The following is a 144,179-nucleotide window of genomic DNA, read 5'->3' as shown; positions in this document are numbered from 1 at the left end:
ACTGCAGTTTTGTGTGCAATGTATCAAGTGACAGTGACCTACTGACACTGCACTTGCTGGGAGAGAAGGGGGGTAAGCGTAGGGGCTAAACGCAGGTGCTGGCAGGTACCGGGGCTGATCCCGCTATCGCTGCATTTTTGGGGACACTATACTAATGTGAGCTCTGGTATAGGTAAGATATTGATCCGTTCAAACACTATACTAGCGATGGAGGTTTATTGTGTATGTGAGCGTGTTCCTGGGAATCAAGGGGTTAAATGTGATGGTGTACTGACGCTATCTGGGAGGGACGCTAACGCTAACTGAAGTAATTGGCAACACTAATAGAAGTGATCACACTAAGTGATCAGGAAAAAAATCTGTACACTGTATTAATGACACTGGTGACAGGGCAGTGAAAGGGTTAACTGGAGGGGGGCGATCAAGGGGTTAAATAAATGTTCTAAAATGTTCTAACTGTAAAAGTGTGCTGCTTTTATTCACGTGTCTTGATTCTTCTCTCTCTGGGATGGAATGTGCCCAGAGAGAGAAGATTGCATCATTTCCTGTACCTGTGTAAGTGTAAACACAGGTACAGGAAGATCCCTGATAGGACAGAGATCGATCTTCCAATTTAGGTTGACCATCACTGGCCTAAATCGGATGACTGATCCCTTGGGGATCAAATCACGGCTCCCGCACAAACCACGGGAGTGCGAATCACGTATATATACGTAATTTTGTGCATCTATGCCACCCTGTAACAGTATTTTTGCTATAGGGCAGACGGGAAGCAGTTAAATTTTCAAAAAATGTTTCTAATTTTTCTAAATGTAAGTTTAAAGCAATCACAATGGGCTGATAATCACCCTATGTGATAACTTAGCTTAGCTTCTGTTGAAGCTGCTTGAGCAGACTGTGTTTGTTCAGCTTCTTTCCTGATCAGAGTGGCCAGGGATCGACAGCTCTGGATCTCAGAAGTGCTCAGAGCTGAGCACTTCCGAGTTCATACTACCCAAGGAAGATCAGTGAACAGACATTCACTGATCTCCAGCTTCTCTCCTTCCTGGGACCTGGCATGGAGGTCCTGGACGACCAGAATAGACAGGTGAATCCGTGACACATACAAGGGAGAGGAGTCATATGTGGGTACGTTGGGGGGGGGGGGTATCATCTTTGCAGCCACTTGAATCAAATCTCCAAAATTGCTGATACCCGAGAGACTAACAGGGTAAACAAACTCCAAGCTGCTATGGCTGGGAATTCGTTTACATGCCAGTGTCCTGATGTAACACATCAGTGGCAGCAAAAGGGTTAAAGCATAACTGCACTTTCAACAAAGCACACCTATCTCTTTTGTGCCCCCCCACCGTGCTAAGCTAACCCATCCCCCCTCCTGCCTCAGGAGACGATCCTATAGAACACTTTGAGGAACTACTGCACAGGCACAGCCAATGCAATGAAAATCTGCCAGTGAGATATAAATATCAGAAGTTGGGGGCAAAACGGCGAGGTAAGTATTTCGCTGGGTGAAGGGGGGTGGGTGCATTGGTTAGCAAAGTGGGGAAAGGGGGGGATAAGTGCACTTATACTTTAAGATGCTTACAGTGATCCACTGGACTAATCTCAGCAACCCTCAAGGAATGCCAATTAATTAGGTTATCAGGGAGATATCCTAAAAAGTGTTTGAATGCCATCATATGCCTCAATCAGTTATATACAGTACTTATAATTTCAAGGGATACTTTGATTTCTCCCTCAGTTATACTCTATGATCAATGAGCACTATGGCTTGTTAGCTAATTGCAACACTTTTACGATTTCTCTTAAGTATAAACTCATTATTGTTATACATTTGTTCTCATGTAACTGTCCTTAATCCGTATGGAGCAGTAAAGCATTAATCACTAATGTGTCAAAATATACTTTGTTTACAAGAACAAAAGGAAATGTTCCAAACACAGGAAAATAAAAAATACCAAAACACGCATATTTTACAGGAAGTGATGATAATGATCCAAATTTACATTAGTAAGCAATAACACTTTATACTGTGCTTTTACATGCAGCAATCCAGAAGTGTCATTTCAAGTATCCCTGCTGCACTGTCACACTTGGGAAAAATTGTAGGTTCCTTGTACGTGAACTGCAAACATTTTTTTTACTAATTAAAAGGCCTCATTCACATAGGCGCTAAGGCCGTACACAGTGAATTAGCCGTTTTATTATGCTGCTAGAGCAGTCAGGTGCACAGGTAGTGTGTGCAGGCATCCAATGTATGGGGAAGCAGTGCAGATAGGCAGCCATGGATGCAGACAGTGTATGTTTGGGGCTGCTCACCCGTACACCTGTCAAATTGGAACAAGCATAGCTACATAAATAAACAACTGATTCATGTTGTACAGGCTGAAACGAATGTGGTGCCCGACCCCGGCCATTCTCACCAACTCGTGACAAAGGACCAGCCAATCTCACGCCGTACTGTCAATTGGGTAACAATGCCATTCTCAACTGGGCCCTGCACAAAGATTTTCCAGCTTGCTGGACCACAATCTATGTGCCAGCAGCCTGAGAGTGATTGTCATTGGGTTAATTAATTACGCAATCAATTCTTCAAACTCCAAACTGTCACTAGATAGCTTTGGGACTATCAACGCTTCACAATGTCAGGAAGAACAAATGTGAACAATAAACGTCTGTAACACACTGTCACCACAAACAATTATTTTCAGAGAATTATTATATATAGTAGCACTCTTCAAGAGACAGGGATTCTTTAGTTTGCATCAATAGCTTTAGAAACAGTTTCAACACTTTTCAAAATAGGATTTATTACTAAAATGGTGCAATTAAAATATTTGCAGAAAAAGATGTTACAAAGACATAAAGAGAACAATAAAGCAACAGAGAAATAAAAGAAATGTGTTAAGAAGGCAGAATACCTGCAAAGTCCTGGCTTAGTCCAGCTGTCCGAGCAAAAACATTGCCTTGGCTCTCAAGTCTGTTGAGATGTTTCTTGTTTGATGTTGAACAAGAGCTCAATCTTCACAAGTCCTGTCAGTCCCTTTCTATGATATCAGGGGGTGTGGACAGAGACCAACTGACCAATAATCCGTTTTAAGGGATGGGTACTAGGAGGTCACCATATTTACGAACAATTCCCAAATACAGATTTACAATAATATTAATAACCTCCAATATGTGCAGGTGATATTCTAGCATCTGGTAGATTAATATTTAGAATTATATTTCAAACCCAGGGATATCAAACACAGCGTACCTTGTCACCCAGGAGGGAGGAAACTGCTTTCTCCTCTTTCCTATGTACTAACAAAGTCATGTATGACCTTGATTTGTTTGGTATGACGTTCCCTATTCAAATATATACCTAATATTATTGTGCCCTGTTCCTGTTGAATTCTATGAATTGTATGTGGAATTGTTACATGTGGAATAGATGTTTTATGGAATGCTCTGCATCCCCAGAGCCTTAATGGCCTAATGGTCATTTTTGACAGCTTGACTGAGTTATTATTGTTTTACAATAGGGCAGAAGAAAGTGTTTTCCATGGTTCCTGGAAACAGACATCCTACCAAGATTAATTAGCTGTTTACAGCTGTCATTTAGACCTAGGGTCTGGTATCTATTGTGTTTTAATTAAGATAAGAGGCTCTTTTGAAGTTTGTTAACACTTACAGCTACAAATTCCAGTTTTCAGGAGGAGGGAGGAAGGGAGGAAGATTATTGCTCATGAAAAAAAAATGGCTGTCGTGTACAGGTTCCATGTCCCTATTGCGCACAATTGTTACACTGGCCTGTGTGAATGAGGCCAAGCAGGGAAATATATTGTTTTAACATTGCCTGAACTCAGGGGTCTCCAAACTATGGCCTGCAGGCCATATCCATCCCGCTACGAGATTTTATTTGGCCTGCAGCTAGGGTCAGTGGCATATCCTTAGACTCAGTGCAAGGACTGAGGATTCAGATCATCTGCTTCTGATGGGGGTCCTGATATATAGGGAACTCTGATATGTAAGGGTGTTCTGAAGGAGGGGGGGCTCTGATGTGAAATGGTGCTCTCATATGAAGGAAGGATTTCATGTGATGGGTAGGTTTCTGATGTGCAGGGAGGACATTTGATGTGATGGGGGGGCTTCTCATGTGAAGGGAGGACTTCTGATGTGATGGGGAATGAAGGAAATTAATTAATCAAATTCATGATTCGGCACTTACATTGATGGCAAGCTTGCAAAATATTTGGTTTTTATGATTAATCATAATTAATATAAAAATGTTTGAATGGTCGCCTTAAGCTGATGATATTATTTAATTCTTCAGTAAAATAAGCTGAGATATAAGTTATAACTGAGACAGAAAAATATGAGTTAGTAAAGCTGAGACAGCTGAACCAACTGAGGCTGAGTATTCTATATTATTATTATTATACAGTATTTATATAGCGCTAAAAGGTTTGCTCAGCGCTGTACATTATAGTGGGGGACAGAACACGAGACAATACAGTAACAAAACAAAACACGAGGGGGTCAAGGGCCCTGCTCTTTTGAGCTTACAATCTAAGAGGGAGGGGATAGTGGTACAGGAGGAAGTGGCTGTGGGGGATGGAGAGGTAGGAGTGGAGGAGATCAGCTGTTAGGTGAGGGCGGGGTAGGCTTCCCTGAAGAGATGGGTTTTCAGGGTGCACCTAAAGGTGAGGAGGGTAGGTGACAGTCTGATGGATTGGGGTAGTGAGTTCCAGAGGATGGGGGAAGTCCTGGAGAAGTCCTGCAGTCAGGCGCCGGAGGTGGAGACCAGGGAGCTAGAAAGTAGGAGGTCTTGTGAGGAGCGAAGATTACGGGTTGGGTGGTATTTGGGTATCAGGTCGGTGAGGTAGTTTGGGGCAGCGTTATGAATGGCTTTGTATGTCAATGTTAGTAGTTTGAATTTAATGCGTTGGGCAATCGGGAGCCAGTGGAGGGAATGACAGAGGGGGGTGGCAGAAGCGGAGCGGTTGGTAAGGTGGATGAGTCTGGCCGCTGAGTTCAGGATAGACTGAAGCAGGGATAGTCTGCGATGAGGTAGGCCAGTGAGAAGGGAGTTGAATAGTCTGGGCATGAGATAATAAGGCAGTGAATGAGTTGTTTAGTAGTGTCTGGGGTTAGGAACAAACCTATTTTGGAGATGTTGCGGAGGTGGAGCCTGCATGAGTTTGCCAACGATTGGACATGGGGTTGGAAGGACAGGTTTGAGTCTAGAGTGACACCTAGGACTTTGGCTTGTAGGATGGGACTGATGGTGGCGTTGTTGGTCATGATGGAGAGGGTGGGGGGCACGGGCTTGGGGGAAAATCAGGAGCTCGGTTTTGGAAAGGTTCAATTTGAGGAAATGGAGAGACATCCAGTCTGATATGTCGTTCAGTAGGTGGGTGATACGGGCGGAGGCTGAAGGGGTGAGGTGAGGGGTGGAGAGGTAAATTTGCGTCTCATCGCTCAGATCTAGTAATAATAATAAGCAAACTTAAAATAAGTGAATACCCAAAAATATAAAGTCCCATACACCTAAAGTCCAAAGTAAAGTTCAAATATCCAAAAATCTTTACAAGTGATCTCTCAATTAGTCTTTATCCCCGGATCAGATTGGTGATATACTCCAGAAAATCTTCAAATACCTCAAAAGAAAAAAACTCAACATAGTATATTACCCCAAATATTAAAATAAAATGCCACACGTGTCACATGCAAATAAAACAAAACCAAAAGTGTCACAGCAATCGTGAAATCTCAAGGGTATTAATTCAGTTAGTAACTCCACTGCACACAATATAAAGAGTGCATAATTACCCCAACAAAGATAAAATCAGCATAGAATCCATAATATAGATGAGAATGTCTCCACACATAGTTCTATTATCTTCTCCAGCCATTGCCCATAGACCTCATAAACAGACCAGGGATCAGTATGTGTATTAAAAATTCAACAATTTTATTGTAGCAACTTACATTCAAGTTAGATGAGAACAGCTTCCATGTACTGGGAAAGTCCAAAAAGAACCCACTCCTTAGCGGTAACTCCTTTTTACAGCCCCTTACTACTAATACAGGGAGAGCCAGGCAACCATGGGAGTCTCCAGGGTTGGAACAGCCGCGTGTTCCAGAATCCAAAATGGCCGGGGCACGTGACGTGGTGACGTATTGACGTTTTTTCCGGAAGTGCCGTGGCGGCCATTTTGGATTCTGGAGCTGTTCTTATCTAACTTGAATGTAAGTTGCTACAATAAAATTGTTGAATTTTTAATACACATACTGATCCCTGGTCTGTTTATGAGGTCTATGGGCAATGGCTGGAGAAGATAATAGAACTATGTGTGGAGACATTCTCATCTATATTATGGATTCTATGCTGATTTTATCTTTGTTGGGGTAATTATGCACTCTTTATATTGTGTGCAGTGGAGTTACTAACTGAATTAATACCCTTGAGATTTCACGATTGCTGTGACACTTTTGGTTTTGTTTTATTTGCATGTGACACGTGTGGCATTTTATTTTAATATTTGGGGTAATATACTATGTTGAGTTTTTTTCTTTTGAGGTATTTGAAGATTTTCTGGAGTATATCACCAATCTGATCTGGGGATAAAGACTAATTGAGAGATCACTTGTAAAGATTTTTGGATATTTGAACTTTACTTTGGACTTTAGGTGTATGGGACTTTATATTTTTGGGTATTCACTTATTTTAAGTTTGCTTATTATTATTACTATGTTTGTACTTCAGGGGAAGGAATGTTAAGCAATCTATTGTGGTTTTGGTAGAGGAAGTGAGTTCTATATTTTGTATTGATTCATCGCTCAGATCGCTCGCATAATCGCTCCAGTGCATGACTGCGTCGTTTAAAATTTTTTGTGTGGTCGTTCTGCCAGGGTTGAAGCGGTCGGGGTCTAATGCTACGTGTGGTTAGGGGTGCTAAGGAGTCTAAGGCAGCTAACAGTGAGTCGTTGTACGCAGTAGTGGCCAGGTCAGGGCATGACAGTGGAAGGATACTGTCATACAGACGGTCAGCTGCAGAGTGGAGAGGGGCTGGGTTCAGGTTGCGGAGGTTACGGCTGGTGATGGTTTGACGTTTGGGGGAGGGGGCGTTATAGGACGGGGACACTGAGAGCGTAATGAGGTTGTGATCAGAGAGAGGGAAAGGGGTGTTTGTGAGGTCGTGGAGGGTGCAGAGATGGGAGAAAACGAGGTCCACAGTGTTCCCATTGGTGTGGGTGGAGGACTGTGTGCACTGTGTGAGTGCAAAAGAAGAGGTTAAGTGGAGGAGTTGGGATGTAGCCGGATTGTTGACATTGATAGGGATATTAAAGTCTCCAAGGATGATGGTGGGTAGCTCAGAGGAGAGGAAGAAGGGCAGCCAGGCGGAAAAGTTGTCAAGGAAGCTGGATACGGATCCAGAAGGCCGATAGATTACTGCAATCCTCAGAGGGGTGGGAGAGAAGAGTCAGATGCAGTGGGCCTCGAAGAAGGATAGAGAGGGGGGGTTTGGGAGGACCTGGAAGGTGGTCAGCGGTGACAAGAGCACACCGACCCCACCACCTCTACGGCCGCTCGGTCTGGGTGAATGGGACCAGACGAGACCTCCATAGGAGAGTGCCGCAGGGGAGGCAGAGTCAGTGGCTTGGATCCAGGTTTCGGTGACCGCTAGGAGGTTGAGGGAGTGGGAGATAAAGAGGTCATGCATGGTGGTGAGCTTGTTGCAAACCGATCGGGCATTCAGGAGTGCAACCGAGAGTGGAGGGATGGATGCGGGGAGGAGGGGGACAGGTATAAGGTTGAGGGGGTTGTGGCGGTTCATGGGGGTAGGAGTGTGCGCAGTGGGTGACTGAGGTGGTGAAGGACCAGGGTTTTGGGAAATATCCCCAGAGGTTAGGAGAAGAAGTGTGAGAAAAGTAACATGGGAGCGGGATGTACAGGAGCGCACATGCCTTCCAGGCCTGGTGTTTGGGTCAGCAGGAGTGTGAAGTATCAGCAGGAGGTGATGAGAGCAGTAGTAGGGAGATGGTAGCAGTGAGGGTGAGATGTACAAGTTTTGGGGTGGAGCAGAGGGGTAAAGAAGTGAGATTTTGGAAACACAAGATAATGATATGAAAAGGAGGAGTAGAGGGGACATATTAAAAAGGTACTTGGAGTGGCACTCAGATTTGTAAGAGATGTTTCCCAGGGTGTTTGCTTGCAGTCTGTCCAGCATGCAGTAGAGTTTCTTGCTGTTGTATCTTCCTGCTGCTTGAGTTCTCCTGCTTTAGTATATATATATATTATATGTATATATGTATTTATATTAAGGCATAGCTGGTTACAAGACTCTGGTAGTAACTGTCAAGGGTATTAGAAGTGACTTATTATAGAATAACTATTATATAATGTATTTTAATAGTATCTATGTGTATTTAGTATGATTTATAAGTTGGTAATATTGATACATATATAGATTAGTGATTATACATTGATATGTTGTAAAGATACGTTCTTAGTTTATATTATCATTTAAATATGAGTAGTTGCAGTTGCAAGAAAAAGTATGTGAACCCCTTGGGATTATGTGGAGTTTTGCATGAATTGGGCATAAAATGTGCTCTCAACGTCATCTAAGTCACAACAATAGAAGAACACAGTCTGCTGAACATAATACTACACAAACATTAGATGTTGCCATGGTTTAATTGCACATAACATGTAAACATTCACAGTGCAGGGATGAAAAAGTATGTGAACCTTTGGACTTAATAACTGGTTGACCCTCCTTTGGCAGCAATAACCTCAACCAAACGTTTCCTGTAGTTGCAGATCAGACCTGCACAACGATCTGGAGTAATTTTGGACCACTCCTCTTCACAAAACTGTTTCAGTGTAGCAATATTCTTGGAATGTCTGGTGTGAATCGCTCTCTTAAGGTCATGCCACAGCATTTCAATCGGGTTGAGGTCAGGACTCTGACTGGGCCACTCCAGAAGGCGTATTCTGTGCTGTTGCAGCCATTGTTTTGTTGAATTACTTGTATGCTTTGGGTCATTGTCCTGTTGCATCACCCATCCTCTGCGGAGCTTCAGTTGGCGGACAGATGGTCGTACGTTTTCCTGCAAAATGTCTTGATAAACTCTGGAATTCATTTTCCCATCAATGACAACAATCCGTCCAGGCCCTGAGGCAGCAAAGCAGCCCCAAACCATGATACTCCCTCTGCCATGTTTTACAGTGGGGATGAGGTTTTGATGTCGGTGTGCTGTGCCTTTTTTTCTGCACACATAGTGTTGTGTGTTCTTCCCAAACAACTCAATCTTGGTTTCATCTGTCCACAGTATATTTTGCCAGTAGTGCTGTGGAACATCCAGGTGCTCTTTTGCAAACTTCAAACATGCTGCAATATTCTTTTTGGACAGCAATGGCTTCCTCCGTGGTGTCCTCCCGTGTACTCCCTTCTTATTTAATGTTTTCCTTATTGTAGATGTGTCAACAAAAATGTTAGCATGTGCCAGAGATTTCTGTAGGTCTTTAGCTGACACTCTGGGATTCTTCTTTACCTCATGCAGCATTCTGCGCTGTGCTCTTGCAGTCATTTTTACAGGACGACCACGCCTAGGGAGAGTAGCAACAGTGCTAAACTTTCTCCATTTGTAGACAGTCTGTCTTACCGTGGACACATGGACATCAAGGCTTTTGGAGATACTTTTGTAACCCTTTCCAGCTTCATGCAAGTCAACAATTCTTGATCGTAGGTCTTCTGAGAGCTCTTTTCTGCGAGGCATGGTTCACATCAGACAGTGCTTCTTGAAACCAGTAAACCCAAAACAGGTGTGTGTTTTTTAAGGGCAGGACAGCTGTCAGCAACACATCCAATATCATCACACTGATTGGAGTCAAGGTTGGCTCACTCCTGGCTCCAATTAGCTCTGGGAGAAGTCATTAAGCTAGGGCAGGGGTCTGCAACCTTTAAGACATAAAGAGCCACTTGGACCCGTTTCCGAGAGGGAAAAAAAGACTGGGAGCCGCAAAACCATTGCAACATTTAAAACAAATCCGACACTGCATATATTGCAAAAAGCGCTCTGGTCATGAAGGGGGTTTAAGGGCCCAGTAAGCAAAGGGTTAATCAGGGCCACAGTGTATCATCATAATCACAATCATAGCCTTAGGTCAGTGGTGGGCAACCTTTTTTTTCAACTGAGCCAAATCTCGCCAAAACCACGATTAAAATTTATTTTGAGAGCCACATTTTTAAAACTGAAAATACATCCCCCATATAGTAATTCATCCCCCATAGTAATTCATCCCCCCTATAGTAATTCATCCCCCCTATAGTAATTCATCCCCCATATAGTAATTCATCCCCCATAGTAATTCATCCCCCCTATAGTAATTCATCCCCCATATAGTAATTCATCCCCCCTATAGTAATTCATCCCCCCTATAGTAATTCATTCCCATATTGTGTCAATTCACTTACCTGTACTCCGCGCGTTCCTCTCGCCGTGTTCCCGCGCAGTTCTGGTCTTCAGGGCGGACTGTGAGAGGAGAGGAGTTCGTCACGCTGCCCCGCCTACATCCTGACAGCCAATGTTTGCCACGCTCCGCGGGCCGGATTATAAGGTCCGCCGGGCCGTAGTTTGCCCATTGCTAGGCTAGCTGCAGAGTCCTGACTTTTGGGGCGGCCGCCCGAGAGGAGGGAGGGGAGCGGGCGCCCAGCACACAGAAGAGCTGCATTAACCTCCCTGGCGGTATGATTCCTTCCGATTTTTTGTGCTGAAAGCGGTACCATTTTTTCGCATGGAAATAGTTTTTTATTGTAGGCTGTAATTTTTAGGAAAATTTCCCCACAAATCATTATCACTCAATTCTGCAAGTGGTTCTGATTTACTATCGCTGTTCTCTAGCCGGTCTAAAACCGCTTTTGACCTAAAGGGACGCTTTTTGGACGCCATGGACTTTTCTAAGTTTCCAGGCAGAAAGAACAGACAAAATGCAGGCAGGGCGCCGGACAAAGCACTCAGGACAAAATGTATGTGAAATGGGATGAAACAGCAATGTTTTACTATTGAAAATTGAAAAAAAAAAAAAAGAAATTTTTTTAATTTTTTAAATTTCCCGCCGCCGGCGGCGCCCGTACGTCCCGACGTCACAGGGACCGGAACACAGAAGCCGGATGCCGGCATCGGCCGGAGGAGATGGCCGGGGACGCTGCAGGGGACACATCGCGGGAACGAAGGACAAGGTAAGTGCTGCAGGGACCCCCAGAGCAGCGCCGCATGGTAAGCCCGAGTGTAGCTCGTGGTATAGAAATTCTACCACGAGCTACACTCGGGAAAACCGCCAGGGAGGTTAAAAGAGCCGCGGCTTGCCGACCACTGAGCTACGGCAACCCTATTGCCTGTCACCTGGTGGGCAGTGTGCTCCGGAGCCGCAGCAAAGGTGAAAAAGAGCCGCATGCGGCTCTGGAGCCGCGGGTTGCCGACACCCGAGCTAGGGCCTCACATACTTTTTCCTCCCTGCACTGTGAATGTTTACATGTTATGTGCAATTAAACCATGGCAACATGTAATGTGTGTGTAGTATTATGTTCAGCAGACTGTGTTCTTCTATTGTTGTGACTTAGATGACGTTCAGAGCACATTTTATGCCCAATTCATGCAAAACTCCACGTAATCCCAAGGGGTTCACATACTTTTTCTTGCAACTGTAAATCACCAGCTTATTATGGATCACATATTTACCTGTCCATCAAAAACATCATGTGTGTGGCGTCCCCTCCCTTCTATGAAATTGGTCTGCTAAGCAGTACTGATTTCCATACAAGGTCTCAAGATCCCAAGCTATGACGCGTATTTTCTTCATAAAAGACCATAAGGGAGTCTGAGAGGCAGCGCGGACATTCATACAGAATCACACACACACACGTCTGAGAACATTCTGAGAACCTGGAACAGGTGCTACAAGACAAGTATAGTCACTTCCGTCTACTTCCGGCTTCTTCCCAAAGTCTCGAGAAGGACAAGGAGAACATGGAAGGTACACATGGTCAGACAGCCATGACAATAATGGTGACTTATCTTTAAACTTCTGCTTGATATTTCTGGTTTTATCTACATGGAACTGTTCATGATACGCTTTACATTGTTATTTTAAGCCATTGTGTGATAGAATAAAATCACACTTTATTTTTTATTTCAACGGCTCTTTCATTCATAATCGCCTCAAGACACTAAAAGAAGTATTATATGTGTCTAAAATCCAACAGGGAAGGATTTTGGATATAATGGGGGGCCTCTCATATGAAGGGAGGACTTCTGATGTGATAGGGGAACTTCTGATATAATGGAGGGTGGTTGGGTTCTCATATGAAGGGAAGACTTCTGATGTGATGGGAAGGCTTCGATGTGAAGTAAGGACCTCAAATGTGATGGGGGCCTACTGATGTGATGGGGGGTTTCTCATGTGAAGAGAAGACCTCTAATATAATGGGGGACTTCTGATGTGAAAAGAGGACTTCTGATGTGAAGGGAGACTTCTGATGTGAAGGGAGGACTTTTGATGTGATGGGGGAATTCTTATGCAAAGGGAGGACTTCTGATGTGAAGGGAGAACTTCTGGCATTTTTGGGGGTGTCTGCTGTTATCACTTGGAGTGGTTTATCCATTCATTTAAATTTTCTTAATTCATTGAAGCTGTTTTGTAACATATACAATGTGTGTGGAGAGTGCTGATTTAAATATCTACCTTGTATAGGACTTGCACTGGTTCCCTTGGCTTTAAAGAGAACCCTGTGTTCTGCAGAATCTCTAATGGTGGGGATGGGGGTGCTGCAAGGTTACACATGGTGGCCCATATCCGTAAATTGAAAATTCAAGAGCCAAGCAGAACATTTTTCAGCCAAGCAGCACCTGCATCCAATCAAATATAGGCACCCTTTGGATATTTTAGAATAGAATAGCTTCAGCTGCAGATTCATTAAATTGCACTTTTTAGCATAGATGAAGGAATTTGTTCATTCTTATTTAATTTAGCCCATAGGCAGAACAAAAAAAAAGTCTGTGTGTTTAGTCAGTTCAAAGTGGCTGTAAACCCTTACTTATACCCATTGAAGTGATTCAGGATACGCAGAGATGAAACAAAGCTTTCTACATAAGTTGTACCTGTTTATCTGGTGCACTTTTTTCTCTACAGCCTCCTAAAGCACACATTTTACATGTAATTCTGAGCTCCCGAAAATGGGGTGGGTGTTTGTCATCATACACTGCATAGCACAGAGCAGGAGCTGAGTGTAATCAGGGACCTGAATGGTGGAAAAGGACACACCCCCATCAACAAAGTCTCACAGAGAAACATATACAGTCAAGGATGTCAATCATCTTCTGTGTGCTGGAGGGAGCATGGGGAAGTCCCCCAGGATTCTGTGGTGCTCAGATAGACTGTGATGCAGATAACAGAGGGAAGAGCAGATCGCAGCCACACAAGGTGCTTCAGACTGAGGTTAGTACACACAACAGGGGGATATGCTTTGTTAATTTTTCATGTAAGAGGTTTACAAGCAATTTTGGACTGTTATCTTCATCTGGAGACTAGACACAGGAGATGAGGTGAATATTGTAGGACAGGCCCAACAGCTAAGGTTACAGAATGAGGAAACTACTGTATAGATCAGAGGTCACTAAATGGCGGCCCACGGTCCGCGAACGGCCCTAGCAGCGCTGCAGCCCAGACCGCCAGACCTTAATGACAGATCCGCTGCTGAGCAGGGAGGTCGTCAAGGCAACATGACATCATGTGGGCACTCCAGCCCTTTCAGCTCACCATCTCTCCGGCTCCCGCTCCCTGCCTGTACACAAGCGTCCAACAAGAATCCCAGCACAGCTCCTGTCTGCCCTCAAAGTAGGGTGAAGTTTTACAGGGGCACTCTAATGGGCACATTGAATGTCAAGGGGCACTCTGATGGGCACATTTTATATTAAAGGGCACTTTGACGGGCACATTTAATGTTAAGGTGCACTCTGATGGGCACAACATAGAATGTGCCCATCAGAGTGCCCCTTAACATAAAATGTATCCATCAGAGTGCCCCTTAATATAAATGTGCTCATCAGAGTGCCCCTTACATAAAATGTGCCCATCAGCCTGCCCCTTATTTTATGTTAAGGGTGCACAAATGGGCACATACTGTGGAAAGGGGCACTCTGATGGGCACATGTGATGGAAAGGGGCACTCTGATGGGGAATATGATATAAAGGGGCACTCTGATGGGGAAATATGATAGAAAGGGGTACTTTGAGTGTAAGGTGGCACTCTGACAGGAATACCTGATGTAAAGGGACACTCTGATGGGGACAACTGATGTAAAGGAGAACTCTGATGGGCACAACTGATGTGATGGGAATACATGATGTAAAGTTGCACACTGATGGGTACACCCTATTCGGACCTTGGCTAGAAGAAAATTGTGACCGGACCTCCTTGAATTTTAATTCAGTACCCCTGGTATAGGTGATGGGATCAAGATCAAAAACAAATTGTGACAAACTTTTAGGCAACAGGTGAGATACCAGGTGAGGTACCAGCCTGTGGTGGTTGTACACGTTTTCTCTAACCATGGCATTAGACTATGTTTATTATAATGATGAAGTTTAATATTAAGCGATGATAAATTGGATCAACGATCAGAATTAAGCCATACAACAGAGAGATTTAAACAATATCTTTCACAGTTGTAAACTGGCAGTTTTTGGAAATGGTTCTTTGATAATGGAAATTACACATTAATATTTATTTTTTTTGATGAGCAATTGAATGGATATTGTTTTTCTTTTCTCACCAAAATTAGTATGACCACTGTATGATCTCAATTCTAAAAAGACTACCATATTGAGAAAACATCAGATATCATCCCAACTGTAAAGAGTGTTTACCCTAATTGAAGATACAGTACATCTAAACAGACTATCAATTTCTGCACAATTATGAACAGATTGATAGGGGGGATATTTTATTTATTTTTGTGTACCTATATGTTACAGGATTAGGACCCATTTACATCTCTATGTGGGGGGAACCCATATTTATCATGTGTTACCACAACAAACATAACTTGCATTACTGCGTTGTGGTGCTATCATCTTGAATGGCATCACAATGCAATATTCAATGTACCTCAGCAGTAATTCATTGCGGTGAGTTGTGTTAGAAATAAAGCTACAATTTTCAGCATGTTAGGGGGCATTGGCAGTCCATGCATTTCAATAGGCTGCCTTAACTCAACACAAGTTAACACACAACATAATGCATGCACATTTACACACTGCAAATAAGTAGATGGGCCCTTAATGTTATCTTTAATTATATGTTTATTATAGTGTAGCATCCTTCTAGATACAGTAGGTGCTAGGTTAGGTCAATTTAGTTCTTTAGCTTGGTGTATCTGCTTGTGATTTGGACTGGTCTGCTCTGAGTTTCACAGGCTGCGGGTTTGACTGCTTCCCCCTGCCTCCTAGATAGTTCTGGAAAGTAGTGGTCTAGGAGAGTCAAATCTACAGTATGAATATTTATGTGGTCCAGCCAATCCCGGGGGGCAAGATGTCCAGTTGGTGGCTGGGAGAAGCATAACTAGTTTGAGGCTTGGAGCAGAGGGTTCTTGTCCAGAAGGAGAAGATCCCAGCCTGAAGGGCAACTGTCCTACTGGGCAGTCCAGCTGTGCTTTTTTATCTGCACATAGAGGTCCCAGCTGTGCTAGATGGGTCCCTGTTCTACTGAACTTTGCCGGAGCTGACTGAGGAATTTCTTTTTGGGTATTCTGATCTGAAGTGATTACGGGAGAAATGTCAATATTTGAAGGAGGCATCCAATTATCCAGAGCCATTTGTGAATACAGACTGGTGTGTGAGATCCCAGTGACTGTATTCTGCTGCTATCCCTCTTGAGTCAGAGTCAGCTTGTACTAAAAGTGAAGGCTTCTCATGGCATCCCTGTGTAGCTCAACCCATCATTTGCTGCTGTAGGACTGTGCTAAGAATCTTTAGAAGAAAGATAGGTGTCCTCAAGTTACTACTTAATGATACTGGAGTTTCCCACAGATATCGTGCACCCATCCAAGTTCCAGTTTTCAATAAAACTTAAAAAAAGAATATCCCAATATTAAACATTAACCACTTACCCGCCGCCCTATAGTAGAATTACTGCTACAGGGTGGCAGGGCTGCGCAACATCATGTATACAGTATATACGTGATTTGCATTTCTGGGTAGAGAGTGCGTGCAATTTCAATCACCGGGTTCTGGCTGGAGATTCCCCGCCAGCATCCGGCAATCGCCAAGTAACACTGACAGGGGAGAGACATGTGTGTAAACAACACAGGTCTCTCTCCTGCCAGCAAAAACATGCTGCTGTGTATTTCTCTGCAGGGCATAGTTTCCCTAGTAAAACACACACAGCAAATTATGTAAAACAGCCCACAGCACACAGTTAACCCTTTGATCGCCCCAGATGTTAACCCCTTCCTTCCCAGTGTCACTCGTACAGTGTCAGTGCTTTTTATTAACACTAATCACTGTATTAGTGTCATTGGGATGTTAGTGGCAGTTAGTCAGTTCCCACCCAGTGTCAAAATGCCTGCCGCCATCCCACAGTCCCACTATAAGTTGCTGATTGCCCCCATTACTAGTATAAAAAAAATGAAAAATTCCAGTATTATTATTATACAGTATTTATATAGCGCCAACAGTTTGCTCAGCGCTGTACAGTATAGTGGGAGACAGTACATGAGACAATACAATACACGAGGGGTGCGAGGGCCCTGCTCCTTGGAGCTTACAATCTAGGAGGGAGGGGATAGTGGTACAGGAGGAAATGGCTGTGGGGGATGGAGTGGTAGGAGGAGTGGAGGAGATCGGCTGTTAGGTGAGAGCAGGTAGCCTTCCCTGAAGAGATGGGTTTTCAGGGTGCGCCTAAAGGTGAGGAGGGTAGGTGACAGTCTGATGGATTGGGGTAGTGAGTTCCAGAGGATGGGGGAAGACCTGGAGAAGTCCTGGAGTCGGGCATGGGAGGAGGAGACCAGGGAGCTAGAGAGTAGGAGGTCTTGTGAGGAGCGAAGAGTACGTGTTGGGTGGTATTTGGATATTAGGTCGGTGAGGTAGTTTGGGGCAGTATTATGAATAGCTTTGTACGTCAATGTTAGTAGTTTGAATTTTATGCGTTGCGCAATCGGAAGCCAGCGGAGAGAATGACAGAGGGGGGTGGCGGATATGGAGCGATTGGTAAGGTGGATGAGTCTGGCCGCTGAGTTCAGGATAGACTGAAGCGGGGATAGTCTGTGATGAGGTAAGCCGGTGAGGAGGGAGTTACAGTAGTAGTCGAGTCGTGAGATAATAAGGGAGTAAATGAGTTGTTTAGTAGTGTCTGTGGGTTAGGAACTAACATATTTTGGAGATGTTGCGGAGGTGGAGCCTACATGAATTTGCCAGCGATTGGACATGGGGCTGGAAGGACAGATTGGAGTTTAGAGTGATGCCTAGAACTTTGGCTTGCGGGGTGGGACTGATGGTGGTGTTATTGGTCGTGATGGAGAGGATAGGGGGAGGGGCGTGGGCTGGGGGGAAAACTAGGAGCTCAGTTTTGGAAAGGTTTATTTGAGGAAGTGGAGTGACATCCAGTCTGATATGTCGTTCAGTAGGCAGTTGATTTGGGCAGAGACTGAAGGGGTGAGGCGAGGGGTAGAGAGGTACATTTGCGTGTCATCAGCGTAGAGGTGGTAGTTGAAGCCGTGGGAGTGTATCAGTTGTCCAAGGGAGGAGGTGTAGATGGAGAAGAGAAGGGGCCCGAGGACAGAGCCTTGGGGGACCCCAACAGAGAGGGGGAGAGAGGGGGAGGTGGCAGCATTATAGGTAACACTGAAGGAGCGCAGGGATAGATAGGAGGAGAGCCAAGAGAGAGCAGAGTCTCTGATGCCAAGGGAGTATAGTTTTTTAAGGAGGAGGTGGTGGTCAACTGTGTCAAAGGCCGCGGAAAGGTCGAGGAGTAGGAGGACTGAGTAGTGGCCATTAGCTTTGGTGGTTAGCAGGTCGTTGGTGAGTTTGAGTAGGGCGGTTTCGGTGGAGTGTAGAGGACGGAAGCCAGACTGTAGGGGATCAAGGAGGTTATTGTCGTTGAGGTAGGAGCTTAGGTGATTATAGACTAAGCGCTCAAAGGAGTTTGGATGTAAATGGCAGCAGGGAGATGGGTCTAAGTTTGTTCAGGTTGGTGGGGTCCAGGGAGGGTTTTTTGAGTGTGGGAGTGCTGTGCGCGTGCTTTAGGGGGGAGGGGAATGTGCCAGTAGAGAGGGAGAGATTGAAGAAGTGGGTGAGGGAGCGTAGGATGGAGGAGGAGGGTGACCGTAGGAGTTGTGTGGGGACAGGGTCAAGTGGGCAGGTGGTGAGGCGGGCTTCGGAGACCTTAGTGACCTCTTCAGTGGTAGCAAGGTTGAAGGAGTGGAGTGTTGGGGGGGTTTTAGTGTGCAGGGTGTTAGGTGGGGTGGGGGTCTGGGCAGTTGCAAGGTCAGAGGAGGGGAGTGTTGAGGGGGTTATCATGGGAGGGAGGCTAGGTGGGGTGGAAGTCTGAGCATTGACGATGTCCCTACGAATTGCGTTGATCTTGTTTTGGAAGTGGTTAGCAATCTCGTGGGCGGTGAGTGAGGTACTGGGTGAAGGTGGGAGGGGAGAGAGTAGGGAGTTAAAAGTGGAAAAGAGCCTGCGAGGACTGGAGGAGAGGGTATTGATGAGGGTTACGAAGTAGGTTTGTTTGGCAGCATGGAGGGAGGAGGTGTATGTGAGGAAGGCAGATTTATATAGGGTGAACGCTTGTTGGGATCTGGTTTTGTGCCATAATCGCTCCAGCGCACGATTGTGTCGTTTAAGATTTTTGGTGTGGTCGTTCTGCCAGGGTTGAAGCGGTCGGGGTCTAATGCTACTTGTGGTTAGGGGTGCTAAAGAGTCTAGGGCGGCTTACAGCGAGTTGTTATGCGCAGTAGTGGCCAGGTCAGGGCAGGACAGTGGAAGGATACTGTTGTAAAGTCGGTCAGCTGCAGAGTGGAGAGGGGCAGGGTTCAGGTTGCGGAGGTTACGGCTGGTGTTGGTTTGACGTTTGGGGGGGGGGTGTTTAAGGACGGGGAGACGGAGAACGTAATGAGGTTGTCGTCAGAGAGAGGGAATGGGGTGTTTGTGAAGTTGTGGGGGGTGCAGAGATGAGAGAAAACAAGGTCCAGGGTGTTCCCGTCGGAGTGGGTGGAGGACTGTGTACACTGTGTGAGTGCAAAATAGTGAGTATATATACCACCATTTGTAGATGCTATAACTTTCACGTAAACCAATTAATTTACATGTATTGAGACTTTTTTTTTTAGCAAGCACATGTAGCAGAATACATTTTGGCCTAAATTTATGACAACATTTGATTTTTAAATTATTTTTTACTGGATGTTTTATAGCAAAAAGTCAAAAATATAGATTTTTTTTCAAAATTGTCGGCCTTTTTTTTTATAGCTCAAGGAAAAAAAAACACACAGATGATCAAAATACCACCCATCATTTATGGGAAAAAAGGACATTAAATTTAATTTATGTACAGCGTTGCATGACTGCACAATCGTCATTTAGAATAACTCAGCGCCGTACCGCAAAACATGGCCTGGTAATGAAAGGGGGTAAAACCTATGGAAGGCAAGTGGTTAAGCTAGAAGAGTGTCAGAGGCTGTGTGCCTGGCTGTTAGTGCATTTATTGGGGAAGGAACCTTGGGACCAAATCAGTGGGGTCTTTCAGGAGTGAGTGCTACAATAGCGTAAAGTGGGCGATGTGTATATAGTCGGTTTGAAGAAAGGTCAACTGGAGAACAGAGCTGCCTACAACAAGATCAATGGTAATAGCTGATCTGCCAGACCTTGTGCTGCCAGTTACGGGGTATCAAAGAGACAGTAATGTGTAAAGTATGGAGCTCTAGGGACAGCAGTAACAGAAGAGCTGCATAGGGGCTAGAGCCAGCAGGGTAAATTTTAGCATAAATGGAGCCCTTGCCCCTCCCATTTAGATTGTAAACTCTCATAATCAGGAATCTCCTAACCATCTTGTCTGGAGTTGTTTTGTAACTATACTCTCTCACTGGGCAAACTGTTGCCACAACATAAATCTTGTATTGTAATAATAAAGCACTCCCATATGACCAGTTCTAGAATACCATTGACCAACATGGACCTCAGAAAACATTAATGTATAGAATACATTTAGAATCCAGGAGTGGGATTAAAGCAGCAGATCCAACATAGCTGGTGTAGAATGTTACTTCTTGGTGAAAAGTACAGGTTTTCCGGAATGTCAAGTACCAGACCACCGCAAGTCTAAGAGATGACTTGAGGAACCATATACTGTACATCTTCACCGGGGGGGGGGGGGGGCACTTCTTTAGTTCCCTGTGTGATGGCTACATGAAGGCACAGTATGTGGTGACCGATCCAATCCCAGGTACAGCCTTTCACTTCCACCACCATAGCTGGGTTATGGCCAGATGCACTTTTGTTTTACTTTTAATCAGCAGCATGATCGAAGTGACTATGTGGTAAGAAAGTATGAATCTGCCATTGCTCATCATCTTTTGAAAATGCTAGTTGCGTGTCTGGGCTCAATAGTTTTGAGTCACAGGCCTGGAACAAGCATGGTGTGTCAGAAATGTTTCAGAATCATATTCCTTTACTTGTTCTGAGTCAGAGACTCAAAATGCATTAAAGTCAAAGCAACAGCATGACAGTGACAATGGCAGCCTCCATATTGTTCTCATGACATAGTCACTTTTAGGCCCTGTTCACACTGGCATTAGAAAGAAGTGTTTGAGATGTGTTTTTTGCTGCTCCTCGAATGTATAGTAAAGCTGCCTGCAATGGATAATATGGACAGTGGACAAAGCTGATAGACAAACATTAACCACATATCAATGAGGTAGAAAAAAAAAAAAATCACTTGGGGGTGTCTGAGGTGCATTTTTTTTAACATGCTTGAAACGGATGTATCGCTTCCTCACCACCCTAAATACTTACCTGGGCCCCCACTTTATCCACACTTCCTGAACTAAGCACTGTTGCCATCTGTAACGGCTCATCTCTCTCACAAGATTAGCTGAGGAAGCGTGAATCATTGGCTGTTGCTGCTGTCAATTAAATCATGTGAGCAGGGAGTAGGGACTGTGCTGACCCGTGCTGTGTGTGTCAAGGAACACACACAGCCTGGCTCAGCAGCGAGCCAGCAGGTGTGCTCCCATATATGGCTATGTGGGTGCACCGAGAACTGAAGGAGCCTATAGTGCCAGTGGGGGACCCCAGAAGAGGAGGTTTAAATCCACTCCATGTAAAACCATTGCACACAGCAGGTAAGTATAACATGTTTGTTATTACAAAAAAAAACTGAGGCTTTACAATCACTCTAGCCCTAAAGGTGCATTGGTTGGCATTATTGTCAGTGTTAGTGGATGGTTGTACAGTGGTGTTCTGGAAGTGGAGTGGAGCACACCTGTGGACACTCCTGACGGGGGACAGGATAGTTTAAGAAAAAAAAAAAAGAGAACTGGTCTGTCATTGCAGGATGCATCATCACAGCTCCCTGCATTGCCAAGTCATCCTGTAGCTGTCACTCTATCCACACATCAGGAGTAGAGTACATCTCACACTCCTATATAGAAGGATGCATGTGGCTGAATGGCAACAAGCACCAGCACATTAGATTCATAATGAAAGTACAGGCTCCTGGAAGAAGTAGAAATAATCATCCTCAATAGTTTCATCCCGAGACTTGAAGTCAGCTTTAGAGCCAATTCACACCAATGCATTTTAGCGCAGCTATAAAACGCAGATCAACAGAAGGACATCTGAAAAGCAATCATTTCCAATGTTTCTGTAGCGCTACCCCAGGAGGAGCTGCTTATATTTTTGCCCAGGTTTCCCCTTGTTTCACCAAACAGCCAAGCACAAAGTATTCTCCACAGCCAGGTGCACACACACACTTTCGCTCATTGTCTTCAATGACCAGTCTAGGGGATGTTTGTTTTTGGAGTTTAGGGATAGGAAATTCAGCAGGATACTCCAAAATTAGAACTATTCACACTGAGGACATCTAGCTGATCTCTTAGTGGAGCACTTTTAAAGTCCTGGCTGAAAGCAGATAGCAGACTTCTCTTTAAATTGTTGCAGCAAGTAGTTTAGGAGTGAGCAAAGTCCCTTTTTGTAGTAGTTACAAGGCTGAGCTCCTCAGGTACAAGCCAGTTACGACAGGCAATGTAGCTGAGCAAAGTCATTCATGCGCCCAAAGGCGGAGATAAGCATCACATCGGCTGTTATTTCAAACATCATCATAAGTGTAAACACAAACACACAATATACAATATCAAAATTCATAGATGCAATAAAAAGTACATACTGGGACATAAAAGGTTCATCACATAATATATTGCATTGTACATATTTGATTCCATTCTGTTGTAATGTATAGTAGTTAAAATCCATGTCATATAGTCTACCTGCAGCTGGTGTTATTTGAAATGGTAATGATTACTGACAAAAGATCTATATATATATATATATATATATATATTGTAACGGGGTTGGCTCGACAGCGAGGGTAACCCCCAATCGTGCCAATATTTCTGCTTTCAGCACATCAGTCTTTTGCTTAGTCAGGCTTCAGGTCATATTAAGCTTTCCGCGACTCACCAGCTAATAATGGGGCCATCAGTCCAGCCCACTGCTCCGTAGGCCACTTTTCCCTTTCAGCAGTCCATTCAAATGTGGTTAAAAACACCTCAGGATCATCCTCTCCAGTCATTTTTGGCAATAAATGGCCCACACAAAATGATGGTGTATTACCGAAATCAGTCTGCTGCCTCTGCTGGAGCTGCTTCATGACGGCCTCAATTTGTTGCTGGTGTCTCCGTTCCAGCAATTCCCTATGGTGGGCCTTTGCTTGTTCCATGGCTGCAATGCTCTGTTGGAGACCTGCATTAGTCTATTGTTGACTGGCACTTGCCTGTTGTTTACTGGCATTTGCCAGAGCCGGCTATTTCATTATCTCCTCCATGCTGGCCTTTATTTACCACAAACTGCCCGTGGACCTCCACCATGTGTAACGGGGTTAGGTCAGCAGCGGGTGTGTGTGACTCCCTGGATGAGTTCACAATACAAAAAGGGCACAGCAAAACAGCAGTTTAGGTGAGAAAACAAAGGTGTGGTTTATTTACGCTATTTACAAGAGAAAAAACATCAAAACAAAAGAAGCATGAAAATAAATCCTTGCCAACTTGGCCACTTACTATACACACAGCTTCCCTCGCTATCAACTAGGTGCAGCCTTGTGCTGCACCCAGTCCCTATCTCCCTGTTATTTAGAGGTTGGCCACACAAACAGATATTCCGCTCCCCAGTCTATTGAGGCACAGAACTGACTCCAGGATGGAGCAACTCCCTATGGGAAGGCTGGGAAGTTTTATAGAGGCCCTAATGAGCCCACTTGCTTCAGCTGGGCTCATTACCTTAGTGCTGAAGGTCTCAGCACTTCCCCCTAGTGGAACAAATCCACATAGAGTCTGAATCTAGGACAAATGTACCTGCCATCCTTGACACAACCAGGTGATTTTACCTGCATGCTGTCACAATATATATATATATACATATATATATATATATATATATATATATATATATACAGGGTCGGACTGAAAACTCATGGGGCCCCCGGGCAATAGGGGATCATGGGGCCCATGTATCCTTGCCCACAGTCAAAGCACATCCAAAAAAGCCTATAAAAGGTACCAGGGGCATCTCATGGGGCCCCCTACTGACCCCAAGCCCTCGAGCAGTGCACCGGCACCGGCAGGGCAACGCACCGGCAGGGCAAGTGCTCATTCCCCCACTCGGAAGGGCGGGCACAATGTTCGCTCCTCTGGGAACAATAGCAGCGCGCTGGAAAATCCTCCGGGAAGGGCGAGCACAACCTGCTTTCCATCAGGATCCAGGAAGTCAGCTGACTCCTGACCACAGCCGCTGACAGCAGCGGCAGAAGGAAGGAGGCTGCTGCAAAGTGGAGGGACTTGCTGCACTGGTCCCAGGATGTGACCAGCAAACTGGACCGATCTGAGCCTCCAACCATCCCCGCCGCTGTGACGTCCTGGATGGTGGTGGAATAATAACAAAACAAAAAACAACAACAATGCAAATTGTTAAAAAGATGTAAATGAATAAATGAGTGAGCTGAAAAAAAAAGCTAAAAGAACTCATAATAAATAAGGGAAAGTCATATACATATGCTTAGGTAAAAAACTAAAAGAACACATAATAAAAAATAAATGAAAAAGTCATGTATAAATGCTTACGTATGTCTACATATATTCATATACATACACACATGTGTGCGTTCAATGTTATTAATGACGTGTGATATTAATATGAAAAAGGATATTGATAATGGATTAAGCCCACTTGTGTGGCATGTGAAAACATATATACACGCACATATATATACAGTATATATATATATACACAGTGAGGAACAGAAGTATTTGAACACCTTGCGATTTTGCAAGTTCTCCCACTTAGAAATCATGGAGGGGTCTGAAATTCACATTGTAGGTGCATTTAAAAAAAAATTCAGGAAATCACATTGTATGATTTTTAAAGAATTTATTTGTCTTGCACTGCTGAACATAAGTATTTGAACACCTAAGAAACAGCAAGAATTCTGGCTCTCAAAGACCTGTTACTGTGCCTTTAAAAAGTCCACCTCTACTCCACTCATTAATCTAACTTAGTAGCACCTGTTTGAGCTCTTTAAAGACACCTGTCCACCCCACAGTCAGTCAGACGCCAACTACTACCATGGGCAAGACAAAAGAGCTGTGAAAAGACACCAGAGACAAAATTGTGGACCTCCACAAGGCTGGAAAGGGCTACGGGGCAATTGCCAAGCAGCTTGGTGAAAATAGATCAACTGTTGGAGCAATTGTTAGAAAATGGAAGAGGCTAAAGACGACTGTCAGTCTCCCTCGGACTGGGGCTCCATGCAAGATCTCACCTCGTGGGGTATCACTGATGATAAGAAAGGTAAGGAATTAGCCCAGAACTACAAGGGAGGAGCTGGTCAATGACCTGAAGAGAGCTGGGACCACATTTTCAAAGGTCACTGTCGGTAGAACACTACGCCGTCATGGTTTCAAATCACGGAAGGTTCCCCTGATCAAGTCATCACATGTCCAGGCCCGTCTGAAGTTTGCTAATGACCATCTGGATGATCCAGAGGAGGCATGGGAGAAAGTCATGTGGTCAGATGAGACCAAAGTAGAACTTTTTGGTCTAAACTTCACCCGTCGTGTTTGGAGGAAAAAGGATGAGTTGCATCCCAAGAACACCATCCCTACTGTGAAGCATGGGGGTGGTAACATCATGCTTTGGGGGTACTTTTCTGCGAAGGGGACAGGACGACTGCACTGTATTAAGGAAAGGATGAATGGGACAATTAATTGTGAGCTTTTCAGCAACAACCTCCTTCCCTCAGTCAGAGCATTGAAGATGGGTCGTGGCTGGGTCTTCCAACATGACAACGACCCGAAGCACACAGCCAGGATAACCAAGGAGTGGCTCCGTAAGAAGCATATCAAGGTTCTGGAGTGGCCTAGCCAGTTTCCAGACCTAAATCCAATAGAACATCTTTGGAGGGACCTAAAACTCTGTGTTGCTCAGCGACAGCCCCGAAACCTGACAGATCTAGAGGAGATCTCTGTGGAGGAGTGGGCTAAAATCTCTGTTGCAGTGTGTGCAAACCTGGTCAAGAACTACAGGAAATGTTTCACCTCTGTAATTGCAAACAAAAGCTTCTGTACCAAATATTAACACTGATTTTCTCAGGTGTTCAAATACTTATGTTCAGCAGTGCAAGACAAATAAATTCTTTAAAAATCATACAATGTGATTAGAGATGAGCGAAGTATTCAAAAATTCGATTCGACTGATTCGGCGAATTCGTAGAAAAAATTCGATTCGAGTCGAATATATTCGCTGTGAATTTAACTTAAAAAAGGGTGTTTCTAGGCTTCAGAGAGACTTAATATTAGTGCTGAACACTGTACCTTTAATTTAAATGCCCTTGGAGTCTGCTGGGGAAGAGAAATAATACTGTCAGGCAGTATGACATGCAGATGAGTGCCGTCGATCTTAGAATCACCGCACACTTCACTCATTTGGCCAGTCACGGGGCCAAAACCAGAGTGTGGAGCCACAGTGTGGCGGTGGAGGCAGCAGCAATGGGAGGCCATGCAGCACCCTATGACAAAAATGGAAACCACCAGCAGTGTGAGGAGACCTGAAAGTGGCACATGGCAGAGTGTGGCGATAGAGACAGCAGCAATGGGAGGCCGTACAGGGACCCATGACACACTCTGGACCTGGCAGCAGCATGAGGAGGCGGTACAGGGGCCCATGGCAGATTACGGGCCTGGCAGCAGCATGAGGAGTCGGTAGGGGGGCCCATGGCAGATTACAGGCCTGGCAGCAGCAATGGGAGGCCGTACAGGGACCCATGACACAATCTGGACCTGGCAGCAGCATGGGGAGGCGGTACAGGGGCCCATGACAGATTACGGGCCTGGCAGCAGCATTTGGAGTCGGTACGGGGGCCCATGACACACTCTGGACCTGGCAGCAGCATGAGGAGGCGGTACAGGGGCGCATGACAGATTACAAGCCTGGCAGCAGCAACTTGGACAGGAGGACGTTCAGTTTCTGCACCGTCTGGTGCGTGCTCGCAAACTGTTGTCTCTTGGAAACGGATTCCAAGAAAGACTGCTGACGGAATCCGTGAAGAGGAGTAGCAGGAGAAGGAGCATCTGAACGAGCGGAATATGCCAACAAGCGACAACAGGGGCCCATGACAGATTACGGGCCTGGCAGCAGCATGAGGAGTCGGTACGGGGGCCCATGGCAGATTAGGGGCCTGGCAGCAGCTATGGGAGGCCCGTAATCTGCCAGCACCCTATGACAAAAAATGGAACCCACCAGCAGTGTGAGGAGACCTGAAAGTGGCACATGGCAGAGTGTGGCAATGGAGACAGCAGCAATGGGAGGCCGTACAGGGACCCATGACACACTCTGGACCTGGCAGCAGCATGAGGAGGCGGTATAGGGGCCCATGGCAGATTAGGGGCCTGGCAGCAGCTATGGGAAGCCCGTAATCTGCCAGCACCCTATGACAAAAAATGGAATACACCAGCAGTGTGAGGAGACCTGAAAGTGGCACATGGCAGAGTGTGGCGATGGAGACAGCAGCAATGGGAGGCCGTACAGGGACCCATGAGAGACTCTGGACTTGGCAGCAGCATGAGGAGGCGGTATAGGGGCCCATGGCAGATTAGGGGCCTGGCAGCAGCTATGGGAGGCCCGTAATCTGCCAGCACCCTATGACAAAAAATGGAACACACCAGCAGTGTGAGGAGACCTGAAAGTGGCACATGTTTGGGGCATGATTCATGGCGGATTTAGTCAGTTGTGTCAGGAACTGGTGGTTTGAAATCCAGACTAATCCACGCCTGATTCATTTTCACAAACGTCAGTCTCTCCACACTTTGGGTGGACAGTCGTGTCCTCCGCGGAGTTGCAATACCTCCTGCCGCACTAAACACGCACTCCGATGCCACGCTACTGGCCGGGCATGACAGCCTTTCAAGGGCAAATTCAGCTAGTTGGGGCCAAAGGTCAAGTTTCGTTGCCCAGTAGTCAAGGGGATTGTCTACCTCGGTTGGCAGGGTGCTGTCCAAGTAGGCCTAAGCCTGTTGTTTGAGGTCCTGCTCCAGGTCCACCTGATGCTGCTGCTGCTGCTGCTGCGGCTGGTTAGTAGTTTCCTCACTGCGCTGGTGAAGAAAGCTACTCATCATCGACTGCAGACTGAGGCAGCCGCTGCTGGTGGAGCTGCCACTGCTCCTACCACCCCACCCCTCCCCTGCTGCCATCGCAGCGGAACGCGAGCGCACAGGGCCCACAGTGTCTGAGGATGGACGTTGGCGCACAAAGGCAGAGACCAACTGACTACATAGGTGGTTTTTATAGTACGTTATTTTGGCCTCCCTCTCAGCAGGTGTGAAAAAGGCCACCATTTTTGAACGGTAGCGAGGGTCCAACAAGGTGGACAGCCAAAAGTCATCCCTCTGTCTGATGGTTATTATTCGGCTGTCGCTACGCAAGCAACCGAGCATGCTATGGGCCATTTGTGCCAAGGAATGCGAGGGACTCCCTGCCTCCATCTCCACAGCATACTGCCACGGTGCGTCTGGGTCCTCTGTCTCCTCCTCCTCCTCCTCCTCTACCAGATGCTCCTGCTCCTCCACTCCTGTCCGCTGAGTGGAAAAACCACCCATTTCACTCAATAATTCCTGAGCACCAATGTCCTCCTCTACCTCCTCCTCTTCTTCCTGTCCTGCCCCCACAGGGGTCATGTGGCGTTGAGATCTGTGCGCCACGTCTACCGCACCCTGACCAGCCATTGTTAACAGCATTTGTTCCAGGACGTGCAACAGAGGAATGACGTCGTTCATCCCATAGTCCTGCCGACTCACGAATAGCGTGGCCTCCTCAAAGGGCCTGAGCAAGCGCAGGTGTCACGCATGAGCTGCCAATGGCTGACATCTAAGTTACACAGGGAATACCTTTATCCGCTTTTAACATCAGGAAATCTGTGATGGCCTTTTGCTGTTCGTAAAGGCGGTCTAACATATGTAGGGTTGAATTCCACCTTGTTGCAACGTCACAGCATGAGGAGTCGGTATAGGGGCCCATGGCAGATTAGGGGCCTGGCAGCAGCTATGGGAGGCCCGTAATCTGCCAGCACCCTATGTCAAAAAATTCTACACACCAGCAGTGTGTGAGGAGACCTGAAAGTGGCACATGGCAGAGTGTGGCGATGGAGACAGCAGCAATGGGAGGCCGTACAGGGACCCATGACAGACTCTGGACCTGGCAGCAGCATGAGGAGGCGGTATATAGGGGCCTATGGCAGATTAGGGGCCTGGCAGCAGCTATAGGAGGCCCATAATCTGCCAGCACCCTATGTCAAAAAAATTCTACACACCAGCAGTGTGAGGAGACCTGAAAGTGGCACATGGCATGAGAGACTCTGGACCTGGCAGCAGCATGAGGAAGCGGTATATAGGGGCCTATGGCAGATTAGGGGCCTGGCAGCAGCTATAGGAGGCCCATAATCTGCCAGCACCCTATGTCAAAAAATTCAACACACCAGCAGTGTGTGAGGAGACCTGAAAGTGGCACATGGCAGAGTGTGGCGATGGAGACAGCAGCAATGGGAGGCCGTACAGGGACCCATGACAGACTCTGGACCTGGCAGCAGCATGAGGAGGCGGTATATAGGGGCCTATGGCAGATTAGGGGCCTGGCAGCAGCTATGGGAGGCCCTTAATCTGCCAGCACCCTATGTCAAAAAATTCTACACACCAGCAGTGTGTGAGGAGACCTGAAAGTGGCACATGGCAGAGTGTGGCGATGGAGACAGCAGCAATGGGAGGCCGTACAGGGACCCATGACAGACTCTGGACCTGGCAGCAACATGAGGAGGCGGTATATAGGGGCCTATGGCAGATTAGGGGCCTGGCAGCAGCTATGGGAGGCCCTTAATCTGCCAGCACCCTATGTCAAAAAATTCTACACACCAGCAGTGTGTGAGGAGACCTGAAAGTGGCACATGGCAGAGTGTGGCGATGGAGACAGCAGCAATGGGAGGCCGTACAGGGACCCATGACAGACTCTGGACCTGGCAGCAACATGAGGAGGCGGTATATAGGGGCCTATGGCAGATTAGGGGCCTGGCAGCAGCTATGGGAGGCCCTTAATCTGCCAGCACCCTATGTCAAAAAATTGTACACACCAGCAGTGTGTGAGGAGACCTGAAAGTGGCACATGGCAGAGTGTGGCGATGGAGACAGCAGCAATGGGAGGCCGTACAGGGACCCATGACAGACTCTGGACCTGGCAGCAGCATGAGGAGGCGGTATATAGGGGCCCATGGCAGATTAGGGGCCTGGCAGCAGCTATAGGAGGCCCATAATCTGCCAGCACCCTATGTCAAAAAATTCAACACACCAGCAGTGTGAGGAGACCTGAAAGTGGCACATGGCAGAGTGTGGCGATGGAGACAGCAGCAATGGGAGGCCGTACAGGGACCCATGACAGACTCTGGACCTGGCAGCAGCATGAGGAAGCGGTATATAGGGGCCTATGGCAGATTAGGGGCCTGGCAGCAGCTATGGGAGGCCCTTAATCTGCCAGCACCCTATGTCAAAAAATTCTACACACCAGCAGTGTGTGAGGAGACCTGAAAGTGGCACATGGCATGAGAGACTCTGGACCTGGCAGCAGCATGAGGAAGCGGTATATAGGGGCCTATGGCAGATTAGGGGCCTGGCAGCAGCAATGGGAGGCCCATAATCTGCCAGCACCCTATGTCAAAAAATTCTACACACCAGCAGTGTGTGAGGAGACCTGAAAGTGGCACATGGCAGAGTGTGGCGATGGAGACAGCAGCAATGGGAGGCCGTACAGGGACCCATGACAGACTCTGGACCTGGCAGCAACATGAGGAGGCGGTATATAGGGGCCTATGGCAGATTAGGGGCCTGGCAGCAGCTATGGGAGGCCCTTAATCTGCCAGCACCCTATGTCAAAAAATTCTACACACCAGCAGTGTGTGAGGAGACCTGAAAGTGGCACATGGCATGAGAGACTCTGGACCTGGCAGCAGCATGAGGAGGCGGTATATAGGGGCCCATGGCAGATTAGGGGCCTGGCAGCAGCTATAGGAGGCCCATAATCTGCCAGCACCCTATGTCAAAAAATTCAACACACCAGCAGTGTGAGGAGACCTGAAAGTGGCACATGGCAGAGTGTGGCGATGGAGACAGCAGCAATGGGAGGCCGTACAGGGACCCATGACAGACTCTGGACCTGGCAGCAGCATGAGGAAGCGGTATATAGGGGCCTATGGCAGATTAGGGGCCTGGCAGCAGCTATGGGAGGCCCTTAATCTGCCAGCACCCTATGTCAAAAAATTCTACACACCAGCAGTGTGTGAGGAGACCTGAAAGTGGCACATGGCATGAGAGACTCTGGACCTGGCAGCAGCATGAGGAAGCGGTATATAGGGGCCTATGGCAGATTAGGGGCCTGGCAGCAGCAATGGGAGGCCCATAATCTGCCAGCACCCTATGTCAAAAAATTCTACACACCAGCAGTGTGTGAGGAGACCTGAAAGTGGCACATGGCAGAGTGTGGCGATGGAGACAGCAGCAATGGGAGGCCGTACAGGGACCCATGACAGACTCTGGACCTGGCAGCAGCATGAGGAGGCGGTATATAGGGGCCCATGGCAGATTAGGGGCCTGGCAGCAGCTATAGGAGGCCCATAATCTGCCAGCACCCTATGTCAAAAAATTCAACACACCAGCAGTGTGAGGAGACCTGAAAGTGGCACATGGCAGAGTGTGGCGATGGAGACAGCAGCAATGGGAGGCCGTACAGGGACCCATGACAGACTCTGGACCTGGCAGCAGCATGAGGAAGCGGTATATAGGGGCCTATGGCAGATTAGGGGCCTGGCAGCAGCTATTGGAGGCCCTTAATCTGCCAGCACCCTATGTCAAAAAATTCTACACACCAGCAGTGTGTGAGGAGACCTGAAAGTGGCACATGGCATGAGAGACTCTGGACCTGGCAGCAGCATGAGGAAGCGGTATATAGGGGCCTATGGCAGATTAGGGGCCTGGCAGCAGCAATGGGAGGCCCATAATCTGCCAGCACCCTATGTCAAAAAATTCTACACACCAGCAGTGTGTGAGGAGACCTGAAAGTGGCACATGGCAGAGTGTGGCGATGGAGTCAGCAGCAATGGGAGGCCGTACAGGGACCCATGACAGACTCTGGACCTGGCAGCAGCATGAGGAGGCGGTATATAGGGGCCCATGGCAGATTAGGGGCCTGGCAGCAGCTATAGGAGGCCCATAATCTGCCAGCACCCTATGTCAAAAAATTCAACACACCAGCAGTGTGAGGAGACCTGAAAGTGGCACATGGCAGAGTGTGGCGATGGAGACAGCAGCAATGGGAGGCCGTACAGGGACCCATGACAGACTCTGGACCTGGCAGCAGCATGAGGAAGCGGTATATAGGGGCCTATGGCAGATTAGGGGCCTGGCAGCAGCTATGGGAGGCCCTTAATCTGCCAGCACCCTATGTCAAAAAATTCTACACACCAGCAGTGTGTGAGGAGACCTGAAAGTGGCACATGGCATGAGAGACTCTGGACCTGGCAGCAGCATGAGGAGGCGGTATATAGGGGCCTATGGCAGATTAGGGGCCTGGCAGCAGCTATGGGAGGCCCTTAATCTGCCAGCACCCTATGTCAAAAAATTCAACACACCAGCAGTGTGAGGAGACCTGAAAGTGGCACATGGCAGAGTGTGGCGATGGAGACAGCAGCAATGGGAGGCCGTACAGGGACCCATGACAGACTCTGGACCTGGCAGCAGCATGAGGAAGCGGTATATAGGGGCCTATGGCAGATTAGGGGCCTGGCAGCAGCTATGGGAGGCCCTTAATCTGCCAGCACCCTATGTCAAAAAATTCAACACACCAGCAGTGTGAGGAGACCTGAAAGTGGCACATGGCAGAGTGTGGCGATGGAGACAGCAGCAATGGGAGGCCGTACAGGGACCCATGAGAGACTCTGGACCTGGCAGCAGCATGAGGAAGCGGTATATAGGGGCCTATGGCAGATTAGGGGCCAGGCAGCAGCTATGGGAGGCCCATAATCTGCCAGCACCCTATGTCAAAAAATTCTACACACCAGCAGTGTGTGAGGAGACCTGAAAGTGGCACATGGCAGAGTGTGGCGATGGAGACAGCAGCAATGGGAGGCCGTACAGGGACCCATGACAGACTCTGGACCTGGCAGCAGCATGAGGAGGCGGTATATAGGGGCCCATGGCAGATTAGGGGCCTGGCAGCAGCTATAGGAGGCCCATAATCTGCCAGCACCCTATGTCAAAAAATTCAACACACCAGCAGTGTGAGGAGACCTGAAAGTGGCACATGGCAGAGTGTGGCGATGGAGACAGCAGCAATGGGAGGCCGTACAGGGACCCATGACAGACTCTGGACCTGGCAGCAGCATGAGGAAGCGGTATATAGGGGCCTATGGCAGATTAGGGGCCTGGCAGCAGCTATGGGAGGCCCTTAATCTGCCAGCACCCTATGTCAAAAAATTCTACACACCAGCAGTGTGTGAGGAGACCTGAAAGTGGCACATGGCATGAGAGACTCGGGACCTGGCAGCAGCATGAGGAAGCGGTATATAGGGGCCTATGGCAGATTAGGGGCCTGGCAGCAGCAATGGGAGGCCCATAATCTGCCAGCACCCTATGTCAAAAAATTCTACACACCAGCAGTGTGTGAGGAGACCTGAAAGTGGCACATGGCAGAGTGTGGCGATGGAGACAGCAGCAATGGGAGGCCGTACAGGGACCCATGACAGACTCTGGACCTGGCAGCAGCATGAGGAGGCGGTATATAGGGGCCCATGGCAGATTAGGGGCCTGGCAGCAGCTATAGGAGGCCCATAATCTGCCAGCACCCTATGTCAAAAAATTCAACACACCAGCAGTGTGAGGAGACCTGAAAGTGGCACATGGCAGAGTGTGGCGATGGAGACAGCAGCAATGGGAGGCCGTACAGGGACCCATGACAGACTCTGGACCTGGCAGCAGCATGAGGAAGCGGTATATAGGGGCCTATGGCAGATTAGGGGCCTGGCAGCAGCTATGGGAGGCCCTTAATCTGCCAGCACCCTATGTCAAAAAATTCTACACACCAGCAGTGTGTGAGGAGACCTGAAAGTGGCACATGGCATGAGAGACTCTGGACCTGGCAGCAGCATGAGGAGGCGGTATATAGGGGCCTATGGCAGATTAGGGGCCTGGCAGCAGCTATGGGAGGCCCTTAATCTGCCAGCACCCTATGTCAAAAAATTCAACACACCAGCAGTGTGAGGAGACCTGAAAGTGGCACATGGCAGAGTGTGGCGATGGAGACAGCAGCAATGGGAGGCCGTACAGGGACCCATGACAGACTCTGGACCTGGCAGCAGCATGAGGAAGCGGTATATAGGGGCCTATGGCAGATTAGGGGCCTGGCAGCAGCTATGGGAGGCCCTTAATCTGCCAGCACCCTATGTCAAAAAATTCAACACACCAGCAGTGTGAGGAGACCTGAAAGTGGCACATGGCAGAGTGTGGCGATGGAGACAGCAGCAATGGGAGGCCGTACAGGGACCCATGAGAGACTCTGGACCTGGCAGCAGCATGAGGAAGCGGTATATAGGGGCCTATGGCAGATTAGGGGCCTGGCAGCAGCTATGGGAGGCCCTTAATCTGCCAGCACCCTATGTCAAAAAATTCAACACACCAGCAGTGTGAGGAGACCTGAAAGTGGCACATGGCAGAGTGTGGCGATGGAGACAGCAGCAATGGGAGGCCGTACAGGGACCCATGACAGACTCTGGACCTGGCAGCAGCATGAGGAGGCGGTATATAGGGGCCCATGGCAGATTAGGGGCCTGGCAGCAGCTATAGGAGGCCCATAATCTGCCAGCACCCTATGTCAAAAAATTCAACACACCAGCAGTGTGAGGAGACCTGAAAGTGGCACATGGCAGAGTGTGGCGATGGAGACAGCAGCAATGGGAGGCCGTACAGGGACCCATGACAGACTCTGGACCTGGCAGCAGCATGAGGAAGCGGTATATAGGGGCCTATGGCAGATTAGGGGCCTGGCAGCAGCAATGGGAGGCCCATAGTCTGCCAGCACCCTATGTCAAAAAATTCTACACACCAGCAGTGTGTGAGGAGACCTGAAAGTGGCACATGGCAGAGTGTGGCGATGGAGACAGCAGCAATGGGAGGCCGTACAGGGACCCATGACAGACTCTGGACCTGGCAGCAGCATGAGGAGGCGGTATATAGGGGCCCATGGCAGATTAGGGGCCTGGCAGCAGCTATAGGAGGCCCATAATCTGCCAGCACCCTATGTCAAAAAATTCAACACACCAGCAGTGTGAGGAGACCTGAAAGTGGCACATGGCAGAGTGTGGCGATGGAGACAGCAGCAATGGGAGGCCGTACAGGGACCCATGACAGACTCTGGACCTGGCAGCAGCATGAGGAGGCGGTATATAGGGGCCCATGGCAGATTAGGGGCCTGGCAGCAGCTATGGGAGGCCCGTAATCTGCCAGCACCCTATGTCAAAAAATTCAACACACCAGCAGTGTGTGAGGAGACCTGAAAGTGGCACATGGCAGAGTGTGGCGATGGAGACAACCCACCGACTGTTTTGCTCGCTGCCAAGCTGCCACCCTCTTCTCCTGATGATGCAGAAGCAATAGCCTGATGACGACGAGGCTGCCAAGTGCGATCAGCCTCATCATCATCAATTAGGGTCTCCGCCTCACTACTAGCCCCCTCGGCTGCGTGTGGGTCAGGAGACAGACCTGTCTCTACACCGGCTACCGAGCCACTCTCCTCGCCACTACCGAGCCACTCTCCTCGCCATGTCTCCCCCCATTCCTGACCGCCCTCTGTTAGCTCTTCCTCACTGTACTGGATGACACCGGGAGCACTGGCCTCTGGCTGCGAATAGTGCTGCCTCGACCCCTTCCTCTGCTGCCACGTCTGCTCGCTCCTAAAACATTGCCTCCTCTGCCACTCCTCTGCATGTTGTCTGACATACTCTTTAATTAAACGATTATGTGTCCCTGAGTAACAATTCTGTGTCCCTGAGTAACAATTCTGTGTCTGTGCGAGTAACAATTCTGTGGCCCTAAGTAACAGTTCTGTGGCCCTCAGTAACAATTCTGTGTCCCTGATTAACGTTTCTGTGGCCCCAAGTAACAGTTCTGTGGCCCTCAGTAACAATTCTGTGTCTGTGCGAGTAACAATTCTGTGTCTGTGCGAGAAACAATTCTGTGGCCCTAAGTAAAGTTTCTGTGGCCCTAAGTAACAATTCTCTGGCACTCAGTAACAATTCTGTCTGTCCCTGAGTAACAATTCTCTGGCACTCAGTAACAATTCTGTCTGTCCCTGAGTAAAAATTCTGTGGCCCTAAGTAAAGTTTCTGGGGCCCTGAGTAACAATTATCTGGCACTCCGTAACAATTCTGTCTGTCCCTGAGTAACAATTCTCTGGCACTCAGTAACAATTCTGTCTGTCCCTGAGTAACAATTCTCTGGCCCTAAGTAAAGTTTCTGTGGCCCTGAGTAACAATTCTCTGGCACTCCGTAACAATTCTGTCTGTCCCTGAGTAACAATTCTCTGGCACTCCGTAACAATTCTGTCTGTCCCTGAGTAAAAATTCTGTGGCCCTAATTAAAGTTTCTGTGGCCCTAAGTAACAATTCTCTGGCACTCAGTAACAATTCTGTCTGTCCCTGAGTAACAATTCTCTGGCACTCGGTAACAATTCTGTCTGTCCCTGAGTAACAATTCTCTGGCACTCAGTAACAATTCTGTCTGTCCCTGAGTAAAAATTCTGTGGCCCTAATTAAAGTTTCTGTGGCCCTAAGTAACAATTCTCTGGCACTCAGTAACAATTCTGTCTGTCCCTGAGTAACAATTCTCTGGCACTCCGTAACAATTCTGTCTGTCCCTGAGTAACAATTCTCTGGCACTCAGTAACAATTCTGTCTGTCCCTGAGTAAAAATTCTGTGGCCCTAATTCAAGTTTCTGTGGCCCTAAGTAACAATTCTCTGGCACTCAGTAACAATTCTGTCTGTCCCTGAGTAACAATTCTCTGGCACTCAGTAACAATTCTGTCTGTCCCTGAGTAAAAATTCTGTGGCCCTAAGTAAAGTTTCTGGGGCCCTGAGTAACAATTATCTGGCACTCAGTAACAATTCTGTCTGTCCCTGAGTAACAATTCTCTGGCACTCAGTAACAATTCTGTCTGTCCCTGAGTAACAATTCTCTGGCACTCAGTAACAATTCTGTCTGTCCCTGAGTAAAAATTCTGTGGCCCTAAGTAAAGTTTCTGGGGCCCTGAGTAACAATTATCTGGCACTCCGTAACAATTCTGTCTGTCCCTGAGTAAAAATTCTGTGGCCCTAATTAAAGTTTCTGTGGCCCTAAGTAACAATTCTCTGGCACTCAGTAACAATTCTGTCTGTCCCTGAGTAACAATTCTCTGGCACTCGGTAACAATTCTGTCTGTCCCTGAGTAACAATTCTCTGGCACTCAGTAACAATTCTGTCTGTCCCTGAGTAAAAATTCTGTGGGCCTAATTAAAGTTTCTGTGGCCCTAAGTAACAATTCTCTGGCACTCAGTAACAATTCTCTCTGTCCCTGAGTAACAATTCTCTGGCACTCAGTAACAATTCTGTCTGTCCCTGAGTAAAAATTCTGTGGCCCTAATGAAAGTTTCTGTGGCCCTAAGTAACAATTCTCTGGCACTCAGTAACAATTCTGTCTGTCCCTGAGTAACAATTCTCTGGCACTCGGTAACAATTCTGTCTGTCCCTGAGTAACAATTCTCTGGCACTCAGTAACAATTCTGTCTGTCCCTGAGTAAAAATTCTGTGGCCCTAATTAAAGTTTCTGTGGCCCTGAGTAACAATTCTCTGGCACTCAGTAACAATTCTCTCTGTCCCTGAGTAACAATTCTCTGGCACTCAGTAACAATTCTGTCTGTCCCTGAGTAAAAATTCTGTGGCCCTAATGAAAGTTTCTGTGGCCCTAAGTAACAATTCTCTGGCACTCAGTAACAATTCTGTCTGTCCCTGAGTAACAATTCTCTGGCACTCGGTAACAATTCTGTCTGTCCCTGAGTAACAATTCTCTGGCACTCAGTAACAATTCTGTCTGTCCCTGAGTAAAAATTCTGTGGCCCTAATTAAAGTTTCTGTGGCCCTGAGTAACAATTCTCTGGCACTCAGTAACAATTCTGTCTGTCCCTGAGTAACAATTCTCTGGCACTGAGTAACAATTCTGTCTGTCCCTGAGTAAAAATTCTGTGGCCCTAATTAAAGTTTCTGTGGCCCTAAGTAACAATTCTCTGGCACTCAGTAACAATTCTGTCTGTCCCTGAGTAACAATTCTCTGGCACTCAGTAACAATTCTGTCTGTCCCTGAGTAACAATTCTGTGGCCCTAACTAGCGTTTCTTTGTCCCTAAGTAACAGTTCTGTGGCCCTCAGTAACAGTTCTGTGTCTGTGCGAGTAACAATTCTGTGTCTGTGCGAGTAACAATTCTGTGGCCCTAAGTAACAGTTCTGTGGCCTTCAGTAACAATTCTGTGTCTGTGCGAGTAACAATTCTGTGTCTGTGCGAGTAACAATTCTGTGGCCCTAAGTAAAGTTTCTGTGGCCCTAAGTAACAATTCTCTGGCACTCAGTAACAATTCTGTCTGTCCCTGAGTAACAATTCTCTGGCACTCAGTAACAATTCTGTCTGTCCCTGAGTAAAAATTCTGTGGCCCTAAGTAAAGTTTCTGTGGCCCTGAGTAACAATTCTCTGGCACTCAGTAACAATTCTGTCTGTCCCTGAGTAACAATTCTCTGGCACTGAGTAACAATTCTGTCTGTCCCTGAGTAAAAATTCTGTGGCCCTAATTAAAGTTTCTGTGGCCCTAAGTAACAATTCTCTGGCACTCAGTAACAATTCTGTCTGTCCCTGAGTAACAATTCTCTGGCACTCGGTAACAATTCTGTCTGTCCCTGAGTAACAATTCTCTGGCACTCAGTAACAATTCTGTCTGTCCCTGAGTAAAAATTCTGTGGGCCTAATTAAAGTTTCTGTGGCCCTAAGTAACAATTCTCTGGCACTCAGTAACAATTCTCTCTGTCCCTGAGTAACAATTCTCTGGCACTCAGTAACAATTCTGTCTGTCCCTGAGTAAAAATTCTGTGGCCCTAATGAAAGTTTCTGTGGCCCTAAGTAACAATTCTCTGGCACTCAGTAACAATTCTGTCTGTCCCTGAGTAACAATTCTCTGGCACTCGGTAACAATTCTGTCTGTCCCTGAGTAACAATTCTCTGGCACTCAGTAACAATTCTGTCTGTCCCTGAGTAAAAATTCTGTGGCCCTAATTAAAGTTTCTGTGGCCCTGAGTAACAATTCTCTGGCACTCAGTAACAATTCTGTCTGTCCCTGAGTAACAATTCTCTGGCACTGAGTAACAATTCTGTCTGTCCCTGAGTAAAAATTCTGTGGCCCTAATTAAAGTTTCTGTGGCCCTAAGTAACAATTCTCTGGCACTCAGTAACAATTCTGTCTGTCCCTGAGTAACAATTCTCTGGCACTCAGTAACAATTCTGTCTGTCCCTGAGTAACAATTCTGTGGCCCTAACTAGCGTTTCTTTGTCCCTAAGTAACAGTTCTGTGGCCCTCAGTAACAGTTCTGTGTCTGTGCGAGTAACAATTCTGTGTCTGTGCGAGTAACAATTCTGTGGCCCTAAGTAACAGTTCTGTGGCCTTCAGTAACAATTCTGTGTCTGTGCGAGTAACAATTCTGTGTCTGTGCGAGTAACAATTCTGTGGCCCTAAGTAAAGTTTCTGTGGCCCTAAGTAACAATTCTCTGGCACTCAGTAACAATTCTGTCTGTCCCTGAGTAACAATTCTCTGGCACTCAGTAACAATTCTGTCTGTCCCTGAGTAAAAATTCTGTGGCCCTAAGTAAAGTTTCTGTGGCCCTGAGTAACAATTCTCTGGCACTCAGTAACAATTCTGTCTGTCCCTGAGTAACAATTCTCTGGCACTGAGTAACAATTCTGTCTGTCCCTGAGTAAAAATTCTGTGGCCCTAATTAAAGTTTCTGTGGCCCTAAGTAACAATTCTCTGGCACTCAGTAACAATTCTGTCTGTCCCTGAGTAACAATTCTCTGGCACTCAGTAACAATTCTGTCTGTCCCTGAGTAACAATTCTGTGGCCCTAACTAGCGTTTCTTTTTCCCTAAGTAACAGTTCTGTGGCCCTCAGTAACAGTTCTGTGTCTGTGCGAGTAACAATTCTGTGTCTGTGCGAGTAACAATTCTGTGGCCCTAAGTAACAGTTCTGTGGCCTTCAGTAACAATTCTGTGTCTGTGCGAGTAACAATTCTGTGTCTGTGCGAGTAACAATTCTGTGGCCCTAAGTAAAGTTTCTGTGGCCCTAAGTAACAATTCTCTGGCACTCAGTAACAATTCTGTCTGTCCCTGAGTAACAATTCTCTGGCACTCAGTAACAATTCTGTCTGTCCCTGAGTAAAAATTCTGTGGCCCTAAGTAAAGTTTCTGTGGCCCTGAGTAACAATTCTCTGGCACTCAGTAACAATTTTGTCTGTCCCTGAGTAACAATTCTCTGGCACTGAGTAACAATTCTGTCTGTCCCTGAGTAAAAATTCTGTGGCCCTAATTAAAGTTTCTGTGGCCCTAAGTAACAATTCTCTAGCACTCAGTAACAATTCTGTCTGTCCCTGAGTAACAATTCTCTGGCACTCAGTAACAATTCTGTCTGTCCCTGAGTAACAATTCTGTGGCCCTAATAACGTTTCTGTGGCCCTAAGTAACAATTCTCTGGCACTGAGTAACAATTCTGTCTGTCCCTGATTATGAATTCTGTGGCCCTAACTAGCGTTTCTTTGTCCCTAAATAACGATTCTGTGGCCCTCATTAACAAGTCTGTGTCCCTGAGTAATGGTTCTCTGTCCCTAAGTAACTTTTCTCTGTCCCCAATTATCGTTTCTGTGGCCCTAACTCTGTCCCTGTCCCTAGTACAGAGCGGTCTGCCTCTGTTCAATAACTGCAGGCAAATGAAGAATTCCAAAATGGCCGCTATTTATAGCTCGACCATTACACAGTGCTGGCTGGCTGGCTGCTGATAGGCTGATGCGATCACATGTAGTTGAGGCATGCATTATGGGTCAGCGCGCCTTGTCTGCGCGCCTTCCCAGACATCCCCGCTCCGTCGCCGCACATGTCAGCCGCCATTTTCTGAAAAATTTCGATTCGCGCGTCCGAATTAGGCTATTTTTCGGATTCGGCACGAATCGAAATTTTTCAGATATTCGACTCGAATTCCACTTCGGATACTTCGATTCGCTCATCTCTAAATGTGATTTCCTGAATTTTTTTTTTTAATTCTGTCTTTCAGAGTGGGAATGCACCTACAATGTGAATTTCAGACCCCTCCATGATTTCTAAGTGGGAGAATTTGCAAAATTGCAGGGTGCTCAAATACTTCTGCTCCTCACTGTATATATTGTGGGAACTCGCTTCAAAGTGGTAGAGCTTTGTTAACGCACACAGCAACTCGCTTTCTTTAAGGGCCTTTTTGCCCAATTTTATTTACAGAAAATGTCCCAGAACATAAAGCTTCCCACGCAGGGGTATCCACCATCAAACAAAACAATGATTCAGCCTCCTGGCTTACACTCAGCTTGATGTCTGCCTCCTGCAGACTTCTTAAAGAATTATGGCTCTTGCTCACAGCTGGCCACTAGCACACAGCTAGTCTCTAGCAGCCCCTTGCTGCTTTTGGCTTCCACCTCTCCTAGGTGAAGCCCACCTGACTTCCAGGCAGTGACCTCCTGTCTTCCAAGTGGAGCCCTCCTGACTCCTATCTGCTGGGGTCGAGCCCAGAACCCTGGTCCTGACTCTATCTAAAGGCCTGCACACACCTGTGCAATCAGTCTCCCGGCCTATTCCAACACCTGGTCCCAGGATTGGAGATTTCATCCCTCCCAAATCACTTCGAAATCTCCATTCTCAAGATCCCAAAATGGACCTTACAAACAAAGGAGGAAAGTGAAAAGCCACTTTCCTCCATATCAAACCTTTACCCTGGAGCCCCTCAACCTGCCTTGTTGAGAATCCAGGGTGACAGATCGCCACACTGTCACATATCCCCCCCCCCTTTGTATTGATCCCGTAGGGGGCAGAACACATGACTTACAGCTTCTGGCACCTCTGTGCCAGCTCTCACTTACAGGGGTCCAATCTGGTCTAACCATACCTTTCCTAAAGGGGAACTCTACCCAATGACTCCTTTGGTGTCTCTCCCCAAGCCCCATTGTCACTCTGCTATGGGCTCCATTTAGACTTTGCCTACTCTTTTTCCGGGTGCACTTCCATAAACACTTTCTCTCTTGAAATCCTAACAGAGTCCCCCTGGCCTTTCTACCCCTTTGCTTCAGGTGCTCAGGTTTCCTAATACCTTTCTCAGTATTACCGTCCCAAGGCTGTAGGGGAACTATTTCTACTGTATTTGTACCAGGACCACCCCCCTGATTTCTTGTACCTTTAGCTATCAAACCTGCATGACTCATTACCACAGCATTCAGTTTACCATGAATGGTTATATTCCAGTCAATATTACACCTTTCAATATCTTTTCCAGCATTTATTAGGACAGTGTCTGTAGAGGGCACACACACCATAGGGTAGCCATCACCCACGTGAACCTCACCAAATGCCACTTCACCAGATGTCATGCACTCTGCAAGCAGCTGTCCAACCATTTTAACTTTTCCTACACCAGTTGGATCTGTATCCAAACCCGGTACAGATGAGCTCTCTTTGATCTATTTTGCCAGTTTTCACATACCATTTCTCCCTGTATTTCAGGTGTCTTATCAGACCTGCTACATAAACCTCTTTTTGGCCCAATGACCCGGATTTCTTGATGCACATCCGTTTGAGCCCTGGTCAGGAGCTCTGCTGTTCTCTGGTCCATGCTCGGCCCTTCCATCTCATGTGGTTTGTCCAATGGTGCAGTAAACACGCCCTTAACTGACAACTGACCAGCACCATCCTGGACCATAGCAGCAGAAATGCTTCCCACCTGGCTGTTAAGAGGTGAAATCTTTTTTGACTCATTTTCCATTTCTCCAAAACATTTCTCATATATCACATTTACAGGTAATCCAGCAGCATACCTTGATACAACTTTTACCACCATCAACAAATTCAGAAATAAACCACTTTCTTGTTCCCGTTTGATATGTACAGCCAGCCATTCGGTGCTCCACCTAGTGGTACTCCGCAGTACCAGACCATCTGACTGTGGAGGAGACACCCCAGTATACATTGGTTGTACATTCCAAAGTTCAAGCATCTCCTTTAATACTTTGGTTACAACCCAACCACTTGACTCTAAACCAAAGACCTTCCTGACCATATTTAGGACACTGGGAATGCTGAGAGACTCACCTGCTGAGACTTGAGAAATTGAACTTTTTAAAGGGACCTCCTCCAAGCTGGAGATGACCACAGCCTGGTGCTCCACCAGAGCGCTGCCATGTGCTGGGCTCACTCTCAACATCTCAGACTCAGCATCCACAAGCTGCCCCTGATCATTCCCAGTGACAACATCATTTTGACACTCCATGCCAACATCACGCTTGTGGGTCACAGACAAAGTCTCTGCTGTATGTACACCCTTATCTATAGGCCGTTCTATAGATCCTCCTGCTGGCACAGCAGAAACAGTGTCCACATTTTTTTGCATAAAAGCCTCATCTAACAACGAGATTAGCCTTTTACTCCAACTATCCCAGTCCATTGTATATGTGCTCAATTCGCCAGTGCTCCTCAGCACCGAACCATCCGCCCAAGGAGACACATAAGAATAGACGGGCTTAGTTGCAGATCCATTGCACAAATCACTCTGGATCACATCAGACTTGGGTAACACCTGTTTTCCCACTGCAGGTTGCAATACCTCACATCCACCACTTTGCTTTGGTGGTGCTTCCTGAATTACACACACATTTGCATTTTTGCCAGGCTGCATTAACCCGCTGTTCACCTGAACACTTTCAGTATTATTAGGCTGCACCAACACACTCCTATGACAAGGTGCAGTTCCACTCTGCTCCACCAGAGTGACATCGCAGTTGTCCAGGGCAACCTCCGGCTCCAATACACGGAGACCCCTGGAGATGTCTAGGGACACCTGTGCTGCCTTACCACCAGTTGCTATCGGAAATGACCCATCTTTAATTACAGCTTTTGCACTGCAAGAGCTCTGGGTTTTCCCAACAGCAGTACATTTCTCATCAACAACAACATTAGCATTTTTAGCTCTTGTGGGCTGTACTAGCCCACTACCAACCTGTGACTGGCACACAGTGACATCACTTGCTTTTTGAGAACCATGCACAGGTTTTACTTTAACCCCTAACTCCCCACTGTACAAGGCACTGCACAGGGAAAAGTCACTCTCAAAAGCACATTCAGTGGCCCAACTAACTGGGGTCACTCCTACATCAGAATGGACAGTCTCATAACCAGTCCTTCTCAACATGACAGTCCCAGCCATGGTTTTATCACACACAGTCTTACCCACCACAGTAGTAGGTGTCATCATCTTCATTTGAGTGCGTCGTCTCATAAACGCATCCTCAACTGCACTTTCTTTGGCAACTTTTCCCTTGCCCCAAGGTGAAGTAACAGACGCCATCATAGGCTCCATGGACTCTCTGGCACCCCCTGCAGGCCCAACAGGAACTTCCTCCCTGTTGCCAGAGGCGGCCGCCAACATTTTCAAACAAGAATCTGGGCTTGATGTTGTAGACATTTGCCCAGTATCAGTGGTATTCCAGAGTCTGGGACAGGAAAAGATCCCATGCCCCCACTGACCACATTCCAGGCATGGTACATTTCCACTCTTATCTTTGTTGGGACACTGAGCCACATCTTCAATGCAGCTCCTCCTTCCAGGCACTACTTTTTCTCCGGTCGCCATGGGAGATTGCACTCTCCAAGCAGAACTTTGCTGGCTCTTTCCAACACGCTGTATTGGCTCCTCTTGATGCCACTTGCCATGATCCTTGTATGACATAGCCCCCCGTACACAGACAGCCCGACTGGCCTCCTCTGTGTTGCTATGGGCCTTCACTCTTGGTCCTGGCCTCTGCTCAGCCCCTCTCCTTGCACATAGCATAGGCTTCTCTCTGCTGGACCAACTCTCAAGCCGTGACACATTCACATTTTTCACAACAGCTACTGGTTTAATTGCAGCAGCGTTGCCAGGGGCAACAACACCCCTCTCCCAGGTACGGACATCCTGCAGATCTCTCCTTGCACTGAAGGTTGGCTTGCTTTCCTCTTTAGGTTGGTTCAATGCTGCCAGGTTCCGCTTGCACCAGTCCACAGCAGATTCACCCACATCTAAATTTCCCGGCTTGGCTGGGGCATGCGGTATATAACCCCCTAGCCACAGGGCTCTATCTCTCATCTCAGCAAACATTGCCTCCTTTTTCTGTTTTGCCACATCTTTGCAGTCACGCACACAGCAGTGTGTTACACAGTTCAGCAACACCATGGAACACTGTTTTTTTAAGGCAAAGTCCTTTTCACTAGCAGGTTCTCCTCACCTGCACACACAGATAGTGCAGACTTATGCACCAAACAGTTCATATAACTGATGAACTTACTTCAATCGCCGGGATCTCCAATTCTGCCCGCATCCTCCACCATATGTGGGAACTCGCTTCAAAGTGGTAGAGCTTTGTTAACGCACACAGCAACTTGCTTTCTTTAAGGGCCTTTTTGCCCAATTTTATTTACAGAAAATGTCCCAGAACATAAAGCTTCCCACGCAGGGGTATCCACCATCAAACAAAACAATGATTCAGCCTCCTGGCTTACACTCAGCTTGATGTCTGCCTCCTGCAGACTTCTTAAAGAATTATGGCTCTTGCTCACAGCTGGCCACTAGCACACAGCTAGTCTCTAGCAGCCCCTTGCTGCTTTTGGCTTCCACCTCTCCTAGGTGAAGCCCACCTGACTTCCAGGCAGTGACCTCCTGTCTTCCAAGTGGAGCCCTCCTGACTGCTATCTGCTGGGGTCGAGCCCAGAACCCTGGTCCTGACTCTATCTAAAGGCCTGCACACACCTGTGCAATCAGTCTCCTGGCCTATTCCAACACCTGGTCCCAGGATTGGAGATTTCATCCCTCCCAAATCACTTCGAAATCTCCAGGCTCCAGATCCCAAAATGGACCTTACAAACAAAGGAGGAAAGTGAAAAGCCACTTTCCTCCATATCAAACCTTTACCCTGGAGCCCCTCAACCTGCCTTGTTGAGAATCCAGGGTGACAGATCGCCACACTGTCACAATATATATATATATATATATACACATACACACATATGCATATATATCATGTATATGAAAAGAAAAGAGTGTGTAAAATTTGTTTATATAATATTTGATTTAATGTGTAAAAGACCTAACGTATAAGAATACAGGACATTGGGTAGCTTTGATTACATGATTCTAAAGTTGCAGTAACAGGAGTTTACTTATATACAGTACATAAGCATACGTGTGTTGTAGGTTGTGAACCAACCATATAACAAGAGGGAAAGAAGAGAACTAGAATAAGAAAAACAAAAGGGGGAAGGGAAGAAGCTGTATTTTAGAGAGGCGTATTAAAGCATGTCGAAGCACCCCTGAGTATAAGGAAGGATCAATGGATGACCCTATGTATCTCTAGATCTTCATTGAGTCCACCAGGGGCAAGAGAACCTAAGGTAAAAATCCAGTAGGTCTCTCTCCTGCACAGTCTTTGGAATTTTCTGCCATTTTCTGAATCATCTTTGATAAATTCAATCCCAAATACTTTCATACCTGACGGATCATTGTCATGTGTTTCTTGAAAGTCTTGTGGTATGGAGTATTTGTTTTTGCTTTTGTTGTTCTCCTTTTAACTAATTATATTGCATTTATGTTCACCGAACCTAACTCTCAGTGGGCGTTTGGTCCGGCCAACGTATAGCAGACCACATAGGCAAATTAGTCCACAGATAACAAAGGAAGTGCTACAGTTAATAAACTGTTTGATCTTACTGTATGTGCACGGCCATCTATGCCGACCACATATTTTTTTTTATGCCACATATACATACAGGCCCATCAATTGGTCACTCCACATTTAAAACTGCCTTTTTGGTCAAAAAGAACTGACCAAGGATTGGCAGTGTTGTTCTCGCTGATGTGTGACTTCTTTATTCTACTAGGTGCAATGTGACTCCAGAGATCTCTAGGTTTCCTGAACACAATCTCTGGTCTTGGAGAAATACATTGCCCCAAAATGGGATCCTGCCTCAGAATCTTCCAGTTTTTCTGTAACCTTTGCTGTATATCAAAGGGTTTGGTGTTATACCTAGTGCAAATTCTGACTTGATTGTTGTATTTATTGTTGGTATCCTTAGTGCCTTGCCTGGTATGTGCAGTGGGCTTATGTGGTTTGTTTAGGGAGCACAATATTTCTGATAGGCTTCCTCAACATGATCCTCACTGTACCCTTTTTCCAAGAACTTAGTTCTCAGAGTCGCACTGTGTTCTTCATAATCCGCCCTGGTGGTACACGTTCTCCTTAGTCTACAATATTGTCCAAAGGGACATTGTGAATCCACTAGGGGTGGTGGTGGCTATTATTATTATACAGTATTTATATAGTGCCAACAGTTTTCTCAGCGCTTTACAATATAACGGGAGACAATACAGCAACAATACAGTTCAATACAAGAGGATTAGGAGGGCCCTGCTCCTTGGAGCTTACAATCTTAGCGTGTAGATATGAATTACCAGCACTAGGCTTGAAGTGTGTTATAGAGCAGATGTTTCCATCTGCATTTGCTTGTAATTCTAGATCTAGGAAAACTAGGCATTTCTTGTCCACCACATGTGTGAACACGATGCCGAAGCAGTTGTTTTTGCAATGTGCTAGGAACCCATCAAGGTCCTCATCAGACCCATGTCAGATAATGAGAATGTCATCAATGTATCTGGCATACATAGCCAGATTGGCCCGACACGGGTTGTTGTTCCATATGGACTCTTCCTCCCAATACCCCATGAACAAGTTGGCATAACTGGGGGCAATTCTGGCCCCCATAGCCGTGCCTCTAGTGTGTCTAAGAAGGAAAAATAGTTATGTGTGAGAGTGAAGTGGATAGCTTTCTTTAGAGAAAGTTACCTGAATTGAAGGTACAGTATGTTGCTATTTTCCAAAAAGTGTTAAATGGCTAACATTCTATACTAATGCTTAATTGATGTATAGAGTGATGTAACATCTAGGGATAGCCACTTGTATTAGGGACAGCACATGAAGGAAGATAGAATATCCAGCATATGTCCCAAATCTCTGGCTTATGATGGTAGACCAATGACTAACTCTTGAAGTAAATGATCTATGTAACATCCCAAATTGCCGGTGATGCTGTTACTACCTGCTATAATTGGTCTGCCAGGGGGATTTTCCAAATCTTTGTGGATTTTAGGTATATGGTAGGAATAAGGTGTTAATGGATGTTGTTTAAACAGGAATTGATATTCATTTTTGGATTGTACTTTATTGGCCAAAGTTTCATCTAGTAGCTCTTTCAAGGATTCTTTATATTCAGGCAGGGGATCCCTAAGGAGCTTTTCGTAAATATTAGGGTCCCCTATCAATCTTCTGGCTTCGGTAAGATATGTATCTTTATCTTGAATGATAAATCCACCCCCTTTTTCAGCTTGCCTAATGATTATGTCCTCCCTGTTTTTGATGTGAGTCATAGTGACTTCAAGATTATCTTCCCCGGATGCATGTGAAATGTCTTTAGGGCCTTTGTTGTAATTGTTGTGCCCACACATCTTCGAATATCATTTCATAAAAGGTCGGAATGAAGTTCCCTTTGACCCAATGAGGAAAAAGGTCAATGTGGGTTTGAAATCCGTGTGTATGATTTCATCCTTCTCTACTCTATGAGGTCTCATGTTGTGGTCTGGTTCTAGAGCAAAACCACCACATTCTCCCTCTTGTAACAAGCTTTCCAAAAAGGGGAGTGTAGGGTCATTGCTAATAGAGCTGGTATTCAGTGGCTGTCCCTGATGGGGATCTTCGTCCACTGGAGGCTCTTTTTCGAGAGCAAAGTATCTCTTCACAGTAAGATTTCTGACATATTTGTTTAGATCTATAAACAATTCAACCAAACTGGGAGGGTTTTTGAGGTAAGGTTGAAACCTTTGCACAATAAATTGAGTTCTGTATCTGTAAAAACTGAACTTGATAGATTGTAGATTTTAATCATGGAGTGTGTGGTAATCATCTCCTTCCTTCTTTTTGTTATTCTTTCCTCCTCTTTTTCCCGCCTTCTCCTCCTTCTCTTTTTCTCTCCAGGTTCTTTGATACGGCAGGTCTCTGCTGATATACTGCTGCAGGGGTGGAATTCCCCAAGTCCTCGAAACGCATTAGCCTGTTGGAAATCCAGGGTTTCCATTGCGGACAGACATGTAGTATTCTGACTCAGATTGTTGTGATAGCAATTTATCCCTTGTGAGACCTCTCTGCCTAGCCTGTATAAGCAGATATAATCACTGTGGGCAATCCTTATCAGATAGCTTGAACTCACCAATACTGTGTTCATCCAGAAGTTGCTTTATTCTGTACATGTGAAACAGGATACAGCAGAATGAATGGTTTCCAGTATTATACGGTCAAAAGATGATACTTTCTGTAGCGTACTATGCAGAATACATGTGTCCCTGTTACATGTGGTCTGTTAGCTGCATCCATGACACAGGAAGTCCTGTACTCAAGAAGAAGGGAGGAGCTTCATATACAAAGGAAGTGTGTCATAGATCTCAGGGAGGCAATATAAAACAAATGCATTACCAAATAAGACCACTGGATGGCAGCATTACTAACTATAGAAATGTCCATAGGAAATGGTACAAAAAATAAACTATATGAATTCTCATGTACATTAACATAAATATTAACTGTGTAACAGCATATGTAGTGTGGATTGGACAGAGCTGTTCTTTCATGATGTGCTTTTGACAAAATTGTCATTTGTGAGTACAATACCTTTTTTTTTTACTTTAATAAATGTTTTTTAGATAATGCACTAGGCCGGTGCGTCCTCTGTTTGTTTTCTTTCTAATCCATCCCAGCACCTGTTAAGCAGAGAGCCCAACTAGATTTTTCAAACAGATTTTTCTTTAAGCAGTGAAACACAGCTATACTTATCCTAACTATACAAATCTTAGCACCTAACTAGGAGGGTGCTACATGTCCTATGCACACCATACCATCACATTTTTTTGCACTAAACTTCAAAATGTATGTCAACGGATGTCAAAATGTATGTCGACAGACATCAACATGCGTTAAAATGTGACTAAAATGGATGGAAATGTACAGGCGTTTTAGTTCAGGTCAGTGTGAATTGGCCCTTACTCTTTCCTCGCTCTTACTGTGCTCCCAGACTGGCTGCTGCTGAACAAACCACGTGACAGAAGTGAGTCAGCTGACTGTCTGGTGGAGTAGACTATAATACCCATGATGCTCGGATGCAGCTTTTAAAAAGGGCCTAGCAGGATAAGTTGTGCCTTTGGAAACATTCATCTGAAGATGTCATAATGTATATCTGTGGATAAATACATTCTATCACCTAGTGCATTTATTTCTGCTTTGATTTATAGCTTAGGTTCATGTAAACCCTATGTAATATATTTCAGCTTTCTAGTGCTTGGATATGTTGACCGCAATATTTTTCTTTTTAAATAGTAACTCTTCTTTTGTTGAGGAAAAAACACTCCCCTCTGGGTGATCTATGTACATTGCAAGGATTTTTCACAAACTTTGTTGCAGATTCCTACCTTTTGTGATTCTGAAAAAAATGGCTGTTTATTTGCTTGTGTCCATGTGTAGAGTGAATCTGTATTGGTTTGGAATCTGGAGTGGGTATTTCATTATCAATCAGCTCCTGGACGTTCAGGGCTCTAATGGGGCAAATTTCAGGGACTACATCCCTTTAGGAGTGTTTTCCATTTGGGAGTATTGCACCCAAAATTACATTTTTGTTACAGGTGCTTCCCTAAATCCCCCCCGAAATTACATTTCTGGGGGGGGGGGGGGCGGCATTCTGAATGCCATCTGTGATCTGTGTACAGAACATCTTCAGGTAGCCATATTGCATTGCATTTTGCAGAAAATTACAGAGCTGCAAATTAAAAAGGAAAGGTAATTTTTTATAACATTCATTTACAATATGACTTGTGTGTCACAATTGTATAATATATATATATTATATATATATATCAGTCATCCCTGGCCATGCGGGATCTCCTGCATGGTAGGGGTTGGGGAAATACCTGGCAACCTACCCTGTAAAATAATTGCTAAGAGAATTCATGGAAAAAGTCGCTTACGAGTGACAGTCCATGCAATCGCCAAGGGTCGGATACAACTGAATGGATATATATATATATAGATATATATATATACACACACAGAACTGGTTTAGAGGCACTCACGGGTCTTGCAGAGGAGAAATATAAAAAAAACAGCAGTGTTTTTATTGTCAACATTTCAATTAAACTAAGTCATATAGTGACTCACTTACATAGTGTCTTGAGAAAGATGGACTGAGCTTCATCGAAACGTTGACAATAAAAACACTGCTGTTTTTTATTTGATTTTATATGAATTTCTTTGTGGGTGAGCACCTGGACATTTATCTCTAACATAGAGTGCTGTGCCTACCTTTCGAACTACAGTGTGTATATATATATATATATATATATATATATATATCGGTATATATATATATATATATACAGTGGGGCACAAAAGTATTTAGTCAGCCACCAATTGTGCAAGTTCTCCCACTTAAAAAGGTGAGAGAGGCCTGTAATTGGCATCATAGGTAGACCTCAACTATGAGAGACAAAATGAGAAAAAAAAATCCAGACAATCACATTGGCTGATTTGGAAAGAATTTATTTGCAAATTATGGTGGAAAATAAGTATTTGGTCAATATCAATAGTCAAAGTTCATCTCAATACTTTGTTATATATCCTTTGTTGGCAATGACAGAGGTCAAAAGTTTCCTGTAAGTCTTCACAAGGTTGGCACACACTGTTGCTGGTATGTTGGCCCATTCCTCCATGCAGATCTCCTCTAGAGCAGTGATGTTTTGGGGCTGTCGCTGGGCAACACAGACTTTCAACTCCCTCCAAAGGTTTTCTATGGGGTTGAGATCTGGAGACTGGCTAGGCCACTCCAGGACCTTGAAATGCTTCTTACGAAGCCACTCCTTTGTTGCCCGGGTGGTATGTTTGGGATCATTGTCATGTTGGAAGACCCAGCCACGTTTCATCTGCAATGCCCTTGCTGATGGAAGGAGGTTTGCACTCAAAATCTCACGATACATGGCCCCATTCATTCTGTCCTGTACATGGATCAGTCGTCCTGGTCCCTTTGTGGAGAAACAGCCCCAAAGCATGATGTTGCCACCCCCATGCTTCACAGTAGGTATGGTGTTCTTTGGATGCAACTCAGCATTCTCTCTCCTCCAAACACGACGAGTTGTGTTTCTACCAAACAGTTCTATTTTGGTTTCATCTGACCATATGACATTCTCCCAATCCTTTTCTGGATCATCCAAATGCTCAGTAGCAAACTTCAGACGGGCCCGGACATGTACTGGCTTAAGCAGGGGGACACGTCTGGCACTGCAGGATCTGAGTCCCTGGCGGCATAGTGTGTTACTGATGGCAGGCTTTGTTACGTTGGTCCCAGCTCTCTGCTGGTCATTCACTAGATCCCCACGTGTGGTCCTGGGATTTTTGCTCACCGTTCTTGTGATCATTTTGACCCCACGGGGTGAGATCTTGCGTGGAGCCCCAGATCGAGGGAGATTATCATTGGTCTTGTATGTCTTCCATTTTCTAATTATTGCTCCCACAGTTGATTTGTTCACACCAAGCTGCTTGCCTATTGCAGATTCAGTCTTCCCAGCCTGGTGCAGGTCTACAATTTTGTTTCTGGTGTCCTTCGACAGCTCTTTGGTCTTCACCATAGTGGAGTTTGGAGTGTGACTGTTTGAGGTTGTGGACAGGTGTCTTTTATACTGATAACAAGTTCAAACAGGTGCCATTGATACAGGTAATGAGTGCAGGACAGAGGAGCCTCTTAAAGAAGAAGGTACAGGTCTGTGAGAGCCAGAAATCTTGCTTGTTTGTAGGTGACCAAATACTTATTTTCCACCATCATTTGCAAATAAATTCTTTCCAAATCAGCCAATGTGATTGTCTTGATTTTTTTTCTCATTTTGTCTCTCATAGTTGAGGTCTACCTATGATGCCAATTACAGGCCTCTCTCATCTTTTTAAGTGGGAGAACTTGCACAATTGGTGGCTGACTAAATACTTTTTTGCCCCACTGTATATATATATATATATATATATATATATATATATATATATATATAATTTTAAAAAAAATTTTTTATTAATTTGTTATTCTTTTTCCTACAAAAGTATACCCCCTTCCTGCCCAGGCCAATTTCCAGCTTTCAGTGCTGTCGCATTTTGAATACAATTGCGCGGTCATACAACACTGTACCCATATGACATTTTTATCATTTTTTTGTGACAGATAGAGCTTTATTTTGGTGGTATTTAATCACCTCTGGGTTTTTTATTTTTTCTTAAACAAACCAAAAACCACTGAAACGTTTGAAAAAAAATTTTTTTTCTTAGTTTTTGTTATAAAATTTTGTAAATAAGTGATTTTTCTCCTTCACTGATATGCGCTAATGAGGCTGCAGTGGTGTGCACTGATAGGCTGCACTGATGGACACTGATAGGTGGCACTGATGAGGAGGCACTGGTAGGTGGCACTGATGGGCATTGACAGGCATCACTGATGGGCACTGAAAGGCATCACTGATACATGGCACTGATAGGCAGCACTGATAGGCAGCACTGAGCACTGATAGGCGGCACTGACTGGCACTGATAGGCGGCACTGATTGGCAGCACTGATAGGTGGCACTGATTGGCATTGATAGGTGGCACTAGCTGGCACTGATGGGTGACACTGAAAGGCAGCTCAGATGGGCACTGATATGTGGCATTGATGTGCACTGGTAGGCACTGATATGTGGCATTGATGTGGCACTGATGGGCACTGACACAAGGCACTGATGAGCACTGACAGGTGGCGCTGCTGGGGCTACACTGATCATCAGGGCACACTGATCATCAGTGCTCTGATGATCAGTGTACATGTCCCCTCCGCGGAAAGCCGATTACCGGCTCTCCTCTCCTCTTGAGCTGTCAGCGTGACAGCTCGAGAGGAGAGAAATGCCGATAACCGGTATTTCCCTGTTTACACGTGATCAGCTGTGATTGGACACACGGCGAGGAGTAAAATGTTCCATAGCATGACCATGAAAAGGTCTTTTCTGGACTGAAACAAGTTAACATGGGTCATGCTACGGAACATATTACTCCTCGTTGTCAATAAAGAAGATTTAGTTACTTTTCACCCCAAGTATACATTTTCATATGCCTGGTTGTATTCTAATCTGATTTTTTTTTTTTGTTATCGGTCTTTGAATGTCTCTTTTCATCCAGTTGTATATATATAAAAGGTATTGTAAAGGGTCATTTGATAATGAGTTATTTTAAGAAACATGTCAGGCTTTCTATATTCTGTCATACTGAAAATAACATCATCAGAGAAGAAGTATATTTAAAATGATGCAAACTATGCTTTTTACTCACACTCAGGAATACCATATAACAGTACAGCTTACTTTGTGCAGAACCAAGAAGTTCCTTTTTTCTTGGTTCAGACATTTCCAGGTGCTGAGGTATGGAGCCACTCTGGTACTAATTTTTTTTAATGTTTCCACATGAAAGACAAGAACTCCAAAATTAACAAATGTGGCTCTTTGTTTACTGCGAATTACTACCCATTGCTTCGCTCTGTGTCCTCCCTCCCAATTCCCACACCTGTCCTGGATTGGATGGGTTATTTCAGTGAAAATCCTGCCTACATTGTTGTATTATTTTCGCACACCCTCCCAGTGCGGGTTCCTTCTCATTTTCTCCGGTTACTTCAGGTGAGGATTATTCGATTTATCTGGGCTGACAGACGACCCAGAGTCTCCAAAAACACGCTTTTCACCCATAGACTGCAGGGGGGTCTTGGGGTGCCTAATGTAACTAAGCATTATCAGGCGAGTCAGATTGCCCCCGTCTATGTTGCACACTTCCTCTGATGTTCCTCTCTGGGTCCTTTTGGAACTGCCTAACTGTGCCCTTGTTGCGACATTGACGCTTTTATGGCTCCCCCTGGCCCAACGTCTGAGGACATTGAGTTCCATTTTGCTCTATGGCCTATGAGTGTGGGATTTGGTACGCTACTCTAGTGGCTTGATGTCACTCTTTCTGCCCTTGCTCCTGATTATCAATAATCCTCTTTTTCCTCCAGGTTTGGATCCAGGGGCATTCTCTTGGTGGACGGCCATTGGTTTTTCGCAGGTGCGACACTTTTTGACCTCTCAATCCTTCCCCACCTGGAACTCTCTTTGGGAATCACGGGATATCCCTCAGGCAGAATTTCTCCGTTACCTTCAATTGCGGCACTGGATGACCTCACTGTGTGGCACTTCTGCCTTTCCATATCATAAATCAGCCTTTGAACAGCTTTGCGAACAGCCTTGGGTCTTGTTTCCCTACTCTATGTATCCTTGAATAGGTGCCCAATGCGTAATTCTCTATCATATGTTGTCCAGTGGGAGCGTGACTTGGGGACGGTCGTGGATCTGGAGGACTGGAATAAGGCTTGGTCATTTGTAGCTAAATGTTTATTTAATACAGCCACACTGGAGGCAGCATACAAAGTACTGTTTCGTTGGTATTGTGTCCCGGCTCGTATAGCCCAGGCGAACCTTGCGTATAGTGATCGCTGCTTTCAGGGTTGTGGCCATCTTGGAGATGTGTTGTATACTGTATATGGTGGTCATGCCCGAGACTGCTTCGTTTTTGGTCTCGTGTCTTTGGCCTTCTTTACACCTTGTTCCATGTCTCCATACGCAGAGAGGTTTGGTGTGCTTTGCTTCATTGTCCCATACTGGACCTTTTGGCTCATTAGCAGAAGTTAGCTTCCTATCTGTTTCTGTCGGCCACTGGAACAATTGCCCAGGTATGGAAGAGCCTGTCTGTCCCTCTCCAGAGGGTGCGGGATTGTATGACCACTCTGATGCTCAATGAACAGATGTCGAGTATCCGTAGTGACGCCCAATGAAAATTGTTGAAAATATGGAAACCGTGGTTGACATATGCTTTTCCCACGCTCCCCCCTCCCCCGGCTAGTCTGGGTTTATGACACTGTATGGTATTGGCGTTCCCAGATCCCTGCTTCTGGTCTTGTTTTCTTCTTCCTTCTTTACTCTTTTTTTCCTCTTTCTTTTTTGTTTGGTTACGTGAGGCGATAGACATTTGCCTTTGGCTGGAATTTTTTGTTGGTGTTATATCACTGTTTCTGTATTTTATGTGCCATTGGTAGCCCCTACATGGGCACGCCTCTTGCATTGTTGGAGTTACAGTACTGATTTCTTTATTTTTATGTACCATTAATAGCCCCTGCATGGGCGTGTCTTTTGCTCTAATCCTTCTTGTTAAATTGTTTGCAAAAGTTAATAAAAACCATAGAAATACAAAAATAACAATTTTTTTGTATTTTTTATGCTGTAGTGCTGCCCCTGTAGGAGCCGCTAGTTTTAACTGGGTCTTCTCCAACAAGTACTTTGTTCAATTTCATCCTAGCTTCAATTTGTAGTTTATTGCTTGAAGAATTTCAACAGAAGGGGGGGGGGGTTGGGGCATGGGATACTCTAAATGGCTTAGCACTTAAAGATTAGAGGACAATCTTATTCTAGAGTAACAGTGAGAGTTGAATGGTAGAAGGCCTCACAGCTGAAGACCAATGTTCAAGTCTTTGTAGCATCTGGTCGCCTTGCGGTGATGCACAGAGCAAAAAGGAACCTTGCTCTGACTATTTATCACCATTCCATCCCCCTTCTGGACACCCTTCTTCAGGGATTGGCTAGAACCTGATTAATATTCAGGGTGGTTGTTTTGAATCAACCGCTCTAAACTTTGGAGGCGTCTTCCAGAGGCAGGGGGAGGCAACCAAACTCCCAGCCTGTGAAACCCCTGAGCAGTCCAGGCCAAAATATTATTGCTCGCTTGATTACAGAAGGAGCCAAACTGGATTTACCTAGCATTCTACACTAGGAGGGTGCTACAACATCAAAGAGTGAGCCACCAAGAGACTGATAAACTTAGATAAATGTGGTCAATGTCAATTTCACTCTTGAAGAATAAAGCTTTTTCTGCATGGAATGACCATTACCCAGACTAAGTGTATCTCATCTTGTCCGTGCTGCAGCTACAACCGTGGTCCAGGTCTGTCTGTGCAGTCAGGCAAGGCAGAATTACAAATCTGTTGGCAGTTTAAACACTTCCGATGTACAGTATGTAGTTCAGTTGTGCATTCAGCTTCTTTTCTGCAATTATCTCTATAGGAACATTCACACTAAAACACAAGGTGCTATAACGCAGTGGATTGCAGTCTATGTCTTTTCTTGCATTGAGCTATTCTGTGTTAGGTTGCCTGTTCAAAATGAATGGGCTGTAATGCACAAAAGATTGGAGCAGGCTTCAAAGCGCACAACACCGGAAACAATGCACTGTGCTGCTGTGTGTTGCAGCATGGGAGTATTGGGGTGCCTTTCACAATGAATGGCACTGTAGCAAATGCAATTTATGTGTTACCGCATTGTAAGTAGTGTGATGGGCCTAGGTGGATACTAAACTCTGGGTTGTCTTTGTCTTCTTGTTCTGCTTTATCAGAGGCTAGAAACAAACTAGCAAGTTGTTACATATGGGTATTCCATTTAACCTCCCTGGAGGTATTCCCGAGTGTAGCTTGGGGTAAAGTTTCAGCACCACAAGCGGTAACCCCGAGCTACATTCAGGAATACCCTGCAGCGTTGCTCCGGGATCTCTTCTTCACTTACCTTGTCCTGCGCTCCCGCGATGTCCCTCCTGCAGCATCCCCGGCAATGTCCTCCGGCCGATGCCGGCATCTATGTTCCGGGTTCCGTTCCCTGCGACGTCAGGACGTACGGGGACGGAACTGGCGGGAAATTGAAAAATGTCAAAAAGCGACATTCACTCAACACACTAAAATCACATAGTAAAACATTACTGTACCATTTCACATACATTTTGTCCCTAGTGCTTTGTCCTGTGCCCTGCCTGCATTTTTACTGTTCTTTCTGCCTTGAAACTGAGAAATGTCCATGGCGTCCAAAAAGCGTCCCTTTAGGTCAAAAGTGGTTTTAGACCAGCTAGAGAACAGCGATAGTAAATCAGAGTCACTTGCAGAATTGAGTGATAATGATTCGTGGGGAAATTCGGCATCAGACACTGAAAACTATTTTGTGAATTTGCTCAGTGATGTGCAAACTTGGCACTATATTTAAAATTTCAGTGTTTTTGGTTTGATTATATTATTGAATTAAATTTATTATTATATCATTATTTTTATGATTATTTATTAAATTATAATTTATGATTTCGTGTTTCAAATTTTAACATACCCGGGATGTTTACTAGATTCTAGTTCGAACAGATTTCAGTTAGTTATTCCTAAAAATTACAGGCCTACAATAAAAAAACCTACATATTTCCATGCAAACAAATGTACCGCTTTGAGCACAGAAATACTGACATAATCAGACCTCTAGGGAGGCTACATTATTTGTTCATCATTTGCCTGGTTTGATTGATGAATATAAATCTGCATACAATTGGCTGATTCACTTGAACCTTTGCATGCAGAACTGTTCAATGAATGAAATTATGTAAATTATGGACCGGGAAGAATTGTAATTCATAAACTGTGACTCTCTTCAGATTCAGAACATCTGTATGAATATATGCAGGTGAAATCTATGTTTCTATGAATTAAAAACAATCATTTAAGGCCCCTTACACACAGAGCTAACTAGATGCATCCAGAAGGGACAGGTTCAGTGTCCAGCCCTGTTGACTGTAGTCCGTTGAAGACTATGGCTGTGGCTGTACAGGGCTGAATGCTGTTCCGAGTGGTACCCGTGTTTAGGGCCCTATGCATTCAGGGATGAATGGCTGAAACACAGGTCTTCTGTGTTCAGCAACTCTATCTAGTTCAGAAACGAAAATGCCACCCAGACAGCTTGTAGTTCTTGTAGCACAGTAACCGGTGGGTACCGGAAAGCCCCAATGCATACTTGAGATCGTGAGCTTTCTGATCGTGTGACTTCCAATCACAGAGGCCACATGTTTGGAATGCCTGCTTTCGCCTCTCGACATTTCCAATCTCTTAAAGGGCCGGGAAGCAGAGGCGGGAAGGGGTTGTAGTATGCATATTGGTTGTATATTGTTATCCTAGGGGTTTCTTTTAAAGAAGTATAATTTTACTTCACACACTTCACTTTGAATTTCCAGTCATCTGCAAAGTTTAGATAAGCAGGAATTTCCTATGTGTGTGGCTACAGTGGATAGGACGAAGCTTCTCTGAGATAATTATAAATATACTCCTTTAGTAAAACCACTTTTTAGTCATGGTCTGCTGCAGAGAATGTTTTCTTCTGAAAAGACCAGCTGTTAGATGCGTGATCTATAAAGACATTACATTTTATGAGTGCAGTCAAAGCTCTAATATAAACAAACCCCTACTGTTATTTAATAGCTTTGAAAGGGAAAATTTCATCCAAGCACCATTTGTAAATACCAGCATTAATGATTCTAATGGAATTTATGGGACACTTTTTTTAAAATTTATTTTAGCTATGAGAGACAAGGATTAGCCAAGTTATATGCTACGTTGTCTTTTCAAAAACATAGTTTTACATTTTTGATGCTTTTCTATATTTGTGCTCTGTACCTCATTAAATTGTAACATTGTATATCAGTCACCTTTACAAATGGAAGGTGCCATTTTAGGTAGTAAGAATGTTTGTGTAGTGCCCCTCTAGATGACCAGGGGAGTTTAAATTTTAGTTAGGAGGGCTGAGTAGCAGCCTGGGTGTGATAGCTAGATGGGTCAAATTTCGGTCAGAGCTCAGCTCTGAAGGCCAGTTCCCTGATACCTTCCCCTGCTTTGGAATCTTGGAAAAGATTCTAGAGGCAGTGCATGGGGGTGAGGAAGGGCTGACCTGCACACTTGGAGGACCTTGGCCAATCCCCAAGCAGGAGGCTTTGCATGGGGCCAGGGCAGCCTTCAAATATGGTGGAGCCTGCTCAGCAGGAGGAGAGTTCGGGTGGAAGACGAAGTGAGAGGCTGGGGAGCAGGAGCCTGGGTGGGGACCCAGATGGGAAGGGGCTCACCTACAGACAGAGGAGCTGGAAAGGAAGAAAGCTCAGGACCTCACTGGCCCCCAGAGAGAGGACCATCTGTGCAGCAGGGAAGGAGCGGCCCAGCAAAAGGCCCTAGAGAAGCCACCGACCCACCAGCTCATAGACAAGGACTGAGTGAGTAGACCCACACCCCCTGGACCAGAAAGGGGAAGGAGCACTCTAGTGGGAAACTGGATTAGCTTGTTACCCAGGACTGTCTTCTATTTAAAGTGACAGGCACTGGATCCCCTTCCCAGGGATTCATAGTTCCAAGAAGATTGTCCTCAGCTGCCGTTCCCTTTGGGCATCTCATACATCTCTTACCCCATCCAAATTCAATTCTCCTAATAAAATCCAAAAAAACAAGCTCAAAGAATAGTTATTGTCTCCTGGATGCAAGTCTGTGTGGAAGGAAATGCATGTTGCCTGGCTGTGCAGGACTATAGGGGGACCCAAAACTCAGCACTTCCTAGGGGGGTAGTGCTACATTTGTAAAAGTAGACATTGGCAATGTTTGGCAAAAAAGTAGCAAATACAACTTCAGGGAGAAATAAACTGCATTTTTTTAATATAAAATAAGCACAAAGCAGATTCGCTCATTTGTTTGTATGCATTATATGAGGGTCAAGTCACAAAGTTTAAAGGCAGGGATAAGGCTGCTTTCACAATGATCTGTTTTTCTTCAGTTTTTGCATTTAAAAAGGTAGAAGAAAAACGTGTGACCTTGTATTTCTATGGAAAGCTTCACACTGATCGGTTGCGGGTCAGGTTTGTTTTTTAAATCCTGCTTGCTGTATTATGAGTGCAGGTTTGGTGCAGTAAACAAACCGCACCAAAAATGCACCTGCCTATTGAAATAAATGGAAAATGTAGCAAAAACACATAAAAAGCGTACCCACTGTGAATTTTTGAGTCACATGTCCTGTAAAAAATGCAGAACAAAGTGGTAAAAATGCATATGCATTTTTTCTAGGTTCATTGTGAAAGTAGCCTAAGGCTCTTTTATTAAGCCATGTGACAGTCAGGCCTGGTTGACACCTATGCGTATTTTAGTGCTTTTTCGCGTTTTGCAGAAAGTCACTACAGTCCACTTAATATGGTTTCCTATGGGACATGTTCACATCTATGTATTTTCAGCTGCTGCGTTTCTGGATAGGATCAGAGACTTTTCTTTCCCGCAGCAGATTGCAACACACACAGGTGTGAACCAGGCTTCAAATCTCATTGGATGTTGCTGAAAATAACTCAGTTTGAGAATAAGTATACTTATCCTGATGTGTAAACTTTGATTTGGGTGCATGTACAGCATACTTAAAAGTTAAAGTAATTGAATTGAAATAGACACTGAAGTTTATTTACCTAAATAACATTTTTGGCTTGTGAAAGCATTTTTTTAATTGAACTATGATATATTTATATGTCATTGAATCAGTCTAGCATCATACATTTTATAGTTGATTTACCAGAAAGGCTGTTCCTTTAGCAAATGAATCAAAAGTAGATGTTGAAAAATAAGGCGAATATGTGTTCACTACGAAAAACCAATAATTTGCTATAAAAATTTCATTGTTTTTATTTTCTTGTACTTGACTGGTTTTTCAAAGTGATAACAGGTGTACCTTATCTAACTAATTGATCTAACCTTATCTAGCCTTCCAATTGTGAAGTGAACAGCCTCTACTCCTTTAGTAAATCAACTCAACTTGATTTGAAAAGCAATTTTAGTTATACAGATTATTAATAATAACGTTTCCTCTAACAGCAAAAAAAAAAAAATATTAGAAAATTAATCTGGAGTGAAGAAAAATAGGGTTTTGCTTGTGGAAATAGTCAAACTAAGCTATCCAGGGCAAAATAATAAGAAAACAATACAAATCTGTGATTGTCAATTGACACCAATTTTACCATCTGTGACATGATTATGCCCTTGGTTTCACTCATTTCATTCTGGACACCGCTCTGCTTATGTGGTCTGATATGGGCAGGATGTTTGTATGCTCATCAGAAAAGGATGAACCAGACATTTGACTATTAGGCATACAGAAAACCTAAATGACTGAACCATTAATAGTGTGAGTCTCTGCACAGTAACAAGATATTCAGGATAAAATGATAATATTCCTGTAACATGCACCACATTCAGGTTTCATTGTGTAGAACCCTCTAATGGCGCTAGAGCTTAAGGAAATTTTAATGGCTCACTCAGTAGTTGGAGTGAGCATGTCTGAGTAGGGGTCAGGTCCAGGTCAGTCCAGGTTAGGCTGGATGACTCAGCAGGTTGGGCCTCTATCGCCTCCACCTGGATTTGGAGGTCCATGAAACATCCCAGCAGCTAGTGGGCAGAGGGGTGGAGGCTTAGATCTGCATATTCATGGGAGTATGATCAATCCCAGGCAGGAGGTTCTGATAGTATGGCAGACTTCCCCTGGATATAAGGAGGCATCTCAGCAGGGGTCTGGAGTCGGGTAGAAGATGGATTATTGAAGGTGCTGCTGTGTAGCCTGGGAGGGGACCCTGGAGAAGGGGGGTTCTGCCTCCACACTAGAGGCTGGAGGAAAGGAAAGGAAGCTGACAGAGGGAACTCCACTACCTTACAGTCCACCAGGGAAAGACAGCCTGCAAGCGGAGACAGAAACTGGCTCAGTGAGAGGCCTGAATGCAGTTTACCCAGAGCTACATGATACAAGGACAGTGTGAATACCGCTACACTAGGGTTGCCACCTCATTCCTTTAAAACGGAACACATATTATATAAACAGGTTTTGTGGCTTATTAAGGTGGTAATTAAACTCACTAAGTGCCTTAATGTGGATTAAATTAGCCTCAGAACCAGTGTAATTAATATGTGTATCGGCTTTAAAGGGATGAGGTGGCAACTCTACACTACACCCCTGGGGCCTATAGGAGAGAGAGCTGCTGGGTGCAATACCTAACCAGTTCTCCCTGGGTCAGTGCTGCATGCCTGTCTTGGAATCTCTTGCTCCAGGGTACTCTTCAAAGGACAGCCAGGTGGATGGACATTTCCTAGCTGGGGCTGAAGAGAGCTCAATTAGAGGGGATGAGGTGCTTCTCACAAAGATTGTGCTATTGATTTTTCAAGAGACTGTGCAACTCCGGCTGGAGTAGAAAACCCAGGATTTTTTGTACAGAATTAGGAAGTTGGTCCTCATGGTTATTGCTGCAAAGCAAGTTGGGCATCCCATATACCCCTAAACCATATCCAAGTTGTTTATCCCCTAAATAAAACAAGAAAAACAAGCTCATGGACTGGTTACTGACTTTGAGTGGAAGTCAGAAAATGTGTGCTGTCTGGCTGTGCAGGATATAGGGGGATGCAATACTCAGCAGCTCCTTCAGGGGTGAGCATTACAATAGTAAAAAGACCATTTAGGGTTCTTGGCATCAGTAAACCACCGGTTCTAATGGACATGCACTTTGATTTCCTTGTGACATGATAAATTTGTTTACACTGTGCTCAAATGAATGAATTTAAAGTCCACGATAAATGTGAAGATAAAGAAAGACTACTGCTGTTTAGTCAGCAAAGAAGAACATTCAGAAAAAAAGGAATGGAACCTGTGTGGGGAGTCTAACAGTTGTAACAGCTTAGGGCTCTGAATTTCAGAGAAATTGAAGTACACCTCAGGATCAACAAAACAGTAAAATGTCCAAGACAGCTTCTTCAGGCCATATGCCATGGACTGCATAGACTGCCCACCTGCTGGCTGGATGTAAACAAACCTTGGAGGCCGTGGACAGGATTGCGGCTTAAGTATTCACCTGGGGACTCCAGTATTGAGACTTCAGCAACTCTAGATTGCCATATCTAATTTCCGTGGCTGATTCAAGATGGTCTCACTCTCTGTGTTCAATTTTTAACTTGGAGAAACACGATTTTTTCTCAATAATTCAAAAGAGCGTAACTGTCAATATCAGTTTGATCACGGTATTTATTTTTTGTGCAGAAATCCAATGCAAAAACATTACATAAAATATTGAAAACATATTTTAACATATCAGTCAACACATTTTTATTTCTTAAAATTTGTAACTTGGAGATTAAATACAGTAAACTAAATATTCTGAGGAGTCAGGTGTGAAATCATGCAGCTCTCCTGGAAATTTCTTCAGCTGGTCAATGGAAACATAACCTACAAGAGAACATCTACTTAATGCACTGAGAAACAACCCCCCCTCGCCCCCATGATGGCGATAAAGTTAAATAAAGAAAAAAATGTGTTTTAAAAAATAATAAAATCAATAAAAATATTTTAAAAAACATAAAAAGCACCACTAAAATTAAATGAGAAGTATGCCAAAGTTTTTTTGGCTACACTTCTTTGGATCACAGGAGTGCAGTCCGTTCTGCATTTCTGTGACCCATTTTTTGGTCAGCTGACATCACAGTCGGATGGAGTCGGTCCAGGATCTGAAAAGATCCACCCAGAATTCTGGACTGACACCTGTCTCAGCCTCTCAGTGAACCACTGAGAGCCTGAGACAGCCCCTTCACAGCCCAGCACTCCAGTGAGAAAATCTCATAGTGTAGTATATCAATCTGCAGTAAATTCAGATAAATACATAATCTACTCACAAGCATTAATCATTCATAGCTCACAAATCATATAGTCAGGCAGGTAGACCGCTCACCAGAAACCGTTGACCCACTAGCCATGCGTAGGTGAATAATGCATTACATAAAAATCTTACAAGCTTCTCTCAAACTTTTAATAATATGCAGATGGAATTCTCGCAAGATGATTATATGACCCACTATCAGATGCAGGTCAGAATAGTATTTCTGCACAAACTTTATGTGATCAAATTTTCTACTCTATTTCTTCTACATGCAATAACATCCATAGAATATTCTCAGTATGCAAACCAAACCAAAAACAAATTATCGCGTAGCATCTTTTAAACCCAATTCCCAATGCATGCACTATATCCACTTACACAAAAAATGCACTGTCCCTGTTTAAGATACCGTACACCAGCCTTTATGGCACCCAGACACCCGTGCTCAAAGTGGACAAAGGCTTACCAGAAGTACCGATCAAATAGTAGCCCAATCAGAGTCCTTCTCCCCATGGCCCTCTCATTGTTACAGGGTCCTCCAAACACTGCTCCACAGTACCCCAGATGAAAACTCTCCAAACACTGTAATAATCTCCAAACACTGTAATAAAATACACTCACATACATTAAAAAGTAACATCCCCTTTAAAACACTGTTACAATCACCACTTCTGGGTTCCACATGCGTGTGAAGTTACCTCCGCTCGACGCATTTCATCATGTGACATCCTGTGGAAGTTATATCCTACACTGCGTAGTGACTGGATCCTCATGCATACCTCCTATATTACATTTACCCTGTTAGTACAATTGATGTTATGTGTTTCACCTGTTCTTTTTCCCTCTCCCACCAACCTTGCTTTGCCCTTCCATCCTTTCCCTTCTCTCCCCCTCCCTCCTTCCCTTCATCATGTGGAGGAGATGATTCAATTTTGATGATGTCAACTGCATTGTATTATTGCCTTTCTAATTCATCTTCTATTATGACATGATATTAGTCATGCTTCTAACACCCATTCCATTATTTTCTGTTGTGTCTTCTCCACTGTATCTCATGTCCCTGTTATACTAATTTTCAGTAAAGAAAAATTGTTAAAAAAGTAATTTCTATCAAAAAATGCTAATATTAATGTGTATACAAAAGATTTATAAAATTGCCATGGTTGACAAGTGAATAAAGAAATAATACCAGAAGTTCAGCTTTAACTTGGTAATCAGCTGTTATTTTTTTAATGAAATGCAATACTTAAAGTAGTTTACCTGTGTGTATGTTATTTCCAGGATAATTCTGAAAGGTATGACGTATCCCAGCATCAGAGGATCCACTATCAGACATCAAGTCCTTATTCCTACACATAACAGAAAATGGCACTGTCATATTTCACATAGGTCTATGAAGGAGACCTGCTTCCTGAGTCAATCAGAACCAACAGAAGGATGCTCTGCGATGGCACTGACCAATCAGAATCACTCTGATCTGTTCAAGAAGCACTACACAGAGAATAGAGAGAAGAGCCGTGATATCCAATCCCCAAAGGGCTGGACAAGCTGACAGTGGACCAGGGGTTGAGGAGGGTGTATGGTGTTAGTGAGCTTTATATTTTTTCTGTAAAGGTGTACTAACACTTTAAGTAAAACTTTCAAGTCTTGTCCTCCCCCTGCCTGTGACTAGACCAGCGTTTTTCAACCACTGTGCCGCGGCACACTAGTGTGCCGTGAGATATTGTCTGGTGTGCCGTGGGAAAAATTCCAATTTCATCTGTAACATGTGGCTTCGGCTCACAAATAGACCAATCATTAGAATCTAATGATTCAGTGGTCGGCAAGCCGCGGCTCGCGAGCCACATGCGGCTCTTTACCCAGTCTAATGCGGCTCTTCTGTGTGCCGGGCGCCTGCTCCCCTCCCTCCTCTCGGTCGGCCGCTCCCCTGCCTCCTCTCGGTTGGCAGCCCCAAAAGTCCACGCGGACCTTTTAATCCGGCTTGCGGATGTGGCTGTCAGGATGTGTGTAGGCGGGGCAGCGTGCCGAACGTGAGGGGAGGGGAGCTAGGCTCCTCTCACAGTCCGCCCTGAAGACCCGAACGGCGCGGGAAGACAGCGAGAGGAACGCAAAAGGTAAGTGAATTGACACGGGGGACTTGGCTTACTAGAAGGGGGGGGGGGAATAGTACTGTGGGGGATGAAATACTATATGAGGGATGAATTACTTTATGAGGGATGAAATACTATATGGGGGGATGAAATACTATATGGGGGATGAATTACTATATCAGGGATGAATTACTATATGAGGGATGAAATACTATATGGGGGGATGAAATACTATATGGGGGGATGAAATACTATATGGGGGGATGAATTACTATATGAGGGATGAAATACTATATGGGGGGATGAAATACTATATGAGGGATGAAATACTATATGGGGGATGAATTACTATATGAGGGATGAATTACTGTATGAGGGATGAAATACTATATGGGGGGATGAAATACTATATGAGGGATGAAATACTATATGAGGGGATGAAATACTATATGGGGGGATGAAATACTATATGGGGGATGAAATACTATATGAGGGATGAAATACTATATGAGGGATGAAATACTATATGAGGGATGAATTACTATATGAGGGATGAAATACTATATGGGGGGATGAAATACTATATGGGGGGATGAAATACTATATGGGGGGATGAAATACTATATGAGGGATGAATTACTATGGGGGATGAATTACTATATGGAGGATGAATTACTATATGGGGGATTAATTACTATGCTTACTATGGGGGAATATTACTATACTTACTATGGATGACACATACACATCATTCATCTACTCTTGGTCCGGCCCCCGGGTCCAATTATAAAATACTTTATTATTTCATAATAAAGTAATTATAAAATAATTTCTTTGTGTTTGATTCCTATTCAAGAGAATTACTTTATATATAGTCAATATAGGCACAGAGGTAAATTTTTTTAACATTTTCTAATGGTGGTGTGCCTCGTGATTTTTTTCATGAAAAAAGTGTGCCTTTGCACAAAAAAGGTTGAAAAACACTGGACTAGACAGTTAAAGGAGAAACATCTGACTGAGAAGCACATCTGTCTGCCACTCTGCTCTTTCCGATTATCAGCATGCTTCTAACATTTTAGTACAAATGACTGGCTCCTTGTGCTGCTTCTCGCTCCTCCAGTTTGAGCCTTGCTGTACAGGGACTGCAAGAGGCTGGTAACAAGTTGAATTCAAGTACCTACACTGCTTACATTTAAAAAAAAAAATGTAATCAAGTATTAATATATAAATAAATGGCTGCAATAATGTGTTTCTTTCATATATGCCTGGAGTTTAGCTTTAAATACAGTCATGGCCGAAATTGTTGGCACCCTTGATATTTCTCCAGGAAATCATGTATTTCTCACGAAACGTATTGCATTAACACATGTTTTGCTATACACATGTTTATTCCCTTTGTGTGTATTGGGACAAAACAAAAAAAGGGAGGAAAGAAAGCAAATTCGACATAATGTCACACAAACCTCCAAAAATGGGCTGGACAAAAGTATTGGCACCCTTTCACAACTGCGGATAAATAAGAATGTTACAAGCATGTGATGCTCCTGTAAACTCACCTGGGGCAAGTAACAGGTGTGGGCAATATAGAAATCACACCTGAAAGCAGATAAAAAGGAGAGACGTTCACTTAACCTTTGCATTGTGTGTCTGTCTGTGCCACACTAAGCATGGACAACAGAAAGAGGAGACGAGAACTGTCTGAGGACCTGAGAACCAAAATTGTGGCAAAATATCAACAATCTCAAGGTTACAAGTCCATCTCCAGAGAACTAGATTTGCCTTTGTCCACAGTGCGCAACATTATCAAGAAGTTTGCAACCCATGGCACTGTAGCTAATCTCCCTGGTCGTGGACGGATGAGGAAAATTGATGAAAGATTGCAACGCAGAATAGTCCGGATGGTGGATAAGCAGCCCCAAACATGTTCCAAAGACATTCAAGCTGTCCTGCAGGCTCAGGGAGCATCAGTGTCAGCGCGAACTATCCGTCGACATTTAAATGAAATGAAACGCTATGGCAGGAGACCCAGGAGGACCCCACTGCTGACACAGAGACATAAAAAAGCAAGACTACAGTTTGCCAAAATGTACTTGAGTAAGCCAAAAGCCTTCTGGGAAAACGTCTTGTGGACAGATGAGACCAAGATAGAGCTTTTCGGTAAAGCACATCATTCTACTGTTTACCGAAAACGGAATGAGGCCTACAAAGAACAAAACACAGTACCTACGGTAAAATATGGTGGAGGTTCAATGATGTTTTGGGGTTGTTTTGCTGCCTCTGGCACTGGGTGCCTTGACTGTGTGCAAGGCATCATGAAATCTGAGGATTACCAAAGGATTTTGGGTCGCACTGTAGGGCCCAGTGTCAGAAAGCTGGGTTTGCGTCCAAGATCCTGGGTCTTCCAGCAGGACAATGACCCCAAACATACGTCAAAAAGCACTCAGAAATGGATGGCAAAGAAGCGCTGGAGAGTTCTGAAGTGGCCAGCAATGAGCCCAGATCTAAATCCCATTGAACACCTGTGGAGAGATCTTAAAATTGCTGTTGGGAAAAGGTGTCCTTCCAATAAGAGAGACCTGGAGCTGTTTGCAAAGGAAGAGTGGTCCAAAATTCCGGGTGAGAGGTGTCAGAAGCTTATTGATGGTTATAGGAAGCGACTGATTTCAGTTATGTTTTCCAAAGGGTGTGCAACCAAATATTAAGTTAAGGGTGCCAATACTTTTGTCCAGCCCATTTTTGGGGTTTTGTGTGACATTATGTCATATTTGCTTTTCTGCCTCTGTTTTATATTTGTTCCAATACATACAAAGGGAATAAACATGTGTATAGCAAAACATGTGTTAATGCAATACCTTTTTTGTGTGAAATACTTGATTTTCAGGAAAAATATCAAGGGTGCCAACAATTTCGGCCATGACTGTATAATATTTTCCTGTGGTACATGCTGGCTGTCATGTAGACCTGCTTGCTTCAATACATTGAGTCACTGACTTGAAAGACGTATGGAGATAAGGACTTCAGATGTTTCTGATCTGCATACTTGTTACAGGTTTGTGAACTGAAATATATTGAAAACAGTGGTCTGCAAAAGAGCCAGACATCCAGCATTTTCAGAAGGAAGTCAGCAATGGCATCCTCCATATTTCTCTCAAGACTTGTTTACTGCAATTGTTGCTCCTTACCTTAAATCACATGCTGGACTCCCGTGATCATCCTCTTCAGCACCACACAAGGTTTTGACATCCTAAAGCCAACAAACATATTTTAGTTGTAGTATAGATCACTCCACGCACAGAATACATGCCTATACCAGCAGTGAAGCAGAAAAAAAAATATTGTGATGTACAGTGCCTTGAAAAAGTATGCATACCCCTTACAATTTTCCACATTTTGTCATTTTCAGGTCAGTTATGGCAGCTACTATAGGATGTTTAAAAAATGTAAACAGCACAACTCTAATGCAATGTGCCAATCAAAGTACAGTGCCTTGAAAATGTATTCATACCCCTTAAAATTTTCCACGTTTCGTAATGTTACAGCCAAAAACATAAATGTATTTTATTGGGATTTTATGTGATAGACCAACACAAAGTGGCACATAATTGTAAAGTGGAAGGAAAATGAGAAATGGTTTTCAAAAGTTTTTACAAATACGTATTTGAAAAGTGTGGCGTGCATTTGCATTTAGCCTCCTTGAGTCAATACTTTGTAGAACCACCTTTTGCTGCAATTCCAGCTGCAAGTCTTTTTGGGGATGTCTCTACCAGCTTTGCACATCTAGAGAGTGAAATTTTTGCCCATTCTTCTTTGCAAAATAGCTCAAGCTCTATCAGATTGGGTGGAGAGAATCTGTGAAGCAATTTTCAAGTCTTGCCACAGATTCTCAATTGGATTTAGGTCTGGACTTTGACCGTGCCATTCTAACACATGAATATGCTTTGATCTAAACCATTCCATTTTAGCTCTGGCTGTATGTTTAGGGTTGTTGTCCTGCTGGAAGGTGAACCTCCATCCCAGTCTCAAGTCTTTTGCAGACTCTAACAGGTTTTCTTCTAAGATTGCCCTGTATTTGGCTCCATCCATCCTCCCATCAACTGTGACCAGCTTCCCTGTCCCTGCTTAAAAAAAAAAACATCCCCACAACATGATGCTGTCACCACCATGTTTTACAGTGGGGATGGTGTGTTCAGGGTGATGTGTAGTGTTCATTTTCCACCACACATAGCGTTTTGCTTTTAGGCTAAACTTCAATTTTGGTCTCATCTGACCAAAGCACAATCTTCCACATGTTTGCTGTATCCCCCACATGGCTTCTCCCAAACAAGACTTCTTATGGCTTTCTTTCAACAATGGCTTTCTTCTTGCCACTCTTCCATAAAGGCCAGATTTGTGGAGTGCACAACTAATAGTTGTCCTGTGAACAGATCCTCCCACCTGAGCTGTGGATCTCTGCAGCTCCTCCAGAGTTACCCCTCCTTTCGCAGCCTGTCAGTTTAGGTGGACGGCCATGTCTTGGTAGGTTTGCAGTTGCCACACTCTTTCCATTTCGGATGATCAACTGAATAGTGCTCTGTAAGATGTTCAAAGCTTGGGATATTTTTTTATAACCTAACCCTGCTTTAAACGTATCCACAACTTTATCCCTGACCTGTCTGGTATGTTCCTTGGCCTTCATGATGCTGTTTGTTCACTAATGTTCTCTAACAAACCTCTGAGGGCTTCACAGAACAGCTGTATTTATATTGAGATTAAATTACACACAGGTGGACTCTATTTAATAATTAGGTGACTTCTGAAGGCAATTGGTTCCACTAGATACAAATGCACAGCACACTTTTCAGATATTTATTTGTAAAATATTTTGAAAACATTTATCATTTTCCTTCCACTTCACAAAAAACTCCTCAAAAAACTCTGATCTTTTGGCCTCCGAGACTCTGCTCTTTCCTAGTTCTCCTCCTACCTATCGCAGCGCTCCTTCAGCGTTACCTATAACTCTGGCTCCTCCTCTCCACTTCTACTTTCTGTAGGGATCCCTCAAGGTTCTGTCCTTGGACCCCTACTATTCACCATCTACACCTCCTCCCTTGGTCACTTGATAAACTCCCATGGCTTTAATTACCATCTCTATGCTGTTGACACACAAATCTATCTTTCTACCCCTCACCTCACCCCTTTAGTCTCCACTCGCATTACTAACCTACTAAGTGACATATCAGCATGGATGTCACTCCACTTCCTCAAACTCAATCTTTCCAAAACTGAGCTCTTAGTATTCCCCTCATCCCGTGCCCCCTCCCCTGACTTCTCCATCAAGATCAATAACAGAAACATCAGTCCCTCCCCTCATGCCAGGGTACTAGGTGTAATCCTGGACTCCCATCTGTCCTTTCCGCCTCAAATCCAATCGCTGTTCAAATCTCGTAGACTTCCCCTCCGCAACATCTCCAAGATACAAACAAATAAGCTTGCGAGCCAGCGAGGTATGGTATACGTGTGCTAGATCGCTGGTTATTATGCCCACTCTCATGTGATGTGCGTTTTGTAACAAATAATTTAAATAATTACCGTGCGCTAGTTTAAAAAGTGCTTGTAAATAAATAAAATAAAATTATATATAAGTGATAGTTGATATACTGTGACTCATTAAATGAATAAAATTAAACTTATGAAAAATAAATTCATAACATATTCACAGGTGACTATATGTGCAATCCCTATTACCATGTGCAAATCTTCCATTGGCGAACCTCCAAGAAATTCATCATATAAAAATGCAATAATATAATAAAGTAAATAAAAAATCAGTAAATTTAAAAATAAAAATTAAATAAATAAAAATGAAAATTAAATGATAAAAGTCCAGTAAGAAAAAACAGCAGGAATGTCCCAATGTGCAAAAGAATATCCAGCCTAGATAGATATACTCCCCCTCACAGCCCAGAAAAAAGACACCCAGAACAGAGGGAATGTACCATTCCTCCTACCAGTCCATCCCCCACAGTTACTACCTTTTGTACCACTAGCCCCTCCCTCTTAGATTGTAAGCTCCAAGGAGCAGGGACCTCCTGACCCTCTTGTATTGAACTGTATTGTCTCTCGTTATAGCATGACAAAATGTGGAACATTTTAAGGGGTATGAACGCTTTTTCAAGGCACTGTACTTTGATTGGCACATTTACATTTTTAAAAAGTCCTATGGTAGCTGCCATAACTGCCCTCCTGAAAATGATTGATTTCTGTTTTTTATGCTGATTGATCAGCTTCAGTACTTTTTACATCATGGACCTGGAAAATTATGCAGACAAGGAGATCTGACACCACTCTGACTTCTCACACTGTCCGCATGTACTGGATCAGTAAATAATGATGTCTGCGACAGCCAAGCTTCCAACAATTTTAGAAAGCATGATCAGCAGTGACAGCCTCCATAACCCTATTAACTCTCCCCGTACAGGTTTACTTTAAAGTGTCTGTAAACCCAAAATTAAAAAAATTCTGCATTGCCTTCCTGTAAAATTCTTAGGTTATTTTGCCTATTGTTTTTCCAAAATCATGCAATAAAGAATCTCATGTTTCACATGGCTGTCATATTGACTGTCATATGCCTTTAAGTGTTTCTATATTTTGTTTCTGCTCCTCCCTTTCCTTTGGTTTAGTTAATGCTGTATAGATAGCTCTACCCCTTTCCCAGAAATGCATTGCAACTCTAGCCTCATGTCATAAAGCAGGAAACATGATCTTTTGACCTATCGAATGTTCATTGTTGTAAGATTCTCTCAGTTTATGGAATAAACTTCACAAGATCTACAAGATGTCTTATCGATTGAGTCACTGACTGTGGTATCCAACTGAGGTTGAAGTTATCGCTATCTCATCACAACTGTAAGTTACAGAGATCACACTATCAATGCTTAGATTGGAGAGACAGAACATAGAAGTCTGAAATACTTGCTGACCCAATCCATTTTCTCTAATTTCTGCATTGGTATGACTACACTAACTAGAGCTACCTTCTGAGCATTGTCACATGTGTCCATCCATGATCTCAGGAAGCTGTAGTTACATACGGCATGCTTTCCTATTCTCATTATCTGTAGCCCACTCCACAGCCTGTAACAAGTCTTGAAGTATGATTGACAGCAGTTCCTGCATGGAGCCTTGCTGCTATTCTAGAGCAAAACAATCCTGCAGTGGGAATATACATGCTGTGCATTGCAGTACCGTAGGCTGAAGGTAACATCACTAGCACACAAGACACACTAGAGCTTAGTACCCCCAAGCACTGCTGACGTAAAGCAAAATTTTTTTTCCTATTTTAGATAGAGCAAGAGAGGGTTATAACCCCTGTCAGATTTTTTTCACCATCTTTGTCCCATTTTACAGATTTCCCTTCATTTCCTGTCTCATAGCCAAACAGGAAGTAAGAGAAAATCCCTGCAAATTATGGGAATCCCTCAGGGACCCCCAGGTAACCAGAACTAGTGTACCCATTGGAACATTTCCCCTTTATTACTTTTCTGGGGACAAACAAAAGTTGGGATTTTGTTACTTTCACTTTTAATAATAATAGTAAACAGGACAAATAGAGAGGGTGTGTCTCCCTAATAGGGACAGAGACAGCAATAAAAACTGACAGGGGTTCTAATTCCACTCCGCTCTATCCAAAACTAAAAAAAAAGGTTTTGCCCTTTTCATTTGAAAAGCAGGAAAGTGGTCACTTGACCACTGTAAAGAATATCCAAGAACAATATTTTAATTTTTTTTTTCTTTCTAATGCATTGCTTTTTTAATGTCAATTGAACATAAAAAGCAGAGACGATGTGAAGGTCTACAGACACTTTGAGGATTTGAAAAAAAAAAAGTGCTAGCTCCATCTCAAGCCATCTTAATCAATCATAGGGATCTGCTGTCCTCTACATTTAGCTACTAAAATCACAGTGTTATGTATACTTACCGTATGTATTAACACTTCTTGCCTCAGGAAGGCGATTTGAAAACCCAGAAGGAGGAATTGAAGAGAGAGAGAAAACTGAGCCAAATGGTCTTATACAGACGGGTTGCTACTGCCTCTGTATTTTCACCCACATCAGAAGCACTATTATACAATTATTCCAATGTTCCAATAGTTTAACAATAGTTGTCCATAGGTTCAGGAGTGTATTTCTGAATCATAGTAGTGGCAGACGAGTTTCTGTCCTATTGTTATTATCTCACATGCACAGTGGCAGATAGCTAAGTCTGTGCTACTATCTGTACGTACTGGTCACCTTTCAGTATATTCCTAGGCAAACCTGTTTATTGCAATAGAGTTTATATGCAGCTCTTGTTATTCTAGTTAACCCTATCCCATCTGGTATTGGATTCTTTAGCTAGTTTTAGTTTAGCTCAATAAACAGCATAGGCTAGAGCTGGGTAAGGCATCTGATGAACAGTTATGGTAGCTAGAGGTCCAGTTGTATGTCAGATTAGAAACTAATAGGAAGAAACTAAAGCACAGAAAAGGCAGGCTGACTCTGAGTTCTAGTGCCACACCACAGTTCTTGCTAGTGAGAAGCTTCATTCAGGCTTGTTGGACAACAGTTGGAGGATACCCCTGTGAGTGCTGACCTTGTGTTTTGTTCTCCAACACAAAGACCTACCATCCTTAGGGGCCCCTGCTACTGAACTTTGCTCCAACCTTCATCTGTAGGTATCTTTGTTAATAACTATATACAGTGGGGAAAATAAGTATTTGATCCCCTGCAGATTTTGTAAGTTTGCCCACTTACAAAGAAATTAAGGGTCTATAATTTTTATCATGTGTGTATTTGAAATGATAGACAGAATATCAACCAAAAATCCAGAAAAAACACATACTACAAATGTTCTAAATTGAATTGCAGTTCAGTGAGTAAAATAAGTATTTGATCCCCAACCAACTAACCATAATTCTGGCTCCCACAGACTGACTATGTGCTCATGTGGTACACAGATTAGTCCTGTCAATTTAACCTGGAGGTATTCCCGAGTGTAGCTTGGGGTAAAGTTTCAGCACCACAAGCGGTAACCCCGAGCTACACTCGGGAATACCTTGCTTCTTCACTTACTTTGTCCTTCGCTCCCCCGATGTCCCTCCTCCAGTGTCCCCGGCTATGCCTTCTGGCCCATGCCGGCATCCGTCTTCTGAGTTCCGTTCCCCGCGACGTCGGGACGTACGGGGAAGGAACAGCGGGAAATTTAAAAATGTGAAAAAGTGACATTCACTAAATACACTAAAATCACATAGTAAAACATTACTGTATCAAACTATTTCACATACATTTTGTCCCGAGTGCTTTGTCCTGTGCCCTGCCTGCATTTATACCGTTCTTTCTGCCTGGAAACTGAGAAATGTCCATGGCATCCAAACAGCGTCCCTTTAGACCAGCTAGAGAACAGCGATAGTAAATTAGAACTACTTGCAGAATTGAGTGATAATGGTTCGTGGGGAAATTCGTCATCAGACACTGAAAACGATTTTGCGACTTTGCTCAGTGATGTGTGAACTTTGCGTATATTTCAAATTTCAGTGTTTTTGGTTTGATTATATTATTGAATTAAATTTATTATTATTTTTTATGATTATTTATTAAACTATAATTTATGATTTCGTGTTTCAATTTTTAACATACACGGGATGTTTACTAGACTCTTGTTCGGACAGATTTCAGTGAGTTATTCCTAAAAATTACAGGCCTACAATAAAAAAAATACATATTTCCATGCAAAAAAATGTACTGCTTTGAGCACAGAAATACTGACATAATCAGACCACTAGGGAGGTTAAGAAGGTGCTCCTATTGATAACTCATGTGTATAAAAGACACCTGTTCACAGAATCTCTTTCTTCCATTCAAACCTCACCATCACCATGGGCAAGACCAAAGAGCTGTCAAAGGCTGTCAGGGACAGGATTGTAGACCTGCACAAGGCTGGAATGGGCTACAAGGCCATCAGCAAGAAGCTTGGCTAAAAGCAGACAACAGTTGGAGCGGTTATTAGCACATGGAAGAAATACAAAATAACCATCAATCGCCCTCTGTCTGGAGCTACATGCAAGATTTCGACTCATGAGGTAAGGATGATCATGGCAAAAGTGAGGGATCAGCCCAGAAATACACGGGAGGAGCATGTGAATGATCTCAAGGCAGTTGGGACCACAGTCACTAAACAAACCACTGGTAACACAATACGCCGCAATGGACTAAAATCCTGCAGTGCCAACAAGGTCCCCCTCCCCAAGAAGGCACATGTACAGGCCCATCTGATGTTTGCCAGTAAACATCTAAATGTTTCAAAGAAGGAATGTGAGAAAATGCTGTAGTCAGATAAGACCAAAATTGAGCTCATTGACATTAATTTGACTCTCCGCGTTTGGAGAAAGAAAAATGCTAACTATAACCCTAAAAAACAACATCCCTACAGTCAAACATGGAGGTGGAAACATGCTTTGGGGCTGTTTCTCTGCTAAAGGTACAAGTTGACTTTGCTGAATTGAGGGGCCAATGGACAGGGCCATGTATTGTAAAATCTTGGATGAGAACCTTCTTCCCTCAGTCAGAACAGTGAAGATGGGTCATGGATGGGTTTTCCATATTCTGTCTCTATCATTTAAAATACACCTGTAGCGGAACCCCCGAAGGGGCTGCTTAAGTTTGTTCACTCCGCCACTCTGCCTCTCAACCCCAAGAACTGTCTCAGCCCACACTGGCACACCTGGCAATAGTGTAAGTGCAAGGACCAATGAAAAGCACACACTTTATAATAAAACACAGAGATCAGCTTTACTGTAGACCTCTATGGGAAGTAATAAACATTAACAACAGGTATATGTTAGGAGAATCAAGAGAACAACAAATACTGTGACAGAAAGCAATATAACTCACTTTTACACTCAGGCTGCTCTTAGGGGATTCCAACCATGAATAACCCCAAGAGCAGAGGCAAACACTTAAATGGCGCCCTCAAAGTGGATTTAACTCCTCTTCATAAAATGGGCCCCATGATGTCCAAGCAGAAGGAGAGCAGAAGAATGACTCTCTGTTGTGTCAGACTTCTCCCTTCTAACCCCCCCGACACCATGCCCCAATAGGAAAACACTGTACCCAACTGATGTTTAATAGCTACTTTCAAGGTAAAGCTATTCCCTCACACACCATGCAATATAGAGGCCTGACTACGCATGCGCGTGCTCGTATGACAGCAGTAACTTTAGTCTCTTTGTAACTGGATGAATGTTGGGATCTTCAGCTAGCCACTTTTGTTGGTGCACTTAAACTCCTTAAACACTTAAAGTGTAATTGTAATCCTGTGGCAGTATTTGTATAGCAAAGTGAACATGGTGTCTGTTCAGCAGGGCCATCTACACAACCCAGTGCCTGGTGAATATGAGCAAGGTATGATGTCTCTGTATATGTGCAATGTTCCTGTCATCTGACAGTGGGAGAAATCCCTCTCACCAGATCCTGTGACAAAGGCCCAAACGATCGTCCTGGAAATGACAGGTTCCTCTGGTCACCTCACGATGAGCACTTCACACTGTCAGTGTAGGCACTGTACTGTAGACCACTTCTTTCAGTTTGGATGTTCCTTTGTCTGATCCAGATAACCAAGCATCCAGTGCACTGCCCAAAAGCACTTCTTTTCCAGGTCCAATCTCTCTCCTGCCACATGCAATCTCCCTCTCCTTCAGGAGAAACCCAAGATGGATCCCTTCATTCTCCTCTCCCTAAGCATGATGGCTTTCGTAGTTCTTTATTTTTATTCTATCTCCATATCAGCCTATAAGGCCGTTTCTGTTCAAAACTCCATCGTCCACAATGCTTTGCAGCTGCACTTCCTGCTTGAAAGAGTCCTTGTCATTGGCTCCTTTAATGGCTCTTATAATTGGCTCTCTCTCTCTCTTACAGTCTGAGAGGAGAAAGGGGGGGCTGAAATCCCTCACTGCTTTGTCTGTGTCAGGTCAAGTGTCAGGTTACACAGGAGAGGCCAGTCAGCAGATCACAGCCATGAGACAGGATTAATATCTCCTGCTACACACTCCCCCCACCAAAGAACCTTTGGTCTTCCAAAGGCAGTAACAATCCTTGACCTGGTACATGCTTGATATATACACGCGGAGAAAACAAATTAGTACACACAGGAAACCAAACAATTTACATTCTCATAAAATCTTGGCAGAGGAACCTCCCACCAGTTAACATAGGATGGAAGGTTGTCCCGCCTACAAGCCACCTTAATTGGAATGGCCCAGCCAGATGTGTCAGGGGGTGAGTCAGTATTGTCAACCCCCAAATCTGCGGTGGAAGGATCAGGTGCTTCAAGAGTCCTTTTTGCAGTGAGAATGACCTCTTCAGAGCTCTCACCCAAAGTATCATATGTTAATCTCTTTGGTGGGTGAAGAACCCTACGCTCTCGCTGTTCTTTAGGCTCTGGGGTTGCAAGCACACGGGTCTCTTCTTCATCATCAACCTTCTCCTCTTCCTGCATTTTAGCTTCATCTCTAACTTCCTCTTCAATAAAGGATGGAAAGTCTGCAGGTTCTGCTGTCATCAAAGAGGATTGAGAGTCTTTCAGCTCTTCAATTAGTGGACTCCGAGGCACAAACACAGGAGCATCGGGCCTGAGTATCCCGGTGTCGATCACTGTGGAAGGAGAAGGAGGGATAGCAGATTCAGGCATCTGAGACAACCACAGCCAATCCATTCCCATCTCTTCATCTTCGCTGTCTCCATCTTCTGCAGGCTGAAGCAAAGACTGAAACCGAGTCACTGGCCGAGATCTCTGGGGGGCCCTGGATGATGACTGTGGATCTGGCTGTAGTGGAACACAAACTGCTTCAGATAGAGGCAACAAATGATTACGATGCCATGTTTTCAGCGGGCCTGTGCTTCCCTCTGGCCGGATCTGGTACACTGGGAGTCCTGGCAGCTGTTTGCAGATGACATAGGGCTGCGATTTCCACCGGTCAGCCAATTTGTGTCTTCCCGGGACACCCAGGTTTCTCGGCAGCACCTTGTCACCCGGCTGTAAGTCCTGCACTCGCACCCGGAGGTCAAAGTTTCTTTTATTTCTCTGTCCTCGGGCATCTGAGGCAGCTTGGGCCTTGTCATAGGCAGCCTTCAGACTTTTCCGCAGGCGGTCCACATATCCTCTGTGTGAGGTTGCAGAGGTACGGTCTATGGACGTGCCAAAAGCCAAATCTACTGGCAGCCGGGCCTCGCGCCCGAACATCAGACGATAGGGAGAGTATCCTGTGGCATCGTTTGTGGTGCTATTATAAGCATGCACGATATCTGCTATGTGCTTGCTCCAGTGCTGCTTTTCTCAGAAGTCAGAGTCCCAAGCATATCCAAGAGGGTTCTGTTGAATCTCTCTGGTTGGGGATCTCCCTGAGGATGGTATGGGGTGGTTCTAGACTTCCTGATGCCCAAAAGATCTAACAGTTTCTTGATGAGACTGCTTTCAAAGTCTCGCCCTTGATCAGAATGGATGCGTTGAGGTAGACCATAGTGCACAAAGAATTTTTCCACCAAGATCTTGGCCACCGTGGGTGCTTGTTGGTCTCTCGTGGGAAAAGCCTGGGCATACCTAGTGAAGTGATCAGTTACTACTAGGATATTTCCCTGTCCACTCAAATCAGGCTCCAAGCTTAGAAAATCAATGCACACCAGCTCCATGGGTCCCTGACTCTGAAGGTGGCCCATTGGGGCAGCTCGGTGAGGCAAAGTCTTCCTTTGGATGCACCTAATGCAGGAGTGACAGTAACCCTCAACTTCAGCTCGCATGCAGGGCCAGTAGAATCTGTCCCTCACCAGGTGGAAGGTCCTGTCGGGTCCTAAGTGACCATGACTATCGTGCAAAGCAGTTAATACTGTCTCTCTGTGTTTTTCTGGCAGGAACAACTGCCATCTTTCTCCAGGATCTCCAGAGGGGCCCCTTCGGTAGACCACCCCTTGGTGCAACTGCAACCGATCCCACTCTCGGTGTAGTAGACGGGCTTCCTTAAGGGAGTCAGTGAGGAGCAAGTCAGGGCATTGGCTCTCCAAGGCTTTCAATGCCAAGCTACAGAGAGGGTCTTCCAACTGATCCCTTCGCAAGTCTTTCTTGGAGAGTTTTGGCAGGCCTTCATCCCCGACTTGGGTGACGTTGCAGTAACATCTGGGAACACCAGCGGCTGACACTCCAAGATCTTTGGCCCTGGATCCTCCTCCAGCTTGGTGTTCTGCTCCTTGACATAAGGCTTGTACCCCTTCGGGAGTCAGCTGAGTCCATTCTTCAGTATAGTCCCTGGAACAATGAGGCCTTCTTGACAATGCATCCGCATCTTTGTTTCCAACTCCTGGTCGATATTTCAGACTGAAAGTGAATTCAGATAAGGCAGCCAGCCATCTGTGACCTGTGGCATCTAACTGCGCCGTAGTGAGGATATAGGTGAGAGGGTTATTGTCGGTCTTGATCATGAATTCAGCACTGTACAAGTAATCTCTCAGCTTATCCACTACTGCCCACTTTAGAGCCAGAAATTCGAGCTTGTGTGTGGGATAGTTCTTCTCAGTGGGTGCCAAGCTCCGACTCACATAGGCAACAGGCCGAAGGTGCCCGTCATGCTCTTGATACAGCACCCCGCCCAACCCATCTCTGCTAGCATCAACATGCAGCTTGTATGGCTTGGTTGGGTCTGCATAGGCTAGAACTGGAGCAGTGGTTAGATTCCACTTCAGCTGTCTGAAAGCCTCTTCACACTGAGCAGTCCACTGTTCTTGAATGGACTCTCTGGGTTTCCTAGGACCTCCAGCTGATCGAACAAGTTTTGGCAGATCTGGGTCATCGTCTTCCTCTCCACTCTTCAGTAGTTCGTTGAGTGGGCGAGCTGTTTTAGCGAATCCCTCAACAAATCTTCTGTAGTAGGAACAGAATCCTAGAAATGACCTAAGTTCGGTCACATTAGTAGACCTTGGCCAGGAAGTGACGGCCTCTAGCTTCTGGGGGTCGGTGGCCACTCCATCAGCAGACACAATGTGGCCAAGGTAGTTAACCGAGGGTTGATAGAACTGGAACTTCTCCAGGGATAACTTCAACCCCTCATCATGGAGTCTCTTCAGTACCTTCTCTAGACGCTCTTCGTGCTCCTCCAGAGTCTTGCCAAAGACAATGATATCATCTAGGTACACCAATACCTCTATCAGGTTCATGTCTCCAACCGTCTTCTCCATTAACCTCTGGAAAGTGGCTGGGGCACCGGACAGGCCTTGTGGCATGCGGTCGAATTCAAAGAACCCCACCGGGGTAATAAAAGCGGTCTTCTCTCGGTCTTCAGGGTGCATGGGAATTTGATAGTATCCGCTCTTCAAATCCAACACGCTAAACCACTTGGCCCCTGATAGACTCTGCAAAGCGTCTTCTATTCTTGGGGTGGTGTATTGGTCAGGAATGGTCCTTCTGTTCAGCGTCCGATAATCAATACACAGCCTCAATGCACCATTCTTCTTCCGTACCACCACTATTGGAGAAGCATATGGACTCCGGGACTCTCGGATTATACCTGCCCCTTTCAACTCTGCCAGTTGCTCACGCAGGTCTTCCAAGTCCCCTAAAGGAATCCGTCGAACTCTCTCCCTGAATGGCTTATCCTCTTTAAGACGTATTTGGTGTTTGGCACTTTTTGCACATCCCACATCAAATTCACTCTTGGAGAATGCAACCTTCCATCCCTGAAGCTGAGCCTTGGCCCTTTCCTTCCATTCAGGTGGAAGGGGAGAATTTTCCAGATAAAATTCCTTGGCAGGGATCCCATCTTTCTCTTCCCCCACCAAATCAGATAGTGAGACTGGGGTGGCTGGGTTAACTTGTCCCAACAACATCCGTGCTGGCATCTTCACAGGTAAGGTCGTTATGTTGCAGACACTAACTGAGATTTTTCCATGACTTCTTTGTAACGCTTTAGTTGAAACAACTTCAGGAATTATCTCTACTCCTGAACCTTTCCTCTGGCCGTCTGCCTCGACGACAATGAAAGGGCCTGGTTGCTTCCAGTTCAACTTGACGGACGCTTGTAAACAAGCCACTTCACCAGGCTGTAACACCTTCTCCCTTCGGTCCAAACGCCAGATCTTCCCCACTCCTTCAGCTGGAGCCTTCTGTTCTTGCACCAGGCGTTGATAGGCCTGTCTCAACATGGGGTGCACACTTGTAGTTGAAGTGTCTGACTCCAGAACAGGCGTCAACAGTCTTCTGAGCAGATCAGTATTGGTTCCTATGATGAGGGAACCCTTACTGACCCCTACTGGGCGAGGACAGACCACTGCTAACGTGTCAAAAGTCTCAGTTTTCCCAGCCACCGAGGGATCAAAAGTCAGCCTGACTGGTAAATAACCGTCATAGGGGAAGTTTTGAGTGCCAATGCCCCATATCTCCAGCTCTTCCAACTTCTGCAAGGGCAGGTGCTTGAGGTGCTTGTCATAGAAGCCTCGGTAGAGAAGGGTCACTTGAGCTCCAGTATCCAAAAGGGCCTTAGTATAGATTCCCTCTACTTGGATGGAAACAACAGGAGCAGGTCCCACTAGCCTGTCTGGAAGCTTGGGGGTGGTGGGGATCTGAGTCTGTTTGGTGGCCTGAATCCGCACTACTTTCTTGTGAAAATTCTGACCTGGTTTGAGTCTCCTTTGAGTGCTGGGCATCTGGTGTGCATTGATTTTCCGCTGCTGGGCTGTATGTGCCAAAGTAAACGGGGCACTGGGTCGCTCGGAGGCAGAAACGGGAGCCCTCTGCAAAGGTTTGGACTTCCGCCGCTGTCTCCTCGCGTCGTTTTTTTCGGAGCTCACTACCTCAGATGGACACCCAGTTTGCTCCTTCACCGGGGCCCTCTGGAGTTTTCCGGTGACTTTCCAAGAGACAACTTCTTTAATATTCTCACCACCTCTGTTGTAAGGTCTGTCAAGTTCTCTTCATTTGGGCATCGAGCGATGAAATGTCCTACCTCTCCACAGCGATAACACTTCTTATCGGTAGAGGAGACAACACCCCTTCCTCCCTTAGTTAGAGTGGACACCGTCTGCTTCACTTCCTTGAGTGATTGTTGCATATCGGCATGGGCTTCCATCACTTGTCCTACTGTTTTCTGAATTCCACAGAATGTTTGCTGTAGAGTAGTTTGCGCCTGTGCCAACTGAACTATAGCTTGCGTCAAAGTGTCAATAGAGGTGCTAAACCCTCCATCTGAGCTGGTCTCCGATGCAGACCCTGACTGTATGATGTAAGCCGTAGCACCATGTTTAAGACCCTTGGCGGACTCAGGCCTATGTACCTTGGCTGCAATGAGAGCTTCCTCCTCTCTAATAGCCTTTATGAATTTGGAGTAAGTGAGGAGGTCATTTGGACCCCTGGCTCGAAGTTGTAGCACAATGGGATCCAGTGGCTGGGCTCCCTTTTGCACCTGTAGCATTAAGGCTTTACTGGCCTCCTCAGCTTTCATCCCACCTTTCATTACGACTTGTTGAAGGGTTTGATCCAGCCGCGTGACATCATTTATCAACCTCTCACCCTCCGTTTGATAAGTGTGATGAAAGAGATAGATTAATTCTGTGCAATCTTCAACTCTCCCATAAATCTCACGGAGCGCTTCTAGACACTCAGAAACAGAGCAGTTGGGTTTATCCCGTTTCAGGTTTCGAACTACATCAGAAGTGTCAAGGTCCTACCTTTTCCCAGAGGTTATGTTACTCCATGTGCTGGCATCCATCTTGGATTTCTGCTGAGCATGGTGGGAAGCTTTTATGCCTTCAGGTCTCTGAGGTCCATCCCCCAGAGGGGTGTGGCTGAGTACATATAAGCCTGTGATCCGCACATGCTCTTTGCACTTGTGTCTTGTGTCTTTGTCTTGCTACAGCTCTGTGTATATGCTCGTGACTCTTCTGGTATTCTGACTCGGCTTGTGACTAAGACCATTCTCTGTGTTTTCCTTCGATCTGACCTTCCGTTGCTAAACCCGGCCAGTGACCTGTGATTCTCTGTCTACTGTTCTGTACTGTTTTGTCCTGTTGTTGTCGACTCGGCTTGCCTGACTACGCTATTGTCATTCTCACCAGCTACACGCCATTGGCGGCGGCCATTACCGCAGCCGGGGTGTCTCGGGGGCCGCGACCTGGTTCCTGGCTGCGTCAAGTCCATCCCCACCATCAGGGGCCCTGGTGAAGGCCAGCCTGGGACTTAGACTCCGCGCCCTGAGGGACTTCGGTCTGTTGGTGGTGGTTGTCGTCAACCAGTGCCTTACCCTGCCACTAGGCCTACCTGTCCGTTCCACAGCCCTGCCCTGACATTACACAAGTGCCATGAATCCTGACGGTGCAGGTACGCCTTCGCTTCCAATGTTGGTCGCCAGACTGGATCAACAGGATCTCCTGTTGGATCAGTTCGCTCAGGCGTTGCAAACTCTGCTGGCACGCACCGCGCACCTTACTCCTGGTGTTATTAGGCCGGCTGTCACTCCGGTGGTCGCTCCCGCTGCTGTTCCGCTTGTTGCGCCTACCGCCGCGACTGCTGCGGCACCCGCGGCGCCCAGAGGTATGACTGGTTCAGCCCCTCTTCCACAGCGCTTTGGGGGTGAGCCGAGTCAGTGTCGTGGGTTCCTCAACCAGGTGGGGATTTACTTCGAATTAATACCCCACGCTTTTCCGACTGAGAGGTCAAAGGTGGGTTTCCTAATATCGCTACTCTCAGACAAGGCCTTGGCCTGGGCGAATCCCTTATGGGAGAGGAATGACCCAGTGATTCACGAGTTTTCCGGTTTTGTCGATGCCTTCCGTAGGGTATTCGACGTACCGGCTCGCTCCGCCTCGGCTGCCAAGCTGCTCATGTCTATGCATCAGGGTTCACGGACCGTTGCCGAGTACGCCATAGAGTTTCGTACCCTGGCAGCAGAGGTGGGTTGGAACAATGAGGCTCTGGTGGCTGCGTTTTCTCAGGGTCTTTCTGATGCATTGAAGAACGAGATCGCAGCCAAGGAATTGCCTGTGGAGCTGGAAGCACTAATTTCCTTCCTGATCCTGATTGATACCAGGCTCAGGGAGAGGCCTTCACTTAAGGAACGCCTGCGGAGGCCTTCCAATCGACTGGCACCTGCGTTTTCTGTCCCACCCATTCCTCCCTCTCCTCCCACGCCTCCTGGGGATAGATTGTCTGGTGGTGAGCCCATGCAGCTGGGGTTTGCTCGCCTTTCCGAGGGAGAGCGGGCCGCTCGGCGTCGGGAGGGTCGCTGCCTGTACTGTGGTCTTGGTGGGCACTTTCGGCAGTCCTGTCCGGTCCGTCCGGGAAACGCTCGCACCTGAGATCCTGTCGGGGACAGATCTTGGGTGGAGTCTCCTCGTCCCCGGCGTTCCGCAGAAATAAGCCACTGATCACCGTTGTCCTCTCTTGGGCGGAGGGCTCGGTGACGGCCCAGGCGTTGGTAGATTCTGGGGCCGGCGGGTTGTTTATGGACAGCTCGTTTGCTGCCCAGCACTCCATTCCCCTGCAGGCTCGAGTTACCCCATTGGTTCTCGAGGCAATAGATGGCAGGCCCCTGCAACCACCACAGGTTACCCACGAGGCTATGCCAGTTGAGGTAGCTATTGGGGCTGTTCACAGGGAGTTGGCCTGTTTCCAGGTGATTTCTTCTCCACACTATTCAGTGGTTTTGGGGTATCCCTGGCTCCAGATGCACAATCCAACCTTCAATTGGCAAACTGCTGAGATTCTCTCGTGGTCTCCACAGTGTGGGGCCGGGTGCATCCGTGGGCCGGTTAAGGTGTTGTGCGCCTCCTCGGACTCCGCGTTGCCTACTGATTATGGGGAGTACCAGGACGTGTTTGATAAGGTACGCGCTGGTGCCATACCTGCTCATCGTCCTTACGACTGCGCCATATCCTTGCAACCCGGTGCCACTCCTCCACGTGGCAGGGTGTATCCTCTCTCAGTTGCGGAGAATAAGGCCATGGAGGAGTACGTTGCGGATGCGCTTTCCCGGGGGCACATTCGTAAGTCTACTTCCCCAGCAGGAGCGGGCTTTTTCTTTGTAAAGAAGAAGGGTGGTGAATTGAGGCCTTGCATTGATTATAGGGGTCTCAATCGAATCACCACTAAGAATGCATACCCGATTCCCTTGATTACTGAGTTGTTCGACCGCCTTAAGGGGGCAACAGTCTTTACCAAACTTGACCTTAGGGCGGCGTACAACCTCGTACGGATCAAACAGGGGGATGAGTGGAAGACCGCGTTTAACACCAGAACCGGCCACTACGAATACCTGGTGATGCCCTTCGGGTTGTGTAATGCGCCCGCAGTTTTTCAGGAATTCATGAATGATGTCCTTCGTGACTTGTTGCAGCAGTGCGTAGTGGTTTACCTGGATGACATCCTGGTTTACTCTACCTCCATGGAGTCCCATATCCAGGATGTCAAGCGGGTGCTGCAACGATTACGGGAGAACGAACTCTTTTGTAAGCTCGAGAAGTGCGAGTTCCATCGATCCCAAGTTGCCTTTTTAGGCTACATCATTTCTGCGGAGGGATTCTCCATGGACCCTCAAAAGGTTTCGGCGGTTCTGCAGTGGCCTCGTCCCAATGGTCTTCGACCCATTCAGCGCTTTTTGGGTTTTGCCAACTACTATCGGAAGTTCATCAGGAACTTCTCCACGCTGGCAAAGCCTCTCTCAGACCTAACCAAGAAGGGCAGTAATCCTCACGAGTGGCCATCCGAGGCCATCGTAGCTTTCGAGGCTCTGAAATCCGCCTTCGCTTCGGCTCCGATACTGTCTCATCCCAATCCTGGATTGCCCTTCGTCCTTGAGGTCGATGCATCCGAGACAGGAGTAGGCGCTCTCCTGTCTCAACGTCGGTCACCCGATGGACCCCTACTTCCCTGTGGGTTCTACTCCAGGAAGCTTTCCTCTGCAGAGTGCAACTACCAGATTGGAGATAGGGAGTTGTTGGCAATCATTCTGGCTCTCAAGGAATGGAGGCACCTGCTCGAGGGCTCCGCGGTTCCGGTCCTCATTCTTACCGATCATAAGAACCTGACTTATCTTTCGGAGGCCAAAAGATTGACACCCCGTCAGGCCAGATGGGCCTTGTTCTTGTCGCGGTTCAACTATGTGGTCTCCTATTTGCCTGGTTCCAAGAATGTCAGGGCTGATGCATTATCGAGGCAATACTCTGAGTTGTCCAGGGAGGACTCTGAGCCAACCTCGGTCATACCTCCGGATCAGATCCTGGCTGCCATTCGCACCAGTCTGACTTCTCCCCTTGGGGAGCAGATTTTGGCGGCTCAAACTGACGCTCCTCCCGAGAGACCAGAGGGTAGATGTTTTGTACCCGAGGGGTTGCGTACCCGTCTGCTGCGTACTTACCATAACTCCAAAACTGCCGGGCATCCGGGGAGGAACCAGTTGTCTTGGGTCGTCTCTCGGTTGTTCTGGTGGCCAACTCTCCGTGCCGACATCGCCTCTTATGTAGCGGCATGTTCGATCTGTGCCCAGAATAAATCTCCACGGCATCTTCCAATGGGTCTTCTGCAACCCATTCCCAATGGGGAGCGTCCTTGGTCACACCTGGGCATGGACTTTATTGTAGACCTCCCTGTGTCTCGGGGTCATACGGTCATTCTCATGGTCGTCGATCGTTTTTCCAAAATGTGCCATTGTATTCCACTCAGGAAGTTACCAACAGCGCAAGAACTGGCCACGGTCTTTTCCAGGGAGATTTTTTGCCTGCATGGGTTGCTCAAGGTGATTGTCTCGGACCGTGGGAGTCAGTTCGTGTCCAGATTCTGGCGCGCCTTCTGCTCCCAGTTGGGTATTAGTCTCTCCTTTTCTTCAGCCTACCACCCGCAGTCCAATGGGGCTGCGGAGCGTTCCAATCAGGCCTTAGAACAATTCCTTAGGTGTTATGTCTCGGACCATCAGGACGATTGGGCCGATCTCCTGCCTTGGGCAGAGTTTGCCAGGAACTCAGCGGTCAACTCCTCCTCCGGGATGTCTCCCTTCATGGCCAACTATGGGTAGCAACCCGCGGTATTACCTGAGAGGTTCTCACCACAGGACATTCCGGCTGTGGAGAACCACCTTGCTGCCTTGCGTTCTTCATGGGGGCAGATCCAGAGGGCTTTGAGGGACTCGGCTCAGCGTCAGAAGTTCCAGGCTGATCGCAGACGGTTGCCCTCTCCTTCATACCAGGTCGGCGATCGGGTGTGGTTGTCTACTCGTAACCTCAATCTTCGGGTGCCCACACCCAAACTAGCTCCCCGTTTTGTCGGTCCTTTTCGCATTCACCGCAAGGTGGATCCGGTGGCCTATGCCCTTGCCCTTCCACCTGGGATGCGGATCTCCAATACCTTTCATGTATCACTGTTGAAACATCTGATCTGCAATCGCTTCACTGCCTCTCTGCCTCGGCCCCGTCCCATTCGGGTTGACGGTCATGAGGAGTATGAGGTGAGTCGGATCCTGGACTCTCGATTGGTGCGCGGTCGATTACAGTTCCTGGTTCATTGGCGCGGTTATGGTCCCGAGGAGCGTTCCTGGGTTCCTTCCGCGGATGTCCATGCTCCTGCCCTCCTCCGCGCTTTTCATACGCGCTTTCCTCAGAAACCTTTTGTTGAGCCGCGGAGGGGGAGGGGCCCTTGAGGAGGAGGTACTGTCAAGGTCCTACCTTTTCCCAGAGGTTATGTTACTCCATGTGCTGGCATCCATCTTGGATTTCTGCTGAGCATGGTGGGAAGCTTTTATGCCTTCAGGTCTCTGAGGTCCATCCCCCAGAGGGGTGTGGCTGAGTACATATAAGCCTGTGATCCGCACATGCTCTTTGCACTTGTGTCTTGTGTCTTTGTCTTGCTACAGCTCTGTGTATATGCTCGTGACTCTTCTGGTATTCTGACTCGGCTTATGACTAAGACCATTCTCTGTGTTTTCCTTCGATCTGACCTTCCGTTGCTGAACCCGGCCCGTGACCTGTGATTCTCTGTCTACTGTTCTGTACTGTTTTGTCCTGTTGTTGTCGACTCGGCTTGCCTGACTACGCTATTGTCATTCTCACCAGCTACACGCCATTGGCGGCGGCCATTACCGCAGCCGGGGTGTCTCGGGGGCCGCGACCTGGTTCCTGGCTGCGTCAAGTCCATCCCCACCATCAGGGGCCCTGGTGAAGGCCAGCCTGGGACTTAGACTCCGCGCCCTGAGGGACTTCGGTCTGTTGGTGGTGGTTGTTGTCAGCCAGTGCCTTACCCTGCCACTAGGCCTACCTGTCCGTTCCACAGCCCTGCCCTGACAAGAAGCTGGTGCCCGCAGGCTCTCTACCACCCTCTGTCTCTTTACTGTGTCAATTACATCCCACTCTTCCACCGCTTGGAGGGTGTGGGAACTTTCCCCGAGAAGTATCGTAGTTTGCGATACCCGTAATTGGTGGATCCTACTGGGTTCTTGAGAAGCCCTGTAACTAGTTTCCCAAACTCGGCAACTAGCAAAGAAGAGGATTCTTCTGAAGATGTCACTGACTTTGAGGTGCTGACTTCTGGGTCCAACATGGCATTTCCTAAGTTCCCTGGAGCAGAGCTTGATTCATCCGGAAAAATTAGTATAGCATTGACATCTGCGGTCAGTTGGAAACTGTCTTTCTGCAGAACATCAGGAACTCCCTTCTTCCACTCAGTTAGGGCATAGGTGCGATTTGAGCTAAGGTCTACCTTCACATCCAGCACAGATATTCTTTGGTTTATGCCTGAGGCAGCCCATGCTTGACGGATTCGGTCCTCGGTCCAGTCACTGCCAGGGACACTGATCTCTACACACAACTCCACCTGCCCGTTTTCTTCGCCGCACCACTTAATTGCAGCTGCAGGGTCCATGCTGCCGTTGTCTTTCAAAGTTGATTGCAGAGTATTGGAAATTATCCTGGACGAGCCCCCACATGTAGCGGTACCCCCGAAGGGGCTGCTTAAGTTTGTTCACTCCGCCAGTCTGCCTCTCAACCCCAAGAACTGTCTCAGCCCACACTGGCACACCTGGCAATAGTGTAAGTGCAAGGACCAATGAAAAGCACACACTTTATAATAAAACACAGAGATCAGCTTTACTATAGACCTCTATGGGAAGTAATAAACATTAACAACAGGTATATGTTAGGAGAATCAAGAGAACAACAAATACTGTGACAGAAAGCAATATAACTCACTTTTACACTCAGGCTGCTCTTAGGGGATTCCAACCATGAATAACCCCAAGAGCAGAGGCAAACACTTAAATGGCGCCCTCAAAGTGGATTTAACTCCTCTTCATGAAATGGGCCCCATGATGTCCAAGCAGAAGGAGAGCAGAAGAATGACTCTCTGTTGTGTCAGACTTCTCCCTTCTAACCCCCCCGACACCATGCCCCAATAGGAAAACACTGTACCCAACTGATGTTTAATAGCTACTTTCAAGGTAAAGCTATTCCCTCACACACCATGCAATATAGAGGCCTGACTACGCATGCGCGTGCTCGTATGGCACCAGTAACTTTAGTCTCTTTGTAACAGGATGAATGTTGGAAATCTTCAACTAGCCACTTTCGTTGGTGCACTTAAACTCCTTAAACACTTAAAGTGTAATTGTAATCCTGTGGCAGTATTTGTATAGCAAAGTGAACATGGTGTCTGTTCAGCAGGGCCATCTACACAACCCAGTGCCTGGTGAATATGAGCAAGGTATGATGTCTCTGTATGTGTGCAATGTTCCTGTCATCTGACAGTGGGAGAAATCCCTCTCACCAGATCCTGTGACAAAGGCCCAAACGATCGTCCTGGAAATGACAGGTTCCTCTGGTCACCTCACGATGAGCACTTCACACTGTCAGTGTAGGCACTGTACTGTAGACCACTTCTTTCAGTTTGGATGTTCCTTTGTCTGATCCAGATCACCAAGCATCCAGTGCACTGCCCAAAAGCACTTCTTTTCCAGGTCCAATCTCTCTCCTGCCACATGCAATCTCCCTCTCCTTCAGGAGAAACCCAAGATGGATCCCTTCATTCTCCTCTCCCTAAGCATGATGGCTTTCGTAGTTCTTTATTTTTATTCTATCTCCATATCAGCCTATAAGGCTGTTTCTGTTCAAAACTCCATCGTCCACAATGCTTTGCAGCTGCACTTCCTGCTTGAAAGAGTCCTTGTCATTGGCTTCTTTAATGGATCTTATAATTGGCTCTCTCTCTCTTACAGTCTGAGAGGAGAAAGGGGGGGCTGAAATCCCTCACTGCTTTGTCTGTGTCAGGTCAAGTGTCAGGTTACACAGGAGAGGCCAGTCAGCAGATCACAGCCATGAGACAGGATTAATATCTCCTGCTACACACCTATGATAAAATTATAGACCCTTCATTTCTTTGTAAGTGGGCAAACTTACAAAATCTGCAGGGGATCAAATAATTATTTTCCCCACTTTATATACCCAAGTACGTACAGTTGTGACCAAAATTATTCAACCCCCAATGCTGTAAAGGGGTTTAGGGACTATAGTGTACATTTGGAATTGTATTCAGAATCAAATCCTACAAGGACGTTGTAACTACCCAAATGCAACTAAAATGACATCAATTGTTTATGTAATACAGTAGTAAATGGTTCTTATGTGGTTTCTTCATTGCCACAATTATTCAACCCCTTAAAGACTACCACTCTGAAGAACAGAGGTTCATACAGGTGCTTTCCATCAGGTATTGAAAACACCTGTGGATGTCACCGAGCAGCAATCAAGCATAATAAGCACCAATTAGGCAGCTTTAAAATGACTGTGATACTCAGCTCCTTCTAGACATTTACTGGTGTGGTTACAAACATGGTGAAGGCAAGAGAATGGTCCAGGAAGACAAGAGAAGAGGTGATTTCTCTTCACAGGAAGGGCAATGGCTATAAGAAGATTGCAAAGATGTTAAACATACCAAGAGACACCTTAGGAAGCATCATTCGCAAATTCAAGGCAAAGGGCACTGTTGAAACGCTACCTGGTCGTGGCAGAAAGAAGATGCTGACTTCGACTGCTGTGCGCTACCTGAAGCGTAGAGTGGAGAGAAGTCCCCGTGTGACTGCTGAGGAACTGAGAAAAGATTTGTCAGATGTGGGTACAGAAGTTTCAGCCCAGACAATAAGACGCACACTGCGTAATGAAGGCCTCCGTGCCAGAACTCCCAGGCGTACCCCCTTGCTGTCTCCAAAGAATAAGAAGAGTCGACTGCAGTATGCCAAAAGCCATGTGGACAAACCACAAAAGTTGTGGGATAGTGTTCTGTGGACTGATGAAACAAAATTAGAACTGTTTGGGCCCATGGATCAACGCTATGTTTGGAGGAGGAAGAACAAGGCCTATGATGAAAAGAACACCTTGCCTACTGTGAAGCATGGTGGAGGGTCAATCATGCTTTGGGGCTGTTTTGCTTCTGCAGGTACAGGGAAGCTTCAGCGTGTGCAAGGTACCATGAATTCTCTTCAGTACCAGGAGATATTGGATGGAAACGTGATGCAGTCCGTCACACACCTGAGGCTTGGGAGACGTTGGACCTTTCAACAGGACAATGATCCCAAGCATACCTCCAAGTCCACTAGAGCATGGTTGCAGAGGAAAGGCTGGAACATTTTGGAGTGGCCATCGCAGTCACCAGACTTAAATCCGATTGAGAACCTCTGGTGGGACTTAAAGAAAGCAGTTGCAGTGCGCAAGCCTAAGAATGTGACTGAACTGGAGGCCTTTGCCCATGAAGAATGGGCGAAGATACCCGTAGATCGCTGCAAGACACTTGTGTCAAGCTATGCTTCACGTTTAAAAGCTGTTATAACTGTAAAAGGATGCTGTACTAAGTACTAAGATTGAATGTCACTTGGGGGTTGAATAAAACTGATAATGCTGTGAGCACAGAAAAGACATTTGTGGTTATTTCATTATAACTGTTATGTTATATTTGTCTGACCTACAAGTGCCTCTTTAATGTAAATGTAAGCAAGATGACTGAATGATCAAAAGCAATGTCAAACTGGCCAAAACACTCAATTTCAGTGGGGGTTGAATAATTTTGGTCACAACTGTATGTGCACAATTGCATGGGCCCCTTGCCAATAATATCTATTTTTACATTGGATGTATATACTATTATTGATCTCTTCTTATACAAAGCTTGTATTATTTATATATTGGTATGCATCTATAATGCTATATTCTGGTTGTGTAGTTGTTCTGCTTCCAATTACTTTGATTAGATTACTGGGTAATCTCCCAGGAAGGGAATCCCCTCTGTTCAAAAAGGCCCTGTCCTGGGTAGAAGCACTGACAACTTTATTATCAAATCCATTCTTCCACTTAGAGAAAATTCTGATTTGCTTATTTAGCTACAGGTTTAGTGCACAATCCTGTTTTGGGGGGGATCATTTCTCATAACCCCCCAAAAATCAGGCTGCAACATAAAGTTGAGCGCCCTCTCCCCTCTGCACATCAGTTCTTACCTTCTCCAACTGCTGCAGCCTCTAGCACTGTTTCCAGCCTTTCTAGTAGTGTTTGACTTAAAAGTAATGTACACATGTAGCAGAAGTGAATTTCTACCTTTGCAGTTGTAGTGCTACCCTTGTAGGGGGCCACTGTCTTGTGGGTATCCCTAAGCTTCCCTCCGCATAGCCAGGTAACAGGTATTTTTCACACAAACGTGCACCCAAAGACAGTGACTAGTTCATAAGCTTTGTTTTGTTGTTTTATTAGGGTATTCAACTTGGATAGGGAAACAGGGATTATGAGATGCCCAATTTGACTTGAAACAATGGAAGGGGGACACTTCTCTCCTACGTACAAAGCAGATCCTGGACTGTCCTTTTCCTGAAAGCCGTCAGTCATGGCAGATCATCAGCAGCTGCACCTTACCGATGAGGAACTAGCAGCCCTTAAAAAATCAATTTACTTCTTGTAGCTACATGCAGAGATGTCTTCTCTCCACCTTTCAGAGCTGCTTCCAGCTACTCATCCTGCAAGCATTACCAGCCATCCTGGCTTCTTGGAAGATCTCCTGGTACAAGGATAAAGCATTGAGCTCAATGCTGTCCTTAGAAAGATTGCTACATTTGGCAGTCTTTCCCCTTGTAGATCCCAAAATGTGCTGCTGTACTCAAATTGTCCTCTTTGCTCCCTACTGCTCTAAGCCTTGAACCTATCCACATCTCTGCAGAATGTATCCTCCTGCGCCAGCCCAAACCCAGCCTAGAGGCCGCCCCCCAGACCTATTGGACCCTTTCTAGAGACCAACAGTCTCCTCAGCACTTTACCCAACTCTCCTGTCAGCCTTATTCTCCCATATTTATAGGTCTATCCACCACTCTACCAGGGCCTCCAAACCTGGGATTGGCTGTATCCCCCATGTATATACAGATTAGGCCTCCATCCCTTCCTTCTTACTGACTTCTGGAAGGTTCTATGGCAGTGGTTCTCAACCTTTCTAATGCCGCGACCCCTTAATACAGTTCCTCATGTTGTGGTGACCCCCAACCATAAAATTATTTTCGTTGCTACTTCATAACTGTAATTTTGCAGTGGGAGGAGTAGTGCCACGTCATTGGTGTCAGTGGGAGGAATAGTGTCCCATCACTGATGTCAATGGGAGGAATAGTGCCCCATCATTGGTATCAGTGGTAGGAATAGTGCCCCATCATTGGTGTCAGTGGTAGGAATAGTGCCCCATCATTGGTGTCAGTGGGAGGAATAGTGCCCCATCATAGGTGTCAGTGGGGGGAATAGTGATTCCATCATTGGTGTCAGTGGGAGGAATAGTGCCCCATCATTGGTGTCAGTGGGAGGAATAGTGCCCCATCATTGGTGTCAGTGGGAGGAATAGTGCCCCATCATTGGTGTCAGTGGGAGGAATAGTGCCCCATCATTGGTGTCAGTGGGAGGAATAGTGCCCCATCATAGGTGTCAGTGGGAGGAATAGTGCCCCATCATTGGTGTCAGTGGGAGGAATAGTGCCCCATCATTGGTGTCAGTGGGGGGAATAGTGCCCCATCATTGGTGTCAGTGGGGGGAATAGTGCCTCATCATTGGTGTCAGTGGGAGGAATAGTGCCCCATCACTGGTGTCATTGGGAGGAAAAGTGTCCCATCACTGGTATCAGTGGAAGGAATAGTGCCCCAACACTGGTGTCAGTGGGAGGAATAGTGCCCCATCATTGGTATCAGTGGGAGGAATAGTGCCCCATCATTGGTGTCAGTGGGAGGAATAGTGCCCCATCATTGGTGTCAGTGGGAGGAATAGCGCCCCATCATTGGTATCAGTGGGAGGAATAGTGCCCCCATCATTGGTGTCAGTGGGAGGAATAGTGCCCCATCATTGGTATCAGGGGGAGCAATAGTGCCCCAACATTGGTGTCAGTGGGAGGAATAGTGCCCCATCGTTGGTGTCAGTGGGAAGTATAGTGCCCCATCGTTGGTGTCAGTGGGAGGAATAGTGCCCCATCGTTGGTGTCAGTGGGAGGAAGAGTGCCCCATCGTTGGTGTCAGTGGGAGGAATAGTGCCCCATCGTTGGTGTCAGTGGGAGGAATAGTGCCCCATCGTTGGTGTCAGTGGGAGGAATAGTGCCCCATCGTTGGTGTCAGTGGGGGGAGGAATAGTGCCCCATCGTTGGTGTCAGTGGGAGGAATAGTGCCCCATCGTTGGTGTCAGTGGGGGGAATAGTGCCCCATCATTGGTGTCAGTGGGGGGAATAGTGCCCCATCATTGGTGTCAGTGGGAGGAATAGTGCCCCATCATTGGTGTCAGTGGGAGGAATAGTGTCCCATCACTGATGTCAGTGGGAGGAAAAGTGTCCCATCACTGGTATCAGTGGGAGGAATAGTGCCCCAACACTGGTGTCAGTGGGAGGAATAGTGCCCCATCATTGGTATCAGTGGGAGGAATAGTGCCCCATCATTGGTGTCAGTGGGAGGAATAGTGCCCCATCATTGGTATCAGTGGGAGGAATAGTGCCCCCATCATTGGTGTCAGTGGGAGGAACAGTGCCCCATCATTGGTATCAGGGGGAGCAATAGTGCCCCAACATTGGTGTCAGTGGGAGGAATAGTGCCCCATCGTTGGTATCAGTGGGAAGTATAGTGCCCCATCGTTGGTGTCAGTGGGAGGAATAGTGCCCCATCGTTGGTGTCAGTGGGAGGAATAGTGCCCCATCATTGGTGTCAGTGGGAGGAATAGTGCCCCATCGTTGGTGTCAGTGGGAGGAATAGTGCCCCATCGTTGGTATCAGGGGGAGCAATAGTGCCCCAACATTGGTGTCAGTGGGAAGAATAGTGCCCCATCATTGGTATCAGTGGGAGGAATAGTGCCCCATCGTTGGTGTCAGTGGGAGGAATAGTGCCCCATCGTTGGTGTCAGTGGGGGGAGGAATAGTGTCCCATCGTTGGTGTCAGTGGGGGGAGGAATAGTGCCCCATCATTGGTATTAGTGACACCAATGATTGGGCACTATTCCTCCCACATACACCAATGATACTTACCTTGCTGACCCCTGCTCCTGCCTGGGCTCGCTCGCTCCCTCCCTCTCCCATGGTACAGACACTTACCGGTCAGATGTCTTCCTTCTCCGGCCGCTCTCCTCCTCTTCACTCGCTCGATCTTCGCGGTGCCGCTCGGCTCCTCCTTTCCAAGCTCCACCTCCTCGCCGGTGATTGGCCGCCTGTGTGCCTCTCCTGAGCTACAGTTCCGGCGGCCAATCACCGACGAGGAAGGATTGATCCCGGGGGTGTGTCCAGATGACAGGGACGGCATGTCATCCCGCCCACACCTGGAGACGGATCAAGGAGCGGTGTCTCGGTTCCTAAGGCCATCGGAAATATGTGTTTTCCGATGGTCTTAGGCGACCCCTGGGAAAGTGTCGTTCGACCCCCAAAGGGGTCGCGACCCCCAGGTTGAGAACCGCTGTTCTATGGTCTTCCAGAGTCAGGAGGAGACAATAGAGCCACATTCTATTGATTCATCCAGCTGACCTGCAAAAACCCAGCCTCAGTCACATGACTCACTTAACTACCATGAGTCACACACAATGATTTTGCCTATAATTCTCTATGCTACTCTAGTAGCAAACTAAAGGGTGCTACACAGTGAAGTTCCCTCAGCATATCTAATTTTTAAAAATATTTCTTACCTTAGATGTTTCTCGGGTGAAGGCCCCATGGCTGAATGCAAGCATTCCTAAATAATATCAAAGCCAGTCTTTCCCAATAGGAAGGTTTAAGGCAGGCTGATTCTCCTCTCATTAACATACAATACAGAGGGCCAGCTCCTAAATCTTAGACCCTTTGTTAGGACCAGCAGTGTTTAAATCTAGTTTTAAAGTGATAATGAGATCTGCCAGCACAGTACAGACAGGTTAATTATGGCAAACCCAGCTCCCTTACAAAGAGAACTAAGTAAGATTTTTCAATGATGGTTTTATTAGAATAATATATCAAAAATGGTAAGCAGCATAACTATTTTTTGTAAATGATGATATCTGAATGAGAACATGTAACAATATAAAGAAGATGTTATCCCAATTTGACTGCAAAGGTGGAAATACACTTTTTTGGGATGTTAGTGCACAGAAGCAGGCAGCTCTGCATGCAGATTAGATTTTACCAGACAGGCTGCAGACAACAGGGGAGGCTGGTTATGGTAAGCATTTTGTGTATTATAAAAGGGGAAACTGGTAGAACCCACAGCAACCAAATAAGTGCAGCTCCTCCATTCTAATTTATTTTAGTATTTCTCTTTTTTCTACCATAACTGACCTATAAAGTGAATTAGAGGCCTATGTATCTGGCCCCACCGTTTTTACTCTACACACACCATAGAACAGTGCTGGAAATACTCCACACTTAATTGGCATTTATGCTTTACTTGTAAAATACAGAGTACAGTGTGGAGCCAGAGGTGTCCTGTGGTGTGTTCTCTGCATAATGCTGTACAGAACTCTTGCAGAAAATAGGAGAGTGCTGTCATGTGATCTACTTTATATCATATGACAGTTTTTTCTTCCTAATTCAATGTAGTGAATAGATCTTGTTATGGTTCAATGGAACTAGACAGGCAAATTGCAAAGCACATATATAAAGCACACAGCCAAGCTTGATAAATGCGCAGGGGTAGCTTCTAATAGTAAAAGAAGTAGTAAATCACATTATTTAATTTTAGATGGGTCCCTAAAAATATTTGCAAGAAGGCAGGGTTTTTATTAAAGGGACACATTAACCACTTGCCCTCCAGAGAATTTACCCCCCTTCCTGACCAGGCCATTTTTTTGCAATACGGCGCTACATTACTGACAATTGTGCAGTCATGCAACATTGTTTATAAATGAAATTGATGTCATTTTTTCCCACAAATAGAGCTTTCTTTTGGTGGCATTTGATCACCTCTGTGTTTTTTTATTTTGTGCGTTATAAACAAAATAAAACCAACAATTTTGAAAAAAAAACTATATTTTTTACTTTCTGCTATAAAATATATACAGTATAAAAATTTTAAAAATCTACGTTCTTCATAAATTTAGACCAAAATATATTCTGCTACATATTTTTGCTAAAAAAAAATCTCAATATGTGTAAATTAATTGGTTTACATGAAAGTTATAGCGTCTACAAATGGTGGTATATATACTGGAATTTTTAATATTTTTTTATACTGGTAATTGCGGCGATCAGCGACTTATAGCGGGACTGCAGGACTGCAGCAGGCATTCTGACACTGGATGGGAACTGACTAACTGTCACTGACATCCCAATGACAGTAGTACAGTGATCAGTGCTAATGAAAAGCAATGACACTGGGCAGGAAGGGGTTAACATCTGAGGCAATCAAAGGGTTAACTGTGTGTTGCATGTGTTTTACTGTGTGCTGTGTTTTACTAGGGAGACATGCTGTTTTGTATCTCTTTGCTGTGTGCAGAGAGATACAAACAGCATGTCCATGCTGACAGGAAAGAGACCTGTGTTGTTTACACATAAGTCTCTCCCATGTCATCTTTACCCGACGATCGCTGAGTGCTGGTCGGGAATCACTGAAATACCTCCTGGTATAAAGCTGGTCATGTACTAACAGATTTCTCCATCCACTGTAACAGCGCAGATGGAGGCAACTACTGCTGAGGTTTTGCATGCTGACAATCATGACCATCAGCTATCAGAGTACAGTTGGCGCTGCAAAGCAGTGACTGCAGCTGATTCAGCCAAGAATTATCGGCCCAGCTTCTTCAGTATTTGGACCAAAGGGTGTTGGGCTGCAGTGTGCCAAAAGGACCACTCATTGCTCAAATTTCAGCCGGTCCATCAGAAACAAGCCAAAATTCAATCAGTGTATGGCCAGATGATATGACTCTTATTCTGTACTGACCTGCTTCTCCTGTAGCGTGTCATCCTGCTCCCAGATAAAGCTGCCAATTTTTCTTCTGATTTCTGTTACATACAAATTAGGATAATGTGAATAATATTTCCAGACAGGTTTATGATTTACACACATGTATACCAACCTTCATGAAGAGAAGCTGGGGGAAGAATAAAACATCCAAGGGCCATTAGATTATTAGCTTTAGATCTGGCACTTGCTTTTAGGAAGCTGGCATGAAAGACAGTAGCCTTGTTTTCAACATAATCCAGACTGTTATATATTCTGAAAGAAAGATATCCCACATATTAGCACCATATTGGCAAATTAAAGGAATATAGTGTATCATGTTATTGTACAAGCATCATTACCAGTACTTAACCATAGTAAGCGTTAGCAATACACAGACAGATCACAGACTACATAGGCAGTGATAGGCTCTGTAAAATGCCTGCTTGACCTAAAGTAAAAAAATTAATTGGGTCATCTGGCCCCCTTCCAGTTGCCCAACTTCCCCAGGTACCTCCCTCTGTCCTGTGTGGGTCACCTAAAGTGCCCAGAACTGCTGTTTTACCTAAAGGCTAAGTTCACCTTTACAGAAAAAATAATAAATTCACATATTTTTCAGAAAAAAATGTGCAGTTGTAACACTGCCGTAATACTGTTTTCATGATGTTAAATGGACACAAGATGGCAGTGTCCTGCAGCCCAGTTATACAGGCTATTGAAAAGCTTCATAGGATTCGTAGGCTGATTGCAGGACTTCACTGTCTGACAGGGAGTTCATAAACTACATTTCCAGAGGAGCTGGAGGATGGGCGGAGGCAAATAAATACAGAGGCTGGGGAACTCAAGGACAGGAAGTGAACAGAGAGAACTGGAGAGCAGGTGTAAGGAGAATACCATGCAGTACGCCGGAGTTCCAAGTTGGGCCAGACAGCAGAGAGGAGAGGAGAGAGGAGGAATTGTTGACTGCTGACACCTCTGACAAGTCTGACGGACAGCCCTGCGAGCAGGTGGGCCGGAGTGCTGCTGTCCAGAGTGATCTCTGAAGAAGGAACCATGAGGAAACAGGGGCCCCCGTCTACAGAGAGACCATCTACCACCCGACCGATACCTCGGATTGGGTGAGAGAATTCCACACTCAAGCCATCCAAGTTGCACATGACATTATCAAATCCAGTTACTTTCAACTCAGCTTGACTACCATTGTTTCTCAAGTTATATGTGTTAAGGCCCGAGTTGTTCGGCCTACTAGTTATTACAGTTCCAGCATATCCAATCACCAAGTGCCTACTGCACCATCTGCCCTCCTCAGGCCCAGCTGTATTATTGCTCCCATTACAGTCAGCCCCATTTGCCAAGGAGCTCTATCATTGCTGTAATTTGCTACTGTGGTCCAAGGAAGAACTAATTCCTACAGAAGTGTGTTCCTGTCCATTTTAATTTCTGTCAAATCTTGCACCTCACCCTGTGTGTGTCAAAAGAGTAAAATTCAAACTCAATATAATTTAAAGGGATGAATCCCTTCCTTTGTGTTCACCCTCTATTAAGGAACTTCTACCTTTACCTCAAGGAAGATTTGAATCCTTATGTGCACCACCTAGCGCCCCATCGAGCGTGCTGAAGAACTGACACTGCAATTAAAGGGACATTACCCTAATTATTTGAAGAGCTCTTCTTTTCTCAGAATTAGACTCAGTCATCGGTCACTGAAAGCCCAAAGGGAGTAAGCCTCTCTACTATGTAGTTTTTTTGACTCACTGGGGAAAAAACATCTTAGGACTGAGACTATAGTTTAAATTCTGATTTGCATGACCTCTATAACTGCTTGAGATTGTGCTGTATTGTGACCCTCAGTGGTGTATTTAGGTTTTGCACTGCCCTAGGCAACACAAAAATCGGACATCCCGCCCCCCCAGTGGAGAGAGCCTGACATTGAAAAGATATTGTTTTCTTTGTATTGCTTTCTTTGTGTTAAATCCCTGATGTTCCTGTCAGTTCCTCTGATTTCCTATTAAAAACTGACCACACTAAGCACAAGAGCACAGAGTGGTCAGTTTTCTGGTTGTACTGAGCTGAGAGTGAATCAAATGTACTAGCTTGTGCTGACATCCTCCCCCCCCCCCCCGCACAGCCTTTCCCTTGGAAGATCAGTGTGTTACTGTTTCTCCTCCGCTATCTTTCTGAGCTCTTTATGAACCTAAGGACATAGGGTATATGATCACTTATAAAAAAAAAATGGAAAAAGGGTATTTGTAATATTTTTCTATCTATACACGAATGTTTTACCTTTTATTTCTACTTTAAACTGAATGGGGTGTTTTACAAGGTGAGGGTTCGCATATATTTTAACTATGGTGAAAGGCCAGATCAGTGTATATCAAAGGAAATGTGTTATTTGGACGATTACCAGGTGAAAATTTAGGGTAAAAAGCCTGAAAATCAAACAAATGCACAGCAGTGCAAACTCTACGGGTCAAGACTCAGCAATCTTCTTACATCTTAAGGAAAGGGGACATTCTTTTGAAGACAGTAAAGTGCACATTTTGGATAGAGAATACAAGAGACGTGAAAGAGGCCATCTATGTCAAAATGGGATAAGTATACCCAAGCAGGTGTATGGGCCTTAGTCACCATCTGACTTCCACATATTGTATAATGCCATTTTAACATCTCTACCCTGGTGATTTGACAGTAATTCACATCTTGAACGAAATACATTTAGAAACTAACACCTATGCTGGCTTCCTGACACCAAAAATAGATTTATGTAACTAGAACATGGTGATTCTACAACTTTCACACCTCCTATCCTCTTCTTGGACAATCAAAGTCTACATATGCCACAATGATTGGATTAAGGCATGGACATGAATGCTTTTTGACTCTCATTGAAACTGAATAAGTGGCTTGGATGAACTACAAAACATATTCATCGCTACAGAATATGAATGAGAACCTTTACAGACAAGCCTGAAGAAACTAATGCTGGTAAACTGCAGTATATTACATTTTTGTTTTGGGTTTAGATATGGTTAAGGTATCCTACAGTCAATGTCTACATATCTGTCCTTCAATGTCAAGGAGTTTCATTAATGGTAATCCAATTTAATATAAATGCCAACTAGCCTATATATGTTCTTCTGTGTCTTTCTCCCTGAGTTAAGGTGAGTGGGGATTCTATCAGTTTCTGTTCATCATTGTGTTTCTGTGTTTAACTGTCTTTCAGTGCCAGACAACATTTTGTTCAATCTCTCTACAGTATTTGCCTATATCTGTGTCAACTTTATGAACCTCTTCACCAAGTCCCAACTTTTCATCAAACCTGTTGAAAAATCTCTGGGCGGCCTAAAGGATCCTGGGGCAGGTCTCACAAAAAAGAAGCAGGTACCAGCACTACAAATGAATGACATATATAATTTCACCCAGATTTCTTGGAGAAGCATCTGCCTATCTACTGTCAACTTTACTCAACAGGATCATTATTGTGTTGTATTAGTTAACAGCCAAAAATGCACTTAAGGTATGCAGAAACATTTGAAATTGTGCATTGAAGGTCTGGTTTCTAGGTATACTCACAGCTAACATAACAGCTGTTCTACAGTATGCAACACTGTGGGGCAGCACAGTGGCTAAATGGTTAACACTTCCGCCTGGCAGTACTGGGGTCACTGGTTCAAATCCCAGCACCACCTGCCTGGAGTTTGCATGTTCACCCTGTGACTGCATGGGTTTCCTCCAGGTACTCCAGTTTCCTCCCACACTCCAAAGACATGCTGATAGGTTAATTGGCTCCTGTCTAAATTGTCCCTAGTATGTATATGTATGAATGTGAGTTAGCGACCTTAGATTTTACGCCCCTTGAGGGTCAGGGACTGATGTGAATGTACAATATATATGTAATGCGCTGTGTAAACTGATGGCGCTATATAAGTACCTGTAATAAATAAATAAAATAAACTGTACAGCAGGTATAACATTTGGATTGTCCCACCCAAGACTGTTTGGCTCTGTTTCAGATTATAGAGAGCGGTACTTTGGCACCATCTAATGGTCAAATTTGTTGTTACGCACACATTAGGTATTAATCCCATTCTGCCCAAAGCAGAAGGTTTTTTTTTTGTTTTGCTTCAAAAAAGTGTAGGAAGGGCCTTTAGTTATCTCTATTCAATCTGCAGACTGACAAAACCAGAGTTAGGCTAGGTTCACACTAGTTCAGTGCGATTTTGATCTGATTTTCAATGCAATTTTGAGGTGCAGCTACAGTGCGACGTGGTACATTTTTGATACGTTTGATCATCAAGCAGATGTTTTTTGTTTTTTAACTTTTTTTTAAGTGCTTGGTTCCTGACAGTTATTTTGATTAAAAAAAATTTCTATTTCAAAACCAATTTTCACCCAGTTATTTAAAGGGTTAGTTCACCTTTACCAAAAAACTGCCTATGCAAATCTGTAGGTAAAAACAAACTGTGCAGCTTTGACTAAATTTGAATAACACCCTTGCTACAGGTGTAGGCCATTTATGTACTTCCTGAAGCCTGACTGGAAAACTCACCTTCACCATAACAGGAGTGAGCTCTTTCTCTAATCCAAACCTCCTCACATGTGCTTTTTCACCCCTGATATAATAGCTCTGTGTTCAGCGTTTGAGAGTTAACTCCTATGATGGAGAAGGTGAACAGCAACAGCTCGGCACATCTTAGCAACATCCTAGGAGTTTTGCACTTAGGCTTCCGGAGGTATGTAAATGGTCTACACCTATAGCAAGGAAATGATTCAACTTTGGTCTAAGCTGTACAGTTGGTTGTTATCTACAGACACCCCTTATTTGCATAGGCATTTTTTTGGTAAAGGTGAATTAACCCTTTAATTTGTAGAAAACCCCTCTAGATTGTTCCTGGCAGAAAACCAAAAAATTAGATTTCACACCAATCATTCTCTTTCTTCTTGTGTCACTGAGCAAAAGATTTATAGTTAATCTATGACTTTTTGCTACATGTCTTGCCAAATTAGAAATCTAGGATACATTACCTTGTTCTCAGATGTACTCACTGACAAGTTATTATAAAGCTACAATCATACAATCACACAGGGATGGCTAGGTACAGCCACCAGTGAGAATCAGTAGGTTCTTGGCAGTGCTTCTAAACACTGCATACACACACTGGGGGGGGGGTTACTAAAACTGGTGCACTCAGAATCTGGTGCAGCTGTGTATGGTAGCCAGTCAGCTTCTAACGTCAGTTTGTGCAGTTAAGCTTTGGCAATAAAACCTGGACTCTGATTGGTTTCTAGCCAGAGCTGCACCAGATTTTGCACTCTACAGTTTTAGTAAATAACCACCACTGTGTGCAAATAGCAGCAGCTGTCAGATTTATATTCTGTTAAAAATCAATGGTCAGCATCCCTGCTTTATGGATGTAACCGTTCATCAGAGTGTTCCATGCCAATAGAGCCTCCAAACAACCCTGGACACAGACAATGTGCATCCAGTGTCAGTGTTTCTGCCAAGTTCTGTCCACAAACAAAGTGGCTATAACTAATTGCCCGGTTTGTATGCAGCCATAACACAGAGCGGGGGATTCACTAAAACTGGAACACTCAGGATCTGGTGCAGCTGTGCATGGTAGCCAATCAGCTTCTAACTTCAGCTTGTTGAATTAAAGGCTGAGTTCACCTTTCTGAACATGTTACACCCGCATTTATAGGTGTAACATGTTCAACATGCACCCCCCCCCTCCCCGCGATAGCGGGCAAGGTATCCTTTCTCTGCACCATCTGTCACTATTTGAAAAGACTGTGGGGCTCCACCCACACAGCCATATCACTCATTCACAGTTTCCTGTGAATGAATAGACTACAAGTACCTTCAGCCATTGTGGTTGACAGCTTGTAGTTCTCAATGAACTACGAGGATGCTGATGAGCTCTCTCATAGTTCATTGATCTTCCTGTTTTCATGTAACTGCCTGCCCATATGGAGGTATGAAAGGTAAATGTAGTCTTTACGTTTTGACTATAAAATTTGGAAGATGATTGGTATCTATGCAGAGCTGCACCAGATTTTGCAAGCTGCTGTTTTAGTAAATCTCCCTCAGAGTGTGCTGTGTCCAGAAGCTGCATTTAGCTGCAGCAAACTATGTGCCTGGTCCAACTGTTTCTACGCTGCAAGTTCGATAATTAAATAAACAATAACTTTGGGACAGGTGAATCTAAAGCATGTTTTAGTGCTAACTAAATAGAAGGCTGAGGGATATTGCAGATATTGTAACATTAAAGAAAATCCCTTTAAATACCTTTTCACATATGGTTGTTCATACCTCTGGGTATCATGGTGGGCTGCATCACTGCTGAAGAGGTAATGAGCATGGTGATGAGTTGTAGTAATACCGCCTTCAGATTCTGTAAGGTAAACCAAAATACTTTAACTGAGTAAATATATATTATATAGTATGTGTATAGGCTCAGATTTACCATTACAGTCTGGGCCAATAGTATGGGGATTGTCAGGCTGCTAGGGCTCATTCACACAGGTGAATGGATCTGTACACCTGTGCAGAGGACTGTGTGTAGAGTGAGGAACAGAAGTATTTGAACACCCTGCGATTTTGCAAGTTCTCCCACTTAGAAATCATGGAGGGGTCTGACATTCACATTGTAGGTGCATTCCCACTCTTAGAGACAGAATTAAAAAAAAAAAATCAGGAAATCACATTGTATGATTTTTAAAGAATTTATTTGTCTTGCACTGCTGAACATAAGTATTTGAACACCTGAGAAAATCGTTGTTAATATTTGGTACAGAAGCCTTTGTTTGCAATTACAGAGGTCAAACGTTTCCTGTAGTTCTTGACCAGGTTTGCACACACTGCTACAGGGATTTTGGCCCACTCCTCCACACAGATCTCCTCTAGATCTGTCAGGTTTCAGGGCTGTCGCTGAGCAACACGGAGGTTCAGCTCCCTCCAAAGATGTTCTATTGGATTTAGGCCTGGAGACTGGCTAGGCCACTCCAGAACCTTGATATGCTTCTTACGGAGCCACTCCTTGGTTATCCTGGCTGTGTGCTTCGGGTCGTTGTCATGTTGGAAGACCCAGCCACGACCCATCTTCAATGCTCTGACTGAGGGAAGGAGGTTGTTGCTGAAAATCTCACAATAAATGGCCCCATTCATCCTCTCCTTAATACAGTGCAGTCGTCCTGTCCCCTTCGCAGAAAAGCACCCCAAAGCATGATGTTACCACCCCCATGCTTCACAGTAGGGATGGTGTTCTTGGGATGCAACTCATCCTTCTTTTTCCTCCAAACACGACGAGTGAAGTTTAGACCAAAAAGTTCTACTTTGGTCTCATCTGACCACATAACTTTCTCCCATGCCTCCTCTGGATCATCCAGATGGTCATTGGCAAACTTCAGACGGGCCTGGACATGTGATGACTTGAGCAGGGGAACCTTCCGTGCAATGCATGATTTGAAAACATGACGGCGTAGTGTTCTACCGACAGTGACCTTTGAAACTGTGGTCCCAGCTCTCTTTGTGTCATTGACCAGCTCCTCCCTTGTAGTTCTTGGCTGATTCCTCACCTTTCTTATCATCAGTGATACCCCACGAGGTGAGATCTTGCATGGAGCCCCAGTCCGAGGGAGACTGACAGTTGTCTTATTCTCTTCCATTTTCTAACAATTGCTCCAACAGTTGACCTATTTTCACCAAGCTGCTTGGCAATTGCCCCGTAGCCCTTTCCAGCCTTGTGGAGGTCCACAATTTTGTCTCTGGTGTCTTTTGACAGCTCTTTGGTCTTGCCCATGGTAGTAGTTGGCGTCTGACTGACTGTGGGGTGGACAGGTGTCTTTAAAGAGCTCAGACAGGTGCTACTAAGTTAGATTAATGAGTGGAGTAGAGGTGGACTTTTTAAAGGCACAGTAACAGGTCTTTGAGAGCCAGAATTCTTGCTGTTTCTTAGGTGTTCAAATACTTATGTTCAGCAGTGCAAGACAAATCATTTCTTTAAAAATCATACAATGTGATTTCCTGAATTTTTTTTTAATTCTGTCTCTCAGGGTGGGAATGCACCTACAATGTGAATTTCAGACCCCTCCATGATTTCTAAGTGGGAGAACTTGCAAAATCGCAGGGTGTTCAAATACTTCTGTTCCTCACTGTATGTGCCTGGAAACAAAGGTGAATGGATCTGTACACCTGTGCAGAGGACTGTGTATATGTGCCTGAAAACACAGTTGGTCTATGCAGCCACATGCCACCAGCTATGTTAAAAACAAAGACAGGCTGATGGCTGCACAGATCTTCCTGCACATTCCTGTATCTATATCAGTACATAGGTGACCAATGCACGACTCTGAAAGCAGACAGACTGCATCCAAGGAAAGCTGTACTGTTTGCATCCAATGATGATAATCTGTCCCTAACAGCAGATAGTCACTCCATGTGTGAGGAAATCTGAACCCTCGTAGGCTGCTGTAACTGCTGTCAGACTGTCAGAATGCCCTCAACTATCTGCATCCACCTGTAAATCCAGCCTCAGGTATTCACTGAATTCTTGTCGCAGCTGGCACATATGAGTGACGATTAACACTGATCTTAGGCACTGTTTACACTTGTGGTGCTCTTTGAAAAGCGATCCGCATTTGGATCGGTCTTCAGAGAGCATTTGACAGGGGGTGACAAGGCTTTTCCTCCCCACCACCTGTTGTAAACCCCTAAATGCCCGGCTAATGTGCCGCAACTCGCATTGGTTGCAGGGTGGTTGCAGCGAAGGCCCCATTCACTTGAATGGATCATGTACAGTGGGCGGTAGGGCTTGCTGAATTCAACAGAGGGGATTATTCCTGCTGCACCATCTGTACACCCCACTGCGACCCATTCTGATGGCCTGGGGCACCGCTCTAAGCACCAATATATCCGCTCCAGTTATCCTTGTTATTACGGGTGCCAATGTCTGAAATGCTCATCCAGAAGTCATGGTTGACTTTGCAGTATAAAGACGCAGCACCCTCAACAGCCCAACATGCAATATGTCCCCAGACCCATGGCTTAGTCATAGAGGTTACTAAGTCTTGGAGCAAATTGCGTTAGCAGGCATGGCCAGGGAAGAGCCAAGGCTGAGGCTGCTTCTTACCTCTATCGCATGTTGGACTGTTGGGAGCGCGGCATCTTAACTATTTGCCGACCGCAGATAGCCAAATGACGGCTGCACTGCGGCCGGCCAGTTCTGGGTGGACGTCATATGACGTCCTCCCAGAACGCACCGCGCACCCGGCGATCTCCGTGATCGCTGTGTCCTACGGACACTGCTGATCACGTGATGTGGTAAAAGGCCAATCACAGCGGCCTTTTACCACGTGATCAGCCGTGTCCAATGACACGCTGATCACCGGGAAATGCAAATGCCGGTTCTTGGCTGCACTTTCCTTACGCTGTGAGATCGTGAGGAAAGTACTGCCGAAAACTGGCAGTTGTCAGAGCGGGGATCGGGACCGATCATCAGGGTCACTGATCATCAGTGCCCTGATGATCGGTGCCCAGCAGTGCCACACACAAGTTCCGCCCAGCAGTGCGCCCACCTGTGCCCAGCAGTGCGCCCACCTGTGCCCAGCAGTGCACCCACCTGTGCCACCCAGCAGTGTCACCACCTGTGCCACCCAGCAGTGTTACCACCTGTGCCCAGAAGTGCCACCTACCTGTGCCCACCAGTGCCACCCACCTGCACCCATCCACCTGTGCCCACCAGTGCCACCCACCTTTGCCCACCAGTGCCACCCACCAGTGCCCATCAGTGCAGCCCAGCAGTGCTGCCAGTCAGTGCCACCAGTCAGTGCCCAGCGGTTGTGCCAGACAGTGCCCAGAAGTGCCGCCAGTCAGTGCCCAGCAGTGATGTCAGTCAGTGCCACCTATCAGTGCTGTCTATCAGTACCCATTATCAGTGTCGCCTATCAGTGCCACCTATCCGTGACACCTCATTAGTGCTGCCTATCAGTGCCGCCTATCCGTGCCACCTCATTAGTGCCGCCTATCAGTGCCGCCTATCAGTGCCCATCAGTGCTGCCTCATCAACACACATCAGTGAAGGAGAAAAATTACCTGTTTGAAAAATTTTATAATAGAAACAAAGAAACTCTTTTTTTTTTTCAAAATTTTTTGCACTTTTTTTGCTTATAGTACAAAAAGTAAAGTGCACAGCAACAATTAAATACCACCAAAAGAAAGCTCTATTTGTGAGAAAAAAATGATAAAAATTTCATATGGGTACAATCTTGCATGACCGCGCAATTGTCAATCAAAGTGCAACAGCACTGAAAGCTGAAAATTGGCCTGGTAAATAAGGGGGTAAAAGTGCCCGGTAGGCAAGTGGTTAATACTGCATGTGTACACCCCCCACCACTTCCTTTCTAGCTAAAGGGGAGTGGTTAAGGGATGGTAAAAACACAGCTCAACTGCATGGTTTTACTGTTCCCCAGCTGCTACTGTAAATAAGCCCCTAGAGCTCCTTCACACGTGCAAGTTTTCTGAATAGTGATCTGTATTTGGATCACTCTTCAGAGAGCATTAGACAAGCAGTGAGGAAGCGCTGTATCGCCTCCTCACCACCTGCCTTAACTCTTTGATCCCCACATTAGCATGCCACAGCTGCATGCATTGAAAGTGAAAGGGGGTATAATTCCTACAGCTGTTATGGCATGTGTACACCCCCAACTGCAGTCCCTGCAACTAAAGGGGGTAGCAGTGTTGTAGTAAAAGCACAGCTGAACCATGGGGATTTACTGCCCCCCAACTGAGCCCTTAGGGAAAAACCTGAAAAAAGCAGAGCTATGGATGAGAGCTCAGGCAGACTAGAACCTAATAGACTAGGGACACCATTGCTTAAGACAGGATCCCTACATTTGAAAGACAAGTTCTCCTACTAATAACTGTATAGAAAGTATTGTAAGGACTCATTAGTCCTAGTGGTTAAGGTGCAGTAAAACCCTGCAGTTGAGCCACGTTTTTACAGCTCCCCCTTTAGATGCAGAGGCAGCGACTGGGGGTGTACTCATGCTGTGGTCACGATATTTCACTTCGTGGCTTTGGCAGGAACTATAACACCTGATGCTTTTGGCATCAAGTGCTACCCATTCAAGAAAAATCAGGCCACTCTGCAAGCACTGCACAACTGCATGTATAACAAAAAAGTGCAACGCTAAATAGTGTTGAAGTCCATCAATTAAATACAAAAGTCCTTGCTTAAAGAACTTCTTAACCGCTTGCCCGCTGCCCTATAGTAGAAGTACTGCTACAGGGTGGCAGGGCTGTGCAAAATTACATATATATATTTGATTAGCATTTCCGGGTAGGGGGCACACTTGTGCCACCCTGCCCACGCCACCATTGGCGGCTAGAGATGTCAATCACTGGGTTCCAGCTGGCGATTCCCCGCCAGCACTCGATGATCGTTGGGGAAAGCTGACGTGGGAGAGACCTGTGTGTAAACAACACAGGTCTCTCTCCTGTCAGCAAGGACATGCTGCTTTGTATTTTTCTGCACAGCAGAGAAATACAAAGCAGCATGTCTGCATTGTAAAACAGCACACAGCATATAATGTGAAACACACACAGCACAGTTAACATTTTGATCGCCCCAGATGCTAACTCCTTCCTGCCCAGTGTCATTAGTACAGTATCGGTGCTTTTTCTCAGCACTGATCAGTGCCAGTTAGTCAGTACCCACCCAGTGTCAGAATGCCTGCTGCAGTCCCGCTATAAGTCACTGATTGCTTCCATTACTAGTAAAAAAAAGTATATATGCCTCCATTTGTAAATGCTATGACTTTCACGTAAACCAATTAATATACACTTACTGGGATTTCTTTTTACCAGAGACATGTAGCAGAATACATTTTGGCCTACATTTATGAAGAAATGTTATTTTTTTAACATTTTTTATTGGATATATTTTATAGCAAAAAGTCAAAAATATTGTTGTTTTTTTTTTCAAAATTGTCAGTCTTTTTTTGTTTATAGGGCAAAAAATTACCATAGCTATTGGGCGTTCATTTTGAAAAGTCAACAGTGCTTTAGGGGATAACCCCAAACAATTCCCCATTATGTAGTGCAGAGATGATTCTGCCCATGCCTCCGCTCCAACTCTGTTTTTCCACCGGTAAATCATGTAAGAGATGAATGCTAATAGTGCAGTATGCTCAAAACTATAACATTTATTAAGAATAAGTGATGGTAATATTATCACTTCTGCACATTTTAAGGAGACTGACTGTAAATGGTTTTATTTCAATTGATAGTTGTCAGCATGCTTCTTGGTTGAAGGCAATTCCTAAAAGTCAATTCCTTAGGATAAGGCGGCCTCGGAACTGTTCTCTAATAAATGATTATCTCTCACAGGCACAAGATTTTAAGTTGAGATTTTTAGAAAAAGGCTAAGAGGAAAGCCCTATAGCTCTGGTAAGAGCTCTTATATGTCTGTTGTCTTCACCAGGAACCTAGAGGTGTCATCTTCCTCCTTTTTTCATTCACTGAATGCAGGTTTCTCTGTTCTTTTCGATGCTTTGGTTTCACTCACTTAAGAAGTTCTTTGAGCTTGGACTTTTGTACTTAACCAGTTCCCGTCCATGCTATAGCCAAAAGACAGCTACAGAATGGTCAGCTACTTCTGGGAGGGTGTCCATGGACATCCTCCCAGAACAACACCCACCGCACACCCCCTGGAGCGCGCACTGCATGCGATCTGTGATCGCTGTGTCCTTAGGACACAGCTGGTCACATGACTAAGGAATGGGGCAATCACAGCCACTTTTACCATATGACCAGCTGTGTCCAATCACAGCTGATCACCGGGTAAATAGGAAATGCCAGTTATCGGCAGTCCTCTCTTCACGCTGACAGCGTGTGAGGAGAGGAGAGTTGGTATGCGGCATTTCACAGGAGAACATCTACACTGATCATTAGGGCACTGATCATCAGTGTCCTGGTGATCAGTGTAGCCCCATCAGTGCAACCAATAGTGCCCATCTGTGCTGGCAATCAGTGCCCATCAATTGAATCAGTGACGGTCAGTGCTCATCAGTTGAATCAGTGCCCATCAGTTGAATCATTGCCGCCTATCAGTGCTGCCCATCACTGCCACCTAACACTGCTCATCAGTGCTGCCTAACAGTGCCACCTATCAATGACCATCAGTGCCACCTAATGGTGCCCATCAGTGCCGCCTAACATTGCCCATCAGTGCCGCCTAACAGTGCCCATCAGTGCTGCCTAACATTGTCCATCCGTGCCACCTATCAGTGCAGCCTCATCAGTGCCTATCAGTGCAGCCTATCAGTGCCCATCAGTGACTCCTCATCAGTGTCCATCAGTGCAGCCTATCAGTGCCAATCAGTGAAGGAGAAAAAATACTTATTTACAAAACGTTATAACAAAAACTTTATTTTTTTCAAAATTTGTCTTTTTTAGTTTATTTAGCAAAAAAAAAAAAAACCCCAGTGGTGATTAAATACCACCAAACGAAAGCTCTATCTCTCTCAAAAAATGATAAAAATTTAGTTTGGGTACAGTGTTGCATGACCGCACAATTGTCATTCAAAGTATGAGAGTGCTGAAAGCTGAAAATTGGTGTGGGCAGGAAGGGGGTAAAAGTGCCCGGTAGGGAAGTGGTTAGTTGATGGACTTTAACACTATTTAGTGCTGCACTTTTTTGTTATATATTGTCTGAGGGATTGTAGCTATTCCTGTGTCAGCCGCTTTTTATGTATTATTTAATCAGAGTTCAAAGATTTATTATAATTTACAACCGCATGTAATGCATGTGGCTTGTGGCGCGCTAGTACGCGGTTTCAAGAGGTTAAGGCAGGCAGCAGGGAGGCAATACAATGCTTCCTCACTACCTGTTAAATGCTTTCTAAAGAGCGATCCAAATGTGGGTCACTTTTCAGAGACTAAAGCTAGTGTGAAGGAGCGCTAATGCTGTAGTGTAAACAATAAGTGGTAGTAGAGAACATCCATCAGCTCATCTGTCAGTGAGCTGACTTCAGGAAGGAGTCTGGTCACCATGGTGACTGAACTTTAAACTTCAGCTCTGCCTTTGGCACCCTCTCATTGAATCAGACCATTTATTATAAAATCCGGCCTAGTCAGGCAGTGTTACCTACTTCTACAAGGTGTTTGTGTATAAATTAATGACAGCTTATTTGTAAATGTGAGACACATTTATGTAGACAGGTATCCACCGTATTTACAGAGGTTAGCTGGTCAGCTTTCCATTGCAATGTACAATAAGATGATGTAAAGTACAAAGTAAGAGATAACATTTCTAACCCCAAATCTGGATCAGGCTGCTGTCTACACTCTGGGAGAACCAGGCCTTCCTCCCCCGAAACATGTCGGCGAGCGGTCTGAGGTGATGTCAGTCATGTGACCTGTGTGCTGAGGAGGCTTATACAATATGGGAGGCTAGACACAAGTATACAAATCACCGTCCTGAATAAAATGTGTACAATGTCATTCCTGATTTGTTATTTCACCCCAAAATCATAAATTTCACCCATACCTCCCAGCGTTCTAAGAGGGACACATAAAGAATCAGTTCACAAGGCTAACACACCAGGATAGAGTTGCCATCTCATCCCCTTAGCACCGAATACATATTAATTGCACAGGTTCTGTGGCTGATTGAGGTGTAATTAAACTCACTTAGTCTAGGTTCACATCTAAGCGTTTTCTGCTGCGTTCTGCAGAAATGCACAGCAGTTCATTTAACATGATGTCCTATGGGACAGGTCCACATCTCCGCGTTTTCACCCAGTGCGTATTTTGGAAAGAGTCGGGGACTTTTTTAAACGCAAAATGTTGCTTTTTTGGTTCTATAGACTTCAATGGAGATGCTGCAGAAAAGCATGTAGTGCGTTATTGACGCATTTTTGATGTGTTTTTGATGCATTTTAATCAGCCCAGCAACAAGTTTAGAAAAAAGCAAAACGCGTTAAAAATGCATGTGCAAAAATGCAAACCACACAGCAGAAACAAATCAAACGTAAACTGCATAGATGTGAACCTAGCCATAGTGACTTATCTGCATTAATTAGCCTCAGAACCTGTGTAATTATGTGTTTGGTTTTAAAGGGATGAGGATAAGAATCTGATAAAGAACTGAAGCAAAAATAGGGAGGGTTATAACCCCTATCAGTTTTTTTTTTGTGAAATCTGTGTCCCATTGTGGAGATGTCCCCTTCACTTCCTGTTCCATAGCCACAACAGGAAATTAGATGAAATCCCTCCAAATTGAGGGAATACCCTGGTAGTCACCCAGGTAGCCCACGAGTGTCCCCACTAGAAGATTTATTCTCTATTCCTGTTCATGTGACCACTCAAAATTTGCAATAGCCCTTCACTTTCAGATTTGGCAATGACATCACCAGGACAAACAAGGAGGGTCAATCACTGAAAGCGTTGAAAAGCTGACAGATGTTCCAATCTCTCTCCACTCTATCTAATACTTCAGTAATACTTTTGAACATTTGAGTCCCATCACCATTTTAACCACTTGCCCTCCAGAGAATTTAACCCCCTTCCTGACCAGGCCATTCTTTGCGATACAACGCTGCATTATTTTAACTGACAATTGCGCAGTCATACAACGCTGTACCCAAATGAAATTTATGTCCTTTTTTCCCACGGTATTCGATCACCTCTGCGGTTTTTATTTTTTGCGCTATAAACAAAAAAAAAAAAATGACAATTGTGATAAAAAAACCTGTATTTTTGACTTTCTGCTATTAAACGTCCAGTAAAAGAATAAAAAAATCTAATTTTATCATAAATTTAGGCCAAAATGGATTCTGTTATATGTCTTTGCTAAAAAAATCCCAATACAGGCGTACCTCAGTTTACGAATTTAATTTCGTATTGCAAAAAACGTATAAACCTAAACGTGGTTTCCCTTAGGAATGCATTGAAAACCAATTAATCCGTTCTGGAGGTCAGAGAAAATGAAAAAAAAAAGTATTTTATCTGTTCAAAACTCTTTCTAAAAAGTGCACTTTAAAGGCATAAATACTGTACAGGGACATGATTAAAAATTAATTCGTAAATGCATTGAAAACCAATTAATCTGTTCTGGAGGTCAGAAAAAAAGTAAAAAAAAAGTTTTATCTGTTCAAAAGGCTTTATAAAGTGCACTTTAAAGGCATAAAGGGACATGATTAAAAAAAAATTCGTAAATGCATTGAAAACCAATTAATCTGTTTCTGAGGTCAGAAAAAAAGTAAAAAAAAGTCGTATCTGTTCAAAACTCTTTATAAAGTGCACTTTAAAGGCATAGTACTGTATAGGGATATGATTTAAAAAAAATAGTAAATGCAACCAATTACTCCGTTAGTACTGTGAAAAAAATATTTGTAAACCGAGCCATTATTTTCAATGGATTTTCATTCGTAAACCGAAAATTACGTTAACCAAGGCATTCGTAAACAGAGGTACGCCAGTACGTGTAAATTAATTGGTTTACGTGAAAGTTATAGTGTTTACAAATGGCGGTGTAGATACTAGAATTTTTTTTTATACTAGTAATGGCGGCAATCAGCGACTTATAGTGGGACTGTCGGACTGGGGCAGGCATTCTGACACTGGGGGGAACTGACTAACTGTCAATGACATCCCTAGTGACACCAATACAGTGATCAGTGCTAATAAAAAGCACTGACACTGCACTAATGGCACTGGGCAGGAAGGGGTTAACATCTGGGGCGATCAAAGGGTTAACTGTGTGCCCTTTCACTGTGTGCTGTGTGTGTGCTTTACTGTGTAAGAAAACTGCTTTGTATGGCTCTGCTATCCTCCTGCATACAAAGCAATGTACAGGAGCTGACAGTGGAGAGATCTGTATTGTTTACATACAGGTCTCTCCCACGTCAGTGATACTCAGCGATCGTCGGGTGCCTGCAGGAAATCAATCAACAGCTGAGGCTGCCAATGGTGGCAGGGGTAGGGCACGCACGGCCCCTACCCAGAAATGCAAAATCACATATATGTGACTTTGCGTAGCCCTGCCGCCCTATAGCAATATTTCTGCTATAGGGCGGTGGGAAAGTGGTGAAAACTGTGCTGGGATCAGGAGCACCCTCCCGGCATCCATAGCCAGCTATACAGTGTGCGTACATATGTTAAGCCAACTGTTGGCTTTCATGAGGAAGTGATAGCAGTGGCTGGGAAGCTGCCTGATCACATCCACCACTGACGCAACATGCTGCCCCACCCGCGTGCATCCCGCGCCATGTATCCTGGATTCCACGCACTCATCGGCAGACCCAGGTCTGGTATGGCAGGGACAGGGGAGGGAAACAAGCAAACAACCATTCATTGGAATCCTCGTCCTGTTAATGACCTGGAAGCAACATGTATAATGTCACTTCTGGTTCTCTATATCACTTTCCCCAGCCTGTATTTTTGGCCCGTTTTGCTGCATTAAATTTAACACAATACATTATGTGTTTTTGATACATTTTTGCTGAGTTTGTGTTGCGTTTTCCCTATATCACTTCCCACTGCTCTAATGCGATTTTCAGTGTGACTATTGATGCGACATTGATGAGACTTCAAGGCGACTTTAGAAGTTCTCTGGGTTTGCATGACAAGGGAAATCAAATTATATATATTGTGACTTTGATGGACCAGCGCTTTTTTTCTTTTTTTTTAACCCTCACCTCTCCTCCTTCATCCTTGCTGCCTAGAACCTAGGCACACACTAAAGCAGTTTTCATCCTTCCTTTGATCGATTGATCAATCCTTCCTTTGACAATCGATCCTTTCTTTGATCAGTAGATCCCTTCTTTTATTGATCAGTCGATCCTTCCTTTGATTGATCAATCCTTCCTTTGATCGATTTACTCTTCCTTCGAAGGAAAGATCGATCAATTGAAAGGTCGATTGATCAAATGGAAGATTGATCAAAGGAGAGATCAGTCAATCTAAGGAAGGGTTGATTGATCAAGGAAGGCTCCAAAATCGTAGCTGTATCAAACTGCATGGATGAAGAATGACCAGGGAGAAGAGGTGAGGGTTAAAAAAAACACTGAATCCATCAAAATGGTATAGGAATGCTTCTTTTCTATCCTGATGCGACTTCTGTGAGATAACATTGAGGTCTATGGGGCTGAAATTGAACTGAAGTCCACTAGGAACCTTTTACAAAATTGCACTGTGCTGAGTTGATTAGAAGGGCAACATTGAATATAATGTGATTTCCCTTGTCATGTGATTCAGTAAACCAGGGCAGGAGAACTTCCCACAGGTGTGTTGCGTTTTTGATGTGGTTTCCATTCATTTCAATGGAGGGATACATTTTTGGTGCATTTTTTTTTACTGGACCAAACATGCACCAAAAATGCAGCAAGCAGGATTTTTTTTAACCGCAACTGATGCGCAACAGACCAGTGTGAAGAGTTACATAGAATTTAAAGGGATGCCTTTTTCTTCCGCTTTTTTTAACTGAAGAGCGCACCAAAAGTCGATCAGTGTGAAAACAGCCTTAAGGCAATCCATTAGCTTCATTGGAGGACAGGTGAGACATCAGAGACTTTTAAAGAGAATCTGTCACCAAAAATCATCACACAGGAGACCTTTTGTCCCCTATATGATGAAAAAGTTAAAAGAAAAAAAAAGTTTAAAATATTGTTATACCCAAGCACTCCCCCCCCCCCAAGGAATATTTTTGACACCCCCCCTTGGGGGCACCTACACATAAAAACATTAATTTCCCTACACAAGAATGAGAGCATGATTCTAGGGCCATTATTCACAGTTAGTTCTAAAAGGATGACCTGTAGGGACCTTTAAAATGTCACCTACATAATGTGATATGGTTAAACCTTTCTTACACCTAACTCACCAAAACCAAATGAGTAATCTAAGTACTTCCTAACCACCTAACAAAATATTCCCAAACCTAAATAGATAAAATAAACAAAATAAATAAAAATCGTCCAAATAAAGTCCAAAAAACAAGTCCAAAAAACCCAATAAGTCCAGTAAGAAGGATTCCAATTCATATTTCAATCCTCGTGATACCTCGAAAAAAAGAATACTCATATGGTGTATTACCTCCTAAATAACAAATTTCAGTATAAGTGCAATTAATGAATACGTGCACAAAAATCAAGACCAATACAACTGTGATTTCTTGTGAATCATGCGAGAAAACCAAAACCCCCCAAAAAATATATAAAAAAATATATCCAAAAATTATAAAACAACAATCATCAACTTAAGTAAAATGTGAAGCAAATCAGATGTTTAAGTGAACACGTCAATTTATATAATGAGCACTCGGTGACTACTTCAATTCATATACTGAACACTCCGTGACCACCTCCAAATAGTGATATTAAATACCATTACCCTCTGGTAGTATTCATAAGCTTATCTTGATATTCCTGGTAAAAGTATTACTTCCAAGCTTTCCTTCACTTCAAGAGCCCATCCTCCATATTCCTCATAAAGCAAAGGAGACTTATATAATAGATATTCCAAGTATAGGGATAATTTATTAAATATCTTACATTGGGGATGAATAAATATCAGCTCTGTGGCAAACAAACCAGCCTTGCAGTCCTTAGGGCATAGAACCACGTTTTCCAGCAGTCAAAATAGCTGCTGCTGCACTTCCGGTTTCTTGTGCATGCGTCTTGAGGTCACGTCACCTACGCGGTTCGTCACTTCCGGACTTTATCTGAAGGGACTTGTTTTCCGTCATTCTAAATCTCCCATTTAAGAAGGGCCCGCAAGTTCTCAACAGTGTTTAGGTTGGGTGAGGAAGGGGGCCATGTTATTATTCTTTTATCTTCAAGGCCTTTACTGGCTAGCCACGCAGTGGAGTTACCTTGATGCATGCAATGGAGCATTGTCCTGCATATATATATATGGTCTTCTTGAAAGATGCAGACTTTTTCCTGTACCACAGCTTAAAGAAAGTGTCTTCTAAAAACTGGCAGTAGGTTTGGGAGTTGATTTTTAGTCCATTTTCAAAAAGTCCAACTAGCTCATCTTTAATAATATCAGCCCATACCTGTACCCCACCTCCACCTTGTTGGTCGAAGTGGAGCTGTGTACCCATTACTGATCCAGCCACAGGTCCATCCATCTGGTCCGTCAAGAGTCACTCTCATCTCATCAGTCCATAAAATTCTTTGAAAAATCTGTTTTCAGATATTTCTTGGCCCAGTCTTGATGTTTCAACATATGTGTCTTGTTCAGTGGTGGTCAGGTTTCAGCCCACCTTACCTAGGCCATGTCTCTGAGCACTGAACACCTTGTATATCTGGGCACTTCAGGTAGGTTGCAGTTCTGGAATATGACAGCACTGGAGGATAATGGTAGATTCATGTTTGATTCTTCTCAAATCTTTGGCAGGTAATTTGTGTCTTTGTTTTCTCAACACCCTGTTGACTACAGTATTTGCAACAAATGTTTGATGGTTCTGGGATCACACCCCAATTTCAAGATTGCTGCATCCCTCTGAAAGACTTTATACAATTTTTGAGTCAGTTAAATCTCTTTTTGGCCCATTTTGCTTGAGGAAAAGAAGCTGCCCAATAATTATGCACACCTTGATATAGGTTTTTGATCTCTTTAGGCCACACCATCCCTCATTACACAAATGCACATCACCTGATATGCTTAAATCCAGTAAGCATTCAAGTTTATAGAGCTTGGAGTTGGACAATATGCATAAACATGATGATCTGGTAAAAATATTCACTTGCCTAATAATTGTGCACACAGTGTATATACGTGATTCTGCACAGAGCGGCCGCCCTGTAGCAGTAAAACTGCTATAGGGCAGCCGGAAAGTGGTTAAATTTTGACAACTAGTGGGGAGAGAAGCTAGCTGTCAAAGCAGGGGAGCGGGCACCGGTCCACTCATAACATGTTACATGAATATGGGTGTAACATGTAACATGTTTTAAAAGGTGTACTTATCCTTTAAATAGTACTATAACATATGCAACTAGAGTCTCGAGAACTATATCAACTAATTCCAAAGAATAAAAGGGTCCCTATGTGCACGCTATGCATACAGCCCCAGCAGTAGGTGATAGTACATGTGTCTAGTATATGGGGTACACTTTGAAGATGGCGGAAAGTTACCTGGTGCATAAAGGTTAATGCTGTCTGGCTTTTGGTGGGGCCTTTCTGTAGATGGTGCACTGTCCCTTTAAGAGTGTTGTTGGTGAATGTGAATGAGCAACTGTGTGTTTATTACATTGCACAGTAGCACTTCTCTTGTCCTGTATGCTGGATGTCATTCTCAGTATCTCTTCTTATTAGGTATATATGAACAATGCATTGTAGTACTTCTCTTGTCCTGTGTGCTGGATGTAATTCTCAATATCTGTTCTTATTCAGTATATATGAACACTGCACTGTGGCACTTCTCCTGTTCTATACATTGGGTGTATTTCTCAGTTTTATTCATTGCACAGTAGCACCACTTGTGTTCTGTATGCTTGTTGTAATTCTCAGTATATACTCTCATTCCTTATGTATGAACATTGCATGGTAGCACTTCTCTTTCTCTGCATTCTGGGTGTAATTATCCCTATCTGTTTCTAATGTATATGCAGTAGCACTTCTATTGTCCTGTATGCTGGGTATAATTCTCACTATCTCTTCTTATTCTGTATGTATAGGACACTATATATTAGCACTACTCTTGTCCTATATGCTGGGTGTAATTCTCAGTAACCGTAATTATTCTGTAGGTGCGGATCCTGTACAGTAGCATGTCTGCTGTATTATGGATGTATTTTTCATTATCTGTTCTTATTTCAAATGTGGGAACATTGTATATTAGCACTCAACTTACTCTGTACGCTGGGTATATGTTCTTAGTATATATTTATGAACACTGCACTGTAGTAGTTCTTTTGTTGGGTGTAGTTCTAAGTATTTTACATACATGCACACTATCTGTTATTATCCTATATGTGTAGACATTGCATAGTATTATGTCCTTTGCATTGTTGATCTTGGTAACAGTTTTCATTCACTAGCTAGGTGCATTACATATCCTCCTATATAGTGTACTCAACGTTGCGTGTCCTTGATTATTACAGTGCACACTGTACACACTGTTTTTGTTAGATCTTATTACCCTGGGTTCACATTAGCCCTGCAAGCTGCGGGTGCAAGAATCACACCCACAACCACCCACAGCTGAATTGGGCTGCTCTTGCAAGATGTGTGGGACTGCCATTCATCTCAGCCCGCAATGCGTTTTACTACCGCAGGGAAACGGCATGGTCAAAAACATCATGCAGTTTCCCTGTGGATGCATTTTTGAAAAGATGCATGCACCTTTTTCGTGGCAGAGCAGCCCATTCAAATGAATGGGCTGCCGTGCCCGAGCAAACTCGGGCCCAGCGGCTTGTACTAGTGTGAACTGGGCCTAACAAACTTCATGCACGCTTGATCTAGGTGAGTGACTCACAAAGTGGTAAAGACATGATCAGGATGACAGCCCTGGAAATTAAACTTTTATAAACTTATTCAACATTGACGCCACACATCTTTTTTGTTAGTAGTCTATATTGAACATTTACTGATTGTAAACTATTCAATTTGCAGGGAATATGCCCCATCACAGGGCAGTATCATGGTACAGGTACAATGATCAATTAGAAAAAAAAACTAAATAAACAGTACACCATAATAATACTCAATACCTTGGAATTAAAAAGCAGTGATACCTAATCTAGGGAGTACGCCATTGCAACCTACGAGAAGGGAAACTGTTATTGAACATTTCTATGCTGAATGGTGCTTTTTTTATCCATCTGATTGTGCACTAGATGGCAGCACCAGAGCTACTTGATTAACAAAGTCTAAACATCAGTTTCCCAGAAGTAGTAGAATGTATATAGACTGTCATTTTAGGTACATTTCTATTTAGTTGTACTTTCTAATGTTCTTAAACGAGACATAAGCAACTTGTGGAAAACCATATACTATGGAATCATAACTGTTTAACTATACTGGGAGAAGATATGGAACAAAAGAGACATAGTATGTTTAAGCCTAGCAGCATGATATATACAATAAGTATAAATGTTTATTGGTTTAGGCGCTTCTTTCCATGTGCAGTTTAAAGTGGACCTTTACTGAACTGTTAACATAAAGCTATGATATCTGATTAGTTGGGATGGATAAATAAAGAGTTACACAAGGGCTGAAATTATGTTTTCTGGAGATGGTGCTGCTTAAGCCTGCATTCACATTTTTCTTTTTGTGAACGTGTGCAAAATCATGCTGCGTTTTTGCACATTCGTGCATGTTTTTGTGACACTCACATGCCCTACACGTGACAAAGTGGGGAAGTGTACCTTAAAGTTAAAGCTTAAAGTTTGTGCTTTAATAGTGTGGTTTGCAGAATTTGATTTGTTTTTTTTTCACAGTGGACGCATTTGCGGTGCTATTTACAATGTCATCTTTGCACATTTCATAAATGTGTGCAAAATAGTACAATTTTATGCAGGTTCATAAACCACTAAAGTGTGAATGCAACCTTAGATCTAGCTGGTGCTGCACACTCTTACCTGAAATTTAGGAGATAATCAAAGTTTGGATTGTAAGATAATTCCTTTTTTCAAAAAACCATGTGACCAAATTTCTATGCTTTTGGTTATGTGAGCAGCACAAGAGGGAGCCTGAAGCAGAGTTTTCCCCATGAAAATAATTTTTAATCTTTGTATTAAAATGATACTAAACACACTGTTTAATTTACATTATCCTTTTGCTTTCTGTATGTGGATGATGGCACTGTAATCATTTTAATAACATAAAAGCATCTAAGTACCTTTTTCCTTATTAATATACACAGGGCTGGTGCTAGACTATTTTGTGCTCTAGGCAAGACCAGCTACCCCCAAAAAATAAATAAAAAAAAAAAAAACAGTACAAAATATTAAATCAACAAAACATGAAGCTGCTAAATTTCTTTTATTTTGCAAAAATAAGTGCCATAAGATACCGCCAACACCAATATTAAAGAAAAAATTAGACATGGACGGACTGTATCTGTGGCACGCAGAGGCAGGGTGACAGTTGCAGTGAGTGGAGGATGATGGATCCACACTCTGACAGATCCCAGGCTGGAATTTCCAAGGCAATGGGGGGGAGATAAAATGCAGTGACAGCAGGCAGCCCAGCCCACACACACTGAGAACACCTGAACGCTCAGATCCCACACAGTGACAGATCCAACACAACACAAAACACCACCAACACTGACACAGATCAGCAGGCACTAAAAGAGCAGGCTTTGGGATCGTGATGATGTCATCACTCACTGACACATTGCACATGTAATGGATGGCCGGCAGGGTCACACTCACACAGACACAAGACATCAGAGTCAGACATTACCCTTCTCCGCAAGTGCAGCTCCGCCTCTGCTGATGAATGGAAAGAGAAGGGCTGGAACTCCACAGTGATCAGCAGCCGCCAGCCGGCTTGCAGTAAGGGACTGGGTCTGAGAGGAACACTGGAAGGAACGGCAGCTCAGCTGCTACACTGGCCCCAGACACTGGGTATCTTCCTCTGTCCTTTCTTCCTCCCCTTTGCTGCCCCTCTCCTCAGCTGTTGGATCATTCATGACGTGGCAGCGTTCCACACGGAGAGAGTGCTGGCCTATGCTGCACCCAGGCACCCCTAGGTGGCAGTATGCCCTAGGCGGCCACCTAGTTTGCGTAGTGGAAGCACCGGCACTGGATATACAGCTGTCACATGACCCAGGTTTTCTCAGCCTGTCTGCAGGGAAACAGTGACAGGAGGAGCTTCTAGTCCCCTGCTGCTGGTCATAGGTTCAAAATAAAGCAAAAAAACAGTCTTTGGGATACCGAGTAAAATTAATTAGTATCAATAAATTGTTTTAAAATTCATATTTGAAACAAAATCTTAAATTTTTTAGGCAATTCGCGTATGGGCAAATTGCTGCTAGTCACTGTCTGTGTCATGCCCCTCCAGCCTGTGTCTTAGAATAACAGGGAGGTGAAGCCTTCATCAATCAAGGTGTAATATCCAACCCCCATTCTGTTTAGTTGGTTAGTGGGCATTGAAGAGGAAGGAGGGAGTGGGCTGTCATTTACCAAGGCGCATACACACAAGTGTGACTCTATAGTCACATGGGCTGCTCCGATGTGATAGGGAGGAAATGCTCATGGTAGAAAATACACTGAAAACTGAGCATGTGCACTAGCTGCCAGCACTAATCTGCAACATCCCCAACTGCAGTGGGGACATGGACAGAAAGGGGAAACAGAGGGCAGCACTGATCAACAAGTTTTTTTTGCAAAATACAGAAAATGAATGCCATAGTGAATGAACAGCATCTACTACAGCATTTATTGATACTATTTAATTATGTAGGTTTAATGACACTTTAAGGCCCAATTTAAAACAAAACTGAAGTGTTATATTCTCACATGATGCAGCACTTTTAGAGCCTAGCAAGAACTTCTGGCTGCCTGCACATCAGATCTACAGTATGTTCAGTATAAACACACAGAATGACTGGAATTTTTGTGTGCCCTAATATGGGCTGTGGATTCCTTAGTTGGGAACTTGGTCCCTCTCTTCCCATCGCCTATGCCACACTATTGGCCACAGCAATGGACTAATAGTACTGCTTTATGGACAGGCTCCCCAAACACCAACTCATAATATAAGGGCATATAAGAGAACTGCCCCAGGGATGCCTACACTGAAAATGGACCCAACGTGCAGGCACCCAGCCAGATGTTCTGGCTGTGTACTAAAAGCATTGGATTAGAAGGTATATGACACTTCAGGTTTGCCTTATATGAATTTGTGTTCATGTTAAAGTATCTCAACCTTCGAAAACATGTAAAAGCAGGCCCTTTAAAGTTGCTGCATGTATGTTCACTTACAAAGTAGAACTACATTGGAGCCTCAGAGCCTGGGAAACTGTAATATGCAAACAAAAACTTCAGTTCTTGAAGTTGTGCTTGACCCCACTCTCTCCTGCATCTCACTATTGGTTAGTGAGGCTGTCAGTCAAAGTAATGAACCAATAGTGTGGGGGTAGTTTGCCCTAACACAGCTCCTGAAATGGAAGTAACCACTTGTATATTAGAATTCCTCAGGTTTTGTCAGACTTTTGGGCAGGCTGAGGAGCTTTACAGAGCATGTTGCCAACACCTCCTGATGCCGGGACCTCGGCACCTCCTGACGCGGGGCCCTCAGCTCCTCCTGATGCCGGGCCTCCAGCACCCCCCTGATGCCGGGCCTACAACACCTCCAAACACAACGCCCCACGGCTCGTCCAGTCGCCGAACCACTGTACCCACCGACGCTGTGGCCACAACACCCACGGATGCCGGCCTACAGCACCCACAGACTGCAACCAGCCAGCTGCGGCCCCAGCCGCCCACCACTCCCACTCCCTTCCTACGATTGGACACTGATGTCCAGTTGTCGAACCACTGTACCCACCGACGCTGTGGTCACAACACCCATGGACTCCGGCCTACAGCACCCACAGACTGCAACCAGCCAGCTGCGGCCCCAGCCACCCACCACTCCCACTCCCCTCCTACGATTGGACACTGATGAACACTGATGATCTCCGACATGACATAACGGACTCTCCCCATCCTCACGTCCTGACTGAAACCTCCCTCCCCCCTGACCCGACCAGCACTCCGCTCACCCTAGCATGCCACCTGCACTCCTCCTCCTCGTTCTCCTATCCTCCATTCCCAAACTTGCCTCCCTCTACCCGCCTACTCCCCCAAAACAGCTCTATATTGCACCCTCACTTCTTCCTTCTCCCCTCTACGGCTCTCATCACCTCCTCCTGATACTCCACTCCCCCGCTGACCCACACGCTACCACCAACAGACCCACACGCTCCTGCACTTCCCGTTCCCATGCCACCTTCCTCACCCTTCTCCTCACAGCCGGAGAAATCTCTGGCCCCCCTCCTCCCCACTCCCCCTCTCGGCACCCCCCTACTCCTGCCAGCCGCCGCAACCCCCTCAACCTCATATCTGTCCCCCTCCTCCCCGCATCCACCCCTCCTCTCTCGGTTGGACTCCTGAACGCCCGCTCGGTTTGCAACAAGCTCACCGCCATCCAGGACCTCTTTGTCTCCTACTCCCTCAACCTCCTAGCGGTCACTGAAATCTGGATCCAAGCCACTGACTCCACCTCCCCTGCAGCACTCTCCTATGGAGGTCTCGTCTGGACCCACTTACCCAGACCGAGCGGCCGCAGAGGCGGTGGGGTCGGTATGCTCCTGCCACCGCTGAGCACCTTCCAGGTCCTCCCTAACCCCCCCTCCCTATCCTTCTCCTCCTTTGAGGCCCACTGCATCCAGCTCTTCTCTCCCACCCCCCTGAGGATTGCGGTAATCTATTGGCCTCCTGGTTCCGCATCCCTCTTCCTAGACGACTTTGCCGCCTGGCTTCCTTTCTTCCTCTCCTCCAAGCTATCGACCATCATCCTAGGGGACTTCAACATACCCATCAACGCCAACAGCCTGTCTACTTCCCAACTCCTCCTCCTAACCTCCTCCTTCGCGCTCACACAGCACACACAGTCCTCCACCCACACCAATGGAAACACCCTGGACCACGTCTTCTCCCACCTCTGCACCCCCTGCGACTTCACTAACACCCCCTTCCCCCTCTCTGACCACCACCTCCTCACATTCTCCATCTCCCCCTCCCTTAACTCCACCCCCAAAGCGTCTAACCATCACCCGCAACCTCCGCAATCTGAACCCGACCCATCTCCACCTGGCAGCTGACCGTCTGTATGACAGTATCCTCCCTTTGTCATGCCCTGACCTGGCCACTACTGTGTACAATGACTCACTGTCGGCTGCCCTCGACTCCCTGGCACCCCTAACCACGCGTAACACCAGACCCCGACTGCTTCAATCCTGGCAAAACGACCATACGAAACGTCTCAAATGACGCAGTCACGCGCTGGAGCACTTATGGCGCAAAACCAGATCCCCTCGCGCGTTCTCCCTCTACAAAGCCGCCTTCCTCACCTACACCAACCCTCTCCACGCTGTCAAGCAAGCCTATTTCATAACCCTTATCAACACCCTCTCCACCAGTCCTCCCCGGCTCTTCTCCACTTTCAAATCCCTGCTCTCTCCCCCCCACCTCCACTCAGCACCTCTCTCACCGCCCATGAGATTGCCAATCATTTCCAAAATAAGATTGACGCAATCTGTAAGGACATTGTCAACTCACAATCTACCTCTCCACCCAGCCCTCCGCCCTCCATCATCCCCTCAACCCTCCCCTCCTCCAACCTCATAGCCACACTACCCCCCACTATGCCCAACGCCCCGCACACTATCACCTCCCCAACGCTCCGCTCCTTCAGCCCAGCTACCCCTGAGGAGGTCTCTAAGGTCTTCACCGAAGCCCTCCTCACCACCTGCCCCCTGGACTCTATCCCCTCACAGCTCCTCCAGTCACCTTCCCCCCTCCATTTTTCGCTCCCTCACCCACATCTTCAATCTCTCCCTCTCCACTGGCACTTTCCCCTCCCCTCTAAAGCACACACACATCACCCCCATACTCAAAAAACCCTCCCTTGACCCCACTGACCTGAACAACCTTAGACCCATCTCCCTGCTACCATTCACTTCCAAGCTCCTTGAGCGCCTGGCCTACAATTGCCTAAGTGCCCACCTCACTGATAACAATCTCCTTGATCCTCTACAGTCTGGCTTCCGTCCCCTACACTCCACTGAAACCGCCCTACTTAAAATCACCAACGACCTGCTAACCGCCAAAGCTTATGGCCATTACTCTGTCCTCCTGCTCCTTGACCTCTCCACGGCCTTCGACACTGTCGACCACCCTCTCCTCCTTACTAAACTGCACTCCCTTGGCATCAGGGACGCTGCTCTCTCCTGGTTCTCCTCCTACCTATCCCAACACTCCTTCAGATTCACCTATAACACTGCCACCTCCCCCTCTTTCCCCTCTCTGTCGGAGTCCCATAAGGCTCTGTCCTCGGACCCCTCCTCTTCTCTATCTACATCTCCTCCCTTGGCAAACTGATACATTCCCATGGCTTCACTATCACCTCTATGCCGACGACACACAAATCTACCTCTCCACCCCCCACCTCACCCCCTCACTCTCCGTCCGCATCGCCCACCTCCTGAACGACATATCAGACTGGATGTCGCTCCATTTCCTCAAATTAAACCTGTCCAAAACCAAGCTCCTGGTCTTCCCCCCACCCCGTGCCCCCCCCCATCCTCTCCATCACTACTAACAATGCCACCATCACTCCCACCCCACATGCCAAAGTCCTGGGTGTCACCCTGGACTCAAACCTTTCCTTCCTACCTCACGTCCAATTACTATCAAGATCATGCAGGCTCCACCTCCGCAACATCTCCAAGATACGTACATTCCTCACCCCAGACACTACTAAACAACTCGTACACTCCCTCATCATCTCACTCCTGGACTACTGCAACTCCCTTCTCACTGGCCTACCCAAACAAACACTATCCCCACTCCAGTCTATCCTGAACTCAGCGGCTAGACTCATCCACCTCACCAACTGCTCCACATCTGCTACCCCCCTCTGCCAATCCCTTCACTGGCGCCCGATTGCCCAGCGCATCAAATTCAAACTGCTAACTCTGACCTACAAAGCCATTCACAACGCCGCCCCAAACTACCTAACCGACCTGATACCCAAATACTACCCTACCCGTGCCCTTCGCTCCTCACAGGACCTCCTACTCTCTAGCTCCCTGATCTCCTCCTCCCACGCCCGGTTGCAGGATTTCTCCAGGACTTCCTGCATCCTCTGGAACTCCCTACCTCAATCCATCAGAGTGTCACCTACCCTCCTCACCTTCAGGCGCACCCTGAAAACTCACCTCTTCAGGGAAGCCTACCCCACCCTCACCTAACAACTGACCTCCTCAACTCCTCCCACCACTCCATCCCCCACAGCCATTTCCTCCTGTACCACTTTTCCCTCCCTCCTAGATTGTAAGCTCGAAAGAGCAGGGCCCTCGAACCCCTCGTGTATTGTATTGTTTCTGTCTTGTCTCATGTTCTGTCCCCCTTGCTATTGTACAGCGCTGAGCAAACCCTTTGGCGCTATATAAATACTGTATTATAATAATAATAATAATAATAATAAAATAATACCTACATGCAGCTTTGCAAACTTGTAAAATCAGGCCCTATATAATGGCACTTACAGGAAAGAACTACATTGGAGCCCCAAAGCCTGGGAACCCTAATATGCAAATAAAAACTTCAGTTCCCAAAGATGTGCTTGATCATGCTCCCTTCTGCATCTCACTTTTGGTTAGTGAGGCTGTCCAACATAGTGATTGACCAATAGCATGGAAAGCAGTTGGTTTTAACATAGCTTCTGGAACTGAAGTCACCATTTCAGAACTCCTCAGGCATTGGTGCTGCTGTGGAGCATTCCAGGGCATGTCATCATATATACATGACCCTCTGCAAACATGTAAAGGACTCCTTTTAAAGTGCCTGCATGTGTACTCACAAGGTAGAAGTACGTAGGTGCCCCAAACCAAAATTCAAACCTGCAACACTTCTGGAAGACTGGTAAGGTTGCTGTCTCAGTCAAGGACAAGCTTTAAATATACTGTAGATTCTTAACATACTAGTCATTTTTTGATGGGGTAGTCTAGATATACACATATTTGTGGCTCTGAGGAAAGGAGTGTTCTGTCTCCAGAAACGCATCAGACTTACTGTGCTGCAACACTGATTATAGTAGAAGGTTTCACCTGAACCTTTGCGGGATCTAGGGAGGAACTACTGTGGCCTCTGTGCACTCATGCCTGATTATCTTCAATCTTTGTGAGTATATTTGGTTTTAACATTTGTCAGTAAATACTTTACCTACTTCACATATCCAGTGCTCTCTCTATACAGGAACATTAAAGCTTGGGGAACGCCAATATGCAAGTAGAAACTTCAGATCCTGAAGGTGTGCTTAGCCACACTACTTCCCGCATCTATTGGTTAGTGAGGCTGTCCATCATAGTTATGATGAACCAATAGCATGGGAGGCAGTGCATCCTAACACAGTGGAACTAAAGTCAGTGTTTGCATGTTAGAACTCCTCGGGTTTTGTGGTTCCTGTGGATTCACGTTAACATACCTACCCAAACCATTGCATATCAGTTATTTATGTCTACCTAAACTTTGGAACCTTAAAATAAAAATAGGTTAAATTTTATGGTGCCACAATAAAAAGATCTCAACTGCTAAAGCATATACAGTTTAGGAATGGTCTACTTAACGAACACTCATATACACAGCCAAATCTTTCTCCATAGGGCTCAGTGTACCATATGTGCTGCAGTGTCTAGACTTCATTCACCTCAAGCCATTAAATAGACACGCCAAATACTACCATGTATCTTGTGCTTGAATTAATAAGCATTGTAGTAAACTCTAATGCTCTCATAGCATAGAGTAGAAGACTGCAGCATAAAAGCAAATTGATTCTTCAACCTTCATTCATTTTGACGTGATGAGTATTAAACACTTGCTGAGTGCCCATCTGTAGTTGCCTAGCCCAATGCAAACCTGGTGGACCAAGCACTTTTTTTCCATACTGCATCCTAAGTACATGGTCTTTGTTTCTGGCTAGCAGAATGTTCTTCTAGGTCATGTACAAAGTTTTACAGTAGCTGGCAAGCGATAAGGGGTCTTGAAAAGCTGTCTTGAAGTACCAAGCACATGACTATGTATGTCATCTTGAGCCTACATGTTAGAAACACGTGAAGAGTTTTTGTATGTTTTAGTAAAAATTAAGGTAAATTTCTATGTTCCCCTGTATATCTGTAAAAGGCTTTACCTGACCCTTTATTTTAGGGCTTGGTTGGCTATGTTTGCTCTGGCTGTCTGAGCAGAGCAGCCTTCTGAGGGAGGAGGCCGGAGACTGTTCATGAAATATTTAGCAGCTGAGAAAGCTTCACACAGCCCGGTGCTGATCGGATGTGAAAGGTGCTTCTGTAACACATAGTCCCGAGAGGAGTGGGAGAGTGGGAGTTCAGAAACGCACACACATACTTACTGCCATTTTAGCTCATTTTTTACTTTGGCAGGACTCTGCAGGGCTATTAAAGGGAACTGACCCTAGAAAAGGAAGTTAGCTTTAAAGAAGATGGAGACGTTATCATTACATTCATTAATTCTTTCTTTGACATTAAACTGCACAATTCTGCCTGCTTGACTTTGCAATTAATTTTAAGGATCTGTTGTTGTAAAGTGCTCAAGGAACACAGTTTGTGGAAGCTGGATTCTGTGGTCATATTGTTTGCAACATGTCTTATAAACAGGGATCTCTTTTATCTAAACTCTCTTACCAAACGAGGGGTTCTCTACAAATGAAAATAAATAAATAATAAAAAAAAAAATTATATATATATATATATATATATATATATATATTAGTTCATAAACACTTATGACATTAAGTGGTGTCTGCTTGCTGACAGCATGTTTATGTGGAATTTGGTATTGTACATTAGGTTATTTTCAATGGGATGACACAGTAATAACAAAATGTTGCGGTGAAGAAATTCAATACTCATTCAAAGTCATTTGTACTATGATTGTATCCAAATCATACCATTTCCATACATTGCATATAAATATGTGTGTATAAATACACATATTCAAAAAATAGAATGTTTGATAATAGCGTTTTTTAGATCAGTTGAGGTCAGATTGAGAGCAGAGATGAGCTTTGGCATCCTCCAAACTCATATCTATAGGAACATCAAAATCATGCCTTTTTTAATCCAATCAGCTGTAGGCCAGGACACCCCATAGCACCCGTAAATAGGTTCAGGATGTGACATCAGTACCTTTTATATGCACACAAGCTCATACCTAACCAATGACATTGACTAAATATAATGTGATGTTCAGATAGAGACAGGGTTGGTGCAAAGATTGTTGTCTACACATTTTGCCGTTCTCCTCACCACCACCGTCCTACCACCGTCCTACCACCATCCACAATGGCAGTGTGTAATGAGGGACCCCCCCCCCTTGTTATGCATGTCTTGCTTACCCTCACTGGCTACTGGCACCATAAACTAAAATTTCTGTGCTGCACTGCACCAGGAGAGAGGAACAGAAGACGGGTATTTTAACCACTTAAGTCCTAAAGCCTTTTTTAAATTTTTTTGTTTACAAGCTCCTTGAGCGCATAGTCTACGATCGCCTAAGCGCCCACCTTATTGACAATAACCTCCTTGACCCATTACAGTCCGGCTTCCGTCCCCTACACTCCACTGAAACTGCCCTCCTCAAAATCACTAACGACCTACTAAACGCCAAAGCCAAGGGCGACTACTCTGTCCTCCTTCTCCTGGACCTCTCTGCGGCCTTCGACACAGTCGACCACCCCCTCCTCCTTAATAAACTACTCTCCCTTGGCATCAGAGATACCGCTCTCTCCTGGTTCTCATCCTACCTATCCCGACGCTCCTTCAGCGTCACCTACAATGGTACCACCTCCCCCTCCCTCCCCCTCTCTGTTGGGGTCCCCCAAGGCTCTGTCCTTGGACCCCTTCTCTTCTCCATCTACACCTCCTCCCTGGGCACACTCATACACTCCCATGGCTTCAATTATCACCTCTATGCTGACGACACCCAAATCTACCTCTCCACCCCTCTCCTCACCCCCACTATCTCCGCCCGCATCACTCACCTCCTAAACGACATCTCAGACTGGATGTCGCTCCATTTCCTCAAGCTTAACCTCTCCAAAACCGAACTCCTCGTCTTTCCCCCTGCCCACAACCCCCCCCCCCCCAGCCTATCCATCACCACCACCAACACCACTATCATTCCCGCCCCGCAAGCCAAAGTCCTTGGCGTCATTCTTGACTCGAACCTCTCCTTCCTACCTTGGCAATATTGCCAAGATACGTGCCTTCCTCACCCCAGACACCACCAAACTTCTAGTACACTCCCTCATCATCTCACGCCTTGACTACTGCAACTCTCTTCTCATTGGCCTACCCAAGGGTAGGCTCTCCCCGCTCCAGACCATCCTGAACTCAGCGGCCAGACTCATCCACCTCACCACCCGCTCCACCTCTGCCACCCCCCTCTGCCTCTCCCTCCACTGGCTCCCGATTGCCCAACGCATCAAATTTAAACTTCTAATCCTGACCTACAAAGCCGTTCACAACACTGCCCCTGACTACCTCACCAACCTGATCCCCAAGTACCACCCTACCCGTACCCTTCGCTCCTCACAGGACCTCCTTCTATCCTGCTCCCTGGTCTCCTCCTCCCATGCACGACTGCAGGACTTCTCCAGGTCCTCTCCTATCCTCTGGAACTCACTGCCCCAATCCATCCGACTGTCGCCTTCCCTCCCCACATTCAGGCGCTCCCTCAAAACCCATCTCTTCAGGGAAGCCTACCCCACCCTCACTTAACGGCCATCCTCCCTCATTCCTCCCACCACTTCATCCCCCTCAGCCACTTCATTCCCCTCAGCCACTTCCTATTGTTCCACTACCCCCTCCCTCCTAGATTGTAAGCTTGAAAGAGTAGGGCCCTCTTACCCCTCGTACGCTGTCTGTTTTTGTTGTACTGTGCCACGTATTGTCCCCCCTATTGTACAGCGCTGAGCAAACCCTTTGGCGCTATATAAACTCGATGTAATAAATAAATACATGTTTTAAGCATCACTTTAGGCCTGATGTATCTACAGTTGTGGCCAAAATTATTCAACCCCCAATGCTGTAAAGGGGTTTAGGGACTATAGTGTACATTTGGAATTGTATTCAGAATCAAATCCTACAAGGACGTTGTAACTACCCAAATGCAACTAAAATGACATCAATTGTTTATGTAATACAGTAGTAAATGGTTCTTATGTGGTTTCTTCATTGCCACAATTATTCAACCCCTTAAAGACTACCACTCTGAAGAACAGAGGTTCATACAGGTGCTTTCCATCAGGTATTGAAAACACCTGTGGATGTCACCGAGCAGCAATCAAGCATAATAAGCACCAATTAGGCAGCTTTAAAATGACTGTGATACTCAGCTCCTTCTAGACATTTACTGGTGTGGTTACAAACATGGTGAAGGCAAGAGAATGGTCCAGGAAGACAAGAGAAGAGGTGATTTCTCTTCACAGGAAGGGCAATGGCTATAAGAAGATTGCAAAGATGTTAAACATACCAAGAGACACCTTAGGAAGCATCATTCGCAAATTCAAGGCAAAGGGCACTGTTGAAACGCTACCTGGTCGTGGCAGAAAGAAGATGCTGACTTCGACTGCTGTGCGCTACCTGAAGCGTAGAGTGGAGAGAAGTCCCCGTGTGACTGCTGAGGAACTGAGAAAAGATTTGTCAGATGTGGGTACAGAAGTTTCAGCCCAGACAATAAGACGCACACTGCGTAATGAAGGCCTCCGTGCCAGAACTCCCAGGCGTACCCCCTTGCTGTCTCCAAAGAATAAGAAGAGTCGACTGCAGTATGCCAAAAGCCATGTGGACAAACCACAAAAGTTGTGGGATAGTGTTCTGTGGACTGATGAAACAAAATTAGAACTGTTTGGGCCCATGGATCAACGCTATGTTTGGAGGAGGAAGAACAAGGCCTATGATGAAAAGAACACCTTGCCTACTGTGAAGCATGGTGGAGGGTCAATCATGCTTTGGGGCTGTTTTGCTTCTGCAGGTACAGGGAAGCTTCAGCGTGTGCAAGGTACCATGAATTCTCTTCAGTACCAGGAGATATTGGATGGAAACGTGATGCAGTCCGTCACACACCTGAGGCTTGGGAGACGTTGGACCTTTCAACAGGACAATGATCCCAAGCATACCTCCAAGTCCACTAGAGCATGGTTGCAGAGGAAAGGCTGGAACATTTTGGAGTGGCCATCGCAGTCACCAGACTTAAATCCGATTGAGAACCTCTGGTGGGACTTAAAGAAAGCAGTTGCAGTGCGCAAGCCTAAGAATGTGACTGAACTGGAGGCCTTTGCCCATGAAGAATGGGCGAAGATACCCGTAGATCGCTGCAAGACACTTGTGTCAAGCTATGCTTCACGTTTAAAAGCTGTTATAACTGTAAAAGGATGCTGTACTAAGTACTAAGATTGAATGTCACTTGGGGGTTGAATAAAACTGATAATGCTGTGAGCACAGAAAAGACATTTGTGGTTATTTCATTATAACTGTTATGTTATATTTGTCTGACCTACAAGTGCCTCTTTAATGTAAATGTAAGCAAGATGACTGAATGATCAAAAGCAATGTCAAACTGGCCAAAACACTCAATTTCAGTGGGGGTTGAATAATTTTGGCCACAACTGTATTTATCTATCCATTCAGTTGTATCCGACCCTTGGCGATTGCATGGACCATCACTCGTAAGCAACTTTTTCCATGAATTCTCTTAGCAATTATTTTACAGAGTAGGTTGCCAGGTCTTTCCCCAACTCCTACCATGCAGGAAATCCTGCGTGGCCAGGGATGAATTTAGGTTTGAAGATTACTTAAAAAACCCAAAATATTGCATATTTTCTGAAAGCAGACACCATGGAGAGAAAAATGTTGGAAAAAAAGTAAATTTTTGGGCACATAAATGAAATTTTTTTACCCAGTTGTTGGTAAAATATAAAAGATTAGGTTGTGCCAAGTAAATAGATGCCCAACATGTCAAGCCTTTAAGCTCAGTTCCTAGTGTGCGTGCTGAATGTGGGAATCATATCAGTTCCCGTACCCTCAACCATATGCAGCCAAATCAATCTGCTCTTCTTCATTCTGAATGGCACCCCCACGCATCTCAGCTCGCAGTGAGATTGTGGGTGCGGGAACCACAGGGAAACCACATGGTCATGTATGAACCTTTTTTTGTGAGGAAACACGGGCACAACAGCCCATTCAAATGAATGGGCAGTCGTGCCTGTGCAAACAAGAACCACACGGTCCGCAATAGTGTGAATCAGGGCTAAAACTGCGTAAAACATCATACATGTAATTTCCTGGTTTGTGCACAGGTGAACGTCTGTTGAGTTCCCGCTGCCCTTCACAGTGACACCCGCCCGGCTCCATCATTCATTCACAGAGTTGTCTGAATGTGAAAACTACAAGTAACGGCAGCTTTTGCATCTGTCGGCTTGTAGTTCTCAATTAACTACCAGGGTGCTGTTGAGCACTCTAGGTAGTTCATTGAGTCTTTCTGTCAGTGTGCAATTGCCTGCTTGTACAAGGTATGAGCAGACAGCTTACACAGACTGTCTGCAGGAGCCCTGCATAGCACCCACAATCTCCTGATCACGTGTGCAGCCTAATAGTACAAAAAATAATAAATGCACATTTTTTAAACCTGCAAAAAGATGTGCATGTATTTTTTTATTTACAAAAGTGAACTTATCCTTTAAAAGCACATGTCTCCAGTCAGTTGCTGGGGATTCAGATTTTACCGCCCCCTCATCTTGGCTCCTAAGCTTCTTTATGGTTTCGCCAACCTTGGATAGAGATTAGTTTGGAGAACGCTCAAGCTCATCTCTAATTGAGAGGAGTGTGTACTTTGCTTTTATTTCTCCTTACAAGTCAATGTAATGCATGGCTAATGTGTGGTAAATGCTTGGTTCATGTCTTTCTCTATTTGGATAGAAGAATGCAATTACTCTCTAGATAAATAGAATCAAAGTTCTGTTTAAACAAGCACCTTAAACTGACACTGAACTCTGGTTTAAGAAGAAAAGAATTCTATTTACAGTAAGTATGTGTAGCACTACCCCCTTAAGGGTTGCTTAGTAATTTTTGATTTCCCTGTCAATCTAGACCTCTTGTTGAAAGCTCAACCTCTACTGACACCACCGTGCTCTTGTGACCAAAATAAACTGTAAAATGGACTCACACACACTTTAGTATAAACCAATATGACGTTTATATTGGAATTAAAGGTAACTTGGTCAAAAAGAACAAAATTATTATTACATTATACGGGATTTATATAGCGCCAAAAGTTTGCTCAGCACTTTACAATATAAAGGGAGACAATACAGCAACAATACAAGAGGGTTAGGAGGGCCCTGCTCCTTGGAGCTTACAATCTAAGAGCAAAATGACACTGATACTGTATATGCAGCAAATATAATCACTCTTGGTAATTGTGAGCAAAAGTAAAGACATTCACCATAAAGTAACAATAACTGTTGGCAGGCCTGCTTTCAAAAGTAATCCACTGCCTCCAATCTGAGGGGACTGCTGAGATCTGATTCCTGTTAGAGGGTGGCTGTGCTCATTCTCCATGGTTCTACTATATCAGTGCTTCTCAAATAGTGGGGCGCGCCCCCCCGTGAGGCTCCGTCAAGGGGGGCGTGGTGAGGCGCGGCGAGGCTCCGTCAAGGGGGGCGCGGCGCGGTGCCGCTGCCATCCCCCCCCCTTCCGACAGAAGGGACACTAAGTACAGGGGTGGGCAGAGGGCTGCTGTCTCTTACCTGGCTCCCACGATGATCCATCCAGGAAGCGCTGCTCCTTCCGTCACTCCGGCCCCTCCCTCACTCCTGCCGCTCGGCTCCGCCTCCTCACCGGTGATTGGCCGCCAGAACTGCAGCTCAGGAAAGGTACATAGGCGGCCAATCACGGGCGAGGAGGCGGAGCCGAGCGGACCCGCGAAAATCGAGTGAGGGAAAAGTCGGTAAGTGTGCAGTGCAGAGGTGCTGCTGCAAAAATACTATTTACAGTTGCGCGGGGGGCGCGAAATGTTTTCTTCTTCCTAGGGGGGGCATGACAGAAAATAATTGAGAAGCACTGTACTATATGTAGGATGATAGCCACCTTCTCTTACCAGGTTCCGAGATGGAGTAGGAACTATGAGATGTGTACTGTGAATAGAGCATGTTTGTGGGCGCTGCCCATATGGGGACAGGGAGGCTTGTGCACTCATGCCCCTAGAGGCTGACAGAGGCATAGGCCGAAACAGAGGGTTGGCGTTAAGGAGGCGCTCTCTGCGAATGAGTAGCACATCTCCCAGCACACAGTGAGTTAACTCCTCAAATTCCATGGCACAGTTCTGTAACTCTATAGTCTGTACACTATGGATATCATTATTCTTTACACTTTTCTCCCTACTCTGCAACACTTCTGAGCTGGTGCCTTGTGACCTGACCTTGTCCCAGTAAAACTGAACCGTACGGTTAACACTTGACTTGCTTTGTGATTAAACTTGAATCCCAGGAAGCTCCACTCTGTACTTAAGAGCTCACTGTGAGCTTGCCTGTATTTTGCTTGCTGGACCTTTGACAAAGTGAACATTTGATTAAGTGGAGTTAAAAAACCGGAGTTGAAAACAGGATATTATAACAGGAGTCTACTAACCTGTAAGTGACAACTGATACTTCATATTAGTAATACTAATATTGTAACTGGGATAATGAGCACTAGCAGGGTTGAAGGTTTTGTGCAGTGCTCAGTGTGCCGCATGTATGCAGCAATGGAGCAAGAGCTCCAGGATGGATACTGCTGCAACAGATGTGAGCCGGCTACCTTTCTAGAAGCTCACGTTAGAGATCTGGAGGAGCAAGTTGCAACACTGAGCAGAACCGACAACCTTGAAAGGGGTCTTCTGCTCTCTGAGCAGGTAGCTCATGGGAATGATGTGGAGGGTGGATGTACTAGTCAGTATTATCAGGTAGGAAGATGGGTTACTGTAGCAAGAGGGAATGGTAGGGGCTCAAAGGAAGGCTGGCCCTGGGTTTGAGCACCCAAACAGATTTACCAAGTTAGGTAAAGATGTGGGGGTGGCGAGCTCAGCGGTGGCAGCCTTGGATGTCACTGATATCCTTAACAGCTGGTACGGCAGACCATTTGGGAGGGGAAGTGAGGGTAGTTCATGCACTATAGGATGTAATGTAATAGAAGAAAAGCCATGAGAAAATATTGCATATTGTAATAAAAAGACACAGATAAAACTGATTAGACCGTATCCTGTATATATAGCCTTTAGTAAAGAATGATTATTACTCAGTCAAAAGGAAAGGAAAAAATTGGATGCATGTGTCCATGATGGTACCACAAATAGAGTCATTCTCAATTAGGCCAAGTATAGATTGTGTATAGTGAAGAACTGGATGATGACACTCGTCAAAAAAATTTAGCTGAACATGAGCTCATGTGGATATAGTTGAAAGAAGACAGGTCAGGACATCCCCCCCATAGAAAGCCCAACCAGGGAATAGCTATGAGTATAATAAGTATTCCAATTGCAACAATATTTGCAGTAATAATTATCAAAAGGGCTGCAAGCACAGATCAAAAGGGCTGCAAGGGCTGGAACAGTGATAATATTGGGGGATTTTATGGTACAGTCCATAGAGGCTCCAACTAGAAATGATGCTCTGCTGGACCTGGTAATCTCAAATCATGCAGAGCTTATTACTAATGTCTATATAAAAGAACATCTAGGTAGCAGTGACCAAAACTTGATTTCATTTATTGTTAGCTGTAAACAACAAGCAAATACGGGAAAAATTAAAACGCTCAGCTTTAAGAGTTCTAATTTTCTAAGGCTGAGAGCTGCTCTCCAAGACTTAGACTGGGAGGGAATATTGGTATTGATGAACACAACACAGAAATGGGAGTTCTTCGAAAAGACTGTATGTGAACACACTGCAAAATATGTTCCCATGGGGAACAAGTTTAAAAGGCTAAAAATCAAACCTATGTGGTTTACAGCCAGAGTTAAAAAAGCTATAAATAATAAGAAAAGAGCTTTTATTAAATATAAAAATAAAGGAACGCTATTGTCGTTTAAACATTACAAAGCTTATAACAGAATATGTAAAAAGGAAATCAAGGCACAAAAATCGAAAACAAATGACAGATTGCAAAAGACAGCAAGACAAACCCTCAAAAATTCTTCAAATATATTAATAGTAAATAGGTCCATTCTGAGCATGTAGGCCCTTTACAAAATAATCTAGAGTGGGTGACTGGGGACAAAGAGAAGGCATCTGACAGGAGAGAAATCTGTGTTGTATACACTCTCAGATCTCTCTCCTGTCAGCTGCTCCACCAATCACCGAGTTCTGGCCATGAATCGCTGGCCCAGGACCTGATGATTGACATCTACAGGAGCCAATGACAATGCAGGTAGGATGGCGTGCACACCCCCTATCCAGAAATGAAAAATCATATTTATTTGCTGGTTCTTCAGTTTTAGTGGAGAAAATAATTATGTGATCACCTGCAAATTTTCTAAGTTTGCCCACTTACAAAGAAATGAAGGGTCTATAATTTTAATCATAGGTGAATTTTAAATGATAGAGACAAAATATCAACCAAAAATCCATAAAAAACACATGATACAAATGTTATAAATTTGCAGCTCAGTGAGTAAATTAGGTATTTGATCCCCAAGTAAAACATGACTTAGTGCTTGGTGGAGAAACTCTTGTTAGCAAGCAAAGAGGTAAGATGTTTCTTGTAGCTGGTTACCGGGATTGCACACATCTCAGGAAGGAGTTTGGTCCACTCTTCTTTACAGGCTTTCTCTAAATCCTTAAGGTCTCTTGGCTTTCGCTTGGCAACTCAAAGTTTCAGCTCCCTCGATAAATTTTCTATAGGATTAAGGTCTGGAGACTGGCTAGGCCACTCCATGACCTTAGTGTACTTCTTCTTGAGCCACTAGAAGCCAGCAGAGTTTTTTTGCGGAGAAAAAGCTTGACACTTGTAAAAGTCTAAAGCAGTGGTCACTAAATGGCGGACTGCGGTCCGGAACCAGACCGAGGAACAGTCCTGTCCAGACCACAGCAATGCCACTGCCACGGCTTGGTATCCTCTTCCGGGCCTCTCACTCAGCCACCAATGTCATTCTCACAGTGGGTGGGGTGTGAGGAGCTGCAGATCGGGACTGAGGGGCGGGAGCTGGTGATTACCCAGCTTGTTAATATATAAAGGCTTCTGCTCTCTGCAGCTTGAGACAGAAAGCGGGAGTCTTTTGACATATTAGCAAGCCAGGCAATCGCCCACTTGTTAACATAACAGCTTTGGCAGCTCCAGCCCCTCAGTCCCTATCTGCAGCTCCTCCCACCCCTGCCCGCTATGAGGATGACATTGGTGGCGGGCTGGAGGCCCAGGAGAGGACACCCCAGAGGTACCTAACGTACCATAGGACTGTGCATTAAAAGGGGCACTGTGTTATGTTAACTAGTGCTGTGTTGTGATGGGGGGGCCCTACATTGTGCTAAGGGGTGCTATGTTGTGTTAGGGGCACTGTGTTGTGTTAAGGGGCACTGTGTTATGTTAAGGGGTGCTATGTTGTGTTAAGGGGTGCTATGTTGTGTTAGTGACACTGTGTTGTGTTAAGGGGCGCTATGTTATGTTATGGGGTGCTGTATTGTGTTCAGGGGTGCTTTGTTGTGTTAAGGGGTGCTGTGTTGTGTTCAGGGGTGCTTTGTTGTGTTAAGGGGTGCTGTGTTGTGTTAAGGGGTGCTATGTTGTGTTAGGGGCACTGTGTTGTGTTACAAGGTGCTATGTTATGTTAAGGGGTGCTGTGTTGTGTTAAGGGGTGTTATGTTGTGTTGGGGGTACTGTGTTGTATTAAGGGGTGCTATGTTGTGTTAAGGGGCGCTGTGTTGTGTTAAGGGGTGCTTTGTTGTGTTAAGGGGCGCTATGTTATGTTAAGGGGTGCTGTATTGTGTTCAGAGGTGCTTTGTTGTGTTAAGGGGTGCTGTGTTGTGTTCAGGGGTGCTTTGTTGTGTTAAGGGGTGCTGTGTTGTGTTCAGGGGTGCTTTGTTGTGTTAAGGGGTGCTGTGTTGTGTTAAGGGGTGCTATGTTGTGTTAGGGGCACTGTGTTGTGTTACAAGGTGCTATGTTATGTTAAGGGGTGCTGTGTTGTGTTAAGGGGTGCTATGTTGTGTTAAGGGGTGCTTTTTTGTGTTAAGGGGTGCTTTGTTGTGTTAAGGGGTGCTATCTTGTGTTAAGGGGCGCTGTGTTCTGTTAAGGGGTGCTTTGTTGTGTTAAGGGGTGCTATGTTGTGTTAGGGGTACTGTGTTGTATTAAGGGGTGCTATGTTGTGTTAAGGGGCGCTGTGTTGTGTTAGGGGTACTGTGTTGTATTAACCACTTGAGCACCTGAGGATTTACCCCCCTTAATGACCAGGCCTCTTTTTGCTACTCGGCGCTGCACTAATTCAACTGATAATTGTGCGGTCATTCAATGCTGCACCCAAACGAAATTTACGTCCTTTTTTTCACACAAATAGAGCTTTCTTTTGGTGTAATTTGATCACCTGTGCGCTTTTTATTTTTCACGCTATAAACAAAAAAAGGCCAAAAATTTTGAAGAAAAACAATATTTTTTACTTTCAGCTATAAAAAATATATAGTAAACTCAAAGTTGGTTATAAATTTAGGCCAAAATGTATTCTGCTCCATGTTTTTGGTAAAAAAAATTCCAATAAATGTATATTGATTGCTTTGTGTGAAAGTTATAGCGTCTACAAACTATGGTATAAATACTGCAATTTACGACATTTTTCTGCTATACAGCGCTGTGCTAGTTTAACGGACAATTGCGCGGTCATGCAATACGGTACATAAATGAAATTTACATCCTTTTTTTCCCCACAAATTGAGCTTTCTTTCGGTGGTATTTGATCGCCTGTGCGGTTTTTATTTTTTGCGCTATAAAAAAAAAGGCTGACAATTTTGAGGAAAAAAAAACAATATTTT

General features: G+C 45.2%; 1 protein-coding gene across 2 annotated transcripts; it reads right to left on the bottom strand.

Moving 5' to 3' along the window:
• Positions 1-64,257: 64,257 nt before the first annotated feature.
• On the bottom strand, positions 64,258-114,780 carry TERB2 (telomere repeat binding bouquet formation protein 2). Of its 2 annotated transcripts, XM_089652371.1 has the most exons (7): positions 114,717-114,780; positions 106,713-106,794; positions 100,536-100,675; positions 100,400-100,461; positions 70,176-70,237; positions 66,164-66,252; positions 64,258-64,476 (listed from the first exon to the last, which is right to left on the bottom strand). In XM_089652371.1, the coding sequence occupies exons 1-7, from the start codon at positions 114,778-114,780 to the stop codon at positions 64,385-64,387; spliced, it is 591 nt and encodes a 196-aa protein (XP_089508497.1). In that variant the 3' UTR covers positions 64,258-64,384. The 2 variants fall into 2 exon arrangements, 1 of the variants encoding a protein (XP_089508497.1); XR_016305856.1 differs by lacking the exons at positions 64,258-64,476; positions 66,164-66,252; positions 100,400-100,461; ... (1 more) ...; positions 106,713-106,794; positions 114,717-114,780 and adding an exon at positions 78,474-79,296 and having other exon boundaries at positions 70,175-70,237.
• Positions 114,781-144,179: the final 29,399 nt, after the last annotated feature.

Source organism: Staurois parvus, unplaced genomic scaffold (assembly GCF_062004578.1).
Source record: "Staurois parvus isolate SC_StPar_1 unplaced genomic scaffold, SC_StPar_1.0 ptg000682l, whole genome shotgun sequence".
NCBI classification, from domain to species: domain Eukaryota; kingdom Metazoa; phylum Chordata; class Amphibia; order Anura; family Ranidae; genus Staurois; species Staurois parvus.
This window is presented reverse-complemented; position numbering and strand designations above follow the sequence as displayed.

What these genes read in the sequence shown, in the direction of transcription:
- TERB2 (XM_089652371.1), bottom strand. Translation starts at nt 114,780, where the DNA reads ATGTTTCGGGGGAGGAAGGCCTGGTTCTCCCAGAGTGTAGACAGCAGC. An exon ending in CCCAGCTTCTCTTCATGAAG is followed by an intron (nt 100,462 to 100,535) that starts GTTGGTATACAT and finishes TGTATGTAACAG; the next exon opens with AAATCAGAAGAAAAATTGGC. An exon ending in AGTCCAGCATGTGATTTAAG is followed by an intron (nt 66,253 to 70,175) that starts GTAAGGAGCAAC and finishes TGTTATGTGTAG; the next exon opens with GAATAAGGACTTGATGTCTG.